This window comes from Prenolepis imparis, unplaced genomic scaffold (genome assembly GCF_030444845.1).
Source record: "Prenolepis imparis isolate NDT839.2.m4 unplaced genomic scaffold, iyPreImpa1.0 SCAF_3, whole genome shotgun sequence".
NCBI classification, from domain to species: Eukaryota; Metazoa; Arthropoda; class Insecta; order Hymenoptera; family Formicidae; genus Prenolepis; species Prenolepis imparis.
The window spans coordinates 5,477,903-5,619,067 of record NW_028141161.1 but is presented as its reverse complement, the minus strand read 5'-3'; the positions used below and the strand labels follow the sequence as shown (position 1 = coordinate 5,619,067).

The window sequence follows — 141,165 nt, the reverse complement described above, 5'->3', positions numbered from 1 at the left end:
AAGCAGTGGTATCAACGCAGAGTACTAGCAGAAATAGGAACCCTGACACTCCCCTTGACCCTCTGATTTCCTCTCCAGAGCCATCGCACATTCCATCTTCTGCACCTCAGAACCACCCTCCCTCTCCTTGTCTCAATCATTCTCCCTCCCCCTCTCCACTTAATATAGAGTGTGACGAAGGTTGCACTTGTCAAGAGGTAGTAGAAATCCCCTTCATTTATAACGAGGCCTACTCCTTTTTAAGGAGACACATCGGGCAAATTCCATTCCAACACGAAGACGAATGTTATAGATGGCTCCTTTCTAATTTCCCTATACTAGAGCTCCCACTCCCAGAAGGTGTTTACACCTGCGGGCCAGACGATCCCGATGAAGAGCAGTTCATGAGAATTGTAGCGGGAAGTCTCCCTGGCGCCCTCATTCCTATGTTTACCCCTATCCATCCCAACCCTATCGGATTCCCCGTCGATATCCTCCGCGCCTTCCTTTTCCCTTCCACCGTCGAAATTACCGAACTCTCATAAACTAGCATTCTCTCTCACACGCACACACATGGACAGTATTTTTATATATTATCGTTTAAATTATTGTAACCACCAATCGGGACCCTAAAATTTAAACAATAACTCTTTCCCCTTTCTGCCCCGATTGAAGACCTCCGTATCTATGTATCACCCGCGATTTATACACAATCACTCACTCATACACACGAGCATCTATTTCTTTTCTTTTTTCTCGACTAAGAGAAGTACACAATTAGAATAAATAATAATAATAATAATAATGTATAAGTATAATATGATTCTTATGAATTTAATTCTTCTTTTCTCGTTCTTTAAGAGTAAAATAAATTAATTGTTTTAATATGAAGCCTAATACTCTTTAATTTATAACCCGTTCCCACTCATTCCCGTAAACCAAGATCGCACAAGGTCCCATCCTGCGCAAAAGAGATTAAATTCTCTTGTCGAAAAGGGACCACCGAGCGAACGGCCCTTTAAATAGAATAAGAGCGACCCTTGCGGTCGTTGACCTATTTGGGCCCAGACGTTCGTTCAGGTCGAACAGACGGATTGTCTGCCGTCGTTCGAGATAAATTTAGTTACGTCCTTCCTTTCGACTCTTCCTTCCTTGAGTCTGGACGTAACAATATACATTTGAAACAAAAAATATATATCATTATTGTTAAGGAGATTCTAAAGCCATCTGTTTTACCGAAATGCGAAGTTGGATTCGACCACTAATCTTTTCGTTGACTATACAGTTATACAGATTGAAAAATCCTTTTCCACAATTAAAGTACTAATAATGACAAAATGCGGACGTTATAATTTTATATAAAAAACATTAAGTCATAAAATTACATTTTATTATCGGCCTTTTTTAACTTTTTTGGTTAGAATCTCTTTAACAATAATGATATATCTTTTTTGTTTCAAATGTATAGTTAAATTATAACGATAAAAAACTTTTTTACAATTGTTTTAAAATTTTCAACTTATTTTTTCATCAACTAAAGGTGTTACAATCGTCAACTGTCATACCACGTTGTAACGCACCAGTTCTCGTCTGATCACTGAAGTTAAGCAACGTTGGGCATGGTCAGTACTTAGATGGGTGACCGCTTGGGAACACCCGTGTACCGTTGGCACCATCTTTTTTTTTGCTAATTCAAAATCTTAAGGGAATCCTAAAGTCGTTTCTTGTTTTACCGATAAAACGAGATGTTGGTTCGACAACTAATCTTTTTATTGATTATACCAATTAAAAAATCCTTTTCCACAATTAAAGTACTAATAATAACGAACCATATAGATGCTATAATTTTATGTAAGAAACCAAAAAAAGTTAAAAAATTACATTTTCTTATCGGACTTTTTAACTTTTTTGGTTTTCTACATAAAATTATAGCGTCCGCAGTTTGTCATTATTAGTACTTTAATTGTGCAAAAGGATTTTTCAATCTGTACAGCCAATAAAAAGATTTGTGGTCGAATCCAACTTCGTCTTTTATCGATAAAATAGACAGCTTTAGGATCACCTTAAAGGAAGTAAAAAAAATCCTCATTAAAAGAATTAATCTTCTCCACGTCGCAATTTGCAACACTGGAGAGTTGCACGTATTTAAAATAATTTTTTTTATATGTTCAGTATTACATCAGCTGCTTGTGCTAAAACTTCAGTTTTTATGATCAAGAATGTACCCCAAGAATGTTGAAGGAAGCAACAAACATACGAATTATCCCGATGGACGGTAGAACCATGTAAGAAAGTAATTCAACCATGTAAGAAAACAAATGTAACAAATAAGTTTTTGATTAACTTAAAGAATTTCTTATTATTTCTACTTTTTTCCAAATAATATTATTTATCTGAAATATTTTTTCGTTATTTTTTTTTATAGCTTTACCCGAGTTTTATTATGGTGCGGTTTGTATCTTAGGAAAAAGATACCTTAACACCGATATCGTATAAATATATACGGCTATTGGAATAAAAACGTCGAGGGCTGTGTCGTGTGTGGAATTCATTGTTGGCGATAATAAAATAATATTGCCTTCCGCAATGTAGAAATTGTTGATGCAAAAACACTTGAATATGGAATGACTTCTACAATTCTTGTGAACGATCACTCCATTCGAGATCACTGGATTTAAGATTTAACAATTTCGAAGAGATCGAAATGTCTGAGTAAAAAATTGTAAAACTTGCATTGTATGATAATTTCTTTGTACATGAAGTTATCAATTGTATATTAATATTTATTTGATTTTTTTTTGAAAATTATATCGACTATATTGGTATTATTTATGATTATGTGAAAATACGCATCTTATTAATGAAAAATTCAACAATTTGTCTACGTGTTTTATACAACGCAATAATGTCGCTGAAAATAAAACATTTATTATATATATTAATTATATATATTACAAATTATAAATTATAGATTATATAGATTATAGATTATAAATTATAGATTATATATTATAAATTCCGAATTATTAGCATGTGCTGTAAATTATATTTTTCACAATGCCTGTAATAAATAAATCACTTTATTGTAGTCAACTGAATTTAATTATCTTTTTCCTTTTTTCTCATAGCATTGTTTTTTTTTATATATGAAAAAATAGCATGTTTATGTATTATGCATGTTTATGTATTATGCACGTTTTATATTATGTATATAAATGTTGGTTTTTATTTGCACCTGCTACATTATATTTCTATTCGTGATATTAAATGTTCGCGTACATTTGCAAATCAGTGTAAAGAAAATGCATAGTTGTTTTTAAGAACAAATATGTAGCTGTATGTTGCAAACTACATACTTTTTCTTAAAAACAACTATTATTTACGTTTTTCTTTACACCAATTGATTCGTCTAATTATTCTATGGCCTCTAGTTTACATCGAGCATTTGATACGCGTATCAAGTGCACGATGTAAACTAGGCCTATGTATAAACGTCCCGGGAAAAAATGGCTCATGTATAATTATATATAATTATATATAATTTATATATAAATACATATAATTCATATATAAATATATATAATTGTATAAAATTATATGTAAATTATATAAAATTATATATAATCTCATACACGGTTATATATGACAATATATAACATCATACAGAATTATATATAACTATATATAATCATGACCCGGGAAAAATGGCCCATGTATAATTATATATAAATATATATAATTGTATAAAATTATGTATGTAAATTATATATTCAAACAATAAATTCTTTAAATATCGCTAGTAAATTAATCAAAGGATCAATATTGAAATAATCGACCAAACTAGCACAAATTTTTTACTTTATTAAAAGTTACGACGTTTCGACCATATGGTTGTGGTCCTTTTCAAGTACACTAAAATAATACAATTGAAAATTAAACTTATAAATCTAAACGGCTTAAAGATAGTAATATGCATAGAAAAAGAGTACATACGTTATAAATGTGAATAATAGATAAGCATGTTCAAAAGATTCGCTCACAAATGTTGTCAATATTAAAGGCGAGAACGTTAAGTCAGTAAGAAACCTTGTCAATAACTAACAATATTAGAAAACTTATTACACGACCTTTATTATTTTATCATAAATATTATTTAACCTCTCAGTGTCCTTTTGAAGATTAATTGTATTCTTAAATTTTTTGATGTAGAACATTTCAGCAATTTCTCTTTTACGCACATGTTTCTCATTATGTAAGATATTGAGTTTAGTCCAATCAAATTCATGTCCATATTTTATTTTGTGTTTACTTATAACAGAGTGATTTGTTTCATGTAATTTAATATTTTTAAAATGTTCATTCGTACGAGTCCTTAAATGTCTTTTAGTTTGTCCAATATATGATGCATTACAATCTTTACAGTCTAATTTGTATACCACATTCGTTCGGTCATCTTTATGTAAATTGTCTTTGCCGCGTTTTATTAACATATTTAATTTTTTATTAATTTTATAAACGACGTTCAAACCAACTCCACGTAAAACTCGACATAAATCTTGACTCGTATCTTTAACATATGGGAGTGACAAAAAGGACGTCCTATCGAATTTCCCTTGGTTCAAATCTATATCGTTATTGTGATTGCGATGTATGTACTCTTTTTCTATGCATATTACTATCTTTAAGCCGTTTAGATTTATAAGTTTAATTTTCAATTGTATTATTTTAGTGTACTTGAAAAGGACCACAACCATATGGTCGAAACGTCGTAACTTTTAATAAAGTAAAAAATTTGTGCTAGTTTGGTCGATTATTTCAATATTGATCCTTAAATTATATATAACCTCATACACGGTTATATATGACAATATATAACATCGTACAAAATTATATATATAACTATATATATAATTATGATTGCCATGCATTCCAGAAAATTTGCCCATATATAATTATATGCAAATATATTTGATTATATATAATATATAATATGTTATATTCAATTGTATAAAATTATATGCAATTATACATAGCATTATATACAATTATATAAAACTATATAAGATCAAATATAATTTTAATCTAACGAGAAAATTTTGGTTTGCATATATGTATATATTTATATATTCCGTCCAGTCCAGTTTTGGTTTTTATTTAGTCCAAACGTCCATGGATATAATATGAACGTTTTAAGAATATCCATTATTAGACATTCAAAGTATATATTATATTTAGACGTTTTAAAAACGTTTTTTTACGTACAGCACAGAACATTTTATTTACATTGCAGCAATATTATAATCTTACAAGTTGCAACGTAATATTGGAGAGACATTATAAGAACATGTAACTATAATATTTTATACGAAATATTACTGCAACATTCCAAAAATATTATAAAAACAGTATTCATTAATCATTAGTTCTTTTATTTACCGCTACGCGACGCGCAAGGCGCTATCTTTCTCGTATTTAAGATTTGTTATGAGAATTATATATAAAGCTTGCATAAATCGATTATTAATATTATAATAACCGAATAATATCCGAATATTGTGGATGAACAGAACAAACTTACACAGTTCCAACAATTTTTTTCTTATCTCTTTTGGATGTTCGCAAGATTTCTGCAATTTTTTGATGCTCTGTATGAGATACTAAAATAGATATATTCAGTACTCTAAATATATAAACTTACATATATACCTACACCTATCTACTTTAAAATATATGTTCAATGTTTGAACAGGTCCAATTTTAGTCCGTTTAGTCCTTAAAATGGACATTTTTCGATTGTCCAGAAAAGTAACACTGGATTTTTAAAATGTTTTAAAGATGTCTAAGGCTCTAATATGAATGTTATAAATACATACAAAACGTCCAATATGTATATTTTTAATACCTTTTTAAAACGTCATTGTGCTGTCTGGGTATGTTTTGTACTCACAAATTATTTTTATTATATATATATATTATTCGAGATTATGTGTGATTATATACAATTATACATAATTATATATAATTATGTATAATTGTATATAAGGCACTATATATATTTATATATGAAATATGCCTATATATAAATATATATGCCCATATACAGGGTGTCCCATAATTCGCGAACCACCCGTCAGTTGCAGGTAGAGTAGGTTAAACTGAGTAAAAAAGTCCTCTACCATTTTGCGATTTTCTCAATAATTAATGAGAAATAAATTAAAGAAAATCAGCCAATTCGAGCGATGATAAGCGTGCACCGAGAAGAGACAGCCCACTCGGAGGTCCAGAGTTAGCGCTACTCGTATGTAGTTACTGTCTTTTGTAAAGCGCTCCTCCCCGCTTCATCGCGCGCCTAGCAACCGTGTAACATTATACTGTTTCTTTTCGCCGCATGCTTAGTAACGATATGAAACTGGGCTGTCTTTTCTCGTCGTCGTCACGCGAATTGGCTGATCTTCTTTAATTTATTTCTCATTAATTATTGCGAAAATCGCAAAATGGTAGAGGACTTTTCTATTCAGTTCAACATGCTCTACCTGCAACTGACGGGTGGTTCGCGAATTATGGGACACCCTGTATAAATATATACAGGGTGTCCGGTAATAGTCGCATCAACCGTCGTGTGCAGGTAGAGCTAGTTAAACCGAGTAGAAAAGTCCTCTACCATTTTGCGATATTCTCAATAATAAGAGAGAAATAAATTAAAGAAAATCAGCCAATTCGCGCGATGATAAGCGTGCGGCGAGAAGAGACAGCCCACTCGGGGGTCCAGAGTTAGCGCTACTCGTATGGAGTTACTGTCTTTTGTAAAGCGCTCCTCCCCGCTTCATCGCGCGCTTAGCAACCGTGTAACATTATACTGTTTCTTTTCGCCGCATGCTTAGTAATGACATAAAACTGGGCTGTCTCTTCTCGCCGTCGTCACGCGAATTGGCCGATCTTTATTAATTAATATCTCTCTTATTATTGAGAATATCGTAAAATGGTAGAGGACTTTTCTACTCGGTTTAACTAGCTCTACCTGGACACGACGGTTGATGCGACTATTACCGGACACCCTGTGCCTTATATATAATTATATATAATTATACATGGGCCATTTTTTCCCGGGGTATTAAGGTAAGATTATCGAAAACTAAATATTTTAGGAGATATTTTGTATTTTATATCAAAATATGTCAGATATATTAAGATATAAAATATCTCTTAAACTGTTCAATTTTTGGCTATGCAGAATGTTACAAAGAATCTATTTACATGAAATACTTAGAGTAATTTTATTTTAAAAAATCAAGTTGACCTTGAAATGACCTTGAAAGACGCCACTCAAAGTCAAACTGATAAAACTAATAAATAGGCCTTTTTAAATCCTAAAATCTTTGTATGAAAAATTTTTTTCGAAAATGCATTGTTTTCGTAAAATTAAGGGGTTTCAACACTTTGTACGCCCTGTATACACAAATATAAAATTATTTAGTTTTATAACTAACAAAATAAGACTTTATATGAAAAAGCTATAACTGTAAAATAACTTAATTTAAAAAACTAAAAGTAAAATTATAAACGTTTATTGTAATTATATCAAATATATGAAGTGTTCAGAAAATTTATATATGACATTTATGCATAATAGTATGCATAAAAGCGCAAATATGCATCTACGTATATCTCGAATTATTATTCATATTGATATATAATGCTTATTTAGGCAATTATTTCATATAAATTAGTTTTGTCGTTAGACGCAACAATATGTTTATAATAAGTAGAATTTTCTTTATTATAATATTAAAAATTTTTTACTTATTATATATTAGTTAATTTATTACATATTTAACTGCTTATTTACACAAAGAATCATTACATATTTTATTACATATATACATATATAGTATATAGGACCATATAATGCACTTGTTTGTATAATTTTAATATAATATATGGATATAATATATGGATTTTATTTTTGATAAGAGAAAAAAAATCTATTCTAAATTCAACAAAGAATTAGATGTAAGGATTGTGGCAAGTATAAATAATTATGTATAAGATTTTGTGTGTGTGTGTGTAATATACATATGTGTAAATAAATTAATGATAATTCGAACATATATATAGAAAACACCTTATACATATACATACAGACATGATACTATATGTATATGTATATTAATAATAATCATATTTAAAAAAATTTGTTATATTAAATTTATCTGTTTGTAGGAAAGAGAAAGGAAAAGAATAAACAAAGCTGGTGGTCTGGTGACTTTTAACGGTGTATGGAGAGTTGCTGGCATATTAGCGACTTCTCGTGCTCTAGGAGATTATCCTTTAAAAGATAAAAAACTTGTCATTGCTGATCCGGATATTCTAACGTTCGATTTGGGCGATCACAATCCCATGTTTATAGTATTGGCATCCGATGGCCTATGGGATACGTTTACGAACGAAGAGGCTGTAGCTTTCATTAAAGAGCGCATTAATGAGCCACATTTTGGTGCGAAAAGTATTACATTGCAGAGTTTTTACAGGTAAGATGTGTATTTTATGATGAAAAATCATGTATGCATAGGAGTATTTAAAAAATAGAAATGTTTCTTTCCTGTTTTTGATAGATTTTGGTAACATATGTAAATGAATTAAAAACAAACAAAAACATATTGTTTTATCAGTAATTTATGCATGGTTAAAATTTAAAATAATATTTCAAAAACTAATTTGTTAGACATATTTTATTTTAAGCGAGTAAACTGTAAAATATATAAACAAAAATATTTCATAATTATTATTTATATTACTTATGATATGTTTTGTAGAGGATCTGTGGATAATATTACAGTCATTGTGATTAATTTGAAGAATCGTAAGTACAGCATATCGGAGGCTAAGAAGAACCAGTTATGACTTTTACAACAAACCATCTTTTTTTCCATTGTGAAGTTTCAAAGATCTAGTCATAAAATTAATTCTAATTTGTTGCATCTTGGTTTTTAATTTATTACAACTCTGCTGATGTAGAACATATATCCTTATGTGCTAATTTTTCTTTTATTAATACTACAAGTGCCATTAAAATAATTTCAATAGATTATTATTGAATTTATAGTTGTAAAAAAAATTCTCAATTTAGTATAGCTATTAAGAGTGATTTATTTTTAATATATATACAATATATATATATATATATTTGTAAATTACTTTTTTCTTTTAGTTCTATTTAATTACGCTGTTTAACAAAAAAAAAAAAAAAAATTGAACGAGACTAGTCGTTTATTCTTATATATAGCTTTTTGGACGCTGAACACGAATCTGTTTCTTTCCAAAAAATCTGGTTTCTTCATCACGTCACAATTTTGAGAAATTTGCAATTAAAGTTGCAAAAAAGTGCTATTTTTACCAACTTTGTCATATTATAGCTACAATATGTGACGTGCTGGAGAAGTTTTCTTGCAATCAAAATAAAGTATATTGTTAGGACTTTCAACCCTCTCGAAAACTATCCTTTTTCCTTTATAATCAATCAACAGCTGTAAAATGACTGTAATATAAAGCGGGGAGCACACAAACTTGCATAGCGCATAAACATATACATAAGAAAATTGATTGGTCCATAAACGTATGCATAAGAAAATAAACCAATCAAATTTCTTATGCATACGCTTATGCGCCTATGCAAGTTTGTGTGCTCCCCGCTTAAGACCCAGTCCGTCATCATCTATATATAGTGTCTTTGCACATGAGCAGTTATTCCATTTTACGGTTATTGATTGATTGTCAAGGAAAAAGAATAGTTTTCGAGGTATTTTAAAAGTGTGCTTAAGCCATCTGCAGTAGTGTTTCATCGAAATATCTTTTCATTTAAAAATGGTATCTAAGAGTTTTTAACGTGCGCGTGCTTTCTCGCCTCTGACGTCACAATCTAACATGGCCTCAAGAGCCTGAAATAGGTTTTTGTCTTTGAAGTAGATGCACATGAAAAGCTTTGTACGAGCATTGTCAAAAATTTAGTCAATGTTTATACACACATTTGTAAACGCTATTATATATTAATATAAAAAGAGAGAAGAAAAAGAGAGAAAAAGAAAAAAAGAAGAAAGAGAAGGAGAGAGGGCAAGAAAAAGACGGGAATAAAAAAGAAAAGGAAGAAACGAAGAAAACGTAAAGAAGAAAGAAAAGAGAGGAAAGAGAAAAAAGAGAGAGCAAAAAAGGAGGAAGGAGAAAAGGAATAGGAGGAAAGAGGAGAGAGAAAGGTATTTGAATATCTGAAATTTTTTTTGTTAATGAAAAATATTTAGGAGAATAAACTGGTTTGATGCAAATATCTTGATAACTAAATTAGATTCAATATTTTGTTTTTATATTTCATAGAATAATAAAGAAATCATATTTCAAAGAGCTCAATATTTCAAAGAGTAATAAAAAGGCAAAATAAAACAATTTAAAAAATTATTAAGCATAAAGTGATTGGCGATTTTATTGTTTATCATATATAATAATCAATGCCAGCCAATTCAATGATACATAGAATACGATTAATGAATTACAAGCGTAATGAAGTAGAAATTAATATCTTTAAAAATGTTTTCCTTTATTGATAAATCTAACACGTATTGTCTATATAGTATATCAAATAATAATAAGATTAAACTTCAAAATAGCAGTGTTAATTATCTGGAAATATTTTTTCTAAGAGATTTATTTGAATCGTTTGTGAAAAGCATTAGATGATAATATGGAATTATTTGTGGCGAGACAAAAGTCAAAATCTGAAGAATTTTTAAATGAAATATTTGTTAAAAAAATGATCTACCTATATTATATTACCATCGTTTTTTCTATATAAATCTCTATTATAAGTCTAAAAAAGTTATTAATTTAATTACATTAGAAAATGTAATGTTAATCATATTTCAAGTATCGTTTGAAACAATAATAAATAAAGATTTACATGAAAATGAATATATAATTTCATATTCTTTATTTTCCTATAATTATGTAACTTTTTGTTCAAGATCGCATTGTAATATTATTCGAACATCAAAAAGTCAAAAACGCATAAATGTGAACGAAAAACTCAAGTTACATAATGATGGAAAATCATATAACGATCGCGAAACTCCTAAATGGAAGTAAATCCACAGTATATTATATCATAAAGAAGTCCGAGTCCGCTCTGTCATCTATTCTGAACTCCATCACTTTATCATGTACAAATTTATTTACAAAAATATAATCAATTACCGAACTACCTCTCATTCCTACATATATGTATGTAGAATGGGAATTACGGCGGACATGAAATTGATGTGGAATGATAGTATAAGATAATCTTTATTCAACTAGAAAGTAAAATAACAAAAATTGACTTTAAGAATGACATGTGAGAGAACAGCTCTACTCGAGTCGATCGTCCTACGCATCTCGTAGCTAATTTTCGACTGACTCTATTTCTTCCTTACGAAGAAGACCTTACTGCTGACCGTCATTGTCTACGCAGGCTAGACCGAACCCTTCGCGTTCTCCATATGACGGTCAGTCCTCTGTATGACGGCCAGGCATGAAAAACGCGGACGTCGTAAATTCCCCTTAGTAGTTGGCGTTCTCTCTTTTCTTTTTTTTTGATACGAGTTCATATGTTAAAAGACAATAGAACAAAATGTAGCTACAACGACAAATCTGGAAATAATAAAAGTAAAAAAAAAGGTCTTAAAATATAGATCCTCCGATTCTACATTCGGCCATCCTGGTCTAACATCTGCCCTCAGATGTTCTTATTCATCTTCAGAATCTTCTTGATCATTTGGCGACCACAACTTCATATGATCCGCGGACGTTGAGGTCTTTTGCGGACCTTCGTGATCACCAACCTTCTCTACTATATATCGATCGTAGCGCATGACCACGGTGACCCGATATGGAGCGAAAAACTTTGGGAGAAGCTTTTGTCCCGGTCCTAGCTGTGTTCTTTTGATTGCCACGAGGTCTCCCACACGATAATCTGTGGCCTTCTTACGCCTCTTATTATAATTTCTACAATTATCTGCCTGTACCTTACGTATTTTCTCTTTTGCGCGCTGTCGGATTTCGTCACGTTCTTCTTCAAACATTTCGATCCATTCGTTCTCAATCAACTCACGAATCTTGAGATCCTCTTTAATTCGCATATTAGATCCGAAAAGTAAAATGAATGGCGTCCTTCCGGTACTCCGACTCGGGGTAGCATTGAGGTATTTTTGAGCCACATCCATGTGTCGATACCATTCATGCGACTTCGGCGCCGCCAGCTTTGTTAGAAGAGGTATAACTGTCCTATTTACCCTCTCTACCTGACCATTTCCTCTTGGTACTCCCGTAGAAATCAGCAAATGTTGAATTCTTTCTTCTTTACAATACTCTTGAAACGCGCTAGATGTGAACGCCGTACCGCGATCCGAAATAATTCTTTTCGGATTACTGAACGTCGCGGACTGCTTACGCAAACGATTAACTACTTCAGCCGCATCTACCGATTTTGTGGGATATAGCCATATGAACTTACTAAACGCGTCTATTACAACGAATATATATTTGTACTTTTTGCCAGTGAGCGATATCGGCCCTAGATGGTCTACATGGTAGGTATCTAGCGGGATATCCCCTTTGTCTATTACATTTAGAAATCCCTCCTGCTTCCCTTGCTTACGCTCAGCTACAATACAGTTTATACAATTTCTTACCATTCTTTCAACTTTCTCACGCATACCAGAGAACCAATATTCGCTACGCATTATCGCCTCTGTTTTATTGATACCGAAATGACCACGCTCATGCGCCTGCCGAATAATTTGGGTCTGCATCGCTTTTGGAACTACTAGCAAAATATCGTCGTTTACATCCTTGTACAGTAATTTATTTTTTATCAAATACTCAGTACACTCTCCCCTTTCCACGCGCTCAATCACACTCCGAATTTCTTGATCGTCGTTTTGACACTTCTTAAGTCTGGCGAGAAGTCCGTCATCATTTTCTTCAATCAATAACGCTTCGGGTAGTGGGTTTCTACTTAATGCGTCTACATGCAACATACTCTTGCCTGGGCGATGCTGAATTTTATAATTGTATTCCTCGAGTTGCAAGGCCCAACGAGCTACACGCACGCACAAATCTTTCTTGTTCATAGTCATCGTAAACGCTTGACAATCGGTTACGATTTTAAAAGAGATACCTAGCAGATAGACGCGGAATCTTCTTAATGCTTTCACTATCGCTAATACTTCTAACTCGTAGCTAGAATATTTCTCTTCAGCAGGCGACGTCTTTCCGCTTGCATAATAAATCGGGTGGAACGCGTTACTTTCCGAATCTCTTTGCAACATAATAGCTCCATAACCATACTTGGACGCGTCTGTGTGTAACTCCGTCTCGGCTCCTATTTTGTATAATCGTAGGACTGGGCCACTACTCAAAATGTTTTTTAATTTATTAAACGCGCTCTTCTCTCTGTCATCAAATGTGAATCGTACATTTGCCCTGAGTAGATTTGACAGTGGTTTCGCGATTTGGGCATACTGCGGGATAAATTTTCTAAAATATCCCGTTAAACCGAGAAAACTCTGAATGTCCCGAACGCACTTCGGCTCCGCAAACTTCATGACAGCTTTAACTTTATTCTCCGACGGCCTAACAGTACCGTTTTCAATAATATGCCCGAGGTATCCTATTCGCGACTGTAAAAATTTACACTTGGCCCAATTAATGTTAAGACCGGCCTGCTCTGCGACTTCGAGCACGAGCTTTAGATTCTTTGAGCCTTCTTCAATATCCTGTGACGGAACGATTAGATCGTTCATATATGTAAGCACTACGTTCTTGGCAATTAGATCTTTAAAAACAGCGTTAATGTATTTTTGAAAAACAGACGGCGAATTACACAATCCAAACGGCATCTTCCTAAATTCGTATTGTCCCGTAGGAGTCACAAAGGAGGTATACTTTCGGCTTTCTTCTGCGACGTTAACATGGAAAAACCCATTTTTTAAATCAAGTGCTGTAAAAACTTTTGCTCCCTGCAACCGATCCAATTGATCTTCAATTAATGGCAACGGATACCGATCTTTAACAATTTTCTGATTTAATTTTCGAAAGTCTACACAAATTCTAATTTCACCGTTTTTTTTCGGTACTAACACGATCGGATTCGCGTATTCGGAATTGGACGGGCAAATTATTCCGTCTGTTAACCAGGATTCTATCTGTCGCTCAACTTCCTGCCTTTCTGATTGGGATAATCTTCGAGGTCTTTGAAAAATAGGAATTTCATCGTATAAGACGAGTCTTAGGCTTACCCCTACTTCTCGCGTTTTGCTTGGCCGATAGTTATGCACGATTTTTTTTATTTCTTCACGCGCGCTAACATCCGTGACGTATGATAGATCTATCGAACTCTCGCTATCGTCAATATCAATTTTCAATATTTCAGGAACTTCGACCTCGTCTCGCGGAATCGTTCTCGCAATTTTGGCTATTGTAACTCGGCCCGCGACAGAATGCAATTCTACCTGATTTAGAAAATCTGCACCAATTAATACGTAGTGTTTCATTAACGAGTCGTCTACTACATGAAATTTTATTTTATAAATCCCGCCGTCTACAATCATATCTATCTCAAAGGACCCCATGGTACAATTATTACTCGCGCCTAACCCATCGAACTTCGTCTTTCCGCAAAGCCTTGGCGCACCTATCTTTGTATAAATACCTTTGCACATTAAGCTTAAGTCGCTACCGGTGTCGATGACCGCTGAATACTTCTGGTTCGCTATTTCTACTTCTTTAAGCTGCTTCCCTCGCGGCTGTTGAAATGTTGCGTATGCTGAAGTAGGCTTCTCCGTAGATTTGGCGAAACATTTCGATGCGATATGGCCGTGCTGATTGCATTTGAAACACTTTACTCCTTTGTCCTTATCTGGACAATCTCTACTGATGTGGTTCTTCTCTCCGCAATTGAAGCAGACTTTGGCAGTCGTCTTGTTTCCTTCTTGTTTGAAATATTTCTTTTTCTCTTCATTCTTCGACGGCTTGTTCTTTCCTTTCGTTTCCTCTTTCATGCATTCGTATTGAACGAATCTTTCCTTAAGCTCGCGAATCGTTTTCGCTCCGTACAGCACGGTTTTATTGATTGGTTCATCTTGAATCCCTGTGATAATATATTTAATTGTGGCACGAGTTTCAACTTGAGCTTGTGTCGCTAACTCCATCATTTTATATACATATGTCTGGAACGATTCGTCTGGTTTCTTCTTTCGTCGTGAAAGTTGCTGGTGGATCTTATAGCTGTCCACTGTTTCACCGAATTCTTCTATCAATGCACTCTTTAGTTTTTCCCACGTCTTTGTACATTTCTCGAAATTGGCGAATATCTTTGCCGAACCGCGAAGTAGACGTCTTGCATATGCAACTTTGTACACGCCGGACCAATTGCACATCTCAGCGAATTCTTCAAAGTCGTCTACCCACTTTATTACGCTCGCGTTGTCGTCTCCGCTAAACGTTTCAAGTGATTCTTCTACATCCTTGAATGAAAACATGCGCTTGTACTCTTTCCGGCTCTTCTTCTTAGTTTTCCGGATTGCCTCGTGTTCATTCTCAGTCTCGTCGTCCTTGCTATACTCGTCAGCAGTGTTGCTATCTTCGTCGCTTTCATTTTCATTGGCAGGATCACCATCATTGCTCGTCGATGCACCGCGTTTGCGCTCTAAGTCTAACGCCTCTTTCAGTCGTAACAGCAATTCGGTTTTCTTGCCCGTCGTCTCTAATTTCCTCGAGCTCAATTCTTCTTTAAGTTCAGCCGTCTTTATTGCTGCCAACTTTGCGTCGTTTTTTTGAGATCTCGGGGGTGATGACAAGGGCGAGTTGCTTCGCGAGTTGCTGCTCATGGTGCACCCCGTTCACTATCACTTCACTTCAGTTTGTTCCTGTATTCTGTACCGCATCCCGGCTGAGCCCCCAAAATTTGTAGAATGGGAATTACGGCGGACATGAAATTGATGTGGAATGATAGTATAAGATAATCTTTATTCAACTAGAAAGTAAAATAACAAAAATTGACTTTAAGAATGACATGTGAGAGAACAGCTCTACTCGAGTCGATCGTCCTACGCATCTCGTAGCTAATTTTCGACTGACTCTATTTCTTCCTTACGAAGAAGACCTTACTGCTGACCGTCATTGTCTACGCAGGCTAGACCGAACCCTTCGCGTTCTCCATATGACGGTCAGTCCTCTGTATGACGGCCAGGCATGAAAAACGCGGACGTCGTAAATTTCCCTTAGTAGTTGGCGTTCTCTCTTTTCTTTTTTTTTGATACGAGTTCATATGTTAAAAGACAATAGAACAAAATGTAGCTACAACGACAAATCTGGAAATAATAAAAGTCAAAAAAAAGGTCTTAAAATATAGATCCTCCGATTCTACATGTATATACATATAAACGGGGTGATACGCAGATACGATATACGACGATCCACTTGGAGTCGGTATTTGGCCAAAACATCAAAGAAATGATACGTGCTAGATAGGAAATAAAAAAAACAGATCCAGATACGGGATACGGATACGAGTTAAAAACTAGATCTTGGTGTATCATCATAACCAGCGTATCCGTATCATAATAAGAATTGATCATGATTACGGTGACTATATTTTCTGAGAGAAAATAAAGACCAAACCTGAAAATTTTAGGGCTTTGTTTCAACATGTTTTCAAATCAGTTTGCGACCAAAGTGGAGATTGACGAGCAAAAAAAAAAAAATTCTGTGACTATAAAAAGTCTACGTATTCTTATAGTTTGAAACGGATTCAACTATTATGTTGAAGTAAACTTTGGTTTTTGATTGGGATTGAAAAACCCTGATAAAAAAAATCGATAGAAAACAGAAAACGATTACATCGTTTTTAATCGTAGTTATGAATCGAAAGTTAACGAAAGAATATCGTAAATGTACGATTGATTCTCTAGCGTTTCCTTTCGTAAGTATCCTATTAATATGTTATCGTTTCTTATCATTTCTTTTCGCTAACCCATACAGCATTGAATGATTGTAGAAACATATTGCATAGATCTAACATTATAATATTGCATGTGAGTTGTGAAATATTCCTGCAATATTACTGCAAGAATGTGGCAACAGTAAAATTTCCGCTTTTAAAAAAATTACAATATAATGCTATGGTATTATTACGGTGCAATATATTAAAAATAATATTAAATAAAACTTTTTATTTCGATATATTACGCGCTTTCATCATTATGTTTACTTATAGTAATTTAATGTAGTAAAATATATATATTTCTATAATTATTAACTTTAATTAAGTAAATTCTAGTTTATGCTGATGTTATAAAACTTTATTGATGTTATAACATCAAGCGTTAAATCTAGCATTTGCTCGACATTTTAAAGTTAAGAGACAATTGTACCTTTAGTCTTAGAGCTAATTTCATCAACTTTATATAATTCTCCTGACTAAAACTTAAGTACGAGATAGATAGTGAATCGCGCGTCGCATAGTGGTAAATGAAGGAACTATTTGACTGAATACTATTTTTTTATAATATTTTTGGAATGTTGCTGTAAGATTTTTCATAAAATATTACAGTTATATGTTTCTATAATGTCCCTACAGTATTACAATGCAACTTGCAAGATTGTAATATTACTGCAATGTAATTGCAATGTACTGTTTTTGCAAATCGTATCGGTTCCTATTGTTTTCTATCGATTTTTTATCAGGGATGTTTTTTGTTGTAACTTTACGATAATACATTTATAAAATACGTTTTTAATTATTTATGGTTGATGCATGATTAAAAATTATAGGTTTTTTCGTAATTGTACGTTAAAAAACTTAAAATTTTTTTTATTGTAAATATACAATTGATTACGAATAGATTTTCAATCATTTTTTCTTGATAAATTCCAATAAAACAATAAAAAACAATATATCACAATAAGAATTTTATCGTATTCTAACGACTAAATCCGCTTTTAACAGAGAATGAAAGAAAACGATAAAAAATGATAACATTTCTTTCGAAATCTAAAAAGTAAAACAATAAGATACGATAAGAAACGATAAGATTTTCTACAGATCGTATCGGTTCCTATTGTTTTCTATCGATTTTTTTTATCAGGGAACTCTTGGTTTTTTTTAATAGGTTCCGGATAAGAAGGTTGTTTTCGTATAAATTCTCACGTTAATACGAAATTAGTGATTGAAATGCTATATAAATAAAAAATAAAGGATAAAATTGTAATATAAAGAACAAAATTGAACTTTGAAAAAATGAATAAATAATCTAAAGATAGCTACTTGAAATAAAGGATTGTCCTCTAAAATAAAAGGATAGATGGTCACCGTAATCATGATACGATAACGATGATACGACACATTGTGTGGACGCGGCTTGAGTCGATCATCATGAATCATGATACGATATGCCCCATATATGTTCCGATCAGGGGAGTGAAACTACGAATTTCGCTTGGTCCCCTTAGTGCGACCCTGGCGCTGGGAGTAACGTGCTTGCCCACGTGATCAAAACTAACCTACTTTATTCTTTTTTCTCGATTTACTTGATACGCTTGTCACTTGAACTTATCTTAGAATTTATTTTTTATTAATATAATTATATATGTATTGAAATATATATTAATTGAAAACACAACTTGATAAAATTGTATAAATATATTTTAACATATCATATATTTTTTATACATGTAATGCATAAACAAATAAATATCATCTGTTTTATATACATATACAAGTAACAGAATATAAATATTTCTTTCAGTTTACATAATATTTAGCAGACTTTTTCTTTTCTGCACTAATTTTCTTCGGAATTTCATTGATTCTCTTATAATTTTGCATCATGCGCGTGTTTGAATGTAATTTTGAATAATTAAAGGAATCACATCGTCTTTGTGAAGAGTACAAGAAAGATAGTACGAGAAAAGAAAATAAACTTAAATGTCTTATATACTTCCAAAAAATCTCTTAAAAATAAAGAATTTTTTGAAAAAAGAACTTTTTCCAGGGTTGCTAAGCTAAATATACCCTGACGTGCAATCTAACACACTGCACACGTTGGCATCGTTTTATAAATAAAATATTAATATTATTTTATTCTTAAAAACGCGAACAAAAAAACACTGAAAAATACTGAAAAATACTCAACAATGAAAATAAGTTATATACAGGGTGTCCCATTTTAATCTCCCCAGGCAAATATCTCGAAAAATATGGAAGATACGGAAAAATGTTTCAGGCAAAAGTTGTAGGACTTGAAGGGGGACAGATGACGAAAATATGGACTTGACCTTGAGTGACCTATTGAAGGTCAGCTCAAGGTCATCGATGTTTTCTTAAATGGAACCCCCCATTTTTTATTGTACATTCTTGTAGCCCTCGTCGAGACGTTTTCAAAACACTACCTATGTGGATCTTTTGCACAAGCCGTTCCCAAGATACGAAGCTTCAAAGTTGACATACGAGGGCAGTTCGATAAGTCAGTGACTTTTACAAGATATGGCACTCAAATCGCAATCTAATTTTATTTCTGATATTTACCATCTTATTTAAGTATACACACCAAGTTTCAAGTAGATCTGTCAAATAGAAATTTTTTGGCAGCGTTCTAAAGCGGATAAGTTTGTGTTTTTTGCTAAAATGGAAAAAAGTGAATTTCGTGTGCTAATAAAACATTACTTTTTGCGTGGAAAAACCATTAAGAAAACTGAAGAAAAGCTAAAAAAGTATTATGGGGACTCTGCTCCGTCGCATGGAATGGTTCACAAGTGGTTCACTGAATTTCATTGTGGTCGTACAAGCACGAATGATGCTGAGCGCCCGGGACGTCCGAATGAGGTCACAACTGAAGAAACAGTCAATATCTAATTATCTATATGTTCCTGCGTTCTCTTTCTGAGAGAGGAAAACCAATAGTTTGACATGATATCTTGAACTGTCTTCTCTGGACCACAGTGCGCCATGTCGTCGTGGTAAACTCTGATAACATTAGTTACCATTGATTCCGGTACGACAAAACGAGGTTTTTCGGGTCCTTTCTTGTACACGAGGCCTTCGATAAGCTCAAACTTATCATTGCTCGCAAACTCAAGGTCTTCCGCGATAGTTTTAATCCTAGCATCCTGTAATTGCTTGAACTGTAGCTCTCTTTCAAGCGGCATCTACTCGAAGGCCGCCACTATCCTAGGGTACTTTCCGATTCACGCATGATGCGCATGAAGTGACAGAAAATCTATAGTTCATGTCACGCATATTATAGATTCTCTGTCACTTCATACGCATCATGCGTGAATCGAAAAGTACCCTTACTCAACGCGTCGACATGGACCATGCGTCTACCCTCGCGATGGACCACTTTGAAACGATAGTTTTGTAATCGCAATGTTCACCGAGCGATTCTTGGGTTTAGGTGCGCTTTATTTAGAGCGTAGACTAACGCGTGACAGTCTGTCACGACTGTAAAGTTGAGTCCATATAAGTATATATGAAATCTCTCTATAGCCTTTATCACCGCCAACATTTCTAGCTCATAGCTATGATATTGAGCCTCCGCTTTGTTGGTGGTTTGGCTGTGATAAGAGATCGGGGCCCATTGGCCCGCATCTTGTTTTTGAAATAAGATGGCTGCTAATGCTATTGCACTAGCATCCGTATGAAGTTCGGTCTCCTTATTAGGATTGTATAAGAAGAACAGGAAAAGACGTTAAAGCTTCTTTCAATGAATTGAAAGCATTCAAACAATTATTGTCAAACACGAACTCTGCATTTTTAAGCAAAAGATTTTGAAGAGGTCTGGTGATTTTAGCGAAATCTTTTATGAATTTTCTAAAATAATTGCACAAACCCAAAAATCGCTGCAATTCTACCATTTTTCTCGGTTGCGGGAATTTAGATATCGCATCTGTGTGTCGCGCGCTCAGGGTAATCCCATTCGGGGATAACACATACCCTAAATATTCGACTTCCTTTTTAAGAAAGTAACATTTGTTATAATTAACCTCAAAATCATATTGTTTTAATAATAAGAGCACCTTTTTAAGAATATTTAGATTATCTTTAATGGACGATGACGGGATCAGAATGTCGTCAATGTATACTATTACGCTATCGTTTCTAATTAGTGGTTGAAGAATATGAATCAGCCGCTTTTGAAACTCCGCTGGAGATTCACAAAAACCAAACGGCAGACGGGTGTATTCAAACTGCCCATCTGGCGTCGCAAATGCAAAAAACTTTGTGCAATCGGGATGCAATCTTATCTGATGGAACCCATCCTTAAGGTTCAAAAGAGTGAAAATGCTCTTATTACCCAAACGTGCAAGACAATCCTCTATAATAGGAAAAGGATATCTTTGTTTTATAACTCGATCATTGAGGGGATGTAAATCAACGCATAACCTTAACGTACCATTTTTTTTCCGCACTGGTATCACGCGAGCGCAATAAGGTGACGTGCTATACCTGATAATGCCCCTCTGAAGAAAGTTGTCCGTAATCTCTCATCTGGACGCGTTCTGACCATGCAAAGCGTCGGGGTGCATAAGCATAAACTGACTCATCCTTCAGTGCCACTTTTACTACGTATTGTTCGTGCACTGGTGATACTTCCGTGTGCTCAACTTCTAATATAGTTGAAATCAATTGATCTTTACTATCCGAATCAAAATCAGTTTCAATATTAGACAACATTGTCTTAAAATCGTCCAGTTGATTAGATATAGCGATTTCTGTTAAAGCTATTTGTTGAAATAACAAGATTTTATTTTGTAATTCCCCATTAGCCGGGTTGTAAAGGACAGAGATCGAATTATTTTTAACAAAATCGCGACCAATTATCATGTCGAGAGAAAAAGAATCGTCTTGCAGGATATGCAGCTCAATATTAGTTACCAAATTAGGAAGAACTTGTAAGACAATTTGTGTTGATACTAAACCAATGATACTAATTGGGGAATTATAGCTTTATAACTAAGATTAGAAAAATCGGAAGAACTAAACGAATTGAAAAATTTTTGAAAAATTGACGGACGGATGAGAGAGATCGGACTTCCCGTGTCCAAAAGAGCCCAAATATCGCAATCTTTTTTATTAATAAGTACGACCTTAAGCCGGGAGTCGTTAACCTCGATCTTTCTGTCCACGTCCGGGGTGACTATCGCCACCGTTGATGATGCTGGTGAGACCTCTGCGGGCTTAGCTTGTTGCTCCACCGCTGATACCATGGCGGCAACTTTGAGGTTAGGCTGACCAGTTGCTTGCCTCTCCTTGCCTTTTAACTTGAAGCAGTTGTCGCGTACGTGGCCTCTAGCGCGACAATAAACACAAAATGAATCTTTTGCTTGGTATTCATTTTTGACTGGAACTGATGAGACGGGTTTCACTCCTTGATCCTTCACGTTGACAGTCGAAAATTTTTTGGAAACTTCTCCAGAAGCAGAAGTAATGTGATGCATTTCTTCTAAAAATTCATCTATCGATGAAACTTTAATCGCAGTAGCCAATTCTCTTAATGATCTGCTACCGATGCCACTAATGAGCAAATGAATATTGTCCTTTTCTGGCAGCCGCAGATTCTTCATAATAATCAATTTATCCATGGCGTAGTCTTGGAAGGTTTCCTTTTGAAAATTCCACCTGCGAGCCTTCACTTTTTGAAGTGCTACATGGAAAAGTACCGTACGCTTAAAGCGTCTGATGATGGATCTCTGAAGAACGCCCAAGATTCTATTAAGTTACTTAAATTGAGCTCAAACCACTTACGTGCAGTTTTCTTGAGCTTGCCCGTGGCAGCCAGCAATAGAATGTCGTTTGAAACTCCATGAACTGCTGCTACACGTTCTACTGTAAGAATCCATGACTCGATGTCCTCCTCCTCTGAGCCACAAAAATCAGGCAGGTGTGTTGATAGAAGTTTGACTGAGTGTGACGTAGACGCTGTGGATATGTTGGGACGTTGCTCCTGCGTAGAGCCAGAAAATACTGTAGGCTCGTTGACTATGCCCATCGGAGTGGAACAGCTTGGATTATTGTTAATGGACATGGTTGCGAACATCTGCTGCATCAATGTTTGATGCTGGACTGTTCCATCATCATTGCTTGTTGCATGCGTGACTGCTCTAACACCATTGAGCACATTTGCAACAGGGAACCCTCCGTTGGGGCAGACTGTGAACTAGAGCCAATTGACGAATTAACTTGCGTAACCGTGGCAACATGTACCGTATCCGTAGCTGTAGAAACTGCAGGTGGCGCAGATGTGTCCTCTCCCAGGAAATCCGCCAGAGGTCCATTCCTCTCCAAATGTGACATTATAAGATCAATGCAGACACCCGGATCGTTCGAAGGACTCAATCAATAACGCAGAACTTCCGCCTGTAGTTGAGGCAGAGTCTTTTCTTCAAGCTGTTGAAGATTCATGTCGACGATTTATTATAACTCTATTCGAGCGAAGGGCCACCCTCACTCGGAGGTTAACCTTTCTTTGGCGCGAAAAGTTTCCCGCGCGGTGAAACAAAAGACAATGCGCGCGCACCCGATCATGAGTACTCAGCGTGCAAAAAACGAACGCGCCGGCAAGACAATATGGCGTCCTTTCAAGCACGTGTTTGGCGCGTGCTTCCAAAAAAAATTCCATGCACCAGACTCGAATGCCGTATGAGGTCTGATCGTGAAAGGCACTTGAAATCTTTAGACCAACGCACCATAAATGTACTCACGACAATTGCAGATTATTCACTGCAGTGTCTGTCCAATTAATGGCGGCGACCCGGCTATGAAACGATGCCGGTATGCCGTACTGGCTCAATGACCATGCGGCCGAACACAACCGGCGAAAACCCGAGAGTCAATTAGACGACGCGAGAACCGTATGTGTTGAACACGACCGGTGAAAACTCGACGGTCTATGACACGAGAACCGTATGTGTCCGTCCGAAAAACAAGCACGTAGTCTGTTGACCTTGCAACTTTCTATAAACCGCGTAGAACAAAGCTCAATATCCCACTTCTGAACTGTAAAAGGGGTATTGTTCTTGAGGAGTGTCAGGATCTGAGAGGATGAATGTGGTAGAGCTTGTTCTGAACTCGGGGATAATTACTGGACACGTGTTGAATGTACTGAAAACGTGTATATTACGGCAGCACGTCTGTGCTGTCGGAGACTCTAACAAAGACTCCCGGATTACATCCGCCTTCTTCATCATCTTCGCTGAATCACGTGACTGGCACAGCCAATCACGGTCGCGCGCAGTGATCTCCGGGAAGACCGGAGAGAACGCATTCCGCAACGTCGGCGCGCGCAGCTAGCGAGCGCTCTCGCACCCGTACGCATACATGGGTGAGGTATAACTAGGGTACTTTCCGATTCACGCATGATGCGCATGAAGTGACAGAGAATCTATAATATGCGTGACATGAACTATAGATTTTCTGTCACTTCATGCGCATTATGCGTGAATCGGAAAGTACCCTTAGTCTTACAGTATCTTGTATCTGGATCTGTTATTTAGTTTTCCACCTAGAACGTCCATATCACGTAGCCTGCTGTGGAGAATGTCTCAACATAGCTATGCTACGTGTAAGCAATTTAACGGTTTTATAAGATATAAGTATAATAAATCTTCGGTTGTTTTGATAACAATGATGTTGTCAGAAATTTAACGAATTTAGCAGCTTGTAAGACGTATGATATATTTGTAAGCGCGCGCATCAATCGGGATGGGGATATATCCTAGCAATAAGAGTAGATGGCGCGGACGGCGAAAAGGAAGGAAGGTTAGATCGGCTAAGCGAGCAAGTGCGTATAGATTGTAAAAGAGAGATTCAACATTAATATACTGACTTGAGTAAAGGACATTAGTGGTATTATTTTATTGTTACACGAAGATATTAAAACCCTAACTTGAGCGAAAGGCGCAAGCCGTACTTCGAGTTCTACAAGATATAATAATAAATAATGAAATATATCTCTTGGCAAGTCTAGACGTTTTCTTTTGTGTTTATATTTTGGAAATAAAAACTTAATTTGTATAATAATAAGGATAAATCATCGATGTTTGGAATCGTTACTTTCCTATATACGTTATTATTAGATTGAAGCAGGATCGAAGTAAGATCGGGATAATGCGTCCACACTGTCTGTATCCGTATCACGTATCATTTCTTTGATGTTTCGGCCAAATACTGACTCCAAATGGATCATAGTCGTATCTGCGTATTATCTCGATACGTAAACACGATACGCAGACACGATACGGCGCCCCGTCCACACTTAGCTGATCATGATACGCGATCATGATACGATACGGTGATACGACACATGTGTAGACGCGGCTTAAATAGTTTACACCGATCATTTGATACGCGTATCAAGTACTATATCCGTATCAAATCGTTTGATACACTCGGTATAAACGCTCGTGGATTATTTTAGTATGGTTTGGTTCGATACTCCTGACTCGCGAGTATCAGACCAAGTAGGTACGCGTATCAAAAGATGCCAGCACGCTGTAAACGCATCAAATCTCATCCTCATACATTTTATCACATTTTTTAAACGTTTTTGCTGCATATTTAAAATTTTAAACACTAACATAAATGATATCATAATTTGTTCTCTTTCCATTATTTTTATATTTCGTTAAAAACTTAATCTAATCTGTTTCGTTAAAAACCTAATCTGTTTTGAAATCGATCTTTGTAAACAGGGACTAATCAAATGTTTAATCCGCACCAACTTGATGCGCGTACCAATCGATTTAACGGTGTAAACTAGACCGATGTAAACTAGGCCATTATGGACGCATTATCTCGATCCTATCTCAATCTGATAACGTATAGCATTATTGCTTCGTGTCTAGCGGTCACTCGTGTCTGGTCATAATGAAGTGGTCACGAGAAAAAGTGATGAAATTCATAGATATTTACAAACAAAAAAGTATTCTTTGGAATCCAACGGATCCGCATCATTTTAATCGGTTAAAAAGAAATGAGGCATGGGAGGAAATCGCGCGTGATATCGGAATATTGGTTGAGCGTTGCAAAAAAAAGATGGAATATCTTCTCTCTGCTTTAAGAAGAGAAAAATTAAAGATGAAAAAGAGTATGGGAACGCGCGCGGCGCGCGCGAAAAAAGGTAAATATTTGAAAAACGCAAATTTTTGTTATAAAAAAGCAATTGTAGAAAGAAATAATTGGTTTCGATTTCCTAGTCAAATGAATTTATTTCATTCACTTTTCGACGTTTCGGTCATTGTTTATGACTCTTTTCAAGACGTTAACAAAATACGTGTAATAATAGTCTGTATAATTATATATTATCAATACCATGCCAACTAAATTAATGAATATACTTAATATATAAATCATTATTTTATTTCACTATGTAGGCGACAATTTATAAAATATTCATAACAATACATTCATTCATATCAATGATAGATTCATTCATTGATAAATATCGTTTGCTATTGATAACATATATTAAATGAATATACAGGGTGTCCCAGAATGATGGGGACTAAATTCGTGTGCAGATTCCTGGGATCATTTGGAGACGATTTTTCCTCAGCGAAAATGTCGAGGGAGGTCATTATTTTTTGCATGTTTCCAATTTTTGCCATCATGTATCTTTGTAATTAAGCCTTATATTAAAATTCTATTAAAGTAAACTCTACCTGAAATTAACTGAAGAATGTGAATTTATTATTATTTTATTTCCACAAGGCTTAGTTTGCGAAAAACCCTTTATTTTCAATCGCTTATAACTCGAAAATTATTGGTCTCTCGACATTTTTGCTGAGGAAAAATCGTCTCCTAGGCTGCGTTCGTAAACGTTACCCGCAGGGTATAAATGTCTCTGAACTCGTTCAGAAAGTCAAAAAACATATCAATGGTGGAAAAGCTACCTTTACCCACATGTGTTCAGAAAGTTCTTGAGGAATTACCCAGGGTGCTCCTTATGTACCCTGCTCGCGACTGAGATAGAGTTTACCCGTCATGCGCAGAAACGCACTTTTCACATTTTACCACTTGAAGAAATCCTACAATCTTCCAAGATGTCTGGAGGTATGTTTTATGGTGGAGATGAGAAGGAGTTCGAACATTGAATAATGAATGGTAAATATATAGTAATATTAGAAGTCGATAAGATTATTAATACTAATTGTTAATTTGTATGATTTTTTCATTTATTTCTAAATATTATATATCACTTCTTTAACGCAAATTAATTTTAATCTTGGTTTAACTTACTTTTCATCTTTTTCTAATTCTAAAAGTTAAAAAAAAATAAAAAGTAAATTAAACTGAGATTGAAGTTCATCTACATTAGAATTCTACAAATAAACAGTGATGAAGATAATTATTCAAAATAATATGATGATAATTACATTTGACAAATTTATATTACGCGATCATTTTACCTCAAGATCGTTCATAAACTTTAGGTAGTCCTTGGAGATCGATGTGTCCCTACACATTCACCTGACTAGTCCCCGTAAAGTTAACCTATACCTCATAGGGTAAGGTTTATGAACGCACCCCAAATGATCCCAGGAATCTGCACACGAATTTAGTCCCCATCATTCTGGGACACCCTGTATATTTTTTGAAATCTCAAGAAGAGAACAAGTGAACAAGACAAAAACGTCGACGTGAATGAAATAAATTTATTCGATTGGGAAATCGACACCAATTCATACCTTTTAATTCATATCACACAGTGGTATTTTGTATATATATATATGTGTGAACCCCATATTTAAAAAAAATTTTTTAATATTAATACAAAAATTGTATTCTATTGGCCTTATAAAAGTTTTATGCAACTTATAAAGAAAATTAGCTTAACTAAGTAATATTATTTATTGCTATATTATAATTTCTCATACACAAATCTATAACTAATTTGTTATTATAATTTGTTTAGATGAGATTTACAAGAGCACATGGTTTGCATTTGATAGTTTAAAGTTCCTCTTGAATAAAAACACTCCCCGCCGGACTTTTAACACTGTAGTAAGTATTCGAAAAAATTTAAATTTATTTATAGTTATATAATTACTTTAAATTATATTTAAGTAATAAATTTTAGTTTAGAGTCTCTGAGTGCTTGTACTTGATGGCATCCATATAATAGTCTTGTGATAGTGTTGTTCTTAGATGATTTTAAAATTAACTGGATAAAAATGAGATGAAAATATATGTAAATTCATCTTAGATAAGATGAAGATGATTTTGTTTTAAATATATCTAGATAAAAGATAAAATTATATGGCGATTTATCTAAATAACTTCCAGATATAATATTATTTTTAAGACCACTTATGTAAACACAGTTATAAAAAAAATGTAAATTATAAATAGAGATATAAAAATATGTTCACATATACTTTTATTTATAAATTTTTATTGCTTACTGCTCAAGTTTTACTACTTAAATATATTTATGTGCTAAGACTCTAAACCAAATTATCTGAACATTCGTCTAGATTTAGTAAAAACACTTTTTTTCATCTAAGCTGCAGATATAAATAATACATATTTTTATTATCTATATAAAGATAAGATGACGCCAAAATTTCATCTAGATAATCATCTATATAATCATCTATATAATTTTATTTAGATAATAGCTAATACTGCGTTCTTTATTCTTGGTATTTAAAAAAATAGAAGAAAAATGAGAGAGGGGGAGAGAGAGGGGGAGAGGGAGAGGGAGAGGGAGAGGAAGGGGGAGAGAGAGAGAGAGAGAGAGAGAGAGAGAGAGAGAGAGAGAGAGAGAGAGAGAGAGAGAGAGAGAGAGAGAGAGAGAGAGAGAGAGAGAGAGAGAGAGAGAGAGAGAGAGACTGTTCACATTGCAGTTTCTTAATTTGATTTTTATTTTTTTCCCCAGATAGAAAGTAATACAATCAGTTGCGAAGGAATTGAAAAAGAAAGTGAAGAAGAAAAACATGAAGAGGCCGTTGATGATCCTGATCAGAATACTGAATCAACATCAGCTCTCAATGAAATGCCAGCTTCTGTAATTTCACGCAAAAGGAAAGTTATAATGGAAGATAGACGCCTCGACAAAGCTTTTGAAATTTTTGAAACAAGCAGTCAAACTATACAAGATGATTGCCAGCACTTTGGAAACTTGGTTGCGGTCAAATTAAGGAAATTTAATGAAGATGTGAGAACAAATCTGGAAAGTGATATTATGGGGTTGTTTGTAAAGGCAAACAGAGGATTTTACAATAGAGTGAGTTCCGCACAATACCAATCGGACACAACAATATTTCCCGATTGGACACAGTCCTGATCGGACACAGTCTCGATCGGACACAGTTCCAATCGAACACAATCTTGATCGGACAGAATCGGAAATCTGCTTCTTCATCAAATTTACCAAGTATTCAAACTCAGTTGGCGACATTCTTGTGAAGTTTTTGTACTGTCCATTAACATATTGAAACTTGAAGTCGCGGAATAAATTTAAGCCACTGTACATTTCGCGATTTGCGAAAATTATTTTTATTCACCATTCGTGCTTTCCTAGTCTTCTTCTTCATTAAATAATGAAGAAAAATGGAGTTGGCAGCAGCTACAGAGAGAGAGAGAGAAACATTGTCAGTAGGCAATGTGGAACTAAAATACAGTGCTAAATGGAAAATTGAAAAACAGGTACAAGATACGGATACGGGTTGTAAATATCTGTATCTTGGTGTATCATCATAATCAGCGTATTCGTATCATGATAAGAGTCGATCATGATATGATACGATGATACGACACATGTTTGGTGATACAAAGTACTTTTGGTAGGAGCGTTCTCGAACCTTTACAATCATTATATGCTTTACAATTTTCCATCTTACATTCTCTCTTTTCCCCTTTTTCCCTCTTTTCCTTCCTTCTTCTCTTCTTCTTCACTACCTCCTATCCGCCTTTGCCTCCCTATACTTCTTTCCTCTCCCTTTTTCTTCCTCCTCTCCTTCAACTAATCCTGCTTTTTTTCCTCTCTCTTCAAATCCATTCCTTCTTTCCACAATTTTCCAAGCAGACATATGGGATGTGTTGGTTCGAATTGGATTCGAATCAGGGACCCTTCGCATATTAGTCGGTGAAAAAACTTTATAGGCGAGACACATGTCATCCCTCGTATATCATATGTATTTTTTGCATTTTCTATATTGCTATATATATTACTAAAGTTTTATATAATATACAGGGTGTCCGGTAATAGTCGCATCAACCGTCGTGTGCAGGTAGAGCTAGTTAAACCGAGTAGAAAAGTCCTCTACCATTTTGCGATATTCTCAATAATAAGAGAGATATTAATTAATAAAGATCGGCCAATTCGCGTGACGACGGCGAGAAGAGACAGCCCAGTTTTATGTCGTTACTAAGCATGCGGCGAAAAGAAACAGTATAATGTTACACGGTTGCTAAGCGCGCGATGAAGCGGGGAGGAGCGCTTTACAAAAGACAGTAACTCCATACGAGTAGCGCTAACTCTGGACCCCCGAGTGGGCTGTCTCTTCTCGTCGCACGCTTATCATCGCGCGAATTGGCTGATTTTCTTTAATTTATTTCTCTCTTATTATTGAGAATATCGCAAAATGGTAGAGGACTTTTCTACTCGGTTTAACTAGCTCTACCTGCACACGACGGTTGATGCGACTATTACCAGACACCCTGTATATATATATATATATATATATATATATAGTATATATACATACCATATGTGGAAGAGATGCATGTGAATTGTCTATAATCTATTTTTACAATTGTTTAAAAAAACTATATGAATTCTTATGAATTTTCATGTCCCCCAGTCATATATATTATTATATCAAGTATGTTTAGATAATAGACTCATTGCACATACATTGCAGTTATGAAAAAACCTGTGCAAAATTGCGATTTTATTAACTGCAAAATTATTTTGCAGTATTTGCGTACTTTCTCAATAGAAAAAATAATAAATCTTATTTTTGTATAAATTCATAAAAACAAAAAAGTAAGAATAATATATCGATTCGTAAAAGATATGTAAATATGTGTAGTAAATAAATATGTTGCTCCCTTTTATCTTCTATTTCGACAATTATGAAATTAATAATAAATGACTTATGTATATTGAAATATATATTTTATCTTAAATATAATTTATTTGCCATATTTATAGTATTTATTAAAATAAAACTTATTATCAAAGCATTATAAGATTATTAAAAAAAAGAAAAATAATACATCAATTTAAAGATTATTCAGATGTAACAACTTTTTATTGACTATACTAATTACTAAATTAAAAAAATTTTTGATTTTTTATATTCAGAAATATTAAAGTATATTTCTAAACCATGTTTTTATTTTAGAAATAATTACATATGCGCAATTAAGCGAAGATGATAAATAATGGATGCTATATCACAACAGCGCAAATATATCTTCGTAAATGTATACAATTCTTGATCCTTACAATATCGTAAGAATATAAACCTAATTATAATTATATTTATATATACAATGTGCTTAAATATAAATTACTTATACACATACATACAGATAATGTCTTAGATTTTACTACATCATCTTTTAATGACATATTTCCCGAGATCATTTGGAGACGAAAAATCTAACATCTAATATCAAGGCAATTATTCGTGGCTAGTTTTAAATAAAAAACCTATTTTAAGTCATTTAAAATTGGCCCATCGAGTTGCCCCATCAATATCCGCACTTTTAAGCATGATGTATATATTTGTACAGTAGTAAATATGCTATTAAAATATTGATATACTTTCAAATATTGAGATAATTTTGCATATAATAATAACAAAATCATTTCTTAATCTTATCTCATTCTTCATTATTCGCCTGTGACATACATTTGAGGCCATGGATGGAAAAAGAGCACATACGCTTATGTGCCCTTTTTTCGTAAATCATCAAAATCGACTCAGGTATGTTTTATATATATAATATACAAAGCACATATTATTTCTCTAATGTAACAATATTATATAATAAATAATATAATATAATAATTATATATAAAATAAAATGTACAATGTATATATACATATATATTACATATATATATTGTATATATATTATATATATTATAAATATATAATATATTATAAAATATATAATATATTATAATAGTATATAATTATTTTAATATTTATTTAAACAATATATAAAAAGTTATAAACTAAATAATTAATTATATTTAATTAAATAAAGTTATATTTAATAAATTTAATTATATTTAATTAAAGAAGAGACCAATTTTTTACGATTTTACACTATTTATGGAAAAAGGGCACATAATAATAAAGTAATATTCTAATGAAAACTTTGAAGTCGATTTTCTCGAAACAGCGTTTTGGCCCTTTTTCCATCCATGGCCTCATTTATTTTATATGACAACTTTGACAGTTTGAAGTATATACATGTTTCAACGCTAATATATTCTATAACATTCTTAAGTGGCTATTATTATTATCATCAACATGCATAACAAATTAAATATTTTTGCAAAAAATAAGACATTAAAAAAATTTTAATATCATTGTATGCAAAATTGTTAATATTTGAAAGCAATTAATGTAAGATTACTTTCACTACTGTTATCATTGAACTAGTACTGAAGTAATAACGCCTATATGAAAAGCATTGAGGTGATCTGGCCCAAAGAGATAATTACGAATAGATATCTCTTTTCTTTTTCAGCTAGACTATCTTGTAGTAAAGGACCCCTGCATCAAATACATAGGATTTTGGCTTTCGGAATTGGCTGCTTTTTTCATATGTTGTAGATTTTATGACTTGCTGAACAAAAGATGTAATAGTCTCATTTTATCGGGATTCAATTTCATCTAGGATTTTATATATCAAAAACCCCTTACTAAACCTATATAAAATTGGATCTTAATCATACAAACGTACAAGTAAAACTGTTTAACTGCGTGTGTGTAGCCGGTTTAAAAATGAACAACAGATACCTGTTTCGATACTATTTTTTAACAGGCCTAGCCGGTTTTTAGTCATCATCCGCTATCATTTCAGTATTACGGTTCAATAACTGTTATATATCGCGCCTGAAAGTGCGAGCTTTTAGGCCAACACTGATTGATATTTTTAAAACGCTTTCCCATTTATAGACAATGATTTTTATTAATTCCCTAAAAGTTATAATTCTCGCTTACAATCTACCTTACAGTTATATATTTATTTTTATTCTATCTATTATATCTATTGAACTTTTTCGCTATTAGAATCGTACATATACGCTATCCTTCCTTTCTTTACTCTTGTTTACAGTAGAATCTTCATAAGTTTTACCTTAAGGGGCTAAAGGTGCAGAAAAAATTCTTTGAAAAGAAAATTTATATATTCCCCTAGCGCGAAATTATCCAATCATCCTATATGACATGAAGATAACATGATATTAGTGTTGATGAAAACATGAAATTGAAGTAATGAAGATCTAATTTATGAAGGCTATACCGTAATTATACTTATAACTAGTTTAATCTAATATCAATATATATCAATATCACTACCTATTCGGACTTTCTGCTTTCGACTTTACTATCCCCTTCTTTCCCTCTTTTTTTCATCTATCGTCACTCTCTAATTTTCTTCCATCTCTCTTCTTCTGTATTTTCCTCTTCATATATTTTATGTTACTTTATAATCTAAAATTCATTCTTTCTTTTTTCATATTGTATCCTACACATTCCTCTTTCTTTGAAAAATTCCCTTCTCCCATCTCGTCAAGTTCTTTACTTTTCTTTAGTCTTTTTTTTCGATATCTTTTTTCCAAATTCTTTAGCTGTTGCTAATTTTCCACATTTTCTTTCTTCTAACCTTTTTTTTTAATGCCAAGCCCTATTTGCTATCCTATTTCGCAACTTATCTCTATGTATTTCCTCTCTTATCATATATTCTAGTATTCTCTCTATTACCAAAATTCATCTTATGTATTTTTCCTCTACTCTTTCTATTCCTTTTCTTTTCCTCTATCCTTTTATTTCCACTCCATATTTCAATATCATCCAGATTAAGGTGTCAAACAATCATACCTTATAGACAATATATACAATTCCTATAATCCATACTTGTATCGCAATCGCCATTTTCTTTCTCAATTTGTTCCTTATATATTCGTTTTGCTTTTTGTTTGATTGAAATATGTGTTACAATTAATCCAAGATATATCTCATTGATCTCACTTCCTCTACCCTCCTACCCTTCCAAAATTCCAACTTATTCTTTTCCTTTTCTCATCCATTTTTCTAAATATATCACTAAATATCTTTATCATCTCCACATTAATCCTTTTAATCCTTTTTTCTATCCCTATGTATCCCTCTGATCTTCCTATCATCACTCTTATTCCATTTTCTTCTTCTATTAAAATCATATCATCTATTTATTATCATTTTTGTTTTACAGTTTTAATATTTTTGTTTTACAGTTTTAATATTTTTGTATTAACAGTGAATTCGATCACCATAATGCATATTAAAGGCTGTTGTACATAGAAGTTACTTAAATAAAAAGGAATAATATAAATATTGTAAAGAATTAAAACGCAATCATGATATATTGTCATATTATTATTTAGTAGAGCATATAATTTTATCTCATCGTTAAGATGTTTATATTATTTATTTAGATATTTGTATTTAGATACTTCATGTAGAACAATATCTTTAATATGCATTACTAAAATGCTGATGTGATCGAATTCGCTATAAGATTTTTCGTCTCCAAAATGACTTTAGACATTTGTTATTGGCAGATGGTGCAGTAGGTTCAGGACACTATACACTCGCGTGAAATTGAAATTTCACATCACGCTGGTTAAAAATACAAATTGACTCTAAAAAAATTACTATCGTTATATATTACATGTAATAATCAACTGTTATCTCACATTTTATCGCAATATTATAAGATAATTTAGGTGGACGTCAACCAAGCAGTTCAAAATCTTCATCAGATGTGTCATACTGACGTTCAACGTGCTCAAAGTCCACAACTGCACAGAGAATTTATATAATAAATCTCCTATATTGTCTAAAAATTAATCTTCTAATAATATTTAACTTTTCTATATTAAAAATATTAATTTTATCAAGTTTTTTTCGAAAACAGCTTATAACACTTTATGTGGGACACCCTGTGTATACAAAGTGACCTACTTTAATTTATAAGTCAACATATCTTCCAAATAATTTTGAATTAAAATAATTAAACACAGATTATTTCGATTATGTTACCTGAATACTTTTATGCACAAAATAATGAGAGAAATCGATTGGTGTAAAGAAAACACAGTTGTTTTTTTAAAAAAAGTATGTAATTTGCAACTAGCAGCTACATATTTTTTCCTAAAAACAACAATGTGTTTTCTTTATACCAATTGATTTCTCTCATTATTTTGTGCATAAAAGTACTTAGGTAAGATCATCGAAAAATTAATATTTTACAACCTATTTTATAGTTTATGTAAAATTATGTCAAGTTAAAGTATAAAATATCTCGTAACCTATTATTCATTTTTTGATCATTCTATCTTTATAACTTTTTATGCAGAATATTGCGAGGTATCGATTTATATAAAAAAATTATGGCGATTTCATTTAAGACAACAAAGATATTGAACTTTTCAAGACTCCTCCACATATCGAATTTTTTTGTGATATTCTAATGACCCCTTCAATTTCGTTCAACACCTATATGTTCAATTTTTTTTAATTCAAAATCGTTTGAAAGATATATTGACTTATAGCTTAAAATAGCTAACCCTGTATACAGAGTGTCCCATTTTAATTTACTCACCAAAATATTTCTTGAACAATGGATTTTAGAGAAAAATGTTTCAGACAAAAGTTATAGGATTTCGAGGGGGAAAAAAAAGTTGGCATTACTAACTTTTGTCTAAAAAGTGATTTTTAAGGTCATTTATATTTTTTTAAATGGAACCACAATGTTTTTTTATATAAATCGATTCCTTGCAATTTTCGGCATGAAAAGTTATAAGGGTAAGAAGGCCAAAAAATGAATAGTTTATGTAAAATTATGTTAAACTAAAGTATAACATATCTCATAACTATCCACTTTTTAACTATCTTACCCTTATAATTTTTTACAGTAAATATTATAAAGAATCGTTTTATGTAAAAAAAATTATAGTTCCAATTAAAGAAACATAAATTACCTTCAAATGACCTTGAAAAGTGAATGACTTTAGGAAAAAGTCAATAACGTCAACTTTTTTTCCCCTCGAAATCCTATAACTTTTGTCTGAAACATTTTTCTCTAAAATGCATTGCTCAAAAAATATTTTGCTGTGTAAGTTAAAATGGGATACTATATATATAATAATTGTCATTAAAGTAATAAATTAAATGTTATTAAAGCACACACATACACACAACATATGCATTCATACACGTATACATGTGTGCATGGTATACATTCACATTTATTTATTCATATCAAATTAATAAAAATTAATAAAAAATTCAAATTATATTAAATAATGTAAATTGCTGTTTGTAATAGTAATGAAATACGTACAACTGGAAGCTGCTATCGCTTCAGAAGCAACATCTGCTGGTGACCATTGTGTTAAACGCTCTCTGCAAAGCTCAAACAATGGTTGCTTCTCGGGTAAAATTAATTCTTCTTGCATTGATTTACATAAAGATTTAAATTCCTTCTCTGTAGCACAGAAGAAACACTGAAATGCAATAGATTAATTATTAATAAGAATATACATATAATTTTGAAAATGTCATATATAACATGTGGGCATTTGTACTGTATAAAATGCAATACAAATATAAATATCAAACACACACTTTCTCTCTTTTTATTAAGTTTTCTCAACAAATTTAATTTATTTAAATATAAGACTCACGCATCATTGACGTAGATTTTTTTTCAAAAGTTTAAATTAAAATTTTTAAATATATATTTTATACTAATAAGTGTATATGTGCTTTTTGTGCGTGCGTGCGTGTATATGTTCAAAAATATTGTAACACAGTAGTTAAAATTTATTCAAAATTATTTTCTTCATACAATAACACTTTAAATTTTAAATACTTAAAAAAATATTTTTAAGTCACATCAAAAATATTATATATAAAAAAAGACATTAAAAGAGAGAGGAAGAGAGAGAAGGAGAGAGAGAAAAGGGAGGGAGAAAGGGAGAGAGGGGAGGAAGTAAAAATAAAAAAAGACCCAGGCTCAGTAATCTTGATCTCTTGATATATGTTGTCAAAGTCATCACTCCGAGTAACCTCCAAAAGATTTCTTTTTAGCCGTTGTTCGTTATTTATTCAAAAATTATTAAGAAATAAATTTCATGCAAAGTAAGATTTTAGCAATGAAACTAGCAATGAAAAGTTTAAATACAATTTTTATCACTATCTATACTTTACACTGAAAAATATAAACTTAACTAAATATGTTCAATTGATTATTATTGTATTATTTCTTTGGATGAAATAAAAAATAAATATTTAAGTCTATAATATGACGTATATTTAGCTTAAATATTTCAAGTAAAGAAATGATACCAACCAATCTAAAATCAATAATTGGAATTCTTTAAAGTTGCCAGTAGCTAAATTAAAGAAACAAATGAAATTATTCGACCAAACTGGCAAATAGATATTTTTTATTTAATTGAAAATCACGACGTTTCGACCATATGGTTGTGGTCCTTATCAAGTGATATAAATTGCGTTGGCTAAATTATTAACAATTCAGAATTCATGCATATTCGAGATCAAACGATCAGTTTATAGACATGTTTTGATGAAGTGACATATTGACACAATGTTCTCTCTCTTTCAATTTGACAAATTCAATCTTTAATCGTTTGATCTCGAATATGCATGGATTCTGAATTGTTAATAATTTACCCAACGCAATTTATATCACTTGATAAGGACCACAACCATATGGTCGAAACGTCACCTGTATAAAGTTAACACTCCATTTAAAAAATTTTAAAATTCGAAAAGTTGTTCCAGGTTGTTCTAGACTTGTTATCATAAAAATTTTCGCGGAAAATTGAAAAAATCAATTTTTTGACCCGCCACTCCATTTTTCGAAAATCGAACTTTTTAAGGTTGCTCTAGGTTGTTCTAGTTGTTCTAAACATTGTTCCAAAGTATTAGTTTAATTGGTCAAAAATTTTAAGAGATATTTAAAAAAACGAAAAATTTGAAAAAAAAAAAAACGTTTTTGGCCATTCTTTCATAAACAAAATAACTTACAACATTGTCAATTTAGATTATGTTTATAATTGTGTAGAACAACTCAGAACAAAATTTTTAAGACCGGAACAACAATATAAGGCCCACGTTACTCTTAATCAAAAACATTTTTTTTTTATTTTTTTGGGTAAATGACTTGTTCCAGGCTTCCCGCTTTAAAACTATAGTATTCTCGACTAGAACAACTTAGAACAAAATTTTTAAGACCAGAACAACAATATAAGAGCCACTTTACTCTTGATAAAAAAAATTTATTTTTTTATTTTTTTAGGTAAAAGACTTGTTCAGGCTTCCCGCTTTAAAACTATAGTATTCTCGACTAGAACAACTCAGAACAAAATTTTTAAGACCGGAACAACAGTGTAAAGCCCACTTTACTCTTAATTGAAAAAATTTTTTAATTTTTTGGGGTAAAAGACTTGTTCCAGGCTTCCCGCTTTAAAACTATAGTATTCTCGGCTAGTGAGAAAACTTTAAAACTAAAAGATGTAAAAATATTAAAGCAAACTTCTTTTTTCAATTAATCTGCAAGTGCCCCACCCCTGAAAAAAATTCTGCCAATGCCTTTGTTATACTGTTGTTCTGGTCTTAAAACTTGTTCTAAATTGTTCTAGTCGAGAATACTATAGTTTTAAAGCGGAAAGCCTGGAACAAGTCTTTTACCTAAAAAAATCGAGAAATAAATTTTTTCTATCAAGAGTAAAGTGGCTCTTATATTGTTGTTCCGGTCTTAAAAATTTTGTTCTGAGTTGTTCTAGTCGAGAATACTATAGTTTTAAAGCGGGAAGCCTGGAACAAGTAATTTACTAAAAAAAAAAAAAAAAAAAATCGATTAAGAGTAAAATGGGCCTTATATTGTTGTTCCGGTTTTAAAAATTTTGTTCTGAGTTGTTCTACACGATTATAAACATAATCTAAATCGACAATGTTGTAAGTTATTTTGTTTATGAAAGAATGGCCAAAAACGTTTTTTTTCAAATTTTTTGTTTTTTTTAATATCTCTTAAAATTTTTGACCAATCAAACTAATACTTTGGAACAATGTTTACAAACTAGAACAACCTAGAGCAACCTTAAAAAGTTCGATTTTTGAAAAATGGGGTGCCGGGTCAAAAAATTGATTTTTTCAATTTTCCGCGAAAATTTTTATAATATAAATTTGATCTTCTGGAACAATTTAGAACAAGTCTAGAGCAACCTGGAACAACTTTTAGAATTTTAAAATTTCAAAAATGGGGTGCTAACTTCATACAGGTCGAAACGTCGTGATTTTCAATTAAATAAAAAATATCTATTTGCCAGTTTGGTCGAATACTTTCATTTGTTTCTTCAATCTAAAATCATTTATCCAAAATAAAATAAAATAGTCATATTCAAACTGCGGCTCAATTTTGTAAACATAATATATATATAGCGCACTTGTTGACGTAATTTTTTATGTAGAAATTAAATTCCGATTTTTTGTCTCAAATAGAAATATAATGGATAATTTTCTATATAAGTTTGTAGCTTTTTTGCTAACAATAATTTGTAGCAAACACTTGGCCAGATCTATTCGCAACAGACTTGGCTCTTTGAATAGCTATACTTTGTATGCAGGGGATTTACATCCGTTTGTGACAAAAATTTGAATACAAAAAAAAATAGATACATCATATAGCAATGAGAGAGAGAAGCAATTATAATTTAATATTATAACGTTGCAATAAATTTTTATTACAATAACTTATAACATTATATAATAAAATATGTGCAATATATTTCAGTTGTACTGTATAAATAACTTGTAATAATATTATATACTTCTTGTTTCTGTGCAACTTGTATATGCATATAAGTTGCATGGAAATATTATTGCAACAAACCAATTTTGTTCAGTGAGATATTATACAATATTGTCTTTATTCCTTACTGAACAATATAGTGTTATTTATGTTACACGCACATACACACACAAATTAAATAATGGAAAATAAATGTAATAGTTTACTATGCTTTTAATTCTCGCTGTTTGTTTGAAACTGATTAATGTCAAATAAAATAAAGATTTTTAATATTTAAATTTAATTTTAATTATTTATTACATAGATCAAAAAATACCTAGACGGAGAAAGTCGATATATATATTAAAAAATTAAGATGGTTGCATAAAAAAAATGATCTTGAAATGTCTAAAACTCCATCTATCGAATTTTTTCTGCGATCCCTTCAATACCTATGTATTCCATTTTCTTGATTCACAGTCATTTTTCATATTGATTTATAGATTAAAATGGGTAACTCTTTATATTTATAGATTAAAATGGATATATGTATTGATAAACCCCTAAATTAATGCTAAAGCTCTTGTTCTCTTATTGCGTGTATATTGATGTAATAAAACTAAATATATCCGAAGCACGTGATCGAATTTAGCCGAAGTATCTTGCTCATTAATCTCTTTTTGCGATAATGCTCCGTCCAGATATTCTTGATGACTTTGTACTATGTCAGTATCCATAACAACTTTTAAATATTTTCTGCAGACTTTAATAAAAGATAAAAAATAAATAGATTATACTAACTAGTGCCACAGAAGGATCCATGCCTGTAATAGGAATACGACTAGCTGATTTGCAGTGATATGTAGCATCCATTTCAATTTCTTCTTCGTTCATCTTTCTTTCGACACTACCTGATTTCTGTGTAGTATGAGGATCCAAATAAATCACTTCATCTCCTAAAAAATATTTATTTTATGCGTTTATTAAAAACACCACGTGATTATTAACTTTACATTTATAAAATAAAAGATTATTAAAATATAATCCTATAAATATATGTATATATGGGACATACATATACTAATTGTAAGATATAGACATCAAGATTCATTTAAGTTCAAATCCAAGTCCAAATAAAAAAGTACGCAAAATACAAATTAATGTTTTAGATAAAAGTTGTTCAATTTAAAAGGAAAAAAATATGCAGCATTTTTGACCTTGAATGAAAAATCAATATCACTTTAAATAAGTCACTTTAATAAGGTCGTATCAAGATCACTTAAAAAAAATTTTTTTTTTATTTTGAATTTTAACTGATGTTGAAATATTTTCAAAATGGTATGATTAAGCCCCTTTTAAGATTAAGTTATTTAATATTTAATATTTTAGAAATTAATTTATTATTTAGAAATTAAGTAATTTCAAAACTTTAATAAGATGTAACCCTGAAGTAAAATAAGAAAAAAATAATGAGCTAACTTATAGCTTTTTTTTAATTTGACATTTCTTTTCATTTTTTGAAGAATTTTTAGAGTTTTTAAACATACATGTCAAAATAATATTCTAGGAAAAAGCTGAAATTAATTTAAAACCGGGAAGTCAATTTTTTGGTTTTTAAAGTTTAATACTGATTAAAAAATTAACTTTTAATTAACAATAAGGAGTGTAATAAAAACTAAATAAATAAAATTTTATTCTATTAATTTAAAACATACAATATCATAATAAAAATATAGAAACTAGATTTTATATATAATTTTAATTTGCAATTAAAGAGCAAAAAAAAATAAATAAATAAAAATAAAAAAAAATAAATAAATAAAAAAAAATAAAAAATAAAAAAAAATAAAAAAATAAAAAAAAAATAAAAAAATAAAATAAAAAGTATATATATAATTATTGAAGATAAAAAAATAAAAGAATTAAAAGATTAAAAAGAATCTTATTTTTAAATTTCCATTAATGAAAAAAACTTTAATTCTGTAAAATAATTGATTCTTACTACTGTTTCTTATCATTCTATTTTTTAATATAAATATTATTCTTGTTATTGATTTAATTCTTTTATATTTTCAGGATGTTATATGTGTTTCATATAATCTTAAATTAAATCACTAATATTTATCAAAGTATACAAACCTACACAGCCTATAAAATATAAAGCAAGATTAGGTTTTCCTCCAATCACTCCCAAGGATTGTGTAAACTTAAATGATGTCTAAAAAAAAAAAATGTTTCCATAAATTTACAATTCTACATTTCTACATTTTAAACCATAAATATATACATTAGTAATATAATATTCTTATGCATTTAATAGCATTAACAATTAAATTCAATGTTCTCTATGCATAACAAAACTTTTATACTAATACCTTGAGTCCATTAATGTATACAGGATTAATCTCGTTTAGTCCAAGGCGCAGTGGGATTAACAATAATAAAGGTTTCCATTGGCTAGGTGCCTTCAAAGGCGTTTCTCCATCTATTTCCGCCGTCGTTCCACCTTCTACTCTACACTGTTTCACTGCAAATCCATATATGACGACCCATACATAATATACAGGATGTTTCATTTTAATTTCCCCAGGTAAATATCTCTGAAATTAAGCGAAATACGAAAAAAGAAGATTTAAACAAAAGTTATGGGATTTCGAGGGGGAAAGAAGTTGGCGTTACTGACTAAATTTTTCCTAAAGGGCAATTTTCAAGGTCATTTGAAGGTTATTTATGTTTTTTTAAATGAAACTGCCTCAATTTTTTTATATAAATTGATTCCTTGCAATTTTTGACATAAAAAGTTATAAGGGTAAAATGGCCAAAAAGTGAATAGTTTACGAGATATTTTATACTTTAGTTTAATATAATCTTACATAAAAACTATAGAATATCTCGTAAAATATTCACTTTCCGATGATCTTACCTTAATACTTTTATGCACAACATAACGAAAGGAATCAAAGTTAATGTAAAAGAACATATAATTGTTTTTAAGAAAAAGTATGTAGTTGCTAGTTGCAAATTGCAGATTTTTTTTTAAAAACAATTATGTGTTTTCTTTACATCAATTGATTTTTTTCATTATTTTGTGCATAAAAGTATTAAGGTAAGATTATTAAAAAATGAATATTTTACGAGATATTCCATAGTTTTTATGTATAAGATTATGTTAAATTAAAATAAATATAATATCTTGTAAACTATTCACTTTTTGGTCATCTCATCCTTATAACTTTTTATAGTGAATATTGCGAGGAATCGATTTATATAAAAAAAATTGAGGTAGTTCCATTTATAAAAAAATTAATGACTTTTAAATGACCTTGAAAATTGCCCTTTGAGAAAAAGTCAGTAGCGTCAACTTTTTTTTCCCTCGAAATCTTACAACTTCTGTTTAAAGCTTTTTTTTTTTTATATTTTGCTTAATTTCAGAGATATTTGCTTGGGGAAATTAAAATGAAACACCCTGTATATAAAATCAAAGAACAAATATTATTCAGACATGATCAATTAACTAACAATCTATTACGTATATTTTAATGTATAGTTATATATCTTAATCTTCTTTTATGATTCCTTTCTAAAAAAATTATAATATATAAAAAAAATAAAATCTGCATAAAAACATAAATTAGGAAATTATAAATTTGTATTATATTTTATTATGTAGAGACATAATACAACGAACTTTTATAATGTTTTCTTATTTTATTTTTTTCTTTTTTCTTTTACACACATAGGTATATATGTATTCTTTGAAAAGAATTTTAAATACATATATGCGATAATATAATAAATATGTGACATATTAATGTGTTCAACTGATTCTTAATTAATTGATTATGTCACAATTCTTCTCTTCTATTATAATATAATTACATACTTACAAATATCATTAATTATTAATGTATTGTCTAGTGCAACATGTATAGTAATGGAGCTCCATTCATCATATACGACTAATTTTCTGAAAAAATATAAATAATAAAAAATTAAAATTATAAGGGTTATTATAAACGTTTATAAATAGAAATAAAATATGTATATGTAAGTTAAAAATTTAATAATAAGACTCAATATGAAGTACGAATTTAAATTTCAATGGATTAGAAAAAATGTATATAAAGTATGTAAAAAGTGCACAGTTACGTAAAATTAAATTAAAAGTAGATTGATTTTTTGTCACAAAATTTTTTATTCATTAGTTACAAAATGGAAAATAATTTTTAATATTTTCGACTAAATAAAAAAAAAAAAAAGATTTTATATTTTGTAATATGTTATAAAAAAATCTAAGAAATCTTAGCACTAAATTCAAGTAATTATCAAAAATTATAATATTTTGAAAATAGTATGCTCTTATAAAAGTTTTATAAGTTAACATTTTTTTCATACTAAATTGTACTTTTTGTATTCTTAAATTTATTAGTTACAATGTAATTATAATATATAACAGTGTAATTATATAATACATACTTTTACTTGGATGTTTTCAAGGTCATTTCAAGGTCAACACAAATAAGGATTTTTTTTAAATTGAAATTACTACCCTACATGTTTTATAACATTTTAAAGATTCCTTATGCAACATTCTACATAAAAAATTAGCAGGTAAAATAGCCAAAAATCGAACGTTTACTGAATATTTTATATCTTAATCTAACATATTTTGATATACTATATCTCGTAAAATATTTAGTTTTCGATAATCTTACTTTAATACTTTTATGCATAGAATAATTAAACGAATCAATTGGTGTAAAACAGTTATTTTTAAGTATGCAACTTACAATGCGCAACTTGCAATGCACTATTTACATAAAACACGTAGTGTTCCATTAAAAAAATCGAGTTGATCTTGAAATCACCTTGAAAAATACCAAATTAATCAAATTAATGATTCAAGGTCAAACTGCATAAAACTACTAAATATATCTTTTAAACCCTACAACTTTTGTCTCAAACATTTTTCTATAAAATGGTTTATTTTCGAAATATTTAGTCATCCCGAGACTTTTTTCTCACCTTGTATGATGTCATACATTGTTGTTTTACTGTTTTATTTTAATTAACAAGAAATTATATCGCAACTAATTTTTCTTGAACGATATTAGAATCACCAATAATGAGATACATTTTAAAGAAATACATAATTGCATTTTTAAAAAAAATATGCAATAAAACATTTTGAAGTCTAGATAACCTAGTAATGCTGCACTTTTATAAAGATGGATTTTTCAATCGAAAAATGTAGCAAATATTTTAGTAGAAAATTGATTAATTTACATAATATTGCATATTTTGCCATAATAAAAATAAATTATAAATTTTTGGTAATTATGCATAAAATGGGCAACCTCACGGATGTTTTTTTTTTTGCAAAAAAACAAATTTCTTTGTAAATTTTTAATTAAATTTTGAAGATTTATATCTGCACTTTATCAAAACATTATTTTATTTTGAAACTTGCAAAATTTTATTAAAAATTGTGTTACTTCTAAATATTATTTGACTGAAGTTTATTGATAAAAGTTGTTGCAAAAATTATTAAATAATCTAAAAATTAAACTAAAAGTGCTAAACTAAATCAGAAACGAAAAGGATAAAAAGTATATAAAAAATTTTAAATTATAATAAATTCATAATATAAAATCATTTCATAATGAAAATCATTGATAATAAAAATCTTTAATAAAACATTCTGCAAAATTGGTATATTAAACATTTTTTAGTTTTTTTTGTGAAAATAAAATGTAATGAAATTTTATATCTGCATAAAATAATAAAAATAATATAATAATAATATAATAATATATTTAATATCTATTTTAAATATTTAAAAAATACTTATCGTGAGACAATTAATTTTAACAATAAGAATTAATTTAAAAATTTTAACAGTAAGAATTAATTTTAAAAAATGTTAAAACTTATATTTAATTTTTACTTAAGGCTCCTGGTACCTTGCCGACCATGTCGGAATCGTGACGTCAGAAGCGAGAAATAACACGTTGAGATTTCTTAGATGCCATTTCTAAATAAAAACATATTTGCATAAAATAACACTTAAGATCTCTTTAATACACTTCTAAAAAACGCCGAAAACTATCCTTTTCCCTTTATAATCAATCAACAGCTGTAAAATGTAATATTATGAGGCTCAGTCCGTCTGGTCTTTGCACATGCGCAGTCATTCCGCATGTCAAAGTTTGATATCTCGATCCTTTTACGGTTGTTGATTGACTGTCAAGGGAGAAGAATAGTTTTCGGCGTTTTCTAGAAGTGTATTAAAGAGATCTTAAGTGTTATTTTATGCAAATATGTTTTTATTTAGAAATGGCATCTAAGAAATCTCAACGTGTTATTTCTCGCCTCTGACGTCACGATTCCAATATGCCCGCGGTGAGCACCCAAGAGCCTTAATTTGAGATATAACATTTTTTGAGTTTTCTTTGAGTTTAAGAGATTTGTGTTTTGTCATACAAAAATAAATAATATAAGTATATACAGACTGGCCCATCGAAAACGTAACAGACATTTTTTGGCATTTAACAATTTGGTCAAAACACGCTCGGACAGATCAACTTTGTTGTCAAGGGACATATTAATTGGCTATTTTCGTTCATCTAACTTCAACCCCCAAAAAGGGATTAATTTCACCCTAAAAATTTCACCTAAAAATATGTCTGTTTTGTTTTCGGTGAACCACTTTATATGTAATATACCGGGTGTTTAAAATAAAACGTTACAAATTTTTATTTCCAAAAATATTGTTTCTAGAAAAAAATGTTTCAAATAAAAGTTGTAGTATTTCAAGGGGAAAATAAGTTAATGTTATAGAAATGTTTGTAGGAGACGGTTTTCAAGGTCAACTTGATTTTTTAAAATGGAATTATCCTAAAAATTTTATGTAAATAGATTCCTTGTAACATTCTGCATAAAAAATTATAAGGATAAGATAGTCAAAAATCGAACAATTCACGAGATATTTACATATTAATATTTGACATATTTTGATATAAAATACAAAATATCTCGTAAATTATTTAGTTTTCGATAATCTTACCTTAATACTTTTATGAAAATACATACTTGTTTTTAAGAAAAAATGGGTGTACTTCTGAAAGCCCATACCTCCGATTTTTTTGAAACTACGTATACTTATGTATTTTGACGTGCTGATTACGAATATGATAGTAAAAATTGGCGCAACTTTCATTTTCATGGTGAAAACCATAAAAAATCGTCAAAAATTGACGTTTTTTGGATTTATTTTATCAAGTACTGGAAAATTCAAAAAATGTTTCAAACAAAAGTTGTAGATTTCTTTGAAATATGCATTTTATGTCATATTCATTTTTGCCGTACGAGTGATAGTTTTCGAGAAAAACGATGGACTCTAAATCTTATATCTGTCCTCCCATCTAGCATGTACTTTGCAGTACATATACGATTCCATATGGGTTTGCAACTTTCCACGCAAAGCGAGGCCATATATTGGGACTTCTACGCAGTACTGCGGACATGGGTTGGGTCTTGTGTTTATACATACTTTTGAATTTTCCAGTATTTGATCAAATAAATCCAAAAAACGTCATTGACGATTTTTTATGGTTTTCACCATGAAAATGAAAGTTGCGCCAATTTTCACTATCATATTCGTAATCAGCACGTCAAAATACGTAAGTATACGTAGTTTACAAAAAATCGGAGGTATGGGCTTTTCGGAAGTTTATCCAATTCGTCTAATTATTCTATACATAAAAGTATTAAGGTAAGATTATCGAAAACTAAATAATTTACGAGATATTTTGTATTTTATATCAAAATATGTCAGATATTAAGATGTAAATATTTCGTAAACCGTTCGATTTTTGACTATCTTACCCTTATAATTTTTTATGCAGAATGTTACAAGGAGTTTATTTACATAAAATATTTAGGGTAATTCCATTTTAAAAAATCAAGTTGACCTTAAAATAACCTTGAAAACCGTCTTCTATAAACATTTCTAAAACATTAATTTATTTCCCCCTTGAAATACTGCAACTTTTATTTGAAACATTTTTTTCTAAAAACAATATTTTTGGAGATAAAAATTTGTAACGCTTTATTTTGAACACTCGGTATACAATGCATATGTATATGAACTTAAATATATATTTATTTCATCCTTATCAAGCTGGTTCCTCCACCACGGCAAAATATAAAAAGGAATGATTTAGGAACTATTTAACAGCTTTCGAATTCCACAAAAAATTTTGAACTCGTCATATAAAGCAAAATTTTAAATTTGTCACTAGTGGTGGATGTTCATTTAGTGCCTGTCACTCCTTAAAAATTAAAAATATTATATATATCCCTCAAAAATATTAAATTTGGCTTGATAGTTTAGAATTAGAAATTATTTAAGAGCTCTTAAATCCATATAGATTTAATTCTAATGAGACTATTGATTAATTAATATATAATTATGTTTTGATCCCTGAATTGGATCATCTCTGGTAAGGGTATCAAGTTAAACTGTGCATACGATCTTCAATATCTCCTAATCTTTACAACGAGGTTGATCACAACAAGTCTTCCTTCGGTTACAACGGTTGAGGAAAACACAAAGGTAAGAATTATCAGTTGAATAAGTGCTTTTATCATCGATTTGCGTGACTTTTACAATGTATAAGTAACTTTGAGCACTATCAATGCGACATCTACTGGGAAGATTAACAAAAAAAGCCTTAATCGCCTTCATCTTCAAATCCTGCTTCTATAGGGTGATGATGATGATGATTGAAGAGAGCAGTGAACTCGTCTCTTGATAGTGAAGACACTATTGAATGCGAAAAACAAGCCTGACAGCCTCCAAAAACTCGTTCCGCGGAATAGTGCACTTTATCTTCATATAACTTCATCTTTTAATAATACAATAGCCAGATATATCGGGACGTTTGTGAAAAATAATACTACATCTAGATCAATTTAAAATATTCGTTTGTGTTTGACAATTTCTCAATTAATTGGAAGCTATTGCTGATCTAAATGTTTTTTATTTAGTGACGAAGTCTTGGAAAACTAGTTTAAAAGGTCGAAGACGAATGTTACTCGAATGTATGTAGGAATGTCAATATTAATCTTCATATTTTTGTTAATATTAAACTCTACTATAGTTTTGTTTATGTTAGATAAACTAAAAAATTATCTCCTAATTATTGAAATCGCTGTACTTCGACAGGAATATGCGCGGAAGATAAATTGACAAATGACTTATTTTTTAAAGCGAAAAGAAAGGAGTCAAGGAACGATTCAATTTCGGTCCAATTCAGAGAACTTACATATAAAAAAGTGCAGATTCTTTTTCTCCTAATAAGAATTTAATCAATTAATTCTTATTAGAATAAATATTCTAATAAGAATTAATTGATTAAATTCTTATTAGGAGAAAAAGAATCTGCACTTTTTTACTAATCGCACCCTTCTTATTAGCCCATTTTTCCATAGTTGGGGAGAAAAATTTAAAATTTGGATGACGAGCTCAAAAGTTTTAACTTGTGAAGTGCAAAAACTCTTAAACATAGCTCCTAATATTCTATCATATTCGGTTTTTTTTATTTTGCCGTCTTGAAGGGGCCAGCTGGACAAAGGTTCACATATTTTCCCTCAAATACAATTCTTAAGGAATTTATATTATTGCTATACAGGAGCTTTTTAATACCTTTTGCTAACAATGTGTTTGTTTAAATTAAAATATACAGGGTGTCCCATTGTAATCTATCACCCCTCGTAACTTTACAGGAAGCGATCGTAGAGAAAAATGTTTCATACAAAAGTTTTTTGACTTTGAGGGGGACATAAGATGATGTCATTGGTTTGACCTTGAATAGTCATTTGAAGGTCACGTGAAGATCATCGATGTTTTCTTAAATGGAACCCCCTATTTTTTATTGTATATTCTTGTAACCCTTGTCGAGACGTTTTCAAAACACTATCTATGTGGGTCTTTTGCGCAAGCCGTTCCCAAAATACGAAACTTCAAAGTTGACATATCATCGGCATTCGCATTATCCGATGTACACCGCGGGGAGGTTGTTCAGTCGAATTTGTACATCAAGTGGCTCTAAAAAAAGCAGACTGTGTATGTGTGTGTGTGTGTGTGATTGTGCTTGCGTGTGAGTGTGGATACCTAAGAATGATAAAATATTTTATTGAAGGTGTTCGAAAACTTTTTAAACACTTTTAAAAACTTTTAAACACTTTTTAACTTTTTTCGAAAATATTTGGTATACGTCGCAAAATTGCTTTTGAATTGATTTTCAATAAAATATTTTATCATTCTTAGGTATCTACATTCACACGCAAGCACACACACACACACACAGAAGTAAAAAAACTTTTGTATGAAACATTTTTCTCTACGATCGCTTCCTGCAAAGTTACGAGGGGTGATAGATTAAAATGGGACACCCTGTATAACTAAATTAAAATTTCTTCGATATACATGATCTGTCGAAACAGTAATAGAAATTAAATATGTAGCGCATAATGTAACAGCAGTGTGAAAAAATGTAGTCACGCGGAATGTAAAGTATAATCCTTCCTTTAAAAGCAATACAAGTTTGGATTCGGTTGTTCACGCATCATTATAACATTTTCGTAAATGTGTTAGATTCATCGTTTTCGTGATTGTTATGGAAAATATTGAATAAAGATGTGATAAAAGTTAAAAAAAGCATTTGGTGATCATGTTTTATCACATGTTCAAGTTTTTGGCAATAAATATTTTCAGAAGACCGCGAAATAGTTGAAGATAAATCTAAACACGTGATAAAGCATGATCGCCACCAAGTGCTTTTTTTAACAATCAAACTTTTCATAATTGAAACTTGAACTGCTTTTAAAGGATCATACTTTACATTCCACGTGATTACTTTTTTTCAGTGTTGCCATATCGTGTGATACAAATTCAATCTCATCACTTTTCTGACAGACTATATACATATTCGTATAAAAGTACATTCGTATATTCCATACTTTAATACTTGTGCAATGGTGTTAGGACCAAACCATTGTCCAACTTCCTTTCCTTCGGACGCACCCATTAATGCAATTTGATGAATGGAAAAAGCGGCAGCTCTTTTGTCTTCAAAGCGACTTAAAATCTTCAGATATGTACTGTTCTTTGTTTCTGGCATCCATTGCCAATCTTTACCTGTGTATCATAAATATAATGTTATAATAACTTATATGGAAACTTTTTTTTATATTAATTATACAGTATCTCATAATTATTGTAGAACACAAAAAAAGTAAATTAATACGTAAAAACACAAGCTAAAATTTTTTTTATACGATTATTAGTTACTGAGAAAGTTTTGAAAATGGAAGATAATATATCTGTATATATTTGTAGATTTGTTGAATTTGGATAATTCTTAATAGTACAGAAAGTACCGGGAAATATCTCGAAAGGATGACGTTTTTTGAAAAAATGTTTTATACAAAAGTTGTAGGGTTTTATGTGACGCAGTACATAGCAATATCAAGAGACACGGTAGTGTCTCGCGCCAAGTCTACTGAGCGTAGCTTTGCATAGCGACTGCGAGGCATGCCGTGTTATTATACGCGAGTCGGACAGTTGAGAGTATCATATATTTCTGATACGCAATAACGGTTGAAGCGATCGAGTTCTTACTATGCTCAATCGATAGATTGAGTTTAAATTATATAATAAAAGTGTCTTTACTTTTTCTCTATGTGCTTTGTAAAACGGAGATATTATAATGTAAAGTTTGATTTTCTAAAAAATTGATTCAAGTTTTGGTCGTCGTCATCATCATCGACTTTCTCAATGCGAATGTACCAGAAAATGTCCAGTTCGAGCATACATTACAAGACAGCGTTGATGTCGCTCCATGAATGTCATTTATTTAGGTTATCAGTTTTGACATATTTTGATATTTTGACACATAGGTTCAGTTTTGATGTAAAGTAAAAGTATATTTGTTTCATTTTACGAGAACTCTTTGTAAAACGTTCTAAATAAAGTAGGAGATTGAAGTATTTGTATATAAAGATACAAGTATATGTAAAAACTTTCGATGAAAGATTGTGAGTGATTTAAAACCGGAGTGCTCTATTTCCTGCTGGTATCCAACATTCAAGAAAGATGCCTTGGAGGCTACGATTCTCGACATTCCTGACGATGTATTAAAATACTTGGAGCACGACGCGTTTGTGTTGCCTATCGAGGCGGTGAAATCGCTAGCAGAAAATTCCGAATGGACTGACGGTTCACCGGTGACCGATGAGGATGAGGTTCATTATCCTTTCTCAATATATTGAAAAATTCATGCAATGAATTATAATTATAACTAGAGACAACTACCTAATTTATAAAAGTCTCTTTAATCATTACAGGAAACGTACTATCAACCAGCATTTCTTGAATTCAGTAAAAAAATACAAGATGTATTAGACGAATATGATACAATATTCATTAAAACATGTATTATAACGGCAACCTCTCCGTTTTTCTTGTAACTTTTATATTTTGTTTATTTTGGTCTTTAAATAAGATTCTGAGAAGGAAAATCGTCGCTCATGTTCCATTTATTTTTAATTAATTTTTTTTAATTTCTCGATGTCAGTAAGTAAAAAAATGATAATTTATGATCTCTCTCTCTCTCTCTCTCTCCCCCTCTCTCTCTCTCCCTCTCTCTCCCTCTCCCTCTCTCTCCCTCTCTCTCTCTCTCTCTCTCTCTCTCTCTCTCTCTCTCTCTCTCTCTCTCTCTCTTTCTCAAAGCAAAGAATATTTGTTAAGTGGTCGTAAAAAAGTATTTATACAATTTTATGTTATTGACAACATAAATAAAAGTATTCTCTGCTTTAACCAAGAACACAAACTGATAATTATAAAATATTCTCTGCTTTAATCAAAATCACAAATTGTTTTCTGTGGGAATAGTAATTTTATTATATTTAAAAGAATATATTAAATTTTAATCCATTTAAAAATTATTAAAATTTAATATATTCTTTTTAATATAGTATTTAATAATTTAATATAGTTTTTGTTCGTCATTTTAATTGTTTCAATACCGGGTCTAAATCGTTTTGACTGTGCAGATGCATCATTCTTAAAAATACAAAGATGATTCTGTGATAAATTTTATATCAGATCAGATAATAATCTGCAAAATACACATTTATATTTGGCTGAGTAACTTTTTTTAAATATTTAAAATAATAAAACATATATTTTTTATAAAACATAAATTTTTATTTATTTGGCGCAATTTTTTGATATCATTTTTTTTAGAAATATTAAGTTTTTTTACAATAATTTAAAAACACTGTTTTTTGTATAACACTTTTTCACATGGCGTGTGGACTTGGCGCCCTTTTTTTACCTTTTTTTAAAAAGGTAAGTTTTTTTAAATGTTAGTATGATCTTGAATTGCGTTGTCAAGATCACGTAAAGGTCACCTTCAATTTCTTAAATGGAACACCCTATTTTTTATTACATATTCTTGTAGCTTACCTCGAGAGCTTTCCAAAACACTAGAATTGAGTTATTTTTTATTAAGTACTTTCCGAGTTATGAGACTTGAAGTTTATAGTATTTTGACATAAACTATAAAATATCTTGTGAAACAATCAGTTTTCGATAATCTTACCTTAATACTTTTATGCACAGAATAATGAGACCAATCAACTAGTGTAAAGAAAACACATAGTTTAAAAAAAAGTATGTAATTTGCAACATATTTTTTATAAATCATTTATGTGTTTTCTTTACATCAATTGATTGGTCTAATTATTTTGTGCATAAAAGTATTAAGGTAAGATTATCGAAAACTAAATGTTTCACAAGATATTTTATGTCAAAATACTGTAAATTTTAAGTCTCATAACTCGGAAAGTACTTAATAAAAAATAACTCAATTATAGGGTTTTGGAAAGCTCTCGAGGTAAGCTATAAGAATATGCAATAAAAAATAGGTGGTTTCATTTAAGAAATTGAAGGTGACCTTCACGTGACCTCGACAACGTTATTCAAGGACATAATAATATTGCTATGTAATGCGTCACATAAAACCCTACAACTTTTGTATAAAACATTTTTTCAGAAAACGTCATCCTTTCGAGATATTTCGCCGTCCCGGTACTTTCTGTATATCCTGTATATCACATATTAATAAGCTCGTCTTTTAGCAATTATTAATATATTCCCCTTTAAAAATTTAAAAGTGAAGTTAATGAGAAATTAATTAAAATAAATCGATCTTATTTAATTAAGTTCTCATTAATTATTGCGAAAATCGCGAAATTGTAGTAGAGAACTTTTCTACTCGGTTTTATAACATAAAATCGGTAGGTCTCCACTTTGTTTCTATATGTACTTTAATCGTGGAAAAGCATTTATTATTCTATTCAACCAATAAAAAAGAAAAGCGTGTACAAAAATTATTGTTTTATCGATAAAACAGGACAGCTTTAGGATCCCCTTAAGGGGATGCTGACGCCGTCTGTCTTACCGATAGAACGCGAAATTGGATTCGACCATAAATCTATTTATTTAAAGGCCCTCTTAAGGTCCAAGAAATAGGCCAAACAAGTTTGATTTTACTGTTTATCGGTTCTTTCTATTCGGTGATTCCTATTTGATAAAGGAATTTAGTCCTTTTGTTCAACGGCCATTTGGGTACAAATAGAAAAAAATATGTGTCTTATTTTGACCTACACTAAAACATATTCAAAGCGCATCAAAATTGGAGATGGGCATTTCTCTCCCTTCTCTTGGTAAACATTCGATCTCTAAAATAAAGCTAATTAATTAACAGAAAAACTATTAGACAAAGTCATTTTTGAGTATTCTACTAACAATAAGACAATTTTCTCTACCAATAAGACAGTGATTGTCACAATTTGGAAATAATCAGTATTGATTTAAACAAAAGAAAAATACTCAAAAATGCCTTTTATCACACAATTTCTCTGTCAATATATCAATTTTATAGTTACTATAAAGAAATAAATGACTATATTAAAACTTGGTCTATTTATAGTTATTTAATCGTTAGAAATGTTCGTATTAAACGCATTTATAATTTATATTTAAGTGATTACATATAGTATATAGTAGCTTAATATTTAATATATGTGCTTAAAAAGTTATATTAAACAATAATGTTTTTAACTACTTAAATAATGATAATAAGTGAAAAAATGCCAAAAAATGGTAAACTGATATAATTTATTTTAATAGATAAGAGATACTTGTATGTAGGAATTATCAAGAGCGTTGATTACGAATAAAGTTTTTGCAAAATTAAATCGTTTAAGGCTCCTGCATACTCGATTGCCAAGTCCGTAAAATTTGTACGACAGCACCATATTTGGCAAAACTATAAACTATAAAGCGTGAAAATGACATAAATTATTCTTGCGACTTACAGCGTCATTTATCATTTTAGTGGTGTTTCTATTTTTAAAATAATTGTTATAGTGTTAAAATATACCGAAGACTCTCATTTTGTTATAATTTAATATGTAAAAGCAAATATTTATTTCATTTCGATACCTGTCAAACAGCGGGTTTTCGTCCTTGATTAGGCTCAATTCGATTCGACATATACAATGTTATTTATTGCTTACCCAAACAAAAGGAGTTTTCGGTATATTTTACAAGTCGGTTCTATCGATTACAAACTCTATTTTATTGAAAAACATTTTTATTTTAGCGTAAGTCGCAAGAATTTTCATGGTATATTTTCTCGCTTCTGACGTCATCAATTCAAGATGGCTGCAGTGAGTATGCAGGAGCCTTAAGAACTAACAATAAGCGCGATAAATAAAGCGCAAACTCTTTCTTCTAATGAAATTTATTGATTATTTAGATAGATCGTACGTTTTGGTCGATCTATTTCTGGTGTGATGATAACCGGCCCTGTGGGCATGAAACCCTCACTTAGGGTTGGAAAGACTACTGCCGCGGATCAGCTCCTCAAGCTAAACTAGGAGTTCTGCGGGGCTCTACGCGGATTGATTACAATCCCATAGCGATTCTTGGGATCAAAATGAATATGGATTCTAATGATCTTATTTCTGGAGAAAAAAAGGGAGAGAATTCACAAGGGTCCTCGTCTTCTGGGAGAACAATAATTGTTTCGGAATGGGTTCTTCAAGGCCCGGAAAAGAGCGAGGTTATTATCAGCGAAGCAGTGATTTCTCGCAAAAGGAATCGATGTGGAGTTGAGAAAAAAGAGGTAGAAGGGAGAAGATCTCAGCAGTGTCAGTTCACTGCTCTTTGATTCTCCATCCCAGGATATCGAGTCAAAGGTCACTATTAAAACTCAGGACTCAAGAGACCAGGTTCTACGTTATTGCTTGACGAGGGTGATGTTTTGGAGGATTACTCTAAACAGGTAATAATTTCGCTATTTTGTTACGAAAAGCAATGATTAAATGATCTTGCAAGGATTCAAAAGGATTCACGAGGACCGCGACACTGTCCGTAAGGAACTGTGCTGCAGAAGTGAAGATGAGATAGCATTCAGTTAGCTCACTGAGTGAAGAGAACATATCTCTCTCTAAGAAAGCGCCAGACTTAAAGTGGTCGTCTTGAAGGCGTAGGGTTGTCTGTGTTTGTACTTGCGATGGCAGTTCTGGAGAAGCAATACCAAAGTATTGCCAGGGCTAACTGGCAAGTCTTTCTCGAAAAGGAGGGATTTTCCCGAGAGGAAAAACATCATTCAAACTAAGAGCGCAGAACTTCAGAGTAAGTTACAGGTTCGAGCCAAATTACGGCGGATCTGCTCAGAGTCTATAGTGAGAGGACGGAACAGAAAGAACTCCAGCCTGGGCCTTATTAATTTAGGCATGGCGAGGGTAGGATTCACCCAGATTAACCATGCGTCATAGCAGCGTCTCGGGTGTTCTAGCTAGAAATATGGGTCTACAAGAGCTGTATCAGAGGATATGCGGCTTGTGGAAAACTTTTTAAATCTTCCACAGCCTAAATCAAGGTAATTGCGGAATGGAAACCTAACTAATCTAGTTCATGGTGTAAGTAGAAAGGTGAACCATTTCGATCGATGCGTAGTAGGTTAAAATTAGTGGGGAACGGTCAGCCAATTTGAGCTTTTACAACATATTATTGTGTTATTTTCCTAAAAAGCATGAACTAAGGAGACTGTGGCTCGAAGCTTGTCAAAGAAAAGAACGGGATATAAAACTCAGTTGTGGTGAGTTTAGGTTCCGAATGCTTATAAATATAATTTTTTCCTTTTCGTATTTTTATATGTATTCACAAATTGCTACGATGTAGTGACATAACCTTGTTGTAAAACCAAATCATACTTTCTATTGATTATCTCTCATTTTAACATTTGTAGTATAAATGTATATTTTGCCGAGTAAATATTTTGGTCATTACGTTGTCGAAACATCGCAGTATCATTTCGGCAATAATTCAACGGAATGTCTTATTTGTAAGGTTTTTACGATATAAAGAAACTTTTAAACAGCGCGCTGCTTAAAAGCTCAAACTCTGATTGGTTAAGATCTCAGATCTCCATCATTATGCGCAATGGTTCACCTTTCTATATTACTTTTATCATGATATGGTCAAGATAGAATTCGCTAAAGTAAATACGAGTAAAGCCAAAAAGGTGATAGTAAATTTAGCGTATTTTCATGATAAGAAGGAGGGGGGGGGACTTATCTCGCTGAAATCAGTTAAGCTGATAGAATGCTGACAAGAAGAACAAGTGCTGTTGCGATCACACAATTTAAAGGAGTATCGATAATATCGATATTAACAAAAGAGGCAGGAGGCTTTTGAAATATTTGGCGGTCATTGACTCGGAGAACAAAAAATAGAGCCAACGTTCTAGACCGCAATAAGGAATGAGATACTCGACCTCATTTTCTGCTCCAGGAATTTAATTAGTGACTTCACTAACCACTTGGTCAGTTGGGGGCTCTCATGAGCTCTCCTCTGACCACGGAAAAATTGTTTTTGAATTTCTTAACGTGTGGTTCAAGGCAATCAAATGAAAACCGAGAAATTCGATGGATTTAATTTTTTTCTCTGGAGAGACTTAACCATTTGTCTCGGTAGCTTCTGTAAAAGACACGGCATCAACAAAGAGACACAATTCTGTGTAGATCATCTACACAGGATTTTAGTTGACAACTTCTGAAGAGAAAAACTGTCCTGAAAAAATGATCAGTTTGACTAAGTTTTCTTGGTAAAGTCCGAAATTGCAGAGGTTTAGGGTAAAAGCGTGTCTGAAATAAAGCCAGAAACACAAGTCGTTAATTCGACTTTATCCCAGAAAAAATTTTCCAGAAGGCCTACTGGAAGCCAACTTTACGGGCTTTTTAGAAGAGAATACAATGTCGAATTGGATGACTAGGCCTCGGATTAAAGATATAAGATGGTGACTAGGATCTGACGGCTAGTATTGTGAAATCAGAAAAAGTGGAATGAATCGTTAGGGTCTTTAAACCGTAAAGACGGATTTTAACCCCATATGAAGTTGTTTGATTGATTGGACTGCCCGGTATATGTCAGATTCGAACTGTTTGGCTCAGTCTTTCTGAGGTTCGTACAAGTAAGTAGTCTCATTTCTTATCAAAAAGGCACGATGAACTTTGCGTGTCACAGGTGAAGCTTTATTTTGAGAACCGCTTTGTCTATTCTATTCTATTCTTTAGTAAAAAAATTTATTTTAGAATATAGAAGTTAATTTGGATATAGATGTGCAGAAAAAAGAAACTAAAGGAATAATATTAGTTAAGTTAAATAATCTTGAGCAGAAAAGAGATAATACAAAAAAGTTTAAGAAAGAGAAAAGAGAAAATGGACTTGAATAAAATATGATAAAATATGAACATGATAGAAAAAAAATGAAAATGGAATAAGAGAGAAAGGATTCTTTATTACTAAAGAATAAAAGGAAAGGCAATAAAAATAGTAGTGAAGTCAGAGCAGAAGTCGAGGAACAAAATGAATTGGGAAAAGTGGAGACACTTAAACCGGATAAAGATAAGAAAAAGGGGGGGGGGGAAGAGAAAATGGCAGAGAAAAAGCCAATTATAAAACTTAAAAAAAAGAAGAGTGAGAGCAAAGGAAGAAAAGAAAAGAGAGAGGAGAAAGAAGTTGGAAAAATTAGCGTTTTGGAATGTAGCAAATTTAAACAATAAAGATAAAGAATTTTGGAAAAGATGGAAAAATTAGAAAACTTTAGTGCTAATAAAGAAGGTATAATAAATAATAAAATAGAACGATAAAAGGCCTTATAAAAAAAGGGGGGGGGGGAAGAGAGAATAATGAGAAAATAGACGAAATAAAATAATTAAAATTTAAAAATAAGATAAGAGAAAGAAAACATTGGGAGGATGAGGAAAATTAAGTGTATAGAATGTGCAAAAGGGAGAAACATAAAAACATATGGAATGTAAGACATCGATAATCACGGATGAAAGAAACTAAAATAAGGTTGTAGAATGGATATATATATTCGAGGAAAAAGAAAAAACAATACAAGAAAGAGATGGAAAAAAAACAGCAAAGAAATAAGTGGTAAAAGAGAGAGAGAAAGAAGAGAAATAAAGAAAGAAAAAAAATGAAAGTGCGACAAATTGGAAGTGAGAAAGAGAAATAACGGGAGAAAATATAAAACTAATAAAATAAAATAAAAAAAACTCTTCTCTCTCCCTTCCTCCCCCCCTCTCTCTCTCACATATATAAATACAAAAATTCAAGAAATGGACTAATAAGAGCCAGGCGCAGAAATTTAGGTCCCAACAAACCTGTGCTGTTATATATATATCGCTGAGGTCATGATATATGTATTTTTCATGTTCTTCATCTTGTCTTCGATTGCTTTGAAGACGTAAGGCAGGAAAAAAGATTTTTTTTTGTCAATTGATCTTCTGAAGATGGTCCAAAGCACGGTCTTGTATACAGGTCTGGGCACTTCGGCGAAAATATGTGAGCAGAAGTGACGCCAATATGGCGTCTACAGTTGGCCGATTACCAAGAGCGTAGACACGTTTTCGGCACTATGTTGTCTGACAAAACATGCCAACTGCGCTTGCGCGTCGGCCTATTATAGTCGCCATATTGGCGTCACTTCGCTCACACCGGTTTATATGAAAATAGTATAGGAGTGCCCAGACCTGTATACAAGACCGTGGTCCAAAGAAAGGATCAAAACGTTCAAATCAAATAAAGAAGATTTTAGAGAAAGTTAAAGAGAAGTTTGTTGCGCCTAATTTCTGCTCTTATTAGCCCATTTTTTACCTGAAAAATGAGAAAAATAAAGATAGAAAGAGCACAGAAACGGTAAGATAAATTTAATGTAGCATTGCATGTATGTCGATATATTAATTAGGCGGAGAAAGAAGATAATTAAGTTAGCGATTAAGATTAATAAAAACATAATTTGTAAGAGAAGATAACGCAATATAAGAGGAACCGGAAACGTGAAAAATTGTAACCCGGTTGGAATTAATCAACTCTATATTATCTTTATCTATCTATCTGTAAAATGTCTGAGGATCATATCAAGCATACATATATACAAAATAAAGCGTTATAAGTTAATATCAGAGAATATGTAGAAAAAAAGTTTGAGAGGAAAACTTTGGTATCAAGGGGATACATACCTTTGTCACGTACAAAAAATGGCCTATTTTGGGATTTTTTTTCTCAGTACTTATTGTTAGATAACGCAGTAATCAATACAAGTTTTTAAAATTTTTTTCGTTTTATATATTTAAATATATGTATATAAAATATTATTAAGTTTTATAAGTTATTAAGTTTCATAAAAAATTGTAACTTTTATGGCAAGTTGTGTACACCAGTGATGAGCGTGCACGGTCCCAGTGTCTGCATGATTTTGCATTTTAGTTCGATCTAAAAAGTTTCGTAAATTTTTATAAATTAAAAAATTCCCCCCGACAGTTTGTAACTAAAACATTTCTTTACAAGAAAATATTTTTATTTTTTAGATCAAACTTACAGTGCAAAATGCAGACACTGCACGCTCATCACTGGTGCACACAACTTGTCATAAAAATTACAATTTTTATGAAACTTAATAATTTTTAATATACATATACTCAAATATATAATGAATAAGATAAAAAAAACCTTGCATTGATTACTGCGTTATTTACTGAGAAAAAAATTCCCGAAAATAGGTCATTTTTTTGCGCGCAACAAAGCTATGTACCCCCTTAAAATGACCTCCATTTTTTGAAATGAGATTACCCTATTTTTTTTTTTACATAAATTGGTTCCTCATAATATTTGGCATAAAAAGTTATATAAGTTACGAAATGAAAGGAATCAATTAATGTAAATAAAACAACTACGTATTTTTTTACATTAATTAATTCATCTTATTATTTTGTAACTTATATAATATTTTAATATATATATTATAAATTAAATATATATACATATATATAAATAAAGATGTATTTATAATATTTTTAACACTTATTGTTAGTACACATTTTGGCTTATTGAGAGATAGCCGACTGCTTAATAAGAACAAAATTATCAAAGAGGGAATTTTTCCTCTTAATCTTAAGGCTCCTGCATACTCACTGCAGCCATCTTGAATTGATGACGTCAGAAGCGAGAAAATATACCATGAAAATTCTTGCGACTTACGCTAAAATAAAAATGTTTTTCAATAAAATAGGGTTTGTAATCGATAAAACCGACTTGTAAAATATACCGAAAACTCTCCTTTTGTTTGGGTAAGCAATAAATAACATTGTATATGTCGAATTGAATTGAGCCTAATCAAGGACGAAAACCCGCTGTTTGACAGGTATCGAGATGAAATAAATATTTGCTTTTACATATTAAATTATAACAAAATCTTCGGTATATTTTAATACTATAATAATTATTTTAAAAATAGAAACACTGCACTAAAACGATAAATGACGCTGTAAGTCGCAAGAATAATTTATGTCATTTTCACGCTTTATAGTTTATAGTTTTGCCAAATGTGGCGCTGTCGTACAAATTTTACGGACTTGACAATCGAGTATGCAGGAGCCTTAATAACATTTCAAGAGAATTCGCTAATTTTTCCAAGTACAAAAAAAAATCCTGAGAATTTTAGATTTTCCATATTCTAGAAAGTAAACACTCTGATTTTTAGATTCGTAATTTGTAACATCAAAAATTCTTAAATATTAAGTTCTGTGTGAGTTAAAAAATATATCTTTGTTATCATCTAGAGCGTTATAACTTGTCTATATAATCTTTTAAAAAAATTAATCTCTAAATAATATAAAAAAACAATAAAAATAATACTTGTAAAAGTATAAAATGAAGTTTGACAAAATCAGATTATATGTTTAAATTTTAATTGTAAAATTGAAGTAAAAAGAATCTCAAATGTATAAAAAATATTTACTTTATTTAAAATATCAAGCTCAGATGTTTACAATTAGTCATAATTTTTTAAATTTTCAATAAAACAATATAAAACGAAATCTTTCTTTATATCTTTATTCTTAATAAATTCGGAAATTGTTTCACTGAGTCTAATTGTAAGAAAATTAATAACTTAAAGTTCAGATATTTATATAGTTTAACAAACACTGCGCACACACAATTTATTATATACGAGAATAGGATAAAAAATTCGCGTACATATAGAGAGCAAGAGAGAAGATGTTTATACCATTTTTACAATTCATCCTTCATATAATTAAGTGCCAAGTTTTATATCCTTCTGGCAGTTTTTTTTTTCGGCGTTATGAATGAGTATAGTAGGAATATATTTAAAAAAATAAAAAAATAAAAAAATCGTGTCATTTTTGAACGTCTTGTAAACAAGTTTATGACAGCATGCAAGTTGAATTTGTCCATCATAAGTATCCAATAAATAATAAGCTAGTAAATTTAAATAAGACAAAGTGAGCTTAAAAGGTGAACTTGATGAAAATTACTATTGTGATAGTATAAACAAGTCGAATCATGATCGATGTATATTAAATTAAAAGCGAATTATATTAAAAAATAAAAATATTTTCAAAAATAAACTAATTGTTTTTATATTCTTATCCACGAACTTTACATCCTATTCCATACATATATTATTAAAATGTCATATAATATTACATACCTAAATGTAATGTAATTAGAGCCTGGGCAAGAACCATTTGCCCGCATCTCAACATACAACCCCAACCTTTGTCAGATGTAAATGTGGAACTGCAACCACCAATGGAAATAAAACCTTTGCGATAAGTAAACCATAACTTGGATCTGATGTCTCTACGTATCACTTCGAGCTCTAAAATTTAACACCTTACAATTCACTTCATTGGAAACACACGCAACACGCACACACACACACACACACACACACATATATATACACTTTGATCATTTATTAGACCTTTTAAAGCATTGTATTTTATGCCAAGGATCCAAACAGGTTCATCTGTTTGCGGTATATCCTCTGCCTCGTCGGAAACATTTTGGGTAAATAGACTATCCATTATTACTGTTCTCACTGTTAATACCTATAAAATAACAAATACAATGCAATATAAAATAAATTTTAGAATTAAAAATTTTATCTATTATAAAATGACTAATTAAACTACGATTAATTTGATCAATGATTAATTCGCGATTTACAGAGAATCACTGCAGCAAATTTCTAATTATATAATTTCGTTTAATTCGTTGTTCTTAATTTAATCTTGCTTTCCATTTTTTCATCAAATAATAATAAATTTAAATTCATATTAATAAAATGCAGATATTATTTATCAGCCAAATCCACAAACATCAGATATTAACAAATTGGGCACTACATATTATATTGGCAGGCCTCTGGTAGCAACCAAGCATGATCTGTTGTCATGAAATAATGGCAGAAATATACAAGATATTATATAAAATATGTATAGTAATATCTCTAATTATAATTTTTTCATTTACCATTATACATATCTCGTAATCAAGTTCTTGCTTGAAATTACAAATATAAAGATTGCAAAAGGCAGCTAACAAAATTAAAAATGTATAGTATTTCTATCAGCTTAATTTCTGATAAAATTCCAACAGAGAATTTTTTTTAGAATATTAGATTGATTTTTTGGAAACTGGATGGATCAATAAAAAATTATTCATTTTCTGACTGCTTGAGATGCAAAATAAGAATTTATTTCCTATATAAATCTATGAGTTTTACGAATTACCAATAAATAAATTATTTATCTAAATTTATTTTATGAATTATTTCATCATGCCAATTATTTATATAGTATATTATATATATATATATTTATTTTTAAAAAAATACAAATATCTGGTGATTTATTGTTAACATTTGCACACAATAATATCTGTATTTCTTGCATCTATATTAATAATATAATTGTGTTTATCAAGCATGTTCTATCTTTACTGTGTTTTTGCCATCGCATTGTGTGAAAGCAAATTATACTTGATTTCTGCTGCATTTCTGTCATTGCGCTTGATACAATAGATTGTATTGCATTCCTGCCATGTTTTCATTGTCATCGCACAGCAGATTATGTTTGATTTTCTGCCATTAATGCTTGATATGATGGATTTTGCTTAATATTTGCTACGTATGTCATAATAGTAAACAATATTCGATTTTTGCTGTATTTTCAATGTCATATCGGCCGTGCTGTCAGAAATTAAGCTTTAAGGACATAGCATATTGAAGAGTCTGCTGCAAAATCACGATTGAATTTCCTGGCATACGATTTTGCTATCTGGGTAATAGTCAAGTTAATAATTTAGCCGCAGTGACTTTTTCGATAAATTGTGAACAGAGAAACATTTTTTACAAAATTATCTTGTAATTAAGTAGAGAAATAAGATTAAGAGTTAGAAAAGTTGCTTGTACACACCTTCACCACGAAAGCGAAAAACATTGGTCATCGCATCTGCATCCTTATATGTAGCGAGGTTAGATGCGCCATTTAAAATCGAAGAATTCTTAAAATAATAAAACACAAATGCCTCTTGTATCAATTTGGGAGAGATGAAGTTAGTTGGCGTTTCGAGAGTTCAAAGTTTATCTCATTCTTCGAAATGCGCGATTTAAAAAACAGAAATCGACGCTCTTTTGTTTCTTCTAAGGCCGAAATCACACGGTGCGTAAAGGGCCATCTACAATGGAGTGTCGTAGGCCGTAAAGGTGCCTTTTCATGCTGACGCTCGACGCTCATTTTTAGCGTCAAAAGACGTCACGTGACCAAAAATAAAGATACCAATTCGTCAATTTTGGTCACGTGACGTCTTATGCCGCTAAAAATGAGCGTCGAGCGTCAGTATGAAAAGGCACCTTTACCGTCGTATTAACGACGCGACTTTTGACTTTGAAAATGACTTATTTTTTGGGAATGTAGTACCTCCATATAGTTAGCAGACGAATTAGAGATTTCTTATTTTCTATTATACCAATCGCTTGGGAATTATTTGGGCAAATTTAGGAATAGATTCTCATAATTTAGGAAATAGTAGTTTATTTATAATTAATTAAAATAAATTGAGCGTATAGTTAGCAGACATAAATTTTAAAAATATTTTTTTTTATTGTAATTAACGTGAAATTATTTGGGAAACACGTCTGTAATGTTCTTAGCCTTTGGGAAAAAATTATTTTATCTGAAAATCAAGTTTAAAGTACATTTATTAGACATCAGTTAGACAAATTGGTAATTATTCAGTTTAGCTATCTCACGAGATATATCAATAAATTTGCACTCATTCGACGCGTTTTTGTTTAAAATGAAAGAATCTGGCAGAAAAAAGCGCCGCTCTGCCCCGCAAAGCGAAATATTAACAGTTAAAGTTGACTACTTTTGGGTTAGGAAATCTGTCATACCGATGACACAAGTACTCTCTGCGGTCACATGCGCATGCTCTGTGGTATAGTAGACAGGCTTACACACACACACACACACACACACACACACACACACACACACACACACACACACACACACACACACACACACACACACACACACACACACACACACACACACACACACACACACACGCACACACGCACGCACACACGCACACACGCACGCACACACACACACAGAGGGTGCAAGGGATCCTTCGGCCCCTCTTGCACCCCCCCCGTGTGTGTGTGTGTGTGTGGTATGTAAGCCAAATTCTTACGTGCCCAAATTCTAATAATGTTATCATTATGAACGTAAGCATGTACATACGCGTCTACAACAATACTATTATTGTAGACGCATATATACATCATGCATTGTTGCGTTTAAATTTCGTGCACTGTAGCAAAGAGTAACCAAAACGCATGCGCATGTGGTCACAGAGCATGCGCATGTGACCGTAGAGAGTACTCATCATGTCGATATGACAGATTTCTTAACCCAAAAGTAGTCAATTTTAACTGTTAATATTTCGCTTTGCGGGGCAGAGCGGCGCTTTTTTCTGCCCATGGAGGTAAGAAATAACAGGAGGGAAGATATACCCCCCTTGCCTGGCAAGCAGACGTAAGGGGGGAACACTAAGCGCCATATTGGTGTGGCTTATCGAAGCGCGACATTTGAAATAGTGATGAAAGCACACACAAAAAAAGGAAAAATTCATAAATAATTAAATGTATATATATTTTTCGACGAAACTGGCAAATTGATCTTTATTAACTTGTTGTCATACAGACGACGTTTCGACCTTTGGTTCAGGTCCTTTTCAAGTCTCTAATTACAATATAATAAAATTAAAATTAAAATTGTACAATTAATAAAACAAAAATCTTACTCAAGGACATTGTAAATGATAATATTAATGAAACGCACCTCAAATAAACCGTATAAATTCCAGAAACATGAATTAAATCATAGTTGACGAGTTCGTTATCACTTCCATCGTTGCGTCTAGCACGATGACGAGACACATAATACAAATGACCGCATTAATATGGTTGTCGAAAATGTAAAAAATTTGGAAACTAAATACCGTAAGATTCCACACAGCTTAATTGAACAATCAAGGAGCATAATAGCTAATTCGTTACATGGGTTTCTTTGTAAGAAGAAACATATGAGCCATGTGGATAGATACATTTATAAAAATTTTGATAATTGCCAAAAATTTTTACGTAATGATAGGGAGATTCTAGTCACTAAAGCTGATAAAGGTCAGGCCACTGTAATTATGGATAGGACAGTATATGTTGAAAAAAATGAAATTATTATTAAATGACTAATTAACTTATAACAAATTAGAAAAAGATCCTATTAGAAAATTGACGAACAAAATGTCTTCCCTTATTAAATCGTGGCGTGACAACGATCTGATAGATGATATTACATATAAACACCTTAATACTACCAACGGTAATCTCCCACGATGTTATGGACTGCCAAAAATTCATAAAATTGATGTTCCTATGCGTATTATTGTCTCGTCTCTAGGTAGTCCCTTTTATAATACAGCGCACTTCGTTCATGATATAATACAACGTTCGATTAAAAGACCAAAATCTCACATCAAAGATGGATGGATGTTCGCAAATGTTATCAAAAATCAGAGCATTAGTGATAATGACGTGTTGGTCTCACTTGATGTCACATCATTATTCACAAACATTCCAAAAAACTTAGTATTAAATGCAATTGAGAAAAGATGGGCTGAAATTTCTTGCAACACAACATTTAGTTTGGCTCAATTTTTATATGCTGTTGAAATTCTGTTAGAGTCAACCACTTTTTGTTTTGACGGACAATTTTATGAGCAGATTTTTGGTAGTCCAATGGGATCTCCGTTGTCACCGATTTTAGCAGATTTGGTTATGGATGACTTGAAAACTCATTGTTTAAACCTACTAGATTTTGATATTCGCATTTTTTATAGATTTGTTGATGATATTTTTACTATTGTACCACGGACGAAAATTGACGACTTGGTGATTACGTTTAACAGCTATCATGAACGACTGCAATTTACTTATGAAATGGAAGTAAATAGTATGATTAGTTTCTTGGACACGAGTGTTATTAGGTGTGGGGGTAGACTCCTAACAAATTGGTACCAAAAGCCCACATGCTCGGGCAGATATTTAAATTATTATTCGAATCACCCACTTAAGTATAAAATTAATACTATTAACAATCTTGTGGATCACGCGATTTTATTATCTGATGACCAGTTTCATAACAATAACATTGGCATTGTGAAAAAAATTTTAATTAATAATTGCTTCCCCCCACACATGATGGACCGTTATGTTTCCAAGAGAGTATGCACGTTAATTGATCGGAAAAATAATCTGAATGCCGTTGATAATAATAATAGTAATATTAAAGAATTCGATAATTCTTCTTATTTGGTATTACCCTACATTAAGAACATAAGTGAGAATATCAGTCGATCAATCAAGAAAAAGACAGGTTTGAACGTAATTCACACTATATCAAAAAAACTTGATAGAGTAATTAAGCGAGGAAAAGATAGACTTTCTAAATTGAACAGCACTGAAATAGTATATAAGATTGATTGTAAAGATTGTGACGCAACTTACATAGGACAGACGAAAAGACATTTAGACACCCGAATTAAAGAACACATAAAAAATATTAAAATGCATGTTAGTAATCATAATGTAATCAGCAAACATAGGGCTGAATTAATGCATGATTTTAAATGGACAGCGCCTAATATTTTACATTGCGAGAAACATACAAGAAAGAGAGAAATTGTTGAAATGTTTTTTATTAAAAAATATGAAAACACAATCAACCTACAGAAAGATACAGAAAATCTAAATCCTGTTTATAGCAATATTATTAAGGTCGTTTAAAAATACCTCTTTCTTTTATGTGTCTCGTCATCGTGCTAGACGCAACGATGGAAGTGATAACGAACTCGTCAACTATGATTTAATTCATGTTTCTGGAATTTATACGGTTTATTTGAGGTGCGTTTCATTAATATTATCATTTACAATGTCCTTGAGTAAGATTTTTGTTTTATTAATTGTACAATTTTAATTTTGTATAGGAAAGTCTATTCGAATCTTTCAAAGAGTGCCGTGAAAAAAGAAAAAGATCTGGTTGCTATGCAGCTGTTTATCGTAGTTCGTTTTATGAAGGTTTTTTTAATGTTTGAATCGACACGATGCGCATCGTACGGAAATAACAAGATCATCTGAGATACATCGATACATATTTGGTTTATTACATATATCTGGTTAGGAAGGTCGACTTTGTCCAATTGGGGACATCATGTAAGTACATATCATGATAGTCGATACCTTCCATCAAGCCAATTATTTGAGGCTAGCCGCAAGGCGATCATCCAAATTCTATCTTTGCCTTATGGTGATTTATCCGCAAGGCGATCATCCAAATTCTATCTTTGCCTTATGGTGATTTATATCTTTATCAATCTAATCTTATCTAAGCTGATTAATATTTTCTCTGCCTTAAAAGGTGATATCTGAAAACTATAAAACTCTTATTCATATTTTGCCTTACGGTGATATTATCCATAATCATTTTTATCTAGCCTTACGGTGATATCATTTAATTCATATTTTTATATATCTAATGCCGTATAGTGATACTATCTCAATTTTCATATTTTCTTTGTCACATTGAGCGCGTCAAGCGTGAGTCGGAAAATATAATATCCTATGACTATATAATTATATTTCTTAATTTCTTTATAGACGCAGGAATTCTTTACTGATATATATATATTTCCTGGTTCCTGTTTTGAATCCTATAAATATTCTGGTTCCTGTTTCTAAGATGAAGACAACTCCTATATAACCTGTACTACATTCAGTCCTGTACATAATATGAAATAACGTCGTAAAACAAGGAAGGATTATACATAGTAAGAATATTGTATGAATTGATATTAATCTTGGAATAAGAGTTAAGAAGTTACGTTCGGTACGTACAAAATTACATTTTATTGTTATCGAACATTTTTTGGTCCTTCGAGCCGGATCCCAAGCTTTTCAAGATGTCTAATATAGAAGCAAAGATCGCTTTACAAAAAAGTCGATTTAATCTAATACAAGATGCAGCGGATTTTGATATCGTAGAAATTTCACGTTTAAATCGTCAATTAATTAATACACGTTTGGATTTGCTTGATCAGAATTGGTCTAAATTTCAAGTAGAACATGAAAATTTATATCTTGAGATACTTTCTGAGAATAATGATCAATCATATATTAAAGAACACATGTATGAACGTTGTCAAGCGTTTTATGTATATTCTCGTGCTAAATTACTTACATATCGAGATGATTTAGAAACGGTAGATCGGCAATCTCGACCTACTCATTCGGAACATGTAGCATCATCTACCTCACAATTACCTCGCAGTGCTTTACCTCGTATAAAATTACCAAGCTTTTCAGGAGATTATCAATCATGGAGATCATTCCATGATTTATTTGTTTCTTTGATTCACGATAATGAAGATTTATCAAACGTAGAGAAGATGCATTATTTGAAGACATGTGTAACTGGTGAAGCGGCTCGGTTAATGTATAATTTGCCTATTTCTGGTGAAAATTTTACTGTTGCATGGGATATATTAGTTTCAAGATACGAGAATAAACGATTTTTGATTACTACTCAATTGGATAGAATTACAAATTTAAAGCCGCTTAAAACAAAATGCGCTCAAGGTCTCAAAACTCTTTTGACAACCATATCAGAAGCTATTGGTGCTTTACGTGCTTTGAACTGTGAAGTAGATCATTGGGATCCATTATTATTACATCAGCTCGTAAGAATACTTGATCCTGAAACTCGAGAAGCATGGGAGGTTAAACTTGGTTCAACCTCTTCATATCCGACTTACTTACAATTTGAAGAATTTCTTATTGGGAGGACACGAGCTTTAGAGAATCTTAATTTACATAATAATACTTTCTCTTCCGGATCACATAAGGATAAAGATCATTCCTCTTTTGGAAAGTCTCGTACAAAAATAGCTGCTCATGTAGCTACATCATCTAATCAAAATTCTTTTACTAATTCTTTTATTTGCCCGCTATGTGGATCTTCACATTTTTTAGCAAAGTGCGATCAATATCATTCGAAAACTCAGCAACAACGAAGGGATATTATTATGAAGCATCGACGATGTTTTAATTGTCTTGGCCCACATGTAGCAAGCAAATGTAATTCTTTAAAAAGATGTCTCAAATGTGGAAAGAAGCATCATACTTCAATTCATGACATCAACGCGTCTTCATCAAAACATTTTGGTGAAAAATCATCTAAGATAGATAATGCTCAATCTACTCAATCTAAAGAAAATCCACAGTCACAACCTTCAATAGAATGACAAAACAAATTATGTGCTCATCAATCTGGACAAGCAAATTCTTTACCAAAATTTACGTTATTAGCTACGAGTAGAGCCATATTACATAAAAATAAAGATGTAAATTTTGCAGTACGTTTATTAATAGATCAAGGATCAGAATTATCTTTTATTTCAGAAAATTTAGTAAATCATGCACAACTAAAACGCAGTTCAGCTTCAATACCACTTCTTGGAGTCGGTGGTACATATTCCGGTCACACTAAAGGGAGTGTTACAATAAAATTACAGTCCATCTATGATCCAACTTATAATTGTACAATCGAAGCCTACGTGTTACCTCGTCTAACAACCAAATTACCGCCTTTTAACGCGTCTTGTCATACTTGGTCTCATATTGCTGGACTTCAACTTGCGGATCCTGATTTTTTTTGTTCTGGTCATATTCATATCATTTTAGGTTCAGATAATTATGGCTCGGTAATTCTGCCAGGATTAATACGAGGTGATTTGTCAACGCCTATTGCTCAGCAAACTATTTTCGGATGGGTTCTTTCAGGACCAATATCAGAGAATGATTTATCTAATTCAGCAAGAACGTATCATTGTACTTTGGATCATGATTTACAAGATCTTATTGCTAGATTTTGGAATCAAGAGGAACTACCTACTACAACGGAATCTAAATTAAGTGAGGACGAAGAAGAGTGTGAACGACATTTTTTGTCGACTCATACAAGAGATGCTACTGGAAGATATGTTGTACGTCTTCCTCTTAAATCAAATCCTTCACTTCTGGGTGATTCAAAACAAAAGGCACTATGTTGTCTCAATAGATTATTTCAACGATTTACTTCAAATCCCAAGTTTCAAGAACTCTATGTTGATTTCATAGAAGAATACAAAACATTGGGTCATATGATGTTAGCTGATATTTCCGGAAATAATAATTCTCCTATACACTATTTACCACACCATGGAGTTCTTCGAGAAAGCAGTTGTACCACAAAATTAAGAGTTGTTTTTAATGGGTCTAGCCGTACAAACAGTGGTTATTCTCTTAATGATCTGCTTCACGCAGGCGCAAAACTTCAGACAGATATTTCAGATATTCTTATATGGATTCGTACACATCGATTTCTTTTTTCTACAGATATAGTTAAAATGTTTCGACAAATTGCTCTTAATCCTGACGATTGGGATTTACAAAGGATATTGTGGCGAGGTTCTGAAAATCAACTGGTAGCTTTTAGACTCACAACTGTAACTTATGGACTTGTCTGTGCTCCGTTTCTTGCATTACGAGCATTACAACAATTAGTAACCGACGAAGGTCATCATTTTCCTAAGGCTGTTATTCCTTTGACAAAGGGAAGATATGTTGATGATATCTTTGGAGGAGCGGATTCAATTTCGGAAGTTAAAGAGATTGTCAATCAACTTATTCAATTATGTGCAGCGGGTGGATTTCCTTTGCAGAAATGGAGTAGTAATTGTAGAGAGATTCTGCCAATGTCGATGTCGGGTGAAGAATGTGAAGAATCGTCATCTGCTGTGGAAATTGAATCTACACTTTGCAAGATATTAGGTCTTATTTGGAGACCCGACTCGGACACGTTTCATTTCTCAGCTTTACCAACATCTACTACAAAATATACTAAAAGGATAATTTCTTCTGAAATCGCAAAATTATATGATCCATTAGGACTTATCGCACCTATTCTTATAACAGCCAAAATCTTTCTTCAAGAATTCTGGTTAAGAAAGATTGAATGGGATGAACCTCTTTCTCAAGACATGCAATATCGTTGGGAGAATTTTCGAAAACAACTTCAGCATCTAGATCAATTAGCAATTCCTAGATGGTTTGGTTATGTTCATTCCAATACTTCTGTTGAAATTCATGGATTTTCAGATGCATCAGAATTAGCCATGGCAGCTGTGATTTATATAAGAATTTCCAGTAACGATGGTAAAATATCTACTCAACTGATTTGTTCCAAGACAAAGGTTACACCAATTAAACGGCTTACGATTCCACGTCTTGAACTTGTTGCGGCTTTGTTATTAGCGCGATTAACTGTACATACTTTAAAAGCACTAGCACTTTCTGACGTACCGGTGTTTTGTTGGTCTGATTCATCTGTAACTCTTTCTTGGATTTCGGCTCATCCAACCAAATGGAAAGATTTTGTTCGTAATCGTGTATCTACTATACAAGAATTATTACCTTATGGATCTTGGCATTTTGTTCCTGGGAAAGAAAATCCTGCGGATTGTGCATCTCGTGGTTTAAGGCCAGATCAATTAATTAAATTTGATCTGTGGTGGAAAGGACCAAATTGGCTTTCTGAGTCTCCATCATCTTGGCCTTCTTTCAAATGTAAAGAGTTACCGGAAACTGGTTTGGAAGAACGATCCAGACAAGTCATGATTGCTGTCACCCATCAACCTTTATACTGGGAATTGTTGGATAAGTACTCTTCACTCATGAAATTATTACGAATTACTTCTATTTGTCGCAGATTTATTCGTTGTCTCCGTAGAGAATCACAATCAACACTGATTAAACATCCCATAACACCCATGGAAATCGAGAAGAGTCGTAATTTTTGGGTACGAATTGTACAACAAGCATGGTTTTCGAACGAGATTCGTATAATTTCTAATAGAGAGCATTTGCCTAAATCCAACCCTTTGATTCGCCTTACACCTTTTATAGACCATAAAGGATTACTTCGTGTTGGAGGTCGTCTCCATAATGCACAGATAGAGTCTGACACAAAACATCCACTTATTTTACCAAGAAGATCTTCGTTAAGTACTTTGATCATTGATGATGCTCACAAAAGGACGCTACATGGAGGTACTCAGGTTACTCTCGGTTTTTTACGAAGTTCATATTGGATTATCGGTGGAAGAGCACCTGTACGTTCTTACATCCTAAGATGTGGAAGGTGTGCACGGTATCGCGGAATTCGAGCGAAACAGCTCATGGGTCAATTACCATCATCACGTGTGACTCCAGCAAGACCTTTTTATAACACAGGTTTAGATTATGCTGGTCCCGTGATATTGAAGACTTGGAGAGGGCGAGCGGCAAAAACTTATAAAGGCTATTTAGCTATATTTGTTTGTCTCACAACATCAGCAATACATATAGAAGTAGTTACGGATTATACCACTGATGCTTTTATAGCTGCCTATAAACGGTTTACTGGTAGAAGAGGTATATGTGCTACGCTACAAAGTGATTGTGGAACAAACTTTGTTGGAGCTGATGCAACTTTAAGACGTTTTTTCGAGTCATCTTCTAATGAATTACGTGACCTTGCCTATCTTCTCGCTAAAGATAACACTGAATGGAAATTCAATCCTCCATCAACCCCTCATTTTGGAGGAAAGTGGGAAGCAGCTGTAAAATCTATTAAATTTCATTTACAACGAATTTTAAAGGATACTATATTAACGTATGAAGAAATGACAACGATAACTGTACAAATAGAAGCAGTGTTAAATTCAAGGCCATTATGTCCTTTATCAGATGATGCATCTGACTATTCACCCCTGACTCCAGGACATTTTCTTATTGGAGAAGCACCAACTACATTACCGGAACCGAGTCTATTAACTGAAAAGACATCTTTGCTTTCACGCTGGCAATTACTTAAACAGAAAGTAGATCACTTTTGGTCAAGATGGTCTATAGAGTGTTTACAAAGGTATCAAGCCATTTCTAAATGGTATCACCCTTCGAATGAAATAAAGGAAGGATCCTTAGTATTAATTACGGATGAGCGTTACCCGCCAGGAAAGTGGCCCCTCGCAAGAGTCACACATTTACATCCAGGACCAGACGGTTTAACTAGAGTTGTTACAGTGAAAACTGCAAACTCTATTTACAAGAGACCTATAACAAAATTATGTATTATCCCAACTGATCCTGAAATTCATTCAACAAATCTATTGTTGAATGCGGGCGGAGAAAATGTATAGGAAAGTCTATTCGAATCTTTCAAAGAGTGCCGTGAAAAAAGAAAAAGATCTGGTTGCTATGCAGCTGTTTATCGTAGTTCGTTTTATGAAGGTTTTTTTAATGTTTGAATCGACACGGTGCGCATCGTACGGAAATAACAAGATCATCTGAGATACATCGATACATATTTGGTTTATTACATATATCTGGTTAGGAAGGTCGACTTTGTCCAATTGGGGACATCATGTAAGTACATATCATGATAGTCGATACCTTCCATCAAGCCAATTATTTGAGGCTAGCCGCAAGGCGATCATCCAAATTCTATCTTTGCCTTATGGTGATTTATCCGCAAGGCGATCATCCAAATTCTATCTTTGCCTTATGGTGATTTATATCTTTATCAATCTAATCTTATCTAAGCTGATTAATATTTTCTCTGCCTTAAAAGGTGATATCTGAAAACTATAAAACTCTTATTCATATTTTGCCTTACGGTGATATTATCCATAATCATTTTTATCTAGCCTTACGGTGATATCATTTAATTCATATTTTTATATATCTAATGCCGTATAGTGATACTATCTCAATTTTCATATTTTCTTTGTCACATTGAGCGCGTCAAGCGTGAGTCGGAAAATATAATATCCTATGACTATATAATTATATTTCCTAATTTCTTTATAGACGCAGGAATTCTTTACTGATATATATATATTTCCTGGTTCCTGTTTTGAATCCTATAAATATTCTGGTTCCTGTTTCTAAGATGAAGACAACTCCTATATAACCTGTACTACATTCAGTCCTGTACATAATATGAAATAACGTCGTAAAACAAGGAAGGATTATACATAGCAAGAATATTGTATGAATTGATATTAATCTTGGAATAAGAGTTAAGAAGTTACGTTCGGTACGTACAAAATTACATTTTATTATTATCGAACAAATTTTAATTTTATTATATTCCCAGATAGCACAAACATATTCTATAAAGATTCTATAAATATTTTCCGGGAATATTAAAATATTCTAAGAATGTTCTGTTATAATGAAAAGAACATTATAAAAATGTGCAGAGAATAATAAAATGAGACTACTTATAATATGCTGAATACATATATAGAATATTCCTTGAAATATTCTTGTAATATGCTGAATACATATATAGAATATTCCTTGAAATATTCTTGTAATATGCTGAATACATATATATAATATTCCTTGAAATATTCTTGTAATATGCAAAACACGTTTTAGGAATATTTAGGAAATATTTATAGGACATTCTGTATAGGTAATTGTAGGCTACACATAGATTATTATAATTAAACTGTAGATTAATGCAAATACGCGCGTATTTGAATGAAAAAATAGATAGAAAATTATTACAAAATCAAAATATCTGTTAACGTTCCTCTTTTTTTTCTATTTTCTTTGCCAGTACTGGTGTAGTTTTTCCACCTTATATAAATATATGTATGTTATCTTGTGCGACTTTCTTCAAGCATAACCTTAAAATTTTTTAAGTGTTTTATCCTGATGAACTGTTATATATAAGCACGTGAAAAATATTACTAAAAATATATAGAAAAATAAACTTTATTTAATATATTTGATAGAATAGAATTAATAAAAGAAAGAGGATAATTACCTCTGATTAAAATATGTTATCACACACGCGACGCGTGTACGAAAAGGCACGGCGAAGACACACGACAACAAAACTGCGCATGTGCACTTAAAATGTGCAATAAATAAACTCAACGAATATTCTAAGAATGTTCTTCTCTATTATAAATATACGATTTCCGATTGTAACATTCTACGTATATTCATATAATATTCTATTCAAATATTACAAAATTAAGAACATTCGCACTATACGATTTCCGATTGTAACATTTTACGTATATTCATATAATATTCTATTCGAATATTCCAAAATTAAGAACATTCGCACTATATTAGAATATTCATAAAATATTGTGTGCTATCTGGGAAGCGATGGTCCAATGAGGAAATTTCTTTTTCGAAAACGAAATTTTCTTATTGGACCATCGCTTACGTTCCGACATCCGTCATGGCTTGATAGACCATTGTAGATCCAGCCTAAGGGTGAAAACCCATGGACTGATATTTTCCGCGTAACGCGTATCGCGTAACCAATCAGAACACTCAATTCCGCGTAAAGGAAACGTGGAACGGCTCTGATTGGTTACGCGATACGCGTTACGCGGAAAATATCAATCCATGGGTTTTCACCCTAAGACTTGGTCCACAATAGATGATTTAAACATTAAGCCTCGAGGAGTATTCTCCTCATAAACTATTACTTCCCAAACGTTGACAACATTAAAAATGCGTTTCCCAAATGATTTCATATTGATTTAAATAAAAAAAGATGTTTTAAAGTTATGTCTGCTAACTATATTCATTCTTAATTAATTTTCTGTAATTATAAATAAACTATTAGTCTTAAACCTATAAAAATATATCCCTAAATTTGCCCAAATAATTCTCAAATGATTACAATAAGAAAAAATAAGAAATAATAAAAAAAAATAAGAAATATAAAATTTGTTCAACTGATGTCTAATAAATGTACTTTAAACTTGATTTTCAGATAAAATAATTATTTTCCAAACGTTAAGAACATTACGTGTTTCCCAAATAATTTCAAGTCAATTACAATTAAAAAAAATTTTTTTTAAATTTACGTCTGCTAACTATAGATATACGCTCAATTTATTTTAATTAATTATAAATAAACTACTATTTCCTAAACTATGAGAATCTATTCCTAAATTTGCCCAAATGATTCCCAAGCGATTGGTATAATAGAAAATAAGAAATCTCTAATTCGTCTGCTGACTATATATGGAGGTATCGCGGTGGCCGCTCTCATGTTTCTCTCTTCTGCGTATCAGTACCGTACTTATCACGTACGTGCGTACCGTAGGCGTACGTTACCAGTACAACGTATTAGTACGCGGTACGGCTACCGTAACGCCACTGTGCTCTTGATGTAGGGTTATGATCATACGTTGTACTCTCATCGTACCAGTACAGTACTAGAACGTAAATGCATTTTCGTATCGGCTTCTCTCCCCCTTTTTTCCATATCCCGTCGCTTTTTTTAAATTTTATAATATTACAGAAATTATTCTTTTAATTTTAATTAAATTATAAAAAATTGATTTATTATTATTATTTTAACACACATAATATATACATATAATAATACATACGTTACATATATATAATAATATAATACACATAATATATAATATAATATAATAAAATTTATAATATGTAGTATAATTTATAATATAATATACATATTAATATATAATATTTATATAATTATAATTAATGATATATATATATATATATATATATTAATAATACACTATTTTAATAAAACTTAATTAGAAATTTCATATATCAATAAACACAAAGCAATAGTATTAACATAACATCGCAATGTTTATAATTTTTCACACTCAACAATAATATATGTAATTGCAAAGTTACATAATAATGTCATATAATAATTACATTATTGAATGGGAAATTATATATAACATTGATATTATGTTATTGTTTGTAATAAATATATTAGTTAAAATATATATATATATATATATATATATGTATATATTATAATAATATATATAATAAATCAATAATATATGTAATAAATATATACATATTATAATATAAATATATGGACGCAGTTATGCAATATGGAACCAACCACCCAATTTGTTCAATTTCGAGATTTTTATTGCAAATTGTGCCTGATACATTCAGACACAATTTGCAATAAAAAGCTCAAAATCGAAAAAAATTGGTGATTGGTTCCATATTGCATAACTGCGTCCATATATACATATATATATTATATGTATATAATTATAAAAAAAATTATGAAAGGGAAAGGGCCCCATCCCCGCCCTTTCCTGTGAGGCACAACCAAATAATTTGCCCCTCCATACTTTATATTTACCTGAAACAGAAAAAAATGAATTAGAGCTGTGAGAACGGCCCCACCCCGCCGTTCTCTGTGAAGCACATCCAAATTTAATAATGCTACTGCTTCTCCAAAGTATAAAAAAACACAAATACAAACTTACCAAGAGTCTGGTGGACTGCCAAAAAGCTGAAATTTGTCAGTTTCGCCGCATTCATCTGAAATAATTTGATTTATTATAAGAATTAGTAATTTTTTATTTGTTATTGTTATTAAGAATAAAATAAAAAAATTATTTTTTTTATATTATACAAGAGGTATGTCATTTTAAATAATGCATTGCTATTTTCCGAAAACCAAGGCTTCTATCAAAAATGTTTCATTCAAAAGTTGTATAAAAAAGTTTATATAAAAGTTGTTTTATATTTTTTTATTTACCGTTATCCTCCATCATATTTTCCGAGTCCTCCAATAGATTCACCTGTAGATCTTCGTCCATCTGCAGAATCTGGTCATCATTTGTGGTCATCAGGTCGTTCTGAATTCCATCGGCGTACTCAGCTATATTTATGTCCTCGACGTCGTTGTTTTCCGCTCCATCCATGTCTTGGGTAATTTCCATGTCGGATTCCTCCGTGTGTTGGCTCTCCTCTTCGTTGGCGTCATCTGCTTCTTCCTGGATATCTTCAAATCTTGCATCAGTGTCCTCTTCCGATGAGTCGTCTATTCGCTGGCGGCGATTTGGTGGGAATTCCTCATCATTTTCTTCATGATTCGTTTGTCTTCGTTTTTTCTTATTATAACGCCATTTTCTGGTCTTAAGGCTTTTCAAAGCCTTTTCCATGGCTTCATAAAACTCAGAATTATTGGGATTGGGAAAATGCTTGTTGGCGTTTATGGCATCTGGAAAAATTCATAAGAAACATCTTTAGTTATCGTTATGTATTCAATGTAGAATATAAAGTTAAGGTATTTTTTACGAACCTTGACATGCTTGAGCGAAGCGACTGTCTCGCAATTTGCATCCCCCTGGTCCGGTTCTTCCATTTAATGTAAGGTGTGGCGATACTTCTTCATCTTCAGGAAATACGCTGCGAAAATATTCTGCAGCGCAATCAACAAGATTTGCTCGTCCAAGGTAAACGAAGTATCCCACCTGTAACAAAATTTTTGTAGTAAACTGATTATAAATAGGTGGATCAGTAACTCTGTTCACTTGAAATATCTCCGTTATTTTTAAAGATATGAAAATATTGTAATTAAGAAAATTGTAAGGTATCGAGAAAGCCATATGCTAATAATCTTTTTTTTGAGTGGAGGCGCTTCAATGATTTCAAAGTTATCATAACTTTTTTTAAACAGAATCACCACATAATTTTTGTATATAAATCAATTCCACATAATATAATACAGCGCAAAAAATTGTTAGAATAATCTAATAATGGTTTATGAGATATTCATTTTGACAAATTTTGATGATCTTGAAAGAGAAGCCTTCATTTGCGCACAGTACAATTGCACACGTTGCAATTGCACACCGTGCTATTAGACACATAAAGTTGCGCACAGTTCTTTTGCCCACAGTTCTTTTGCGCACCGTTCGTTTGCACACTGTGCAATTGGACACGAAAATGCGCGACACATGCTCTATTCACACACACACACACACACACACACACACACACACACACACACACACACACACACACACACACACACACACACACACACACGGGGGGGGGTGCAAGGGGGGCCTTCGGCCCCCCCTCCTGTACCCACCCCGCCGGTAGGGGTTCCTACCAGCACGGTGCGCAAAAGAACAGTGGGTAAAAGAATTGTGCGCAAAAGAACTGTGGGCAAAAGAATTGTGCGCAACTTTATGTGTCTACCCAAGGAGAACAGAAATGTCAAAATGATGTCAATTTGACGTCATATTGACCAAATTTATGTCATTTTTTGATCATTGAAATCTCGATCTCGGAAATGACTAAAAAATGACTTTTTATATTGACTTATTTTTGATCTTTTTAATTTTTAGAAAATGTGATGTATATTTCTCAGCTGTGTATATATATGCTTATTATTATAAAGATGTTTAAAAGTAATCATTTTCCATATTCAGATATTGTTGCAGTTCGCAGAAGAGTCTATTATAGTTATACTGATTAAAAACTGAATTGCTGATTAAAATATTATTTTAAGCGACTTACGTCTTAAATTTGCGTCTTAATTATTTTTTTCAGTTATAACATTGACAAATTATATTTATTTTTCTTTTAATACAATAATAATTTTTTATCATTAAAAAATAATTAATTAATAATTTATTTTAATGTGGAATATACTTTATTTTTTCAAAGTATTTATTATTTTTAATATATATATATATATATATATATATATATAATTTTTTATTAGTGAGTGCTCAGTGTACGGTGTCGTGTTATTGAAAAGTTGTATTCATATTTCGTGCCTGCGCTGTTAGCGCATATCACGAATGCATTGCGACAGTGCGACACGTACGACTTGCGATAGTGAGCTTGCACGATCTTGTTCGCAAGTTCGCTAGACATTTTTGTTGAAGGCGTATTAGTGATTTCAGAAGTTATATAATAAAGAAGTGATTTTTTAAAAAGTGATTTTAATTTTAATTGTTGAAGAAGGGGGAGGTCTACAGAAGATAAAATTAAAATGTCGAAACAGTCTAAGAAAGAGGTAAGACTCTCGATTGCGTTACTTCTTTTTCCTGGTATGTACTAAATGTTGCACGTAAAAATTAAGATCATTATCTTCCTATTTATCTATTCGTTCCTTGTGACACATTTCTTTTTATTACAACACTAACCTATTTTTTCAATAAAATACTTTGTCATTTTTATAGGTTATATTACACTTGATCTCAAATGTTTAATATTGTATGTATTTATTTATCAATGAGAGGTGGTAATATTATAATGTAGGATAACACTATAAACATTTCACTAAATAATAAGTATTAATAAAAGGTAAATGTTCAATTTGTTTTTATTAAATTTTAAGAAACATATGCATGCACCTATTAATATATTTGATTTTTTGCTTATAAACACAAAATATACAGTCGCATACTCAACTTTAAATGAATTACTTTTTAATTATATGAATTGTAATGTTTAATATATTTTATTTTGGGCAATAGATCTTGTCATGAAAAGAAAATTATATGCTCAGGCTTCTAAAGCCAATGCTAAACGTTTCCGTGAAGCTGAAATTGAGGATCAATTGATTGAGATGGAAAATATATTAGATGGAGCATGCTCTAATCCCTCTCATGTTTTACCTGCTGTGCACATTGAAGAAAACCATAATGTTCAGGATAATGATTTAATTGTAGAAGACGTATTACATAATCCACCAAATCATGAAATTGAAGATGCTGAATATAGTGAACACAGCAGTAGTGATGAAGCAGAAAACGAATGTAATATTGAATATTTGAGAAATCGTCCTATTAATGACATAGAGGCATATTTATTGAACTTTTTAACAGAATGGGGTGTTCGAGATGTATCATTCAAAAAAATGGATAAGCTTTTAGCAGGATTGCGAGTTATTTTCCCTGGTTTGCCAAAATCATATAAAACAATTCTTCATACTCTTCGTACTGTGAATATTAAAGAAGTTGGTCAAGGTCTAATGTGGTATAAGGGTATAAAAGTTAACCTTGATGAAATATTAACTGAAGACTATTTGCAAAATAAAAATCAAATTATAGTGGATATTAATATCGATGGTGTTCAATTATATAAGAGTGCAGATGATCAATTTTGGCCAATTTTAGGTTGCCTTAATGGTGACAAATTTCCTTTTATAATCGGTGTATGGTATGGGCATTCAAAGCCTGATGATTTAGAAGGATATTTATCGGATTATATTGAAGAAGTTAAAAATTTGACTATTAATGGTTATGAATTTAATGGTGAAAATATTACTTTTAGTATAGGTAATTATATTTTAGATGCCCCAGCTAGACAATTTATTAAGGGCATTCACAATCATAACAGTACATTTTGCTGTGAAAAATGCACAGTTAAAGGTGTTAGACATAGAAATCGTCAAGTGTTTTTATATGATAATGCATCTCTACGTACGGATGAATCATTTAAAAACAGAAATCAACCAGAACATCATAAGTACACTTCACCTTTAGAACGGAATTTACAATGTGGAATGGTGTCCACGTTCAGGCTTGATCCGATGCATCTCGTGTATGCAGGAATTTTTAAGCGATGGTTACAGTTTCTCTTTGGAATCATTGTAACAATGGGCAAAATTAATAACAGAGCTAAATCTCAATTGTCTCTAGAAATGTTACGTTGTAGTCCTTGGGTGCCTATAGAATTCAATCGTCGACCTCGATCTTTTTATGAAATATCTAAGTATAAAGCAACAGAATTCAGGCGCATCTTATTGTACGATGGTGTGCGAATCTTTAAGAACACGCTACCTCCTAACACATATAAGAATTACTTACTTCTACATAGTGGAATATATATACTGTCCAGTCCAACTCTAGTGCAAAATCCAATTATGCTCAATGCTGCTCAAGAAATTTTAAAAGAATTTATAAAGCACTCGTCTCAGATTTTTGATAAATGTTTCGTTGTTTATAACGTTCATTGTTTAATTCATTTAGTCGATGAATGCCGAAATCATGGAAGTTTGGAATCATTTAGTGCTTTTAAGTATGAAAATTTTATGGGCATTATGAAACGACATTTGAGATCTACTTACAAGCCTTTACACCAATTAATTAGACGTGATGCAGAAACCAAAGGACGGTTTGTTACAAAAAAAAAGACAGATGAGCCCAATAAAATTTTGTTGAAAAATCAATATAATGGAGATAATCATTTTGAGGGAGAACAGTTTCAGACTGTTGTTTTACATAATGTTACTCTTACTAAGAACGAAGCAAACAGCTGTTTTAAAACTAAATGTGGAGATATTGTAATCTTGGACAATGTTATCCGAACACCTCAGAATCGAATTTTCCTAATAGGATATAAGTTTATAGAACAAGAAGATTATTATAATTTTCCTATCCCATCTTCTGAACTTGGAATTATGAAAGTATCTCGTTTACAAAGTCACAGAACGGCTTATAAAATTAAACATTTTCTTTGTAAATGTGTTCTTTTTCCTGATAATGAGGAAACATTTGTATGCATTCCTCTTGTACATTGCAACACTCAGTAGAATACCAGTAAGAACTTTTATTTTTTAATTATATTTTATTTTACAAGTTATTGATTTGCAGCCTAATATTTTATTGTTCTTTTCAGTTCGCAGTTGTGGAATTTGATGATTCATGTGATGAATCTCAAACACTAATAGAAGTAATTCCTTCCAAATGGTTATTTGATAATAATACTAAATGCAAGTATCCATCTAAAAAAGATAAGCTTAAAACTACTTGTTTGGTCATGTCAAAAATAGATCCAGGACAGGATTGGGATATTTATAGTCTTCAATTTCATCATTACTATAGTAAGTGTGTAACTTTCGGAGAAATATGTATTATCATATATTTTGTGTTTGAATATAAATTCTTTTAGTACCAATATACAATATACTTAAAATGTAACTACATTTTGTTTCATTAAAAAATGAGTTTCAGTATTATGTGTATTTTATGTTATATCTTTACGCATTTTCTCACTTGCAGGTACCTACAATACTGCTCTCAAAGCAGCCAAAACTGTTTTAGAGGGAGAAGTTGCTCAAACAGAAGCAGAAACAGATTATACTCAACCAAGAAAAAGAAAGAAGAACAGAAGATACATATCATCTTCATCAAATGATGAAGAAGTAGATGAGTCTCTATCAAATGTTCCTCATGGTACAAGTAGTGAAGTACCTGCACCAGATTCTCGTCTTTCAAATAAATTGAAAGTACTTCTTAAAAATAAATCTATGAAAACATCAGCTATATGTCAACAAAAAGAAACATCTGTTGGAAAATTATTCTCTCGTAATGAGTCACGTGTTAAATCTTCAAGCCTTTTAAAGTCAACTAATACATCAAACAAAAGTCCGATACAGCAGCATTCTTCACAAAATAAGGGTATGTCCATATTCTTATTTCGTGAGTTATTTTTGTTTCTATAATTTTAATAACAATCTTTTTATAATCTTTTATAATTTTGTAATCTTACAGTCTTTTTATCATTTTAGTTACACAAGAAAAATATTTATCTCCTAAAGACTGTAACACACAAATGTCAGAAAAATTTGTGACCGCAGAGCCATCGCAATCAAAAAAAACCAAACCTCTCAATAAATTGCACAACATTTTTTCACATTTAAACAAAGAAAATTGTCGTAATTCTTTTAATAGTAAGTTACTTAATTTCTAAATAATAGTGATTTTCCATGTTAATTATATATATATTGTATATATATATATATATATATATAATATACATATATTATATATTGTATTATATTTGTATTAATTATTATATAAATTATATAAATTCCGTTTCTCTTTTTTGTTTCTTGCATAATTGATTTTGTGGACTGTTACAGTTTTTGAAAAAAGCTCATCTCAATTAACTTTGGATTATAATGAACAATCCGTAATATCAGACAGTTCTTCGACGAGTACTGTGTCTGTACATGTACATGATGATATCTCAAAGAGAAAACAAAATGCTTTCTTAAGAGACGATAACAAAGAAAAGTCATCTCCGGCCTTTGATGATTGTAAGTGAATTGAACATTTTTTTCTATCACAATTTTCTGAGTGCACTTGCATTTAAATTAGAATTATATGTATATATTGCATTTGCAATATATATATATATATATATATATATCTCAATTGTATAGTTTTTTTAAATTAAGTTAAAATTTTATATGAATTGATTTCATAAATATAAAATAATTTGTGAATTTTTTTTACTACATTTTATTATGTCTTATTCAATCACTAATGGAAATAGAAATAACAATTCTAATTTTGATTCAGATGATAAAAACAACAATGATTACAACGAGAATTTTACAAAAGATAGAAGTGAATCTAGTGTTTCAAGAGATGAAGAAATAACTTTAACGCCAATGGATAATAACAATAGATCATCTCCAAATTCACCACCATTGCAAGGTAATATGATTTTCCCAATAATCTCACTTTTGAGAAGTGGTTTTGCACATTACTTTTTTCCTAATATATATTAATATATATTATATTTATTTCAGGTTTATCGAATGCAGATCGTGATTTGCTGACGACGACATTAAGCTATTTGAAGAAGCTTCATGGTAATGATTTTTTTTGTACTAATTTATATAACTGCAGTTATTACGTATGATACATTTTCTGATCATTAATTTATATTTTCGTAGGACCGGTTGTATCTAATCTTGATAGAGATTTGCTTCGAGATGTATCAAGTAAGCTTGACATAGTACTAATGAACCAATGTCGCATCTTAAATGAAATATTTCCTGGAGAAGCTGTGATAGAGAGACCTGAAAATTGCCCCCCCCTTCCATTGCGAGATGAGAAGTCATTTCAAACATTTAACGAATTTTTAAAAGATAAAATTGCTTTTTCTCAATTTGTAAGTATAGTTGATCTTTTTGGGTATTATTATTTATATATTTTCTACAATATATGAATTCTTCTTTTTAGCATTTATTTCTTTCTTTAAAAGTCAGCTTGTTGAAGATATTTGTTTATTTCAGATCAACTACCTTAATGCACATATTGTTGATGATTCTGATCAGTGGAATGCTGCTATTCGTCTCATGTCCATCGTATTACACAATGAGCTTGCAAGACAAATTAGTTGGAAAGGAACTAAGGGAGTGAAAATCTCTTTTTATGGAACTAGAATCAAAGAAGCTTTGTTTTGTAAGTTTTTCTATAATTTTTTCTTATTTTTAAGATATTAAGTCCTCTGATTAATCATTGTCATGTATTAAATTATGAAAAACGAGAGATTACATGAACTTTTCCTTTCTTTTTCTTGCAAATTAATTTATTTCAGTGATCAAAGAAATCAAAGAATTGCTAGAAAGACTTACGTGATTTTTCGTTTTTAACTTAACACAATATTCAATATAATTGCAATAAAATTAAAAGATCACTTTTTTATTTCTTGTCCATTTCTGTTTAGGTGCCATAATGAGCCGTTTTAAAAATGAATCATTGAAAACAGCTGAGGAGTCTATGAAGCGCTGGTTGAATACTTCTGGTCAACGTAAATGAAAGAATAATAATTTTTACTGTGCAATGTTTTTAAAAGTGATATTTATATTCTCTACTATATACTTTAATATTAACTACTTTAATATATTCTACTATTACTGTGCAATAATAACGTTTATAAATGATATTATTTGTAACATGTAATATTATTTGTGATATTAATAATAAATGTATCATAAACAGTCAAATATGTTTATTAATTACTATCTTAATGTCTTTAGCAATAATTTTGAACAGTCAAAAAGGAATGTCAAAATTACGTCATTGTGAACATCAAGACAACATCAAAATTTTATACAATTTGATGTCATTTTGACGAACTAAAATTTGACCATATTTATACATCAATTTGACATCATTTTGACATTTCTGTTCTCCTTGGGTAATAGCACGGCGTGCAATTGCAATGTGTGCAATTGTACTGTGCGCAAGTGAGCCTCTCCCTCTTGAAATCATCGCGAAGCGCCTCCACGCACTAAAAATTATTATTAACACATTATGGCTATCTCAATACTTTACATTCTTAATATTACAATATTTTATCTTTAAAAATAGCGGAGATATTCTAGGTGAACAGAAATATTAATTCTTCCTAGCATATTTAGAAAAAATTCTTACCAAATCATTATAAATTTCTTGGTTAACTTCTTCAAAGGTCAAGAAATCATCTACAGTTCTAAAGGAAATTCCCTGTGGCTTGACTGTTTTTTTTACTGTAGATTCTCGTATTATTCTTGAGATCGCTCTCGTATTTTCACTATGAAAAAAAATGAAATTATGGAATTAAAAAATTTATACCAAGAATTGCTTGTTATTCCTTAGTAAAATTGTAATACTTACTCAGTTTTATTTTCAATGGAGATTTATCGCTCTTCCATACGATGTAGTTGCGCCATGATGATTCTGAAATAAAATTGATGCCTTTATTCAAGTGCACATAGACGATTATCTTTGTGAAACTTACTTTAGAGACTTCATTATATCACGGGATGTTTCCTTGTTTTTCCACTCTTCTTCATGTCCGGCTGGTAGGCGTTGTCCTAATGATGGTGATGGTCCTGGTAATGTTTGTGTTTTATATTGTGATGGTGGTTTTGATGATGGATGAATGTTTTGTGTGAATGATTTTCTGGTTGGTGAAGGAGAGTGTGATGATGTTTGTTTGCGTTGTGATGGTAGTTTTGATGGTGGATTAATGTTTTGTGTAAATAATTTTGTGGTTGGTGAAGGAGAGTGTGATGATGTTTGTTTGCATTGTGATGGTAGTTTTGATGGTGGATTAATGTTTTGTGTAAATGATTTCGTGGCTGGTGAAGGAGAGTGTGATGATGTTTGTTTGCGTTGTGATGGTGTTGATGAAGGGGGTGTATATTCATATGATTGTGAGAATGATGATGGAGCATGCAGAGATGATGATGCTGAATGTTGTTGTGTTGTCTGTCTTTGTGTAGTCATGTTTATGTTTTTTTGTTGTAATTTCGAATAGGATGTTCGATATTTTGCAATGTCCGCATTCAGCAATTGCAACGTTTTGCAAGTCTTGTCTGGTTCTTTTCCTCTTCCTCGTCCTCGTTGACTCATCTGAACAAAAATTTGAACCTATCGAATGAACCTACCTAATGAAGATCAGAAGATTTTAATCTCTGGTATGTAAGATGATTGCAACTACCCAAACGTCAACTATAGGATCTGTATGCCCTTCAGTGTGCCAGTAAGGCATGCGAAAACATTTACCCTGCACGTCATCAAGATCTATTATATTGATTTTATTAGATAATAGAGAACAACGGAAGACACCTACTGATGACGATGGCAAACCAACATCGAAAAAATCTTCGACTCTGCGAAACTCTTTAACCGTCAACTGATAATGTTCATGCGAGAGAATGATGCTCTGAACAAGACAAATCTTTGAATTATTTAATATTATCGTATTATCTTGATTTTTTACCGATATGCGAAATTTTCCTGTGTCTAAAATCTGAAACTGACGACTATCTGACGGGGCATCAAAAACTATTGGACTAATCCAGGGTCTACTAAAACGCATCACTTTCTCAGTCACATTTACAATGTTTTGTGTAACTTGCAACTTTTCAAGCCGCCTATTTACGATTTGCTGTAAATGTTGATGAGGCTTGCGGCAAACTTTGCGGAAATACATCATATTGTTTTCATAAGGAAACATGGACAATTCATTTAATGAGCCAAAGCGTCTCACGTCATCTACAAGATGTAAAAGACAATGAGTAATATAAGAAAGAAATTCTGGACCATATATATCTTCTGCTCTATTTACGAAAATGTTTAATGCTGTATATGCAAAATCAAGACGATCTTCTGATAAGGAAGAACTGATCAGAATTCGAATGGCGAAATGTAATAGAAGAAAATGTTTGTATGCAGCAGAATTTACGAGTCCATAATAAACAACTGGGGCAGTATATAGAAGAAGTTGGCGATTTTCCGTAGCCTTAAACCCTCCATATTTTTTCATTAATTGGGGTTTTCGCGAAAACTCCTTAGGGCAATAATTCTTAATTTGCTGTAGACGTGTTGTTATAATTTCAAATGATCTCGCTGAAAGTTTTAAATTTCGATTATATTTTCCATCAACAAAAGCACTATTTATTTTTGGGACGACACCAAGACAAACCGTGTGCATATAGTCGAAGACCGTTTGAGTTACCAACCCCATCCCCAAAGTAAGTAGAGCAGAGTCAGAATCAGTATGATGTTCTCCATCAATGTGTTGTCTGTACTCTTCGTCTGTACGAAGCCTATGCCGAATACCACGATAAGCTACTACTCCACGACGAAGCCAATTTCCTCGAATCCAACATTTCGAACACGGAAATAGGCTGCCATGGCCTTTATGACCTAATACAAAAGCCCGCGCAGGAGAATCAGCTATGAAACACCTCAACTCGATCGGTTTTAATTGATTATGAAAAACAATTCCTCCATGATTTAATACATCCCGAACTTCACCCACAAAATATTGAAATAACTCCTGTGCATTAGTTGGTTTTGATGAACCTCGCCAGACGCCTACGATTTCGGGTTTACTTCGAGAAATATTAGCAATCCTAATTTGTATCGGCCATATTTGAATTTTGTTCTGACCATCTAAGGTTGCACCATCTGTGCTAAAGTCTATCATTAAAGTGTCAAGTGGAATCAGTTCTGGAGAGGTTTGTTGAAGAATAGAAAGAATTCCAGTCTCAAATCCTAAATGGAGATATTCACCTCCTGCAATGTTAAGTGTGGGATGTGTAGTCCGTGGGGTCATCTTTAAAAGCGTTCTACTATCCTTTGGCAATGTGGATAAACAAGGATGTGTTCGAACAACCTCTAAAACAGCATTTACTTGAATATGAGACATATCACTGCGTACGAAGACTTCAGCAAGGCGTTCTTGAAAATTATCAATAGTATTTTGAGGCTCAATATCCACATCATTATCTGAAATGGATTCAGTAACGTCTGAAGAACTTAATACTTCATCGACCTCATTGAAAGCAAATTGCGCATCATCAGCATTAGATGCATCAGAAGATACGAAAATTTCATTTTCCTCAGTTTGATTGCATTCCGCAAGAATTTGACCTTCCTCGATAAAGTCTATATCGGCACTAGCACTATTAGCAATATCTAAATTTTGCTGTAAACATTCGTATTCATTACGTGCAGCTCTTTCTAATTTTTCCAAACGACGACGATGGACTGCAGATAGTGTATGATAAGGCTCGCGACTGCGCCTGTTCGCCAAACGCCACATATTGATGAAATAGAATATAAATAAAAAAAATTAACAAAACGAAAAAAATAACGATTCGAGGAAGAAGAAATGAAGTCTGAAGTGGAAAAGCCTGAACGAAAAAACGAAAAACAAGTTTTTCTAGTCAACTTTCTAATGGAAACTCAATAATATGTAATCGAAATCCTGAAAGAAATAAGAATTAAATTATGTATTAACACAATATCCGCTCTCGCAAGTGATTAAAGAAAATAATTATTAAAATTCTTTCGGAAAATAAATATATATTCAATAATTTATATTCAATAAATAAGAATAAGATAAATAAAATACCTGCAACAAATTATACAAACCTTGTCCAGTAAAATCACCTCCGTCACCTGTATATAATTACTTCAGTAATCTGATCTGTGGAATAAAAATAAAATAACGTAAAGTATAAAATGATTGAAAATATATATGCGTATACAATTAAAAATCAAGATTTTCATCATATAAAAGTTTTATGATTTCTAAAAGAACAACTGTGATAAGCACAGTTGTGAGATTTCAATATTATTATTTTTGTTTTAAATAAAACCACCTTAATTTTTATTATATAAATCAATTTCTCGCAATATTTAGCATAAAAAGTTATAAGGATAGAATGGCCAAAAAGTGGATAGTTTATGAGATATTTTTTTATTTTAATTTGACATAATTTCATATAAAGTATAAAGTATCTCGTTAAATATTTATTTTTTGATGATCTTTTACCTCAATATTTTTATGCACAAAATAATGAGAAGAATTAATTCGTGTAAAGAAAACACATATATATGCATATACATATATCACAATTTCTGTATCATATTTTATCAGTGTTCTAAAAATTAAATATAATCAAAAATAAAAAAAGAAATAGAAAAATACGTCCGTACGGGTTCACGTTATCAATTATAGCGCAGAGAAAAACAAAATGACCGCGCTAGGAGACGAACGCGCGGCGCGTCATTTACGCAGGCGCGAGCGCCTGTAATTGGCGCGTAAAACTCTTAAGGCTCATTCAGACAGGACGCGTCAAGCGTCAAGCAGCGAGCAGCAACCATTCAACAACCAATAAGCGAGGTAATATTAGCAATGGCGTAAACAATATTGCCTCGCTTATTGGTTGCTGCTCGCTGCTTGACGCTTGACGCGTCCTGTCTGAATGAGCCTTTATTGTTAGCGCGAGTCTTCTGGCTATCGCGCTACCTTTAAATGGAAATAAATTTATGATACGCACATAAATTTATGATTAACATACGCACATAAATAAATTTATATGTATATACCAGTGCTGAGATTTATTTGCAACTTTTGGCCAGATTTTTTAACGTACGCCTACTGATCCCCTCTTATTCCTCGCGCTTTAGCAACGCGTCGCCGGACGCTCGTAACCAAGAAGCGCGATACGTTGTTTCAAGAATGAGCATATCAAAAATGTAAGTGCAATATTTTAATAGCAAAAATTCTCATTAAAAAATTTTTTAATCAATATTTTATTTTGTATTAATAGTAGAATAATAATTATTTTTATTATTAATACAAAATAAAATATTGAATAAAAAACGAATGAGAATTTTTGCTATTATTATATATTGCGCTATTACATTTTTAAGATGCTATTTCATGCTGACGCTCGACGCTCATTTTTAGCGTCAAAAGACGTCACGTGACCAAAAATAAAGATACCAATTCGTCAATTTTGGTCACGTGACGTCTTTTGCCGCTAAAAATGAGCGTCGAGCGTCAGCATGAAAAGGCACCTTTAATATGCACGTTACTGAGACTACGTATCGCGCTTCTTGGTTACGAGCGTCCGGCGACGCGTTGCTAAGGCGCGAGGAGTAAGAGGGGATCAGTAGGCGTACGTTAAAAAATGTGGCCGAAAGTTGCAAATAAATCCTAGCACTGGATATACATACACGAGATATCAATGAGGTCAATTCGGATGCGGTTGGCATGTTGCTATCTCACTTCAGCGAGCACCCGCACGCAGCGGTGCTTCACGCGCGATACGAGAAATCGCCCGAACATCCAGGCCCTAATTATTACATTCAAAAAAATTAAAGTAAATCTACCTCTAAAATACATATATGTATTATGTACGTACGTACATACATATATACATAATAGGCTGATGGCAGAGAACTAGACGTATAAACGGTTACGTTTGTCAGTCATAGACGTAAAAAGTAAGGCAGAGAAAAATGTTTACGTAATACGTGTGTGCGGAAAATGCATCGTGCACTGCACTTGTACATAATACATACATATATATTAGAGATTTGTACGTTTCAAATCATAAATGAATAAGAAATTGAGAATAAAAAGTCGATATTGAATCCATATCATTATAAGATCAAAAAATATACTATAATTATTACATGAAAAATTACTTACCTCAGATATACTAGAAGAATGAAAATACTCCTGAAAGCTCCTGATAAAAGCTCCTCGTAATAACGGGAAAAGTTATGGAAATAAGAAAAGTACGTCCGTATGCCTCCACGTTATCACAGAGAAGAACAATATCGCGCAGAGAAAAACAAAATAACCGCGCTAATAGGCGGCTGCGCGGCGCATTATATTACACAGGCGCGAGTGCCTGTGATTGGCGCGTGAGGCTTCAGCGCGAGCGCCTGTGATTGACGCGTGAGGCTCAGCGCAAGCGTCTGTGATTGGCGTGTGAAGCTGTCAGCGCATGCTCTCAGGCTGTCGCGCTAATTTCAAATTGCAATAAATCAGATTTATAATTCTAAACAAATCTAAACTCCCATTATTATTTAGAAATAAATATTATATCATTGTTAAATTAATTTAATTAAAATTAGAAGCATAATGTTAATAAAAAGGTATATAATTATATTATTTAATTATAAATTATAAATTATTATGTATTTTATATTAATTTGATTCATTTTAATGTATATTTTATATTAAATTTTGTTCATTTTAGGTTATTTCAATACATGTTCAGTACGCCGTACTGGTATGATACAGATTTTGTGTAATATATACTGAATAGTACGCAGTACAGGTACGATAATGGTACGCTGTATCATATTATCATGTATCCTTTTTGTATTGATACCGTACAGTTACGCCGTACGCCACCATATTGTGAGAGTACAGTAACAATACAGTAGCAGTATCTCGTATGGGAATGGCACGCTTGGCTACCTGGGTGATATTATGCAAAGAGGTAGATCGAAGTAACGTCGGTAATAAAGGTTGCTAATTTATCGATAATAACGTCGATAATTTACCAACCTTTATTACCAACGTTACTTTGAACAACCTCTTTGCATAACATGTATTCCTATTAACTCAGACGATTTTTCGGGAATATTAAAAGACATTTATTGCTGCACTACCTCTTTGCAAAATATGTTCCCCTATTAACTCGGACGATTTTTCAAACGTCCTAAGAGACACGTGGCACATATGGGATACATAACCTGTTTTAAATTAAATTAAATTTATTAAATAATGCTAAATAATTTTTACAAATTGATGATACTCGTTAAGGGTCGGCAGGAGACATGGTGGAGACCTCCAGCGGCCGGCCGGGAACTACGGATTCGTTTATTCCATATTTTAGCCAAAATACTGAATGAATCTCATTAAATTTAGGAGATTCTTAATTAGTAGGATTGTTCGCAAGTCGGTAAAGAGCTATTTTTTTGAAAAAAAGATGAAAATAAAATTTACATAAAACTTGGGGAAATGCGCAGCTAGCAGCGGGTAAGGTTGGGTTAGCTGCGAGTCCGTATTTAATTTATTATAAATTTTTAAGAGCGAAAATGCAAAATCCGGCTCTTTACCGACTTGCTTCATTATATAAAGAATATATTTTAAAAAATTTCACGAAGCTATGTAACTTCTTCGATGTAAAATCTGGAATAAACGAATCTCACTAGATCTATAAGGAGCAAAAGTCATGGGGAAATTTTTGTGGTAACATACTGACAGCTTGACAAGGAGAGAGATAATCGTTTTGTCTTTGTTTCTCTTGCATTACGTATGTAGTAGCGTCCATGTAGGCACAAATATGTTGAGCACACGGATGCGATTATTGAAAGATAATGTCAACAAGAACCGGCTATCGTATTACCTTTGTTTCTCTGTATATGTAAAACGAGGATAACGCGATATCTTAGATCTTGCTCCTAACAATATCTTCCAATAATTGTATCTTATTGTATGCCGTATCTCGCATATATTATGTATCTCAAATTGTAGAATAATGATTTATATTAAAATATATATATTTTTTAAAGATTATTATATGTATAATTTAGAAAGAATATTTAAAATATTTATATTAAAATATATATATTTTTTAAAGATTATTATATGTATAATTTAGAAAGAATATTTAAAATATTTATAAGTTTATATATATATATGATTGACAAGTATGTGTTATCTTAATTTCTTTTCGATTATATATTGATGTTATTGTATAAAAATATCAGCTGCATAAAGAATAATATAAAGAACTTATGAATAACATATAAATAGCTCAATGCAAGGTGTTCGGTCTATCACCCTGAAAACTCGAGTTCAAGTCTATCGGTATATATATATTTTTTTATATTTATTATTGGAATATGTAGAAATTATTAACTAAAGGCGATACTTAAGAATTTTTAAATATTGAAAATATTTCAATAATTTTACAACTACAAACACATTGTATATATAAATGCAAAAAATTCGGTAAATAAATTAATCCAGTAATAAATCTATCTCTCTAAATCAGTAATCAATATAAATATATATATATATATATATATATTAGTTATTGATTTATTACAGGATACATTAATTTATTCACGGAATTATTTTGCATTTTTATGTATATGATAGTTGTAAAATAATTGATATTTTCAATATTTAAAAATTCTTAAAGTTAATCGCCTTTAAAAAAATATTTTTTTAAATAATTTTTATATATTCTAATATATTATAAAAAAAAATCATATCGATAGACTTGAACTTGAGTCTTCAGGGTGACAGACCGAACACCTTGCATTGAGCTATTTATAATATGTTACTCATCGTATGTTCTTTACTCACGATTTATATGGAGCAAGTATTCTTATACAGTAACATCAATATAATCAAAAAGTAATTAAGTAATACATATTTGTTAGCCTATAAATCTACAATTGCCACTACATGTTAGACAAGAATTAATACTCGTTCTCTCCTTGTCTCTCTATCGCGCTGACGATACATAAAATATCGATAAAAAAGTAGAAGTGAAAAAGCAATAAATTGCCAAGTCTAATAAGCGCCCGTGTCTTACATGTTGTATATTAGTTCACTCTGCGAATTATTATTTTATCATTATTATTTATCATTGTACAATTTGGAGACATATATATAAATTTTTGATACTATTTGTTATATATACGCACATATGTGCATAAGCATATATAAAATTTACAAAAAGTGGGTGCTTATTAGCCTTGCTACATTCCTGCCTTCTGCTACGGAAGGCCAGAAAGCATTTTCAGGCCGTATCTCGCGTGTAACATGTCACGTGATTAGTACGGTAGAGGAACAAGGATAACGTGATAATCGATCCTTGTCTCTCTACCGTGCGTCCGCGTGAGCAATGCAATAGTGTGTACGTGTACAGACATGTACCACTACATAAAGTCTGGGAATTAGTTTCTCAGCGTTGGCAACACTGAAACCGGAGTTTCGCGTTGTCACCGCGCGAGGTCTCCAACATCAATTCGGAGTTTGTCTGGGCACAGATTAATAGACAGATAGCCAATGGTCTGGAAAAGGCGAGACCGGCATTTCTCACTGATTTCAGCGCCATATCGTAGTAGTGGCCAATGCAGTAACTACTAACTACATTCCCAAGAAGTAAGTCATTTTCGAAGTCAAAAGTCGCGTCGTTAATACGACGGTAATAATAGTAATTGTGGGATCCCAGGTTCAAAACTTAGGATGGCATAATTTTTTTTTTTTTTTGTATGTGTTATATGTATTATTTATTACGTAGACATAAATATTCAACATATATTTATTGTTTTTAGATATGCATATCTTTATATATTTAAAATGTATAAAATAATCATAATATAAATAAAATATTTTTGCAGAGAAATATTTTTAGAAATATTTTTACTTTTTAAAAATTTATACATTTTTTAGATTTTCTTAAATAATCTAATAATGTTAGAATACACACTTTTCATAACTTACGGAAAACATTCGGATTAAAAATTTAAAGTGTATGAATTTTAAAAAAATAAAAATATTTCTAAAAATATTTCTCTGTAAAACTATTTTATTTATATAATGATTATTTTATACATTTTAAATATATAAGGATATGCGTATATAAAAAATAATAAATATATACCGAATATTTATGTCTACGTAATAATTTTAAATAATTTATATAGATTATCCCATAAATAAACTTTAAAATAATATATATATGTATAATATTAAATTTATAGAAATTAAATTTACATCTAAAATTTAATATAAAAAATAAAAACTAGAAGACTAAAAAATTGACTAAAATCTCTCTTCTAAATATAAATTAAAAATAAAATTTTCAATATTAATTTTAATTTAATATTTTACTTTTTTTTCAAGAAATTTATAAATTAATAAAATTTTTACTAATAAACTCTTATACAAAAGTACATTAAGTTAAAATTACTTATTTAAATCAAACCTTACTTACGTTACTATCTATATAATTTAAATAATTAAATTTAATTGCTAACTTACTAACTTAATGAAATTTAATTTAAACTTATTACTAATTGTATTGTGTCCGTCGAAGTTTCGATCAAACGGCGGGTCACATAGAGAGATAAGTATAAGGATAGGTCGCGGATATAGGGATGGTCACTGAAGCGGAGTGCGTACAGAACGAGGAGAAGAGAAAAAGATTGCGTTCTCGCTCTTTGCTTTATTAAAGCGTGGTCAATCTTAAAATCTAGGTTTATATATTTAACATTAGATCATGGTCGAATGTCTCTGATAGCAAGCACCCCCGCCTCACCCCCGCTCCCAAGCTACTCGGTCCACCTGTTCACGAGGGGGTGCGAGGGAAAGCCATCCGAGACACACAATAAGTGTCCAAATAAACACGCGCGGTCACGAGTAAGGTAAATTCCTTAGCTCCCTAAGACTAATACTTAATTAAACTTATTACTTAACTAATTTTAACTTATTAACTAATTTAAAATTCTATAATAATAATAATAATCTATTTTAATAATCTATATAATAATAATCTATTTTTGCTTACGTTACTATCGCTATAATTTAAGTAATTCATTTAATTTAATTACTAATTTTATACTAACTTAATTAAATTTAAACTAATTACTTAACTAATTTAATATTAATATTATAATTTATTATTAAATCATATAAAAGCCTATTTAATAATACCTTAACGCATTTCTGAGATGTTTAATAAACTGCAACAGTTGGTGGATCTGGAATAGAGTCGAATTCGTCAACATTCTCCATATATTGAACATTGTTACGCCATGGTTTCAACTACCAGTGCATACGTATATAATTTCATTGATGTTAATGATATATCAAGATCTTCTAGAATTGACAGTTCTTTTGATACTGTATCAGATATGACTTCCTATAAAGAATGGTATTAAATTATTAAATATCATCTAACGTTTAAGTCGTAAATTTATATTTAAGCGGGGAGCACACACTTTTGCATAAGTGCGTATAAGCATATGCATAAGGAAATTGATTGATCCATTTTCTTATGCATTTGCTTACGAACCAATCAGTTATTTTCTTATGCATATGCTTATGCATTTATGCAAAAGTGTGTGCTCCCCGCTTATAATAATATCATAAGATTAAAACATACTTTTTCCAAAAGTTTCCACTGTACATTTCTAGGGAGTATGCGATGCTTAAGAGTTCGTTCAAAGTAATCTTTAATTTGAAAACTGTAGAATATTTCAAATCTATTCTCCTGTAGCCATAATCTGTTAGGTCGCGCATCCGTAATCCATTAAACCAGTCAAGTAACTGTCAATTCAGACAATTTATATCGTTTTAACCTGTGGAAATATAATATATTACAATATTTTGTAAAAACAATTAGATTTAATGTGATATTAGATTGTATAATAAACTATATTTACCCAACAAATTGATAAGTCTTGCCAGATGTTGACCAATTCCAGTATTGTATTAGCATCTTATTAAGACATTATTACTTTTAAAATGATCTTGAAATCAGGACGGACTATTAACACCGATCATAATTACATATGTTTTATGTTCTTTAGTTTTTGACATTTTGTCTTTATTTCTTTTGATCTTCCAGATGCTACTGTATTTATTCCTTCTCTTCCTCCATTATTATTCTTTTTTGTAATTGCATATATTTTGACTCTTAACATAAAGTCCAACATTTGAATTCTATGTGGATAACACTCGTTGTTCTGGTTAAACCAATCTTCATCAGCATGCTGGACGTGCTTTACACAAATGTCAAGGAGTTTTTTCTTCACATCTTTGAAATGCCAATACATCTTATAATATGAATTCATTGCTTCAAGTTGTAGTGTAATAATATTAAAAAATGAATCCGTTGGCCTTGATAGCCATTCTATTTCAGGATCATCTTCGTCTTGATGTTCATATTCACGTAGCTGAATATAGATTTCATTGTTGTTTAATTCTTCCATCGGTGTTTTCAAAGTTTTTTCACGGCAGCTGTCGCACTTCGTATTCTTGTAACCGTAGCGAGCAATATATCCTGCGAAATATGAAATTGCATTTCTTTCATATGTTTCTGCCTCTGAATTTAAGTTCTCCTTGTTGGTCTTTGTTATTTCTAGATTGTCAGAATATTTAGTAATTTCTTCAAAGGCTATTGCAATGAAATTATCAGAGTCGTCATCCATTTCAGTTAAACAAGTAAATTCTTCTTGTAATGGAATACTGTTATTTTCCATTTCATCACGAACTATCGATGTACCATCCGTTAATGAAAATGTTTCTTGACAAGTTACATTTCCTCTGTCGCTTCCATAAATATATCCACTTGATAAAATGTGCCGCAACGTTAACCGTACCATTCTAGCAGTTGGATTACGGTTGAATCCTCCGCGTCCTCTAATTTTTCCAAATGTATGTTCTACAGAATCTTGGTTACATAATGCAGTGGCAAGCTTGAAATCCGGATAGTGTTGTTTGATGGAACGATACGTTGATAAAATTGCTTGCACAGTCGTAATCATTCCATCAAAGCATGGAGGTCTTGATATCTTGTTGGGGGAAGTACTCCACTTCGAACTCCATTTAATGAAAGACGTTAATAATTCTTCAACCATTGCATTATCATCTGATAACGGACCCTTTTCTCCTTTCCAATTATTTAAATAATATACATTCATAGCATCTATTACTTTATTCATTTTGTAAACAAATTCTGCAGATGCTTTCCATGAAGAACTATTTAACACATTGCTTTGGCCTGCTGTTGACATTGCTGCAGCAAATCTTGCACTTAACATTTGAAATGCTCTTTTCACATTCATGACTTCAAAATTGTTTGGGTAAAAGTGCGTGTAGGTAATGTGACTCAATAAATTTGAAGTATTTAATTTTCTGTCAAATTGCCATGTTGCAAATAAGTCAAAAAAAGACATAATGATTTCGCCATTAACATAAATATACTTATGAGATCTCAACTGGCTAATCAACCTCTTGATAAGATGGGGCCAATCAAAAGAAGTAAAATACGTTTCATTGTTTAATGAAAGAAACGGTTCATGTGGAGTAATTTTCCAATTATTAAAAGCTTTTCTATTTGCTCCACCTTGGTCACATGTGATTATCTGTACATTTGCTCCTACATCTTTTAATTTTTGTAAACATATCTCGGTGAGTTCAATAATCTCCTTATGTGTTGAACTTTTTCCAGTCAAAAAGTATGCTACTATTTGCCGCCAACGATTTTCCGCATTAATGCTATCAAGGCAAAATAGTAGAATATGTCCCGCTGGTTCATCGTGTCGTCCCAGGGGTCCGAGATCTATTAATCCCTCGATGAGATCATATTTTCGGCTGTATTCTTCAAATTTTTTGATTGACATCTCATCGAATTTTAAACAGCAAACTCTTTGAGAAGGTGGTAGTTTGGACAAATTTTCTCGAATTTTATAAAATATTTCTTCACAAAAACCTGGTCGAATTTCTGTTTCAGATATCCAATTTCTGACGGAAGATTCTGATGGAAGATTTAGTCCAGCCTTTCTCATCCGTGAATATCCACTTGCGGAATAATAAAACATTTGTTTCGCTAAATCTTTTTCTTCTTTTGTGTATGCTTTTTTTCCCTTATGTAGTTGAAGTTTTATCATAGTTCTCGCAACTGGTTTCAGACATTTCTTTCCATCTAAAAATTCATTTATACTGTGTTTGCAAACGTTCTTGTTTTTCCGGATTTCAATATTGCGATTCAACATAGCGCGCATATTTTTTTGTTTTCTCTTCCTCTCCATAAGAAGTTTTTTTAGACTCAAATTTTCTTTTTTTAATTTTTCTATTTCGGAGAATTCATCTTTATTATACATTTTTTGAGGAGCAGACTTTTCTTGCGGTTTTTTTATTCGCTTTTTTATCATGTTCGCTTTCACTTCTTTCTGCGAGTAATTATCCAAAAATAGTGGAAGTGGATTTTCATTATTAAACCACTCATCGTCTGCGAAGTCATCTCCGAAATTGCAGAAAAGTTCTTTTCCGGAAGGGTAACATCTCTTACGTGTCGCCATTTTTATTATGGCTACTTCTTCATTTGTATTGTTCTTTTTGGCCTCTTCAACGTTTACTTGAAAATCGGTATGCGTTTCGACTTCCATTAGAATGCAGTCTTGATTTCCTGAATGGTTAACATTTCCTTGTACAATATTTTCATTAGTTTTGCCTTCTTCTGTAATTTTTTCAACATTATCTTTGACAAGATATGGAATCTCAGTATCCTTTGGGCCCCATGGTATGGGGTTTCTTCTACTATGTAACTTCGTACAGCTTATGAAATCTTCTTTATTAAAATGGTCTGCACATAATCCTGCCTTTTGTATTGATGCCGGGGACCACTTAAGTAACTTTTCATTACCTGTTTAAACATAAATCTACAGTTTATACACTGAAAAAACATCACGCATTTCAATAACACCAAGTAGAAAACAAATACGTAAAAATATTTTTTAAAAGCTTAGAAAGCATTTTTTAAAACATTAAAATAATGAGTCACTTTTTATTTATTAAAAAAATTTTAATTTTAACATTGAAAAAAATGTTTTTTAGATGTTTGAAGAATAATTATTTTTTACTTAAAAAATTTATTTCACATTTGAAACTCCCATGATTTCTTTTAATGAAAAGACATGTTTATACTTAAACAATATATTTTTAATATTTAATGATTTAATGAGATTTCAGCAAACACACAGGCACGTGTGTGCATGCGTGCGCGCATGCGCGCGTGTGTGTATGTGCTGAAATCTCATATGTATTAAATCATAAATATTAAAAATATATTGTTTAACACACACACAAGGAAAGAGAGAGAGATCGCAGTTGACTCTTTACCGATTTTGATCTCCTTTTTTATGGTGAATCTGTATTGAATTTAAGTTGATCCGTGTTCGAGCTTTTCGTCCAATGCTTGTAAATAATATTTTTTATACTGGATATTTAGAGAAATTTTCATGTTTGTTATAAGGTCTAAAGAAAGACACAGTTTCAACTAGTACCGCTGGTGCAGCGGGAGAGCACAAGAGTAGTAATTGTGGGATCCCAGGTTCAAAACTTAGGAGGGCATAATTTTTTTTTTTTTTGTATGTGTTATATGTATTATTTATTACGTAGACATAAATATTCAACATATATTTATTGTTTTTTAGATATGCATATCTTTATATATTTAAAATGTATAAAATAATCATAATATAAATAAAATAGTTTTACAGAGAAATATTTTTAGAAATATTTTTACTTTTTAAAAATTCATACATTTTTTAAATTTTCTTAAATAATCTAATAATGTTAGAATACACACTTTTTATAATTTACGGAAAACATTCGGATTAAAAATTTAAAAAGTGTATGAATTTTAAAAAAAATAAAAATATTTCTAAAAATATTTCTCTGTAAAACTATTTTATTTATATAATTATTATTTTATACATTTTAAATATATAAGGATATGCGTATCTAAAAAACAATAAATATATGCCGAATATTTATGTCTACGTAATAAATAATACATATAACATATATAAAAAAAAAAAAAAATTATGCCATCCCAAGTTTTGAACCTGGTTACTACTCTTGTGTTCTCCCGCTGCACCAGCGGTACTAATTGAAACTGTGTCTTTCTTTAGACCTTATAACAAACATGAAAATTTCTCTAAATATCCAGTATAAAAAAATATTACTTACAAGGCGCATTGGACGAAAAGCTCGAACACGGATCAACTTAAATTCAATACAGATTCACCATAAAAAAGGAGATCAAAATCGGTAAAGAGTCAATCGCGATCTCTCCTTGTAAGTATAAACATATCTTTTCATTTAAAAAATCAGGGGTATTAGAATGTGAAATAAATTTTTTACATATTTTGAACATTATGTAGAAACTGGGCGGCGGCGAGCCTAGATTGCGTTAGAAGGAAACAAGAGGAAAATTTCACTTGCAGTTTACACGTATACGTTTATGTGAAATTTCCCCCTTGTCCCCTGCTCGCCGTCGCTGTGCAATTAAAGCCCAGCTTTTGACATCACTACATAGTGTACTTTAAAAAATTGTTAATTAAATTTAATTAAAGAAAATTACTTGAAATTTGTAAGACAGCCGTTTCTTTATTTTTCACAAAATTCAGCTTTCTTTTATTATCATCAAATATTTTTGGTATTTTCAAGAATTTTGTATTTTTACTTACCGCAGTTTCTTATCCAAATGTCAAATCTTTTATCACTCTTCTGTGGAAAACGAAACAATTTACAGTTCTCTGATTTGATATTATTACAGTTTTTGTATGCACATCTGTCGAATATCGTGATTTTCTTCACATTATCGTTATCCATTTTGATCCACGAAAAATACCTGCAACAATCGAAAACAAACCGCCGGCCGCGAACGAAAAACGCCGAGAAAGCACGCTATCTCCGCGAATTTCCGCGAATCTCGTGATTTTATCGAAACTACAATTTCGTTAAAACTGTAGATTCGTAAAATCGGATCACAGAGCACACACACACACACACACACGTCACACTATTCACAATATATTTCAATAATAACGATAAAAAATCGTTAAATATTGAAAATCGCAAGCGAAAGCACAATGGGAATTCGTGAGACACAGTCGACGTGGTCACTCGAGAACGCCAGAAGCTTGTGAGCTCGCAGCGACAAGTAAAAACAATTGCATATCTATTTCATTGCGTTCATCTGTTTAAACGCTTTAATTTTTCCGACGCGGCGACGATTTCGCCTCTTTAATATATTTTAAATCCTATCTTTTAAAGGTCCTGTTTTAAAGATCCTTTCTCTCCGCGAACAAAGTTCGAAAACATGGGTTATTTAATTTTTATACTTTGTAATTTGTAATCATCGGTAATTTCAAGAATTTTCTGTTTGAAAATTATTAATTTTTTATTGCCAATTTGTTTTTTTGCTTATTTTCTCACAGACTTTATTCCATTGCACTTTTGCTTGCGGTTTTCAGTATACGATTTTTTATCGTAGTTACTGAAAAATATTATTGTGAATTATAACTTGTGCAGTGATCCGAAGAATCTACAATTTCAACGAAATTGTAGATTTTTCAAAAAAATCACGAGATTAGCGGAAATTCGCGGAAATTGTGTGCTTTCTCGGCATTTTCCGTTCGCGGCAAGCGGTTTGTTTTCGATTGTTGCAAGTGTTTTTCTTGGATTAAAATGGATAACGATAATGTGAAGAAAATCACGACATTCGACAGATCTGCATATAGAAACTGTAATAATGTCATATCAGAAAATTGTAAATTGTTTCGTTTTCCACAGAAGACTGATGAAAGATTGAATATTTGGATAAGAAACTGCGGTAAGTAATACAAAATTCTTGAACCAAAAATATTTTATGATAATGAAAAAAGCGGAATATTATTAAAAAAAAGAACTTAAAAATTTCAAGTAATTTTCTTTAATAAAATTTAATTAAAAATTTTTAAAGTACACCGTGTTGAGTAAAATAAAATAATAAATATATAATGTGCAAAATATTTAAAAAGATTTATTTCAATCATGATTTTTTAAATAAAAAAACATTTTATGTTTAAAAAATGTATTTTTAATATTTAATGATTTAATATATGTAAAATTTTATCTTTCTCTCTCACACACGCGCGCGCGTGCGGGTGCGTATGTGATAAAATCTCATATGTATTAAATTAATACATATTAAAAATAAATTTTTTTTTAGTATAAAACAGGTCTTTTTATTAAAAAAACATGGGAGTTTTAAATATGAAATAAATTTTTTAAATATAAAAAATAATGATTTCTCATCTAACAAATATTTTTTAATGTTAAAATTTACGTTTTTTTTTATAAATAAAAATGACTTAACTCACTATTTTAATGTTTTTAAAAATGCTTTCTAAACTTTTCTAAAAACATTTTTTAAAGTATTTGTTTGCTACTTGGTGTTATTGAAATGCGCGTGGCGTTTTTTTTCAGTGTATAAACTATGTAGATTTATATGTAAACAGGTAATGAAAATTTACTTAAGTAATCCCCGGCATTAATTAAGGAAGCAGGATTATGTGCAGGTAACTTTTTTTTTAAAAGGAAGATTTTATAAACCGTACAAAGTTGCACATTAGAAGAAATCCTCATACATGGATCCCAAAAGATATTGTTTCTCATCTTGTCGAAGATAAATGTACAATTCATTACATGTGATCCAGACAGAGCAAACAGAACAGTTTTTAGCAACTGAAAAATTTCTTTGCGACACACGGCATGTGAGTGGGTGTGAGCAGGGAGCAAATCTTTCACCTCTCATTCGTCTCATGATCAATTAGCCTGGGGCTTTATATTCTCGAACAATATCGTATACGATATTTCATGAATATCACTCTTGCGCAGGTTTTTTGTATCATGTAATAGCTGCGCAAGAGTGATATTCATGAAATGTCGTATGCGATATTTTTCGAGAATACAAGGATTCGCACCAGGGGCAAAGTCTGTTGGTAAAATCAAAGGAGTTTAGCCTGGACTCGCACCAGGGGCAAAGTCTGTTGGTAAAATCAAAAGAGTTTAGCCTGGACTCGCACCAGGGGCAAAGTCTTGTGGTAAAGTTAACGGAGTTTAGCACGGACTCAAACCAGGGGCAAAGTGTGTCGGTAAGGGGCAAAGTCTGTCGCACGGAAATGCCGGTCTCGCCTTTTCCAGACCATTGGCTATCTGTCTATTAATCTGTGGCCTGGGTCTCCTGCCGACCCTTAATAAAAAATTCATAATAATAAAAAATACAATATGTATCACTATGAACGTTGTTATTAACAATTATTAAAATATTTAGTCATGATGTGAAATATCGATGACAGCTTCTACGCGAAATATGTAGAACATAAAATACCGAAATAAGGAGAAAAAAAGAAAAAGAAAGAAAATATTGCATTTCAAAAGAAAATTGTTAAAAAAAATAAAAGAAGAAAAATAAAATACTCAAAGTGATTTCAATTATTATTATAATATTATATTACGAGAAAATGGCGATTTATCAGGATGCAAAAGTAATTATGTCTTTATTAAAAATTATATATACTTACAGGGAGATAAATATTTGTAAATTTTTCGATATATTTCATATATTGCTTTATATTTGTTTATTCTCAAATATACATAATAAATGTTTTTTTTTTTTTTCAGCAAATCCAAGCTTAAACATTGTTATTCATTCATGGTTATTCATTACATGCAGTGGCAAGGAGATATTTGCTAAGTATAATAAAGTACAAAGACTGTTTTCTGCTATTAGCTGTAATATTAATAAATATAAACAAGTGTGACATGGGGACACAGGATTTTGTTATCAACATTGTTTTTTTATAAACGAAGGAATTGATGCTAGCAATGGAAGAGTCTCTGCTGCAGGTATCACAAGCACTTTACAATTCTGTTAATCAACTGTTATATATTTAAACAAATAATTTGAAAATTAATATATAATTTCTATTACATTTATTATATTGATAAGATCATGTAGATGCACTGTTTGATTGCATGTTTGGATTTATGATAGGTGTGAAACGCAGAAGATATCATATATGGAAGATGCAATTTCTCCTAAGGATACACAAGTACATATGAATTATGGCAGTGCAGATGTCACACAGACATTTTTCTGGCTTTTACAAAAATCTGTTTCCATACAAATTGTGCAAATCAAATTAACAAATTGGAGGATGAGTTGCTTTTGGATCTCTCAAATAAAGATATATTTCTGTAATGTGGATTTAAATGTATGCGCTCGCTTGTCGCTGAGCCAATAGTTAGCTAAGAAGGGAATGCGCACGCAACGATGACGCGAGCCGCAAATGGCGGCAGCGGACAATACACAATGAGGCAAATTTGATGTTTTCCTAAAAAAAAAATCTATATTCTAATAAAATAAACTCATTTTGTAAAAATCGAGATTTTATATTGCAAAACTACTCTTGTATTTTTATTCCATTACTATTTAATATAATACATCATTAAAATTATACGCATTTATTTGTTCGAATGAAAAAAACACAATAGCTTCCCGTATCTATAGAGTCTCTGGAATCAATCTACAATCTCTTTCCTTGGTCAAAAGGAGATTCCAAAAAAGAAATGTAACAGACAATAGTGGTAAGATTGGAACAGTCTCACGAATCTAAACTGTTACATATCATATTGGAAATTAAATGGCGAGAAAAAAGAAAAAAATGCAATACGATTGTTCAAATCCGTTGTAAATATGCTTATTTATTATATCATTCCGTATAACTTTGCATTATAAGTTATGAGACAATACAAATCAATGGGTTCCCCCCATATATGTAAAGATCCGTCAAATTTCTATAGGTCAGTAGGACATATAGATTATATATAAAAATTATTTTTGTCATAAATAAAATAAAAAATAAAAAATACTGTTGCGCTGACAAATGCTATCTTCAAAAAAATCCAGAACTTTGGATTGTGTCGATTATAAATAATTGTCCATTATTATTATTAACTTGTTCGAGATCAGCTAGAGATGTACAACTTGGTGATAGCCTGTAATATACAATGGACAGTGAGCATATCAACATATCGTTTTGTTGAAATTTATATTTTATGTGGCATAAATTGAGCGTTATATTATATATCTTGCGCAACACTGATTTATGAAATCTATATTTCTTTGCGGACACACACATGGGAAAGAGAAGATATATATATATATATATATATTTTGAGTTGTATAATTTACATATGTTAAATTATATCAGAGAATACATAGATATATATTAGACCAAATTATAAACTATTATATGTAAATAATACGTTAACGAAATCAATAGGAATACTTAGGATAGAATTAATGTTACTTTCTACATTCTCTTTACAAACATTTACAATTCTATGTGATCATTTTCATATACAAACGTATATATTAATTTATTTAGGGGTAATACTTTGATATTATTATTGACAAAAATATCGAAGTATTATACCCTAAATAAATTAATATCGATACTTAGTGGAATAATCTTTTGGTGAAACCACCAAACCTCGACCTTTTCGAGCACCTCGATAAACAGTTTCAAGAATATCTATCATCTCCTGCTTATCTTCCAGTATCCAGTTTATCTTGTTGTTGTTACCGGTGCCCAAATCTATCATAATATGTTTATTCCTGAAGAAAAACATCACCGTACATGGATCATACAGTTCATACCTATAAAAAATATATTATCAATTATTACATAAGATAGAACATAAAACTCATAATGACGTCATCATGATTTTATTCATCACTTAAAAGTTATCTAAACAGAAATGATTAAAACATGATTTAAAGATGACAAAAAGAATAATAATATTTTAAGCCCGCTAATATAAGAAAATCGCATTATATAACTTTCAAAAAATTTATATTGCTTAAATATTGTTAGAATATATGCGAACAATAGAATAAACAATAGTAATTGTAATATATAAAAAAAATGATCTTATTATGATTGATTCTTGAGATTTTATGCGAATGTCCAACATAGAGTTCGCTGGAATCGCACGATTTGATAACCTCCATCTATCACACAGCTTCAGGCGGGAAGTATTCTGTTTGGCTACGTAAAGTTGGTTACAAGTAGGGAATTACATCATTTGTTTGCCACTTTGCGATCTGGCCAATCCATTGAATATAATTCGCGGTTATTCAACGTAAACGTGTTCGCGTGTGCAACACAACAAGCTAGAGTGCAACGCAACAGTGCAACATAACATAACAATAAATTTTTTCCAAACGTAGAAATCGAAAACCATTATGTCTGGAAATAATAATAAAAAGGTAAGAACTAATTTTATCGCAAAATAATCCCTTTTTTAATTTCTTAATGTAACCTAATCTAACCCTAACCTATTACTCGCTTGATTTTCCTCTTTAATTGTTTATTCAATCTAATTTAATTATGCGCTATACCACCTTTAATTTTTCTATATTTTTAAATCATAGGCTACGTCATTTAAACGAAAAATAGCATCAAAATATAGAGTTAGTGCTATGAAACGAATCGCATTAGCCAAGCTTCAAGCAAGAGCTGCAAGATCAATTGATTCTGACAGTAGTGATGATAATGATACAGACTTTGATCCTGAGGATTTTTTTGAAAGGGAAGATTTTCAAGAAAATAATACCTTCCGCTCAGATCCTAGTTCAGATGGCAATTTTAATTCTCCTGACAATTCCATCAATAACAATATAAATGACAATATAAATAACAATATAAATGATAATAGAGATGATATTGACAGTATTGAGAGAGAAAGAGAGAGAGAGGATGAGACACAAGATAATAATGAACAAATAAGAGATATATTGAACTTTAATGATGAAAGGCAACGGAACGATTATTTATTAAACTTGTTAAGGGAATGGGCTTTGCGTGGAGTATCAAAGAAAAAAGTAGATGCATTGTTGACTTTCTTAATGCCAATTTTTCCATTTTTGCCTAAGAGTCATAAAACTCTGTTACGTACTTCAAGAAAAGTTAATAATGTCTTCGATGAAAATGATGGACTATTTTGGTACAAAGGAATAAAACTGAATATTAGACAATTACTTTCTGATGAATATATTCGTAAATATGGTGAAATATTAGCGATAGATGTCAATATAGATGGCATTCCTTTAAGCAAAAGCTCAGAAATGAATTTTTGGCCTATTCTTGGCAAATTTCGAGATTTCAAACATCCTTTTTTGATTGCTGTTTTTTTGGGCTCTAAAAAACCTACTGACGTTAATATTTACCTGGAACAGTTTGTCGCTGAAGTAGCAGATTTACAAGAAAATGGGTTTCAATGGAGTGATGATAATATATATCAATTTAAAATTAATAATTATATCCTAGATGCTGAAGCTCGTTCATTTATAAAACAATGTATCGCGCATAATGGCTATTATGCATGTGAAAAGTGCGTTGTACAAGGGACATATTATAAGCGTAGAATGTGTTTCTTTGAGCAAGATTGTCCCAGACGTACAGATGAATCTTTCTATAATAGAGATAATCCTTATCATCATGTCGGTAATTCAATATTAGAGGATATCGGAACTGATATGGTCTCTCAATTCCGTCTAGATGCATTACATCTTGTGTATCTAGGAGTTGTTAAAAGAATGCTTCATTTTCTCATAAGTATTCGTTCTCGATGTACATTGCCAGATGCGATTGTGTTTGAAATCAATAATGCGTTAAATAATATTGCCGGCTGTTTTCCATTAGAATTTACTCGGAAACCAAGAAGTTTGGATGTTCGTAATAAAAGAGAAAAGTGGAAAGGCACTGAATTTAGAAGATTCATATTGTATGATTGTATTTATGTTTTGAAAAATCGTGTGCCCAATAATATTTACCAGTGCTTTCTCCTTCTTCACTGTGCAATTTACATCTTGTGTACATACGATTTTTTTCAAAGAATGAATAACATTGCTAATTATTTGTTAAGAAAATTTGTGAAGCAGTCAGCTCGATCATTTGGGCGTGAATTTGTCGTCTACAATGTTCACTCCCTCATTCATTTGGCTGAAGAATGTCATAACAGAGGTACATTAGATTCCTTTAGTGCATTTCCTTATGAAAATTTTTTGGGTGTTATAAAAAGTCACTTACGCTCTACTCATCGACCATTACAACAATTAGCTAACAAAGATATGGAAACTCAAGGTGCATTGATAAATAACCCAAACCCTCATAAAAATTCCAATTTTGTAACTTTAAAAAAACCATTTGATGGTTATAATTTGCCGATTCAAGGTCAACAATATGCCATTGTTATAACAAAAGATTTCACACTGAGTACAAATAAAGCAAATCGGTATTTTAAAACTATAAATAATAAAGTTGTACGTTTATACAGTGTGATTGATTCTCCTAGAGGTATTATTATTGCGGGAAAAAGATTTAAACGCTATGAAAACTATTATGAATTTCCTATGTAGTCTTCAGAATTGGGTATTTTTAAAGTGTCGAAATTTCAAAATACATTTTATTATTGTAAAATTGAAGATGTTAAAGAGAAATGTATTATTATGCCTGACAGTAATGACACTTTCCTTTGCATTCCACTCATTCCGTTTTTTCATTAAAGTACGTTTATCTTTTTATACAATCCCTATAATATTTAATTACTTTACTCCTTGTATCAATATATAACATTTTGATTATTTGTGTTGCAGTATGTTGTTGTGAAATTTCCTATTTCGGATAATGTACAGGAAGAAAGTGCAGCCATTGTTCCATCATCATGGATAAACTATAAACTCAACACTTGTAAATGGCCACCGAAGAAATATCCCTCTGATAAAATCAGCAGATGGGTTATGAGTTTAACAGAACTAAAGGATGATTTTCAAGAAATGCCAATAGAAATCATGCATAAATATGGTAAATTCTGTTTTATGCAGTGTAATAACAAACTAATAAGTGCATTCGTAGTGTTTAATAAAATAAAATAATTTTTAAAGATTAAAAGAAATTACATATGCTATTATATTGTTATATTTATTTCCTTATTCAACGGAATAAGTTTATATAAAAAAAACTTAATATTTTTTATCCATGTATTTTTTATCAATATTTGTACATTTTTCAATTCAAAGAGCATTATTGTTTCAAAAGAAAAGCATTATAAATACATTAAAAATGTTTTTCCAAATATATTCATAAATAGTTCATTTCAAATTTTTCATACATATGTGATTAATTAATTTCATTACCATTAAAGTAAGATTTGTTAGTTAATATGTTTTCATCAAGTTAATTGTTTGTTCAGATACTTATGCAAAAGCACGTAAGGCTAGTATTAAAGCTGAAGAAGACAGTGCCATTGATACAGCTGCTGGAGAAACTGATACAGAGAAATCTAGAACAAGACGCATGCCTGCAAGATATGTAAATAAGTCTGATAGCTCTGAAGTTGATAATCCCTCTCCAAAGAAATCAAAATATTCCTCTAATGATAGCAGTGACGAAGAAAATTGTACAACAAATAACATTAAGACAAAAGTGAGAATGCTCCTAGAAAATAAAAAAAATCGATCTCCTTCTCTTTTATGTCAATCAAAGAAGCCAAGAATAATAAAGCATACAGTTATTTCTCCGTCCTCCTGCTATACTGAACGGAGGATATTATGTCGTGCATCACAGTCTTCCGTATTGCAAAATAATACTTGCATAGAAGTTAAGAAAAACTCAGCAGTAAAATGTCTTTTCAATGATGGTAAGTTAAATTTTACACAAGTCGTATATATATTAGAATTTTATCTTAATGGGGCAAGGTTTTATTTTTTAATATATATATATATATTATGATCCTGAAGTGAAAATAAATCAACAGAGTGTTCAAAGCAAAGCTTGCTTTTAAATTCTTTTTGCAAGAGCAAATTTTTTTTTTTTTTTTTTTTTTTTTTAACTGTTTTGGCTTTCGTGTATTGCATTTTTTGTTTATATTAAAAAATTTCATTGTCACTTATTTCTTTTACAGCGGCTATGGAAATGCCTATTTCTGAGTTCTCCCCTAATCGCAATAAATCACCATCCTCTAAAATGACCTCACTTCTCATTAAAGGTAAAGGTGAAAATAGTACTTTATGATTATTCATTAGTACTGTTTTATAAAGAAATTAAATTTTTCTCTCTGAAACTCAATGTCAAGGTACTTTATCTGAAGTTTTGGACAAAGTTTCTCCAGTTAAAACTTTAACTACAAAAGCTGCAACTTCCCAATTCTGTTCAAACTGTATGTATCTATATGTTATATTGTTTACTTATATTTTATAGCTTACATGCATGATATAATCAATGTTTAAAGAGCATATTCATTGCTCAGCTTACAATTTTATGAAATATTTGCTTTTAATTGATTATTTGTTATAGCATATAACAATCCATCATGTTTTAATGCTTCACCTCTACGAAAGAAATTACCAATACAACATGGAACGTCGTCCTCGTTTTCCGAAAAAATAATGTCTTTTAGTGAAGCCTCTACAAAACAAGATACTTCTATATCTTGTAAATCTGTGACTTCTCAACCATGTCATAAGTGTAAGGTTATAATGTTATTTTTGGGCTGTAACAAATTTTTTGCCTTATATTATGTCCATTTCCATAATTAATTATACTGATATTTTTTGACTTAACTACACGTTTCAGCTTCTTTGCCGTCATTGATGAAAAATGTACAAATGAAATTGGGTACGTTGTTGATTGTTTCTTGTATAAAGTTTATGATTTTATTGCCCATCAACACATAATTTATGCATATGAATGAATAATCTTTAACCTCATTATTTCTTTATTAATGTTTATTCAACTTTGAAATTATTATTTATTATATGTTACTTTATTTCAGAGCCTCATATTGCTGCTGTCCTTCAAATTTTAGTGGATAGGCAAGAGGAATTGAATGGTAAAATGGAACATGTAATTTTGATGCTTCATAGGATTCATCGCAAGTTAGCCCCAGAAGAAGGAAAAATTATTAAACCGAAAGGACTCCCTACACTCCCTTTAAATGATGAAGATGCCTTCTCAAAGTTCCAAAAGTTTCTTATATCTGATGATAATTTTTACCCTGTAGTAAGTAGAAGTTTCATTATTCATAGTATATATAGTGACACAGTTTGCAAGTTAAATTTAATAGCTACATTTTATTTCATTTGTGTAGATTATTTTTATTAAAATTGAAACTATATTTTATATTTTTTTTTGTAGTTATTATTATTATTTTATTGCATCTTATATATTTACAAATAAGTTTAAAAATTTGTCGCTATCTCAATGAAGAAATTTCTTGTTCTTGGATATTCAGTTACTTAATAAACGACATTAAATGCATATGAAAGTATATATATAATATAATTGTGGAAATATTAAATTTCTTTGCATTTCTTTTTTTACTACAATAAAAAAAAGTTTGATTTATTAATAATCTATTAATTTAATAATCGAATATATGTAGTTTGTGTTCTAAAATTAAATTTATTTTTTTGAAGGTAGATTATTTTTGTACATTGATGAAAGTCGATGAACAGACCGATGAATATGCAGCTGTGGGACGTATTCTTCCTAAACTTATTACAAATTCTTTGGCTCGCATGATAAATTATGCAGGGTCAGGTTTAGTAAAACTCAAATTTCAAAATACTAAACTTCATGAAGCAATTAATTGTAAGTTTAAATTTAGCTTTTAAAAAATATTTTTTATTTTTAAGTAACACACTGATCTCTATTTTATACATATAGGTGCTGTTTTAAAGATGTTCCCTGATAGCAATTTGGCACAAGCGGAAAGAAAAATGTTGCGTTGGTTACACACAAGTAACCAGCGAAAAATCTAGTTACGGATTTTTGTAGTAGCCGAAATTGGAATCTAATATTTATGTTACAATAACTATAATATTGTTCTTCTGTGTCAGGATTTTCATTTTGAGTTTTTTGTTTGTTTTAGAGAGATTTAAAAGTTTTATTTTCTGTTATGGTCTTTTTTTAAATTTGTATTACATTCCAGTTAAGAAACAATATCAGAGAATTTATTTTTATGTTAATATGATATACTTCTATTATTATAATATTGTCTTTCTGCGTCAGGATTTTCATTTTGAGTTTTTTGTTTATTTTAAAGAGATTTAAAAGTTTTATTCCGTTAAAGTTTTTTTCCGTTAAGCAGTCTTTTTTAAAATTTGTATTGTTTTTTAATTAGAAAATAATAATAATAATAGGCGTTTATTTTTACAATTAACATGATGTGTTCTCTTAAAGTGCTAACATTTTGTGCAATGTTTATTTATGATTTATAATAATATATAATTATGTAATTTGGAATGCAAATAAAGCTACAGTTTCGTGTACCATTTAATTTTACATAATATTCTTTTTTTTAAAGGTCATATTAAAGTCAATATGAAATCAAAAATAAGTCATCAAAACGTTGCTAAAAATGTATTAAATGAGATCATTATGATTTTTTCAAAATGACATTTTAGTGACGTCATAATGACGTTATTATGACGTCATTATGAGTTTTATGTTCTACCTGGGATACATTTTATACATCATTATTATCATTATTATTATTATTACAATTCATTTTGATTAAGATTAATTAATGAATAACCTCTTTTCTTTAATTATTCTAAATTACTCTTTTTTTTATTTCAAATTTTCCTTTAATTAAATTTAAAATAACCTAAATAATATTTATATTGCTTATATTGTAGACGTTATATTATTTATATTTAAAACAATTAATTTGTTGTAAATTAGTTATAATCGTCGCTTCACAAAATGAATTGTTGGTCATATAGCTAAATTCATACGTACATTTTATTAAAATCTGGTACTTTTGTAATGTCGACCACGTAAATAACAGCAAAATTTTGAACCATTTCTGCAATATTATAGATTACTTCATCCATTTTCATGCACATTGGATCCCAATCGTGCCCAAAGCGAATAACCTAAGAAAAATGTTATTTTATTATTTTATCAATATTTTATATATTTTAAATGTCATTTTTCAATTTTACACGCGTGCAAATTCTTGGATTAATCTTTGTGTTGCAAAAAAGACAGAATGGCTTGATCGACTTGATAACCGTTATCCAAATGCGTTAGCATGTAAGACATTTTGAAATATTTTATATATATATACTAGAACACTACAAAGCGCGCGCTTCGCGCGCGCCATTTATTTCCTTCAACTATACAATATAAGCTGCGGTCGAGAATGTGCTACTAATATGGAACAAAGATAGAATGATGTTTCGAATTATTCGTAGCGCATTCTCGATCCACAGCTTGTACGTTAATTACATATTATACAACAATTGTAATATTTATCTTTTGGGGACACTTAATCACACACATCAAATATATAAATAGAAATATAGGCTCGAGAATGTGCTGCAAATAATTCGAAACATTATTTTATCTTTGTTCTTTTGTAATGTAGAGGAAATATAGAATCATGTTTCGAATTATTCGTAGCATTCGTAGCATTCGCGCATTCTCGACCGCAGCCTATATATTATATATACTATTTAGATATTTGATATGTGCGATTAAGACACCCTGTACATAAGAGAGAAATAGAAGTATAGAAAAAAAACATACAAAGTCAAATGTCATACCGATCGCTTTGATTGAAAAATCGTTAATTATGTCTTTTTAACTCATGATTTCTTACTGGGTATTTATTAAAGAAAATATAAATTTAAAAAAAAAATCTGTATTATAATAATATATAAATATATTTATAATATTTACCATAATATTTATCGTAAATATTTTCTGATATTTAAGATAAATATTTATGATCTATTGAATCTAAGACTCCAAAAACATTTATAAAATATTTATAATAAATATTTATAAAATATTAAAATAATTACTATAAATATTCTATAAATATTTTATAAATATGCTGTGCTGTCTAGGATTTTAAATAATACAAATATATAACTGCTATGTAACTCGTTATAATATGCATATTAAATGTAACGTACACGTTAGTTGTTATTTCCCACTCATTGATGTAACATTTGTAATATGTAACATATGTTATATTGTAGTTATATTGTAATTTTATATTCCAACTAAAAAAATATTATTTAATTGCTTATTCATTATCCTTTTATTAATTATATTAATTATTATTTTAATTAAATTATTAAATATATTAAAAATATTAAAAATATTAAAAATAAATAATTTTTAAATTTCTTGAATATTTAATTTAATTCATTTATAATTTATTATAATAAATTAAATAAATTTTAACTTTTATTCTAATAATTAATTTAATATATATTATCTAACCTTACAATTAATTATTTCTATTCAAACTTTAATAACTTTATTAAAAATAATTCACTTATAAATTTTGGTAATTTTAAAAATTAAAATAAATTTCTCTCCAAATTAACTCAACTAATGTTTACTACCAACTATACATATTTGCTAAAACTTTTTTATACTTTAATCAATATATACTAAAATTTATAATATTAATCAAATTTATATATACATTATTATTAAATTAACTAACTTATTTATTTATCATAAATTTTTTATCATTTTATAATTTTTAATATTTATTTTTTAATAATTATATTTATTTATCTTATAATTTTTCATTAAATGACTGAAAAATAAGTATTGATTTTTTAAATCAAATATAATAGAATCCCTATTTTTAATGATCTGCTACTCATATTTTATTTATTAAAAATTAACTTAATTTTTACTAATAACTTTAAATTATTAATTTAAAAAAATTTTTATTCAATATTTAATTAATTCTAATATTATATATAAATATTTATATTAATAATAAATAATTTTCTTTAACTATTATAATTATATATATTTATTTATAAAATTTCTGACATATAAAATAAAATTAAAAAAAATCAAATTTATTTAAATTTTTTTAAATAAAAATATTTAAATTTATTTTTAATTTTTATTTATATATTTATATGTCTTACTAAATTCATTAAAAATATTTATTTTTAATAATTTCTACCTTTAATTATCTAATTATTTTATTTATTATTTTATTAACTTATAATTTAAAATATTTTAATTAAAATTTTTATTTATAATTCATTTTTTTGAAATTATTTTTTTATATACATACTACTTTTTTAATTATTTAAAATTTTATTTATTAAATTCATTAATTATAAATTTTTATAATATTATATATTATACAAATCCTTTTTCTTACTTTATTTTCTAACTCCAATATACTCTAAAATTATTAATATTATTAATAATCATTATTAGATTATAATTAAATTATAATTATTTATTATTTAACTATATTTTATTATTATTCAATTATTGATATAATCAAAAATTATTTATTATTTTTTAAAAAATCTATATAAATTAATTAATTCATAATAATTCTTAAATTTTTATTATTAAAATTTTCCCCTAATTACTTTTATTAATTTTAAAAATTTTAACTTATAATTTAAACTTATTTATTTTAATTCTCTATTCATTATAAAAAAAATAAATTTAATTATTATTTTTGATTTACTTATTAATTTAAATTATGACAAAAATCTTACATAATCATCCATTCCACCTAGTTTCTATTAGACCATGACCAATTATTATTTCAATTAGATTATTAAATAATTTAATTTCAATTATTATATGATTTCATAGAATAAATTATATAATTTTTTTATCACTCCCATGCACATTAATATGTATATATCAATGATGACGTGATATTACTCGAGAATCAACTTTACAAGGTCATCATACTTTTTTTGTTTATTTAGGTCTACGATTAGGAATAATTTTATTTATTATTTCTGAAATCTTTTTTTTTATCTCATTCTTTTGAGCTTACTTTCACTCATCTCTAGCCCCATCAATAGAAATTGGTCAATTATGACCTCCTCTGGGTATTAAACCTTTCAACCCTTTTGATATTCCCTTAATAAATACAATTATTCCTAATCGTAGACCTAAATAAACAAAAAAAGTATGATGACCTTGTAAAGTTGATTCTCGAGTAATATCACGTCATCATTGATATATACATATTAATGTGCATGGGAGTGATAAAAAAATTATATAATTTATTCTATGAAATCATATAATAATTGAAATTAAATTATTTAATAATCTAATTGAAATAATAATTGGTCATGGTCTAATAGAAACTAGGTGGAATGGATGATTATGTAAGATTTTTGTCATAATTTAAATTAATAAGTAAATCAAAAATAATAATTAAATTTATTTTTTTTATAATGAATAGAGAATTAAAATAATCTTCGGCATCCTACAATATCGATGCTATCTGGGATATAATTACAATATAATTAAAATATAACAATATATGTTATATTACAAATGTTACATCTATGAGTGGGAAGTTACAACTAACGTGTACGTTACATGTAATATGCACGTTATATAGTATATACATATATAGCATTATATACATGTTACATAGCAATTATATTTTGTGTTTGCTGGGATGCGTTGTTAAACGTACTTGTTTCTCTTCCCTTTTCTCTTTCTTATTCTCCTTTCTCTCTATCTTCTTTTCTCTTTTTCTACCTCTCTCTCTCTCTCTCTCGCTCTCTCTCTCTTTTTCTCTCCTTTTCCTTCTTTTTCTGTCTTTCCTGTTAATGGCTTGACAACTGATAAATTAAGAGATATTATTAACATTGTATATAAATATTATTAAGTATATATGAGATATATTATAATATATAGTATATATATATTGTATATATACTACCCAGACAGCACACAATATTTATGATAAAGATTCATAAATATTTATGAATATATATTTTTTTTAAATATTATATAAATATTTTAAAAATGTTTTATAAAAACCTTTATTTAACATATTATTAAAACAGATTAAATATTTCATATAATATTTATCGTATGTAAAGATAAATATTATGATAAATATTTATAAAATATTAAAATATTTATTATAAATATTCTATAAATATTTTACAAATATGCTGTGCTGTCTGGGTATATATTAAAATGTATAGTAGTACACATATAATTACACAGGCAGACACACACACACACACACACACATAGGCACGCACGCACGCACACACGCACGCACGCACGCACGCACACACACACACGCGCGCGCGCGCGCGCACGCACGCATATATACACGTATATATACAAATCTATTTGTCATTTTAGGTTACGTTCCAAAACGTCCTCTTCGAGGGAAATTTTACTTAAAAGCTATAGTACACACACACGTTACGTACATTATTGATTATCAGTAAAATTTTCCTCGAAGAGGACGTATTGAAACGTAACCTTAATTACTTTTTTATTCGTCTCTTCTTCCTCTTTTTTCTTTCTATTTCTCTCTCCACTTCTCTCTCTTTCTTTTCTTCTTCTTCTTCCTTTTCTTTCTTTTTCTCTTTCTTATTCTCCTTTCTCTCTATCTTCTTTTCTCTTTTTCTACCTCTCTCTCTCTCTCTCTTTCTCTCTCTCTCTCTTTTTCTCTCCTTTTCCTTCTTTTTCTGTCTTTCCTCTTAATGGCTTGACAACTGATAAATTAAGAAATATTATTCACATTGTATATAAATATTATTAAGTATATATTAGAGATATATTATAATATATAGTATATATATATTGTATATATACTACCCAGACAGCACACAATATTTATGATAAAGATTCATAAATATTTATGATTTATAACATATTAAAACAGATTAAATATTTCATATAATATTTATGGTATGTAAAGATAAATATTATGATAAATATTTATAAAATATTAAAATATTTATTATAAATATTCTATAAATATTTTACAAATATGCTGTGCTGTCTGGGTATATATTAATATATATATAATAATATAAATATATAATTATTATTTACCTTATTCTTCTTAAAACTTCCTGCACAATTTACACACTTTTAATATTTTAACCAATTTTGACTTGAAACTGTCAAAATAATCTTGACGATCAAACACTACGAAGCATGATCAGCAAAAGAACCAATCAGTACCGCAGATTAAAGGCAACAATACTTCGATACATTCGAGAATAAATAACATGCTTTTTTTAGAAAAGGATTTTCTTTGAAAAAATGAAAAATTATTTAAATTATTATCATTGATTAAAGAATAAGTAATCACGAGTTTTAAATAATCACGAGTCTCCTAATGATGTGAAAGAACTTTAACATTTCATTATTTTAGTCAATAGGCTCGTAAGAATATAATCACAAATTAACACGGGATAATGGCACTATGACCCTAGCGTGGTGGTTGAAGCGCAATAATTATTTATTTTAATACATTCAAGTTATTCTCGTAAACGTTTCGACTCTTTCTTTGATCATGATTGACGTTTTAATGACGTTTGACAAACAATTTTTGTGTTTCAATTACATGTAAACATTTTGTAATTATTATTGCGCTGAAGATGACTCAAAGAAAGAGTCGAAACATTCGCGAAAATAACTTGAATGTATTAAAATAAATAATTATTTCGCTTCAACCACCACGCTAGGCTTATAGTGCCATTACCCTGTGTTAATTTAACATTTCAATGTAACGCGATATGTACAATTATATTTGGAATAGAGGAATCTCTTTCGTTGAAAATCAAAAATACATCTGAAAAAAGTAAATATTCTAAATAAATTTTATATACAATTACCCAATCGGTTGTGCATAGCGATAGCTTCACCCGGATGTCTCAAGAGAAGTCGTCCAACCCCTTCGCAACGACGCAAGACTTCGTTCTTCAACAAGTGATTCCTGACGTTTTGCGAAATGATCGATGACTCTGTAACCCATGTTGACACGTGCGCGAAATCAACAGTTGATACGCCCCATATTCGCTAGAAATTTATTTTTATACGTTAGTGAGATGTATAACACGAAGAAGAATATATGTGTAAATTGAACATTTGCATTAATCTCTCTTAGCAAGTGAAGAACCGATTTTATTTCTATATATTGTTTCTATATTGCTTTACAAAAATAATTTCAATCAAGATAGGTCATTATACCTAAATTTGATGCGATGCAGATAAATATAATCGAGCCAAGCTTCGCACATTATTCGTAAAATCATATTTGATGTTTCGTGATCCTCTATTACTTCCAATACAGGTAGTAACACTTTTTCTGTAATATGTAACTTTAGTATATGAATAATCAACGCATCTTTTTAAAAAGTTTGGCGCAATAATATGCGACAATAAAACTCATAACTCACGTGACAAACTTTAACAACAATTTTAATATAAACATATTTTTCTTAATATATAATATAAAATAAGAAAAACATACCAAAGTAAGCTTCCACGTAAAGAGTGGCAGTTACCGGAGGTACACTGCTATTTTTTCTCCAATAATTCGATTGTGGAAAGCACATGTGCAAATTCGCGAGGCTGATTACACAACAGATCTTAGCAAGCGTGTTGGTGCACTTAACGGCACAAATCTGCAAGAACAAAGAAATTTAAAATTATCTGCAATTTTTTAGATAGCAGATTTGTGTTAAAAAATCTATCTTTTGCAGAGGAATTATTTTTCTCTCAGCTTTTAATAAATTCGATTTATTTTATAATATAATTAATTGTTTTATAATATACTTTATAATATATATGATTTGAAAGTTTTAAGATATATGAGTATAATATCTTCTCCGCGCGAAGCAAGAAACTTGTTAGATAAATAAAAATAATTCTTTCTATTTCTTTAACATTAGAAATCGAAACATATATATTATACCTGAAGCAATTCGACATTCGCCTTGACTTCGGAGACGATCTTCGCTCTCATCTTCGTGCACACATATACTTGAACGCTAATAGAATCCGCAGACAATGCGGTCGTATGATCGGCGAGCTAAAACAATTATAAAAAAATTAATATAATAATGCATTTTTTGTACAAATTACAAAAAAGAACAATGAAAAGAAGAATACCTTGAGATAAGATAATTCTTCAAGGTAGTTCACTATGTCACCCTTGACTAAAAGAAAAAACACATCAAGGTCCCAAGTATGGGCTATAATCTTGGCCTCTTGAATAGCCCATAATTTTGCCGTGTGCACCGAATGGTCCATTCTATGCAACACCACGATCTGCTCTGACAATGGTAGCTCTGTCAAAGGTGCTCCTATCACCCATTCGCCGCCGATTTCGCATTCATTGCTGAGGGTAACCAGCAAATGAAACAACTCGACGAACATTTGGCCCGTGTCGGTTCCCTAATGTATAAGAATGCTAATTATTTATCGTCATCTATTTTTTTATTTAATGTACAGAAAAAGTTCTTCTTTTCTTTTTTTTTATTATCATAAATAATTTAAGCAAGCCATTTGTCATTCTATATTGAATAGATAACATTTCCCTGAAATTTAATTTAAAATTTTCCAAATAAGATATCAACCTCTGTAGATGATGGTTTCGAGAGGCATTCGAAAGCCGAGGTGTAAGCTAGTCTGAACATTTGATCCCAGGCAGTGATAGTTGTATGGTACCCGAGTGCATCGCATAAATTCTGCAGCGCTGATCTAACTGTAGGTGGAACTGAAATTTTGAAATAGATATGTAAAACAGAATATATATCTTATATAAACGCGAAAAAAAAATATTTTCAAATATAAGAAAAGAATTTTTTGGTTTTACTTTCGTTTCTGTGAATGAACTGTCGCAACCAATCCTTAAGATGCTGAGCACCGTGACTGTGATGAGTTGCAAGGGCTTCTCTGGACCACCACAGTATCACATGATCCAAAATGCTGGATAATGCACCCCATGCAATCTCCTGCTAGTAGTTCTTTACTTTCTTTATCGCGTTGCTTCTTAATTTTGTTTCGCCTAATAGATAATATGCATCAATGTCTACTATCAATATTTGATTGTCGTGTATCAAAAATTTTATTGATATATTTCTCTATATTTATATTTTATTTTTATATAATATGTATATAAAACACTATAAAATGATTTTTAAAATTATTAAAACTGTACCATTGCAAGTTTTTAAAGCATCTGTGCCAAGCAGTCGCGGAGAAATCCCGTGCACAACATTTAAAAGTTTAAGAACTTGCTCGTTCTGCGTATTTACGATTGTCTGCACACTTTCGATATCGGATGCCTCTATTTCGGATGTCGATGTCGCACTTGCAATTGGTGGCGTTAAATGTCTCGTAAGAGCACTATAGTTTGAGAAATGTAATAAAAATATGTTTGATTACACAGAATTATACACTTGCTTATAAATATTATTTATCTATCTAATAATAGTTAGATATAGTATAGAGATATATAAGATAATAATACTGTGGTGATGTATGTAATTATGAATCGCGAACCGATAAATCTCGATGCTGGAGTTTTCTGAAACGTCGACATCGTTCGTCATAGATGTTGGCTCTATTTTTTCATGAGGTTCGTAATTTGCCAGAAGGCAGTCGATAAGTCATGACAACATTCCTCCGCTCTGTTTTTTGCTAATATCTAAAATTATTAATGTTATAAATTTTCCCTATCGATATTCGACATGATGTTTTAAAAAAATGTATAGGTATTCAATTTAATAATCTATGAAAATAAAATATATATAAATTCTCTGAATATTTTTCGTATTAAAAAAGTTAGAATTAACAATAAAACGCGTTAGAATTCAAAATTAAGCTACTCGCTTGCAATATTCTGGTAACAGAGATCTTCTTCAACGGCTCGAACATGGATGGACAATCATTGTAAAAGACATTGACGGACGAATCTGATACGTTTCGATCCACATCGAGCTGTTGTAAGCATTTACCAATCTGCAATTTGCTAATTCTGTCATTATCTTGCAATATTTATTATAAATATTCTATAAATATTTTACAAATATGCTGTGCTGTCTGGGTATATATTAAAATGTATAGTAGTACACATATAATTACACAGGCAGACACAAACACACACACGCACGCACGCACACACACACGCACACACGCACACACGCACGCACGCACGCATATATACACGTATATATACAAAATTATTTGTCACTTTAGGTTACGTTCCAAAACGTCCTCTTCGAAAGAAATTTTACTTAAAAGCTATGGTACACACATACGTTACGTACATTATTGATTATCAGTAAAATTTTCCTCGAAGAGGACGTATTGGAACGTAACCTTAATTACTTTTTTATCTCTTCGTCTCTTCGTCTCTACGTCTCTTCTTCCTCTTTTCTCTTTCTCTATTTCTCTCTCCACTTCTCTCTCTTTCTTTTCTTCTTCTTCTTCCTTTTCTTTCTTCTCGACAACTGGCTAATTAATACAATATAAACTGATTATATAAAATAATATACGTATTTTATATACGTATAATATATACGTATATAAATATATAAATATATAATATAAATATATATATTAATATATATATAATAATATAAATATATAATTATTATTTACCTTATTCTTCTTAAAACTTCCTGTACAATTTACACACTTTTAATATTATAACCAATTTTGACTTGAAACTGTCAAAATAATCTTGATCAAACGATCAAACACTACGAAGCATGATCAGCAAAAGAACCAATCACTACCGCGGATTAAAGGCAACAATACTTCGATACATTCGAGAATAAATAACATGCCTTTTTTAGAAAAGGAGGATGTAAATGCGTAAAATTCAGGTATCCCCAAGTGTAAAGCTACGTATACACGGCGACATTTTTATGTCTAGATCAAATGTATACACTAAGTGTCGACATGTGTACAGCGCTGAAAGCAGTATCGCTAGATCGAGTTGCAGTGTTTCGATTGTTTTTGCAATTCACGTGTAGACATGTTCAAACAAATGTCAGACAGCGCTCTAATATATTTCCAATCTTCCGGAAATTTTTTGGAAAGTGTCGTGACCATGTCGAAATTCGAGTGGACGAGAGAAAAAACGAAACATTTAATTTCTCTTTTGGAAAGACTCCCGCATCTGTGGGATGTCTCACAAGCCGATTATAAAAATCGCTCGAAGCGTACTGCTTCAATAGAACAAATCGCGCAACAATTTAATACTGATTCTGCAGAAGTTGGTCGAAAACTTCACAATTTGAGAACTCAGTTCAATAATGAATTGAGAAAAACTAGGAAGAAGAAAAGTGGACAAGGATCCGCTGAAGTATATACCAGCAAATGGGAATTTTTCGAAGCTTTACAATTTATGCAGTCTTCATCAAAATGTACAGAACTCAAAGCAATCTTGTAAGTATTATATTTTATTTCAATATTTAATATTATATTTTGTTTTAACATATTTATATTTTATTTTTTGATTTATATATACTTATATTGCCACGGTACTTCGCCGTTGGGTGACACAAAATAATTTTTGAATTCCTCACGTATTTCTTTACTATTGACGCTGTAATTATGGCCGAAGTTTCCCTCAAGTGAAAAAAATATATTATTAGGTAAATTTTCATTTCTCCAACTTCCATTCGTTATTCCTTCTTCTGTATCTTTATCCAAAACCAGGTGATGCATAAATTTGTCGTGAATCTCTGGTCATTAAAAAATTATGCAAACATATAATAGCCGAGACGAAAAAAGAAATTTCAATAAAATAAAATTTAAAATAAAATAAAATAAAATTTCAATTCTACATCAACTTTTCTCTAAATAAATATTTTTTAAGTGTCTTACCTGTAGCCAAATATCTTAAAGTTAATGCCAATCTTTCTCCTGGTGGTATAGAATTTCTCATTACTGTATCTTTTTTCTTTATTATTGCCGTAACTTTTTTTAGCAAATAATTGAAATCTAAAACCGACATACGCAGAAAATTTTTGTACGATTTTTCGTCGGTAAGTTTTAATTCGCGAAGTAATGTATTATAACAACCGAATCTATCTCTTCTTTTTATCTATTCTTTTACCCATAATTTTCTTTTTCGTCTTCTACGTTTTCTTTTTAACGTGATGCAAGCAATAAGCGCAGCAGCGAGCATACGTTCGTCCATATTGACTGATTCATATAAACTGAAGACCAACCGAATGGTCTGACAATCTAGCCGAAGCGTAGAGAGGCATAGAGAGATGTAGACAGATACATTTTTTGCCAACACATAGATTCGACACAAATGTATGACACTACTCTAGTCTCAAAAATTGCAATACGTGTGAACAGTAAAGACACTGTTCTAGACACAAATATCCGCTCTAGATGTCGTCGTGTATACGTAGCTTAAGGAACGTCGAGCGGATTAGGCACAGGACAGCCAAGGAAAACCAAGTCCAGTCGAGTTCAATACGTACTTAGACTTCGTCTATTTAACACGAAACGTCTCACTGACGCAACAGACGCTTACTTAATCTTTATCTTAACGCGTACGACCGTAATTTCGTCTTTTCTGCTTCACTACCGGAACACGAACACGAGTCCCCTGTACTTGCACACTGCACACGCTGCCGGAAACCCGGCTTTCCGGGTCACGTGACTCTCGAGCTCCAATGAGGAGCGCTCGCTTGTCGCTGAGCCAATAGTTAGCTAAGAAGGGAATGCGCACGCAGGCGCTGGATGCGCACGCAACGATGACGCGAGCCGCAAATGGCGGCAGCGGATAATACACAATGAGGCAAATTTGATGTTTTCCTAAAAAAAAATCTATATTCTAATAAAAAAAACTCATTTTGTAAAAATCAAGATTCTATATTGCAATTATAATCATTCAATATAGCAATGTCCAGGTTCTGATATACACTACCAGTATTGAAAATATATAATGTACATAATGTAAACTATAGATTTCAGTACTAACAATGTATGTCGGAACATGCCCTACATTGGATGATTATAATTGCAATATGTTAGGAAATTAGTATGTATATATTCGGACACTTAGAGAGAGGGGAAAAAAATATTTATGCGAACAGTTTTGCTATAGTCTTTGAATTCATATAGATGTGTAATTAAGTTATAAAATGTTTATTGATAGAGAGTAAGATTGTTGTGAATATAGTTTGTATTATTGTGCACTGTATTTGTAGTATTAAAGTCATTTATTGAAAGTACTGAAATTCACACACAGAATATCTGAATATTGTAAATTGCAGATTATATGTAGCCTCTATTTCTATAATATGACAATGCATTTTGATTCTATATGTAGAATCGTCATGAGTGAATTCTGAGAAGGCGAGCTGAGGCGGAATATAAACGCAGATTGAGATTGCAATTGCATCAAATAGAATATGATGAATCAAGTGAATCATCCGACGCATCTCATCATTCAAGTGTACACGAAGAAGAGGTTTTAAGTTTGGATGAATCAAATGTTGCGGATGCGGATGTTGATATGCAAAGACAAGAACAATTTGAACAAGAGCAGATAGAAGATGACAGTCAATCTGAGGACGACATTTCAAGTGATGACAATAATGCAGATTGGTCAACAGAAAATACACAGGATTCCATGGAGGATATCACTGAGAGTGAGTTTGATGAAGATGTCTACTTACCAGTGTTGTGCTTAGATGATTTTAAAATTAGCTAGATAAAGATGAGATAAAAATATGTAAATTTATCTTATATAAGATAAAGATGATTTTGTTTTAAATGTATCTAGATAAAAGATAAAATTATATGGCGATTCATCTAGATAACTTCTAGATAATATTATTTTTTGACTGATTATGTAAACAAAAAAATGTAAATTTTAAAAGGGATATAAAAATATATTCATACTTTTATTTGTAAGTTTCTATCGCTTACTGTTTAAATTTACTATTTAAATATTTTTATGTGCTATGACTCTAAATGTCTGAACATTATTCTAGATAATTTAATAAAGATAACACATTTTTTCATCTAACAATAAGATGCAGATATAGATAATACATATTTTTATTATCTATATAAAGATAAGATGCTGCAAAAATTTTATCTAGATAATCATCTATATAATTTTATTTAGATAACAGCAAACACTGCTACTTACGTATGGCTCTGACAGAATGGGCTTCTTGTGGTGTTTCAAAAAGAATAGTGAACAGTTTGTTGAGTCTTTTACGCAAAGTGCATCCAGAACTTCCAAAGACATATGTAACCTTACTGAATACACCTAAGACCACGACAGTATGTCTGAGGTTGATAACGGGCATGTGTGGTACAAGGGAATAAAAAAAATCTTGATTCCTTTTTGACTCAAGAATATTTAGATACTCATGAACAAATACGATTGAATATCAGCATAGATGGATTGCCTTTGGATAGAAGTGGAAAGTTACATTTTTGGCCCATTTTAGGATCCTTGGCTGACAAGACTTGTGAGCCTTTTATTATTAGTGTTTATTTTGGTACAGAGAGAGTCAAAGCCCTCAACACTAGAACAATTTTTAGAAGAATTTATTAAAGAGATGGAGGAACTTTCCACAAATGGTTTTGAATTTAATGATCATATTTATGATGTGTCTATACATAACTTCGCTTGTGATGCTCCAGCGAGATCTTTCGTGAAATGCACCATTGGACATAATGGATTATTTTCTTGTGAAAAATGTGAGGTTGAAGGTGAATGGTACCATAACAGGATGGTTTATTTGAATAATGGACAGAAACGCACAGACCAATCATTTATTGACAGAAGAAATCCTGAGCACCATCAAGGATTATCACCATTAGAAGAGCGACTCAATATTAAAATGGTATCCCAATTTAGGCTTGAATATCTTCATCTTGTGTGCCTTGGTGTGATGAAGAGATTTTTAATGCGAATATTAGAAACAAGAAACCGAGGCAAATTAATAGATGAAAACATAGAAGCTTTTAAAAATACTTCAGCATGGATTAGACAGTTTATTCCCAGAGAATTCAACCGAAAGCCTTATCGATTTAAGAAGGTTGCTCATCTTAAGGGTACAGAGCTTAGAAGATTTTTATTACTATATGATGGTATTAAAATAATGAAGGATCATACTCCTAACAGAATATATTACACTTTCTTACTCTTCCATTGTAGCATTTATATTTTAACTTCTCCTTCACTCGCGTAGAATAATGCAATGAGAAATGCTGCTAGAGAATTTTTGAATTTATTTGTACAATCTAGTAGTCATGTCTTCAGCCGTGATTTTATTGTGTTTAATGTGCATGGACTTATTCATCTAGCTGATGAATGCGACGTGGATTCTTGGACTTATTTAGTGCGTTTCCATATGAAAATTATTTGAAGACAATCAAGCAATCATTACGATCAGGATATCACCCTTTGCAACAATTAGCAAGAAGAGATGCTGAAACCAATGGACACTTGTTAAAGCCGAAGAATATTATTGAGGGTATACAGTTGAAAGGAAATCATATTGATCCCAATGAAACTGTTCAAGGGGAACACTATAAAATGCTTACAAGCAATAAATTTATATTGAGATGCGTTGCTCCTGATCATTGTTTTAAAACTGAGGACGGATCAGTGGTTTTATTGCGAAATATTGTTTATTCTGAAGACAATGTAGTGATCCTACGTGGACAGAAATTTCAGACACAAAATAATTATTATCAATATCCAATGGACTCATCCTTGATTGGCATCGTTCTTGTTTCCCAACTGGATGAAATAGTTAGATCCTGGGAGATGAATCATACAATTATGAAATATGTATTCTTATTCCTGAAAATATAAGGTCATATCTATGTATTCCTCTTGCGCACAGCTCTTGTGGTATATTATGACTACCCAGATAGCCAAATCTGTCAAGAGCATGTTAAAACTGTGTGCTATATATTTTTGCCAGCAAAAAAACTGCAGATTTTATACAAAACTTGTTATATCAGATAATGATAGCAGAACGTTGGCTGAAATGTTATAAAATCTGCTGACATAATTTGGCAGCAAGTCAGTAGCAGAAATCAAGCAGGATTTGTATAGAATTATCATAGCAGATTGGTAGTAGAAACCGAGCAGGATTTGTGCAACGCAGTTTGGTGTCAGATTGACGGCAGAAATCGAGCAAGATTTGCGCGCGCACAATCTGATGGTAAATTGACAACAGGATCTGCATTTTGCAGTTATTTAATAGTTCCTTCACCTACCGCTATGTGATGTATTTTCTCGCAATCAAATTTCTGTTAAATATAGATATAAAGTCTGCAAGTCGTGGCTATTAATAAAAGATCAAAAGTATATTTTTCTATCAGTTTAATTTTTGATATCTGACAAGTCTAACATGAGAATATTAAACTTATTAGAATCAATAGGATATACATGAAAAATTATCCATTTTATTTATACTTTCTATTTAAAGCATAAAGCAGAATTTAATTCTCATAAATTATATCTTAAATTTTATAAATTATATAAATTTAATTATTTTTGCAATTTATTTTATTAATTTAATTAATAGATTAAATTGAACATTTAATTGCTATGTGAGATATAACTACATACAATATAATATGTTATACATTAAATATCATATTTATGAAAAAAAAAAATTATAAGTAGCGGATAACACGTCTTATGCATCTGTTATATTCATCGAAAAATATTGAATTTTATTATACTATATATTCAAATAGCAAGTAACTGTGCAGATCCTGCTCGATTTCTGCCGCCAATCTGCTATTAGATTGCGTTTGACAGATCTGTTCGGTTTCTGATGCCAATCTGCTATCAAACTATATGTGCAGATCTGCTCGGTTTCTGCCGCCAATCTGCTGTCAGATTTTGCTTACTAACTATGCTAGCAGAATATCATCAATTGCGGACACAGTGGATAGGAATCTGCTGTAAAGTCATGATTAGGGGTACGTTCGGGCAGCGCACTTTTAGCGCTACGAGCGCGCTATGGCCGTTCGTGGAGCTCTTTCATAGCGCCAACAAAATAATGATGACGTCATTGTTTGTGCATTGCAACGTCATCAGTCGCGCTAACTCGTGCTCACGATTCCGAGGTGAGGCACGAGATGCTTACAGCACTCATAGCGTCAAAATAAGCTCCCCGAACGCTGTGCGACGCTTTTTCTTCTAGGTATGTTATAACAACTAACCTGTGCCTTGTAACGTGACTTTTTATTTTAGCAGTGAATTTTTAAACGCATATATATACATATATATATATATATTTATAATTATATTATACATTTTATAGATATTTTGTTTAAAAAATGGATAAGATACCAATAACCTTACAATGTTTAAGTTAATTTTATTTTGAAAAATAAGTTAATATTTCTGGTTGTATTAAAGCTTTATTTAAGTTGATATTTCTCATGATATTAAAGCTTTATTTAAAAAATAAGTCAATATTCCTATATTTCTGATACTCAAGTCAGTTTTATTTTAAGAAATATAAATTAGTATTTCTGTGATATAATACTTAAATCAGTATTTTAAAATGTAAGATACAATTTATGTTATATTGTGTATGTTACATATGTAAAAGAAATGTGAAATAAATATATTATAATTATATGTACAATATTTTATTTATATTTAACATTATAATTATTATATATGTGTAATATGATAGATTTTAGATCTAGATTGTTGTTATAGATGTTTATCGATATCGGATCGAATCTTGATTTTATATATATATATATATATATATATATATATATATGTCTAAGGGATGTTTCAGGGACCGTTTTTAATTCTTGTCGTTTTTTATGAAAAATGATGAGGGACAATTAATTACATCATTTCCCGTTTGAATTTTTAAAATTGCTTTATTTATTTATGAGATATTTAATAAAATATATAAAATGGTTACTTCCAGGTCCATTCTTAATTTTCTTTATAATTTAAGAAAATTTATGAAATTAATGATTTTTTTGAAAGTGCCAGATATATTTTAACAGTAAGAGAAGATATATTATAAAAAATAATGATACTGGCTGAAATAAACTGAAGTTTTAAATCGGTCCCGGATTTCATCATTTAGGTATATATTATACACTTTCGGACCAATTAAAAAGTATATGTTTTTTGTTTAATGTATTTTACACATTCAGAATCAATGTATTTAATAAAAGAAAATATATTAAATAAAAACAGTTGATAATTACACTCATTTTTATGTTTATTTTGTTCAAATTATTAATATTAATAATACGAATACTTCCAGAACCAGGAAGAACAAACAAAATGGCGCCAAATTTTTGTTATTGGCGGGACCGATGGTATAATGCGTATATTTACACCATATTAAGTGTGCGTATATTTAGCACTGGCATAAGACATCGGTTTTGTAAAATTAAATATTAATATTTAAATAGTATGTTAAAAGGTGAAATAGTATCAATTTTGCGAAATCGCGCGAGAGCAAGCTTTATGGCGCCAAATTTTTATTATTGGCGGGACCGTTGGTATAATGCGTAATGCGTGTATTTAGCACTGGCATACAGTATCGATTTTATTAAATAATTAGGTACCAATATTTGAATAGTATGCTAAAATGTTGGAGTAGTAAACATTTTTACGAAGTAGTGCGAATGCGCTTTATGGCGCCAAATTTTTGTTTTTGGCGGGACCGTTGGTATAAAGCATAATGCATATATTTAGGACTGACATAAGATATCGATTTTATTAAATAAGTAAGTAATAATATTTGAATAGTATGCTAAAATGCTAGAATAGTTAAAATTTATACGAAATAGTGCGTATGAGCTTTATGGCGCCAAATTTTTGTTATTGGCTGGACTGTTGGTATGATGCATATATTTAGCACTGGCATAAAATATCGATTTTATTAAATAATTAGGTACCAATATTTGAATAGTATGCTAAAATGCTGGAGTAGTAAAAATTTTTACGAAGTAGTGCGAATGCGCTTTATGGCGCCAAATTTTTATTATTGGCGGGACCGTTGGTATAATGCGTAATACGTATATTTAGCTCTGGCATAAGATATTGATTTTATTAAATAATTACGTACTAATAATTGAATAGTATGCTAAAATGCTGGAATAGTGATAATTTTTACGAAATATAGTGCGAATGAGCTTTATGGCGCCAAATTTTTGTTATTGGCGGGACCGTTGGTATAATGCGTAATGCGTATATTTAGGACTGGCATAAGGTATCGATTTTATTAAATAAGTAAGTAATAATATTTGAATAGTATGTTAAAATGCTGGAATAGTGATAATTTTTACGAAATATAGTGCGAATGAGCTTTATGGCGCCAAATTTTTGTTATTGGCGGGACCGTTGATATAATGCGTAATGCGTATATTTAGGACTGGCATAAGGTATCGATTTTATTAAATAATTAAGTACTAATATTTAAATAGTATGCTTAAATGCTGGAATAGTTAAAATTTTTACAAAATAGTGCGAATGAGCTTTATGGCGCTAAATTTTTGTTATTGGCGGGACCGTTGATATAATGCGTAATGCTTATATTTAGAACTGGCATAAGATATCGATTTTATTAAATAATTAGGTACCAATATTTGAATAGTATGCTAAAATGCTGGAATAAAGAAAATTTTTACGAAATAGTGCGAATGAGCTTTATGGCGCCAAGTTTTTGTTATTGGCGGAACCGATGGTATAATGCTTAAGGGTGAAAACCGATGCAGCAGAATAGCAGAACGCTGAACGAGAGCGGAACCAATCAGGAGCCGTTCCGCCTTTCCTTTACGCGGAATTGAATGTTCTGATTGGTTCCGCTCTCGTTCCGCGTTCTGCTATTCCGCTGCATGGGTTTTCTCCCTAATGCGTATATTTAGCACTGGCATAAGATATCGATTTTAATAAATAATTAAGTACTAATATTTGAATAGTATGCTAAAATGCTGCAATAGTTAAAATTTTTACGAAATAGTGCGAATAAGCTTTATGGCGCCAAATTTTTGTTATTGGCGGGACCGTTGATATAATGCGTAATCGTATATTTAGCACTGGCATAAAATATCGATTTTATTAATTAATTAGGTACCAATATTTGAATAGTATGCTAAAATATAGAATAGTCAATTTTTACGAAATATTGCGAATGAGCTTTATGGCGCCAAATTTTTGTTATTGGTGGGACCGTTGGTATAATGTGTAATGTGTATATATTTAGCACTGGCGCAAGATATCGATTTTAATATATAATTAAATAGTAATATTTAAGTAGTATGTTAAAATGCTGCAATAATTAAAATTTTTACGAAATAGCGCGAATGAGCTGTATGGTGCAAAATTTTTGTTATTGGCAGGACCGATGATATAATGCGTATATTTACACCAAATTAAGTGTACGTATATTTAGCACTGGCATATGATATCGATTTTATTAAATAATTAAGTACTAATATTTGAATAATATGCTAAAATGCTGGAATAGTGAAAATTTCTACGAAATAGTGCGAATGAGCTTCATGGCGCCAAATTTTTGTTATTGGCGGGACAGTTGGTATAATGCACAATGCGTATATTTAGCACTGGGATAAGATATAGATTTTATTAAATAATTAAGTACTAATATTTGAATAGTATGCTAAAATGCTGGAATAGTTAAAATTTTTACGAAATAGTGCGAATAATCTTTATGGCGCCAAATTTTTGTTATTTGCGGCACCGTTGATATAATGCGTAATGCGTATATTTAGCACTGGGATAAAATATCGATTTTATTAATTAGGTACCAATATTTGAATAGTATGCTAAAATATAGAATAGTCAATTTTTACGAAATAGTGCGAATGAGCTTGATGTCGCCAAATTTTTGTTATTGGCGGGACCGTTGGTATAAAGCATAATGCATATATTTAGGACTGACATAAGATATCGATTTTATTAAATAAGTAAGTAATAATATTTGAATAGTATGCTAAAATGCTAGAATAGTTAAAATTTATACGAAATAGTGCGTATGAGCTTTATGGCGCCAAATTTTTGTTATTGGCTGGACTGTTGGTATGATGCATATATTTAGCACTGGCATAAAATATCGATTTTATTAAATAATTAGGTACCAATATTTGAATAGTATGCTAAAATGCTGGAGTAGTAAAAATTTTTACGAAGTAGTGCGAATGCGCTTTATGGCGCCAAATTTTTATTATTGGCGGGACCGTTGGTATAATGCGTAATACGTATATTTAGCTCTGGCATAAGATATTGATTTTATTAAATAATTACGTACTAATAATTGAATAGTATGCTAAAATGCTGGAATAGTGATAATTTTTACGAAATATAGTGCGAATGAGCTTTATGGCGCCAAATTTTTGTTATTGGCGGGACCGTTGGTATAATGCGTAATGCGTATATTTAGGACTGGCATAAGGTATCGATTTTATTAAATAAGTAAGTAATAATATTTGAATAGTATGTTAAAATGCTGGAATAGTGATAATTTTTACGAAATATAGTGCGAATGAGCTTTATGGCGCCAAATTTTTGTTATTGGCGGGACCGTTGATATAATGCGTAATGCGTATATTTAGGACTGGCATAAGGTATCGATTTTATTAAATAATTAAGTACTAATATTTAAATAGTATGCTTAAATGCTGGAATAGTTAAAATTTTTACAAAATAGTGCGAATGAGCTTTATGGCGCTAAATTTTTGTTATTGGCGGGACCGTTGATATAATGCGTAATGCTTATATTTAGAACTGGCATAAGATATCGATTTTATTAAATAATTAGGTACCAATATTTGAATAGTATGCTAAAATGCTGGAATAAAGAAAATTTTTACGAAATAGTGCGAATGAGCTTTATGGCGCCAAGTTTTTGTTATTGGCGGAACCGATGGTATAATGCTTAAGGGTGAAAACCGATGCAGCAGAATAGCAGAACGCTGAACGAGAGCGGAACCAATCAGGAGCCGTTCCGCCTTTCCTTTACGCGGAATTGAATGTTCTGATTGGTTCCGCTCTCGTTCCGCGTTCTGCTATTCCGCTGCATGGGTTTTCTCCCTAATGCGTATATTTAGCACTGGCATAAGATATCGATTTTAATAAATAATTAAGTACTAATATTTGAATAGTATGCTAAAATGCTGCAATAGTTAAAATTTTTACGAAATAGTGCGAATAAGCTTTATGGCGCCAAATTTTTGTTATTGGCGGGACCGTTGATATAATGCGTAATCGTATATTTAGCACTGGCATAAAATATCGATTTTATTAATTAATTAGGTACCAATATTTGAATAGTATGCTAAAATATAGAATAGTCAATTTTTACGAAATATTGCGAATGAGCTTTATGGCGCCAAATTTTTGTTATTGGTGGGACCGTTGGTATAATGTGTAATGTGTATATATTTAGCACTGGCGCAAGATATCGATTTTAATATATAATTAAATAGTAATATTTAAGTAGTATGTTAAAATGCTGCAATAATTAAAATTTTTACGAAATAGCGCGAATGAGCTGTATGGTGCAAAATTTTTGTTATTGGCAGGACCGATGATATAATGCGTATATTTACACCAAATTAAGTGTACGTATATTTAGCACTGGCATATGATATCGATTTTATTAAATAATTAAGTACTAATATTTGAATAATATGCTAAAATGCTGGAATAGTGAAAATTTCTACGAAATAGTGCGAATGAGCTTCATGGCGCCAAATTTTTGTTATTGGCGGGACAGTTGGTATAATGCACAATGCGTATATTTAGCACTGGGATAAGATATAGATTTTATTAAATAATTAAGTACTAATATTTGAATAGTATGCTAAAATGCTGGAATAGTTAAAATTTTTACGAAATAGTGCGAATAATCTTTATGGCGCCAAATTTTTGTTATTTGCGGCACCGTTGATATAATGCGTAATGCGTATATTTAGCACTGGGATAAAATATCGATTTTATTAATTAGGTACCAATATTTGAATAGTATGCTAAAATATAGAATAGTCAATTTTTACGAAATAGTGCGAATGAGCTTGATGTCGCCAAATTTTTGTTATTGGCGGGACCGTTGGTATAATGCGTAATGCGTATATTTAGCACTGGCACAAGATATCGATTTTAATAAATAATTAAGTACTAATATTTAAATGATATGCTAAAATGCTGCAATAGTTAAAATTTTTACGAAATAGCGCGAATGAGCTGTATGGCGCCAAATTTTTGTTATTGGCGGGACCGATGGTGTAATGCGTATATTTACACCATATTAAGTGTGCATATATTTAGCACTAACATAAGATATTGATTTTATTAAATAATTATGTACTAATATTTTAATAGAATGCTAAATTGCTGGAATAGTGGAAATTTTTATGAAATAGTGCGAATGAACTTTATGGCGCCAAATTTTTGATGTGGTACCGAATTTGTTCATATTATCTCACACTAATAAGAACTTCAAAATAATCAATATTAAATGTTTTTTTTACGTTTAAAGAAAAGATAATACATTTCTATATAATAATTGTGTATAACTATGATATTGCAGTGTTATTTTGCAAATTTAAACATAATATATATGTGGTCCCGAAAGTATCCATATAACTGCGATAAGTGTCCCGAAAATATACATATTACATATTATTTAACAAAAAAGCTCAATTTTTAGGAAAGAAATTATTTTATACATAACAAAGGACATGAGAAGTTAAATATATAAATATTTCATCTAATGATATCTTGTTTTTAATGAAAATATGATTAATTTTTCGTTTTTATTACATTTTATTTTTTCATAGATAAAATGTATACTGCCAGGTCGGACCTGGAAATATACATTTAACTGAAGAAAAGATCCAGGTCCGACCTGGCAATAGCCAAAGGTCCCGGAAATATACAGTATATTATCTAAAAGGTCCTTGCAACATCCCTTAGACATATATATATAGTTACAATGTAATCTTAATCATTAATTCTATTACTATATGCACTCTATACATTATATACATTATACATTAATTCTATTACTATATACACTATATACATTATATACACTAGATCCATTATATACATATATTACATATAAATTACATACACATTATATACATTACTATAAATTATATATATATATATATATATATATATATATATATATTCATTATACACATTATATACACTATATACACTAAATATTTCGCATAGGAAGTCTTTCTGAAATCAAATCCCTTTTAGCAACACCTGCCTGTTCAATTGCAGCATCTTGACAAAAATTATTGTCATCTTCTACTTCATCCATTGCATCAAAGTCGATCTCATCCCCTCTGAACAGGCAAATATTATGCATCACACAAGATGCAATTATAAATATTGGGATTAAATCGCATCGATCCATTGCAAGTACAGTCCTTAAACTACGGAATCTCGTCTTCAAGAGTCCAAATGCTCTTTCAATTGTTATTCTGGCAGAGGAATGACAGAAGTTAAAATTTTTTTGTCTAGGACTGAGATGTCCATTGTCACGATAGGGAACAATGATATTTGGATGCAGTTTATATGCAGCATCTCCGAGGATGTGACAATCATTGGGAAATTTCTCATGATTTCCCAACCATTCTTGCAATTCTGATAATCGGTATACTCGTTGGTCATGCACAGATCCTGGATATCCTGCGAAGCAATGGATGAAGTGTGTTTTATGGTTACATACTGCCTGAAAATTAAAAAGAACTTATATTAATCCAAATTACATAATAGAATTTATATTAGTTTAAACACGCAAAGAGTTATCATACTTATATTACTGGATAAACATGATATACCTGCAGTTGAACTGAATGGTGTCCTTTACGATTTACATATGATGCTGGTTCAACACGAGGCGCTTGAATATTTATGTGTGTACCATCTATAGCACCAATAACTTTTGGGAAACCACTGGCAGTTTCAAATCCAGTCCATACTTCATCGACATTATTGTCTGATGGCCATTTTATAACAGTTGGTGCCAAATCATATAAAGCCTTTACCACTCTTCGTGTGGCACTAAGAGCAGTAGCTCGACCAATATCAAATTTTTCACATATAGATCTGAAAAGACACCATTTAGTAATCATAAGCAAGAACTACTACAATTGTGACATCCAAAAATCTATTTCACAAGCAACACTTACCTATAGGAATCAGGAGTTGCCATACGCCATATTGCGATAAGAAATTGTTTTTCAGGAGAAATCATTGCAGATCCTGGATGCACTCTTTCCAATTTCGGGGCAATAATGATAAGTACATATTCAAATGTACTTCTAGATATTCTGCATCATAAAATAGAAACAAGATAAATAAATTATTTAGAAAATAATAATGGAAAATATACAACATGGAAAACATCATAGAAATACACATAGAAAATATACAAATTTCAAAAATTACCTAAAATGTGACTTGAATAGTTGATCACTGTACATAGGTACAATGTTTTCC

At 30.9% G+C, this 141,165-nt stretch overlaps 6 protein-coding genes and 4 pseudogenes across 10 annotated transcripts in view; 6 read left to right on the top strand and 4 right to left on the bottom strand.

The window, feature by feature from the left end:
* LOC145934409 (protein phosphatase 1L) overlaps nt 1–9,064 on the top strand; it is a 67,944-nt gene extending 58,880 nt beyond the window's left edge. Inside the window, exons 7-8 of the mRNA XM_083034790.1 lie at nt 8,200–8,507; nt 8,793–9,064. Of these exons, the coding sequence (XP_082890916.1) occupies nt 8,200–8,507; nt 8,793–8,880 (396 nt within the window). The 3' untranslated portion in view covers nt 8,881–9,064. The remainder of the gene's footprint in view (nt 1–8,199; nt 8,508–8,792) is intronic.
* Nucleotides 1,531–1,651, top strand: LOC145934613 (5S ribosomal RNA; annotated as a pseudogene).
* A 15,402-nt stretch (nt 9,065–24,466) lies between the features above and the next one.
* LOC145933706 (uncharacterized) lies at nt 24,467–30,672 on the top strand. Its single transcript, XM_083033684.1, has 3 exons — nt 24,467–26,180; nt 27,975–28,063; nt 28,941–30,672. Exons 1-3 carry the CDS (start codon nt 25,928–25,930, stop codon nt 29,346–29,348), a joined length of 750 nt encoding a protein of 249 aa, XP_082889810.1. The 5' UTR covers nt 24,467–25,927; the 3' UTR covers nt 29,349–30,672.
* Nucleotides 30,673–32,299: 1,627 nt separating this feature from the next.
* Atg4a (Autophagy-related 4a) lies at nt 32,300–65,304 on the bottom strand. The gene is made up of 10 exons (XM_083033193.1): nt 65,048–65,304; nt 63,553–63,679; nt 63,277–63,447; nt 51,137–51,314; nt 43,999–44,078; nt 42,487–42,638; nt 42,251–42,329; nt 40,913–41,067; nt 36,638–36,800; nt 32,300–35,093 (listed from the first exon to the last, which is right to left on the bottom strand). Exons 1-10 carry the CDS (start codon nt 65,069–65,071, stop codon nt 35,026–35,028), a joined length of 1,197 nt encoding a protein of 398 aa, XP_082889319.1. The 5' UTR covers nt 65,072–65,304; the 3' UTR covers nt 32,300–35,025.
* A 4,853-nt stretch (nt 65,305–70,157) lies between these two features.
* On the top strand, nt 70,158–75,473 carry LOC145934318 (uncharacterized). Its single transcript, XM_083034683.1, has 2 exons — nt 70,158–71,331; nt 71,611–75,473. The coding sequence occupies exons 1-2, from the start codon at nt 70,158–70,160 to the stop codon at nt 75,471–75,473; spliced, it is 5,037 nt and encodes a 1,678-aa protein (XP_082890809.1).
* Nucleotides 75,474–79,467: 3,994 nt separating this feature from the next.
* LOC145934317 (uncharacterized) lies at nt 79,468–82,008 on the bottom strand. Its single transcript, XM_083034682.1, has 5 exons — nt 81,909–82,008; nt 80,420–80,650; nt 79,874–80,338; nt 79,599–79,653; nt 79,468–79,471 (listed from the first exon to the last, which is right to left on the bottom strand). The coding sequence occupies exons 1-5, from the start codon at nt 82,006–82,008 to the stop codon at nt 79,468–79,470; spliced, it is 855 nt and encodes a 284-aa protein (XP_082890808.1).
* On the top strand, nt 81,931–87,854 carry LOC145933850 (uncharacterized). 5 transcript variants are annotated; one of them, XM_083033865.1, is made up of 10 exons: nt 81,931–82,150; nt 84,760–84,964; nt 85,143–85,541; nt 85,652–85,813; nt 86,006–86,182; nt 86,448–86,585; nt 86,681–86,743; nt 86,828–87,045; nt 87,170–87,338; nt 87,604–87,853. In XM_083033865.1, the coding sequence occupies exons 1-10, from the start codon at nt 82,127–82,129 to the stop codon at nt 87,693–87,695; spliced, it is 1,647 nt and encodes a 548-aa protein (XP_082889991.1). In that variant the 5' UTR covers nt 81,931–82,126; the 3' UTR covers nt 87,696–87,853. The 5 variants fall into 5 exon arrangements, with proteins under 5 accessions (XP_082889991.1, XP_082889987.1, XP_082889988.1 ...); XM_083033863.1 differs by lacking the exon at nt 81,931–82,150 and adding an exon at nt 84,474–84,680 and having other exon boundaries at nt 87,604–87,854; XM_083033861.1 differs by lacking the exons at nt 85,143–85,541; nt 85,652–85,813; nt 86,006–86,182; ... (3 more) ...; nt 87,170–87,338; nt 87,604–87,853 and adding exons at nt 82,317–82,440; nt 82,614–84,680 and having other exon boundaries at nt 84,760–84,898.
* Nucleotides 87,855–109,269: 21,415 nt separating this feature from the next.
* LOC145934411 (thioredoxin-like protein 4A) lies at nt 109,270–116,936 on the bottom strand (annotated as a pseudogene).
* Nucleotides 116,937–122,498: 5,562 nt separating this feature from the next.
* Nucleotides 122,499–125,668, bottom strand: LOC145934316 (coiled-coil domain-containing protein 142-like; annotated as a pseudogene).
* A 2,778-nt stretch (nt 125,669–128,446) lies between these two features.
* Nucleotides 128,447–131,496, top strand: LOC145934315 (uncharacterized; annotated as a pseudogene).
* The last annotated feature ends 9,669 nt before the right edge of the window (nt 131,497–141,165 follow it).

What these genes read in the sequence shown, in the direction of transcription:
- LOC145933850 (XM_083033862.1), top strand. Translation starts at nt 82,622, where the DNA reads ATGAAAAGAAAATTATATGCTCAGGCTTCTAAAGCCAATGCTAAACGT.
- LOC145934318 (XM_083034683.1), top strand. Translation starts at nt 70,158, where the DNA reads ATGTCTAATATAGAAGCAAAGATCGCTTTACAAAAAAGTCGATTTAAT. An exon ending in CCCACATGTAGCAAGCAAAT is followed by an intron (nt 71,332 to 71,610) that starts GTAATTCTTTAA and finishes TAAATTTTGCAG; the next exon opens with TACGTTTATTAATAGATCAA.
- LOC145933706 (XM_083033684.1), top strand. Translation starts at nt 25,928, where the DNA reads ATGAAGTGGTCACGAGAAAAAGTGATGAAATTCATAGATATTTACAAA. An exon ending in CGCGGCGCGCGCGAAAAAAG is followed by an intron (nt 26,181 to 27,974) that starts GTAAATATTTGA and finishes TAATTTGTTTAG; the next exon opens with ATGAGATTTACAAGAGCACA. An exon ending in GCCGGACTTTTAACACTGTA is followed by an intron (nt 28,064 to 28,940) that starts GTAAGTATTCGA and finishes TTTTTTCCCCAG; the next exon opens with ATAGAAAGTAATACAATCAG.
- Atg4a (XM_083033193.1), bottom strand. Translation starts at nt 65,071, where the DNA reads ATGTTTTTCGCTTTCGTGGTGAAG. An exon ending in TCTAATTACATTACATTTAG is followed by an intron (nt 51,315 to 63,276) that starts GTATGTAATATT and finishes TATGATACACAG; the next exon opens with GTAAAGATTGGCAATGGATG. An exon ending in ATATTTTATAGGCTGTGTAG is followed by an intron (nt 41,068 to 42,250) that starts GTTTGTATACTT and finishes AATATTTTTTAG; the next exon opens with GAGATGAAGTGATTTATTTG.
- LOC145934317 (XM_083034682.1), bottom strand. Translation starts at nt 82,008, where the DNA reads ATGTCTAGCGAACTTGCGAACAAGATCGTGCAAGCTCACTATCGCAAG. An exon ending in CTTCGCTCAAGCATGTCAAG is followed by an intron (nt 80,339 to 80,419) that starts GTTCGTAAAAAA and finishes GAATTTTTCCAG; the next exon opens with ATGCCATAAACGCCAACAAG. An exon ending in AAATATGATGGAGGATAACG is followed by an intron (nt 79,654 to 79,873) that starts GTAAATAAAAAA and finishes AAATTATTTCAG; the next exon opens with ATGAATGCGGCGAAACTGAC.